The sequence below is a fragment of the Abramis brama genome (genome assembly GCF_963993115.1).
Source record: "Abramis brama genome assembly, chromosome: 17".
In the NCBI taxonomy this organism is placed as follows: Eukaryota; Metazoa; Chordata; class Actinopteri; order Cypriniformes; family Leuciscidae; genus Abramis; species Abramis brama.
In genome coordinates, this window is record NC_139979.1 from 14,712,326 (window position 1) to 14,855,253 (window position 142,928).

Consider the following 142,928-nt stretch of genomic DNA (forward strand, 5'->3'; position numbering starts at 1 on the left):
TAACAGATAAGGAAAGATATAGAAAACTGTTATCTGACATGCACTTCAAATAGTCAATGTTTCAGCTAACAGCTTGAAGCATTAAAACCATTTGGAAGGTGTGAGGGGGGCAAAGACAGAACCAGAGGTATGGGGTGATGGCTCAAAAATACAGACTGGTTTAAATTCCTATTGAAGCAGGAAAATAAAAGCGTTGTAGTGTTGTCCTAATTTTGAAGGAAAGTGAAGGTCTGGCCACCTGCGAACATTCAGAGCCTCTTGACAGTGATGCGAGTAGAAGCAGATCCTTCACTAATCGATTTCTATATAGAATAACTGTAATACATAACTCATTCTGTTTGCTCCAGTATCTCATCAATTGCAGTTACACATGTGATTCTGATATATGATGTTGCTGGAGACACCAATGTGGACCATGGTAACATGTAATAGCTACTGAAATACTAATTTCCCACACTGTGGGGTGTTTCTTCTTAAATCAAACCTTCTGGAGACTACAAACACCTAGCACCCCCTGCTGGGCAAACATCTAGCATTTACCAAGATTATCTTCAAGCACCAATTTCTTTATTTAAATGTCATAAATAAATAAATGAATTAATTAATAAAAATAAAAAAATACACATACACACATACATACATACATACATACATACATATATATATATATATATATATATATATATATATATATATATATATATAAAAATTTGTTTAGTTTTTTGTTGTTTTTTACGAACCATTAAAATCCATTTATGGATTTTTTATTTTTTTTTACTTTCCTGGCCATTACAAAACGTAGAACTTAACTTAGAAATTTAGCCCGTGCAACATGTCAACATGGGGTGTTTTTCCCCCTCACCAGTATATTTTCACTTGAGACTAAATATAAGGGCTCCCATTTATCTGGACCTGTGTGAAGTCGAAAGAGTGCTAAAGAACACCCTTATCCTCCTGACACAGGCAGAAACTCTAGATACTGGTTTGAGTGCAGTGGGATTCAGAGGTTGAGTCATCTGATGCTTCTATAATCTAAGGTACCACACACTATGAGGAAAAGGATAAACATAATCAAACTGAAGCATTCTCAAAAAAAAATTCTCTGGGTTCTCTTATTTAAAAGCACTGATCTACGAAATGACAGCATGAAAGGATACAGTTTGGCAAAAATGGATTTATAAAGAGGGGCCAACTCATTTGTTTCCACAGCAACAGGAGTCTGCACAAACAAATCTATGGTCATTGGTCCATCACTACTCAACAGCATATGGCAGGAAAGAACTACAGAATCTTAGAGAGATATTGAAATTGTTTTATATTAGTGATAGCAGCAGATGTGTTTTAATGAATGACTTACCCGTGGTCTGGGATTTTCAAAATAATTAGCTTTGGCTCATTTAGCTGCGAAAGAACAAGAAAAATCACAAAGCAAATTGTTATAAACATGGACATGCGAGTGGAAGGTTGCTATTTTCCTTTTTAGAGAATTTTGTACACTAGCAATTATAATATTATAATTAAAACAAACAAATTAATCAAAGAAAAAACAAAGCCCGAGACAAAGACAGCAATTTCCAAACATCTTTTATTAAAGAACAAGAAAACCAACTATCACCACAGGGTGAAGGTTTAAACAGTTCCACGTTAACTTTTCTCTTTTTAATCACCACCTGTAACAAATGATCCAATATTACACATCTATACGCGTACAATTTTGCATATGGTGATTAAATTGTAATGATACAAAACAATTGTGAAAAACAAAAGATGGCTGACATGTATCTCCTTCAGACCAGTTATAACTCAAATAAGTCTATCATAGCAATTGTCTCATATGAATCGTGATACAGTTTACAACCAAAATGGAAAAACGGATGTCGGCAATTAAACAAATTTGTTTCTCATTACAAACCGCTTATAAAATATGAACTAGCAAAGTTTTAACTGAGAGGTGATTCATGTCCATCCAATGCAAGTATTCAATGGAACTGCTTACCAAATAAAGTGCTATTAATACGATTTTCTCAGAAACAAGATTTTCCTACTAAGCAGCACAAGCCTTTGGAAAGCTTTCAATTCTTTCTTGCTCAGTAGGACTACAGGAAATATGATGATTGTTGAATTAGAGTAACAAACTTGAAGTCAGGGGTTTCGAAGCAGCAGAGCTATGAGGGACGCAGTAACTACGTACAAGTTCAGGTCTACTGGAGTCAATCAATAAGGACAGATAACCCTGTAACAGAACAGTCTATCTGCAAGTTAGATTACACGCTCCATTAGTTAGGGTTAAACTAAAAAAAATAAGCAGTGGAGCTTAACTTTGGTCTCAGGTCATCAAGCCATGTCCTCCAAATCAACCTGAGCCATATATGCATCCAGCTCTGCGTCCAGACGGCTCTTGGACATGGACATGTACTCATCCAGTTGTTCATCCAACAGTTCCCGAGAAGGAACCTGATGGATGTTGAATCTGGCCCGGCTGCACCCTGAATGCCCTCTGATAGATGTCAAACTGACAACACCTGTGCACACAGGATGAGAGTTTATAGCCGAGGGAAGGTTATGAATGAAAACATTTGCATGTACTGAATCTAACTGCACCACTTCAGTGAAGAGGTGAAGAAGAATGTCTTTTTGAGAGTAACATCAGCCATCTGGCAGCTTTTTAGTACTTCGAGCTATCGAGCAGAGCAAAAATTATTAATCAAGAAATGAATTTATCTGCAACAGTTGAAAAGAAATGGAACAGAGCCCATTTGTCCTAAGTGTTTCTATAACCAGGTAAATTGCTGCAACATTTTCTGTTTATCTGATGTTCATTGCTAACTGAATGCACTGAACATGTAAACAGCAAAAAGCAGTTACAGGCATATTTTCAATCAAATATGCAGGCAATATTAATAAACAGTTAATGTTGTCGGCTTTCACCTGCAGGAAATTGCTTCTGACATCTTTATGGAAATCAGAAGAATTTGCTTAAGATTTACAGTACACATCAACAACGCTTGATTAGCTGATCAGAAACTTGGCCTAACCAGTTACAGAGAGGTTATGCTGGATAGACATTATCTAAACAACCAAAGAACTAATAAGTTTGCCAAACCTTGTGGTGTTCCTGGATGTGGCACCTGTTGCTCTGCATTTCCTGAAGAATCCAAACATTAGGAAAGAGTTGCTGAAGTTCATTCTTTAACAAATTCCCTAATAATAATTTCAGTCTGATATAAACAATTCCAGCGCAAAATGGAGTAATGGAATTTTCAGGATGTTATTTTCCTGCGGCATGAAAGTAATTAATCACATAACAGACACAGAAAAGACAAAAAGGTGATAGCACGCAGGTTGCAATTCAGTACTTTCAAAGCCAAGCATTGAGATGAATAGGAATGCTAATAGATTCAGGTATTATTATCCACCTTATTTTCAATGTAAAAGCAGGCATGGCCATTTGTAACTTGAATTTGAAACTTGTATTTGTTATATTATTTGAATGTATTTTTGTCATTATAATCACACTAGTTTGTAGCGCAAACAGTTTTACAATTTACTGCACTTTGTTTTTCTTCTAGTTATTTACCTATAGCAGCTAATGAATCAGAAGTCTCACACGTCCACAGAAAATAGCTTACTTTCGTGTAGCAAAATAAGGTGGATAGACATCACTGGCTCAAAGTATGTCCGATTTCAATGCTCATCCTGTCTATTGAGATACCTTGATTATTGAAGGCAGAATAGGTGTATCTTTCGCTGCCTATGATATTCCGTGACACTTGAGCAAAAAATAAATATGGCATCTGGCAAGTTGCAGTTGGGGGTCAGTTTAGGTGTAAATGTACATTTTACACTAACTTTTCCACTTTTGATGTCCTTTCTAGCTAGACATTACTATTATAGTAATTAAATATTTGCTTAATTATCATCTCTCTCAATTTTGTTGTACATAATTAAACCTTTACGATGCCTCAGAAGACTGTCTGTTTTTCGTGAGGTACCTTCATGTGCAAATGCTTTCTGAGAGGGAAGTGAGGCAACAAGTCAGCTACCTAAGCTTTCGGACACAGCTCTTGTTCTCACCTGTCCTTCTAATGGCTCCTCCTCCTCTGGTTCTCATTGCTCCAGTCAAATTAATGATGCCTCCACGCTGCTGCTGCTGCTGCTGCTGGCCACAACCGCTCTGAACACCTAGAGTATTGACTACACCTTGGTGTCTACTCATGCCTGCACACACATGCATGTACATGAGATATAATGTCATGCTGGTGTTAGTCTCTCTCACTTACACTGTCACTCACTTCTCCTTGTGTAAAATCCTTTGACCAGTCCTCCTCCTCTTCCTCCTCCTCCTCCTCCTCTCATTTGCCCCCGCAATCCTACCATGCACCCTCTCCCCAAGGGATGGCCGAGCCTTGCCTTCGCACTCACTTTGCAGAGTTGATTATTTATATTCTGCAGAGAGGAAGAGTAACAGAAACTATTTAGTCTAGCATCAGAGATCACCAGCTCCGATATTTTTGTATTTTATCAAACAGAAAGCGTCTGACAGATACATTATGCAGGGCGGCCAGCACAGAAGGTCTGTTGGCCATCTCCAGAGCCAGCTGCTGGTTCTTCAGCGAGGCTGCAGTCTGCTGGTTCACTGCGGAGGTGATGTCCATCACATCTGCTGGCTGATGCTTCAGCAAACTAGTGAAACTAGAAGGAGGAGCAAAACAAGACCGAGAATTAAAGCACACCATAATAGTATAGTGACTCTCAAGCTGAACTGTAAACAAATGTATTTCTTGACAACATTTCGACAATAGGATTTTTGCTCAACTAAATCTCACCGGTCATGCAGAGAGACGGTGCATGTGCTGTCCAGAATGATCTTTTGGGGATCCCTAGGATTCATTTTCACATCCAGCTTGCAGTGTAAACGTCAGACTTTCAGTCAAAACAAACGCTAAAATAGTAGAATGAGAAGTCAAAAGAGTGTTGACATCTAACTTTAACCCACATATGCCTAATTCTAAGTGTACTTCGCCAAATTGTCTGTGCTAGTTTTGCACAACTGATTTGCATGAAACTAAACTTAGCAAACATTTGAATGTGCAAAACAGAAATGTAGCGTTTTAATATTTAAGCTATATATAAATATTAATCATTAAAAAAAATCGAGGTTTATTGATTTCCCACCATTGAAGATCGAAACACGCGCTGTTTATGTTGTTAGAATAGCTTTAGTCGGATGTTTTCTGCCAGGTGTGCGGAGTTTGGTACAGTGATTCACACGCTGTTGCGGTCCGGCTGATTCTGAATATTCTTCCGCCCTCTACCGGACATATCAGCACATGGACACCACAATCTCTGTGCCAGAGAATATACATTAAAATGAACATTTTCTCACCCTCATGTTGTTTCTTTGTTCTGTTGAACACAAAAGAAGACAAATAAAAAAAAAACCCTGGTCCCCCTTCTGGTCCCCATAGTATTTTGTTTTTCTACTATGGATGTCAATGGGGATCATCAACTGTCTGGTTACCAACATTCTTCAAAATATCTTATTTTGTGTTCAGACAGAAGAAAGAAACTTCGATTTAAAACAACTTGAGGCTGAGTAAATGATGACAGAATTTTCATTTTTGGGTCAATTATCCCTTTAACTTTTAAATTATTAAAATATAATCTGGATAATATTTTTTATACTTTGTATAAAGTTATCCGTTTTCTATTTTTCTATCCACCATTAGAGTAATATTAGATGTATAAAAAATGTATTTATTTATATTTAATTTACATAAATTTGTATTTTACAATAAATAAGTAATTTTGATATTCCAAGACGATAATATAAAAAATAAAACCAGAATTATTTTCTTTGGTTTTGTTTCTTACAGTAAAAAAAAAAAAAAAAAAAAAAAAAAAACTTTATGGCTTTCGATTTAATAAAATAAACCGAATCCATCTCGTGGTTTCCAAACATAAAACAGAATGAAAAACGAAACATGGCCTATATCAATATCTAACAGACTCTTTTTCTTATTTATTAATGTTAATAAATTAATAGCTTAGGTCAACCGTCCTACAGAACTTGACTACATTTTTATACAATTTTAGGAGTCCTTTTTTGAAAATATGTAGAAGTATTGCATGCTAGTATTTCAAACTAATGGCCTGCTAGTCAGCTGACCTGGAGTCTCTGGTAAACGCAGCCCAGGTAAACCAGCTGAGCTCCAGCTTGACCAGTCTAGTGTGGGATCATCAAGACCAGCAAACCATCTGAAGCAGATTTAAAGTTTTTGTTTGTTAACATGATTAATCTACTTACTTATTGCACCTACACTTGCGCTCTATAGGAACTAGAATGATTTTAATCCGCGAAAAAATAATAATTTATCGTTAATGAAACACACACACACAAATTTTACCTTGTGGCCTAGGTGTCTGTTTCATGTCTTTATTTGTTTGACAAATAACTCTACGTTTGTATCACCAGGGGAGTTACCTCTCTCTCTCTCTCTCTCTCTCTCTCTCTCTCTCTCTCTCTCTCTCTCTCTCTATCACACACACTCACTCACTCACTGGATATGCGCGCGAGCGAGTCAGATTCAGACGGGCGCAGACATACACAGAAGAGTAAAGCACATGTGACACATAACATGTAAGTAATCTTTATATTAACTTGCCGTTTATGTTTTATGTATTTAGTAATTAATAGTTGTGGGAGTAACTAACGCTATACTGTCTCAGAAAGAGTGAAACCGAACAAACTAGTGTCTGATTCAGGAAGTAACTCTTCGGCGTTTCCCTTACTGAAGTTCAGAATGATACACATATCATGGAATATGATACACATTTATGTTTAGTTAATAAATATAGTTACATAGAACTGGAATTTTCTATATATCTTCAAACTTAAACGTTAGTGTTTTTTGTGCTACTGCTTATCAGGCTACTTGAAATTAAATCCCACATCACCTGTGTAGCACTGTCAGTCTAAATGCCCAGTTCTGAGACCTGTGGTGCATTCTTCTATTTGTATGATTTTCCATTATTGCTGTGAAAACTATACAGTGGCTCCAAACGTATTTAGACATTTTAACCACACTTGAAATGTATGAATTGTATTGCCTTAGATCAGTGGTTCTACACTCACTGGCTTTGCTTCAGAATCTTATTGGACATCAAGTGGGCTGGTGACCCAACATAGTTTGAAAATAGTTACAAAAGTAACAAAAATGTCTTTAATACCAAATATTAATGTAACAGTGAACTGCATAAGGCCAACAATATTTAGCATTTTATACACAAATACAGTACACTATGACATAATATAGTATAGGTTGACTGGACACATAGCCATGGAAGTCAAAAATAAGGTTTCATTTTGAAAGTTCATAAGCCTATATGTATTCTGACTATAAACCTATATACAATTATACTAAATAGATACAATGAGCATAACATTTAAATTAGGGCTGCACAATATATTGAAACTATCGAAATATCGCAAATGTATATATGCATATTGCAACGGCTTGCAATAACTAGGGTCATGAACAAAAGACATAGAGAAAATCACTCACTGCTCTTGGCTGAATAACTTTTGTAGCTTTATTAAGAATCAGTATACTATATATATTTAATTCATAGAGTGAAAACTAAGCCGTGTTTTATTTTTACATTTGATTATTCTGTTTCTGTTGTTAAATAAACCTAATGTAGGCCTGCCTGAAACCTTAAACCCTGTGGTTTACACTGACGTAAAAATAACACGTACTTCTTATGCTACAGTAAAACACTGCTGTTCACTTTCAGAAGTTACTGTATAGAGATGTTTTCTTGTCACAAAAACAGTGTGAAACACGTATGTAGGTTATATCATTTTAAATATATTTTAAAGATAATTTAAGTTTATTTTACACACTTTAAACATTATTGTATCACGTATAGAATATCGCATTATTTTATGAGTTATCGCATATCGCATTTTTCTTCAATATCGTGCAGCCCTAATTTAAATAATTGTATTATTTGTATTTGCATTGTTTTTTCCCTGCTGTCCACAGACCAGGTTTGCAACTCACCAGATGGGAACCATTGCATTAGATAACAAACCTTTCTCAGAATTTTATGTTTTAATATCCAATGCAATCATACATTTTTAAGTGTTGGTAAAGTGTCCAGGCCACATGCATATACCATTTATTTTTCTCTTCTAAAATAGTGGGAGCAGAATGTCTGTGAATGCCCCCAGCAGCAGTGATGCGTGTTTAAGCATCGTTCACAGCCTGATGTGCCACCGCCAGGGAGGAGAGAATGAGAGCTTCGCCAAACGTGCCATTGAAAGCCTGGTAAAGAAACTCAAAGAGAAAAGAGATGAGCTTGACTCCCTCATCACTGCTATCACCACAAATGGAGTCCATCCAAGCAAGTGTGTCACCATACAGAGAACGCTGGACGGACGTTTGCAGGTCAGAGCATTAACAGCCAACATCATTGGTTTTTAACACAAATGAATCACACGTGTGACAATCAGACAAATGCATGATCTGGTGAAACTACAACTGGTCAGTGACTTCTGATGAAGCTGGTTGACCAAGGAAGCAATTTCTATTTTAAGAATTCTGGTGGGGAAACAAGCATACCAACATGGGCACCAGCACCCAAAACACAACATATACTAGCCAGTTTTTGGTAATTGAAATAAAAATAAAATAAAATGTAAATATTAGGTGAACAACTTAAACTTAAAAAAAAAATGTATACGAAACTTGTAAATATTGCATTAACAACTAACTGAAATTGAACTGAAGTTAAAGTACTAAAATGACTAAAACTGAATTTTTTTATAATTAAATCTATGTAGATATATTAAAAAAACTAATAAAAATGACAAAAGCGCATAACAGAATTACTTAAACTAAAATTAAAATTAAACCTGATAATCTAACAATAAAAGTCAATGCAAAGTATTAATTATTAACAAATACTCTATTATATATCTATATATATATTGTTAGATTTTGCTGTATTTGGCCGAGCGGTCGTTTGGGTGGCTCGCCAATGCATTAGATTTCTCTAATACATAAAACAAGTACGTTTGACCAGAGTTTGTGTGGGGAGAAGAATTTATTGAAGATTTGTGTGTAGCAGTTCTTCAGCAGCAATGTTAGCGTGTCGTCCTTCAATAATCTTAACCCAAAGTTTGTGTATGAAGACAAAAGGGCTACATACAATAGAAAACTGTTAGGACCTCCCACAGGAGATTGATCTACACTGCAATCTACTCTGAGCAACGTTGTTTCTTTGTCATTCACACCCATCAGTTTATACAGGCCATACGTCTGTATGGGCCATTTGGTTCACACCTTTACAGACACAGATAGTAATCTTGCATCTGAGGCACAGTCACAATGTAAATGCATCTGACTAAAGTTAACTGAAATACACATAATCTTTCAATATATATATGTGTGTATTTATACTAAAATAACCCAAATATTAGCATGCTAAGCAATGTTGGTCTTTTCAGCAGGGTAATATATTGTATACCAGGCTGTTGGTATCATCTTACACATAAATAGGCTGTTATTATGGAAAAGTCTAATCATTTTTCAGTGTTAATTATTTTTTCTCATGCTACTGACACAGTGTAAACAGGGTATGTGGCCAGTTCTCCACTTCAAATGAAATCTGAACATAAACAATATAAAATAAAGCTCCCGCATGTCAGCGTTAATTACATGTCAAAATACAGGAAAAGACACACACCACATTTTTCCTAGAGGTTCCATGCAACTTCCACAACAGAAGTGACTGCACTCTACGTTATAATGAATTTTCACGAACATAGTTAACTGAAAAAGATTCACTTAAAGAGCCAGTTAATCCAAAAAGCATGCATAAACACTTTAACTGACAAATAAACAATCACATCATATAATAATGGCTGTTAATACAGTATGTCATTTTGTAACGTGATCACTTTTCATGTTTAAGACCAAAAGTCTGGCAGACTTTCACCTCTGCGGCATTTATAACCATCAGAGGAGGAGAATCGAGGTATGAGTGATGTCAACATGGAAGAAATCTTTTCTCCCAAAATAGTCAGCTCATGGTTTTAGAGAGAGAGGAGAGGCCCGTGGAGAATGAGACAGAAAGTTTTCCCTTCCCCCAGCTGTAGACGGGGAGAGAGGCGGGTGGAGGGTGAGGAAGGGTTGTTTTGTCTGAAACACAGGAAAGGGGCATGGCCAAGCTTAAGCCTGTCTGTCTCGTAGTCTGTGTATGTGGAAGAGAGACGACTGTGTCAGTATTTGAAGCATGAGTGCAATGCATTCAAGTGGGACATTTATGCAATAAGTTCTGAATGTATGCGTGCATCTGTAATATCCGTATGCATGTGTGCTGAACTCTGTTTCATGTCACGCACAGCTATTAGGGTTAGTGGAGTTATTGTTAGTGGAGAAATGTTATGTTTATGAAAATGAGAGGGTTCTGAGAGTTTAATATGGTGCTCTGTCTGTGTGTGAGTTTGTAAAACGTAATGGGTTTGGCAGTAAACCAGCTCTCTCAGTCTGTGCGCCGACTGTCTCTGCTTTGACTCGCTCAGGAAGGTCAGTCTCCTGGGTGGAGAATTGTAAGTCATTCCAATAGCAAATGAGGTCACAGTGTGTTGCCACTCACACATGATTTAGAGAAGATGGTCTGACAGCAGAGTCAAATGTTTCTCTGTACTTTTTATCTTCTGTTCCTTTTCTTTCTCTGACTTCTGTCCATTTGTAACATCTTTCTATGTGAACTTTTGAATGACCTTGATTGAACCATGAGCTGTAAGAGACTAGATTATATTCTGATTGTGGGTCAGTTCTGCATGGTAGAGCATCCCTGACTTCAGACCTGTCTATCCATCCATCCATTAGAGTTTGACCGTTCTTTACTCATGTCCAGTTGATATTTAGTGTAATGATTGGATGCGCTGTGAAACGGTAACAACATTTCTTAAAAATGGGGGGGGGGGGAATAAATCACGAGATTAAAAGCAATTCATTATTTTTGAGCCCTAATATTCACGTAAAGTCTCATAATTAAGGTCTGTTAAACAAAGATGAGAGACCATGATTGTCAAATTTTCCAGTCGTGTTTTACATCACATTACAGCTACAGTCTTCTATTTCATTTGGCAAAAAGTGTAACAAACTCATCTATGTCTAAGCCATTAGTTATGTCTTTCTCGTGAGCCAAAATCATCAAATAAATTTTTCTCTGAGAACTGAATAGTTCTTTGGAACGGTGTTAAGACTCGGGACAGGGTTTAGAATGAATATGATACTGAGGACACTCCGATTACCAGTGCATGCAGTCCAGGGAATTTTTCAGTCAGCGCATAATAAATAATACTAAATAGATATAAGAAAAACAAAATGATCAACAAAAAGGTATAACAGAATCCTTCTCTTTGCTAAATGTTCGTAACTCAATTCTATGTAACTTTTAACCTTTAATATTAGGCAATAAATCCCTGTAAAAAATATTTGAGTAAAATACATAATTCTTCAAAATGTGTTTTTAATATCACACTAAAAGTAAAAAAAGTCATAGCTGTGAGAGTGTGAATTAAGCCCTGTTATAATACTGTACTGTTGACATCAAGTGTTGTCATTGCTCCTCAGGTGGCTGGGCGGAAGGGTTTCCCTCATGTCATATACGCTCGTCTGTGGCGATGGCCGGACCTCCACAAGAATGAACTCAAGCATGTCAAGTTCTGTCAGTATGCATTCGATCTGAAGTACGATAACGTGTGTGTGAACCCTTACCACTATGAGCGAGTGGTGTCCCCTGGGATCGGTGCGTATGTTTCTAAAAACACAAACTGCTATGAAACGAACAAAAAGTTTTTAGCAGGGAAATATTTTGTTATGGAACATGCAGTATACTTGATCGTGATTCAGTGTTGATATTTTTTGTGAATTTATTATATAACGCAGTGTTCTATGTCACTTTTTCTTTCTTCTCGTCTTGCAGTGGGATTCAGTTTGCCAAACACAGGTGAGCGGAGCTCTGACTGAATGGTGGTGGCTATTAGCGCTTGCATTTCTTCTCCACATGTGAAAGAATGTCTCAAACAATCATTTGGGCTAATCGCTGACGGCCCTGATCGCTATGCTGCTGGCAGCCAGCCTTTAATCAGACAGAGACTGCCATAAAATGTGTCAGATCAAGACATGCAAGGACTCGCCTTGCACTGAGATAGACAAATGAACAGGAGTATGGAAAGGAGCTCAAAAATGTTTTGACACTCGTTCTCATCCCTCAGGCAGGCTGATAAAAGAAGAGCACATACATGACTGCATCCAGATGGAGGGTCCGTCGAGTATGACCTTACAGCAAGACCATCATCCTACAGATCACTACAGCCCACAGCAACTGAGACTGATGTCCCCAGAGCTGCCCCAGCGAACCACTTCCTCTGTCACTCTCTACCCCAGCCTGCCCCTCTCTCCACCCTGTAAGTATAGCAAAGCTTAATCAAGGCAGTAATCGTCATATTGCATTATGAGACATATATAATAAGTTTAATTTACTTTTTTATTTATTAAGTTATTTAGCTTAATTTAAATTTATTTTATTTATTGATAGATTGATTATAATAGGGATGTGAGGGTGATTTTAGGTTCACCTGACCCTGATTGGTTTTAGAAGGTATTTGCATAAGACCAAAAAATACTATTTTTAACTTGACTCTATAAATATAGTAGGTAACACTTTACAATAAGGTCTTATTTATTAACATGAATTAATGTATTAATTAACATGAACCAACAATGAGCAATACATTTTATTACAGTATTTATTAATCTTTGTTAACATTAGTTAATAAAACTACAGCTGTTCATTGTTTGTTCATGTTAGTTCACAGTGCATTAATTAATGTTAACAAATACGTTTTGTTTTAAATATTTACTAGTAAATTTTGAACATTAACTGAGATTAATAAATGCTGTAGACATTCTTAGTTCATGTCAACTAATGAAACCTTATTGTAAAGTGTTACCGAATAATATGAATAATATTTTATACACTGGCATAAGAGACTTCTTTCCAAAACATTTTAAAAAAACATAATTATTCCAAACTTTTGACTGCTAGTGTATATAATTTAAAAATACATAAAATGTGGTTTTGGAACAAATCGATAGTAAAATGAATTTTCTTGTTTTGTGTGACAGTTCATGCTTTAGCTGTCACATTGGTGGTTTCACCTTACTAGCTGTGACTACCAAACAAGTGGAATCATGGCCTCTTTGTTGTATTAACACAATTGATCTCATTCTCTCTGTCTAACTCTTTTTAAAGCGAGTGCTTCCAGGTTGTCCATGCAGGTAGAACGACCTGAAGGACTGTTGCAGATCGCCTCCCCAGCGGGACGGGCATTGACCTCCAGCTCTCCACCTTCCACCCCAACACACAGTCACGCACCCACACACAGCCAGCCCTCGTCCCAGCAGCCCTCTATCAGTCAGAATGAATACAGCACCTCCAAACACACACAGACACAGGGCTCTTACCACAGTAAGTGCATGCAGAAATCATGTACAGTCTTGTGTTCGCCATTGACTGTGTTGAATTTTATCATTGAGACTTTAGAAGTTGTATATGTTTGTAAGGCAGTTCATTTGTATGGTATTATCAGTGAAAGACTCATATATGAAATCAGTATCAAGTCGTGTTAAATCTGTTTATTATGTCTCAGCAACAACCTGGACAGGGACCAGCACAGCCTCTTATACTCCAACTGGACCACAGCAGAATGGGCGGAGTCATCAGCAAGCCCCTCCCCCTCATACCAGCCACTTCTGTATGTAAATACTGATCATGTCTAGGCTAGATCATGTCAACAGTTTTTGTAAAATATAAATAATGATAACTGTAAAATAATTTAAGAATCTCATATACAATAAATTATACATATAAATATATAAATACATACACTGTTGTTCAAAAGTCTGAAGGCGGTAAGATGTTTTTGAGAGAAGTATCTTATGTTTACCAAGGCTGCATTTATTTGATTAACATACAGTAAAAACTTTAATATTGTGAAATATTATTACAATTTATAAAAACTGTTTTATATTTGAATATATTACAAAATTTAATTTATTCCTGAGATGTCCAAACTGAATTTTCAGCATCATTACTCCAGTCTTCAGTGTCACATGATCCTTCAGAAATCATTCTAATATGCTGATTTTTCTGCTCAAGAATTATTACTGTTGAAAACGGGGGTGCTGTTTAATATTTTTGTGGAAACAATGATACATTTTTTTCAGGATTTTTTGATGAATAGAAAACTCAAAAGGACAGCATTTATTTGAAACTTTTTTTTGTAACATTATAAATGTTTTTACTGTCATCATAATGTTTATATATAATGATAGCTTGCTATTTAATGATATACTTATATTATATACAGTATATACTTCTCTCTATCGTCTTATCATCATTGTATTCTTAATTGTGTTTCCTTGTAAAAAAAATATATTAATACTGTTATCAGGGTCTCAGCATCACACACCAGCCTCATACCCCCAACCGGTCTCTAACCATCCAGGTACAACATGCAAACACACACACACACACACTTACATCTACAAGAACACTGTAATGAGCCTGTGTGTCATTGTGTGTACACTACAGGCCCAGAGTTCTGGTGCTCAATCTCTTATTTCGAGATGGACGTGCAGGTCGGGGAGATGTTTAAGGTTCTAGCAAACTGTCCTGTGGTGACGGTGGATGGATATGTGGACCCTTCGGGTGGGGACCGCTTTTGTCTGGGTCAGCTTAGCAACGTTCACCGAACTGATACCAGTGAGAGGGCACGGTCAGCGATCATTCAACATAATAGATATACACATTCGTTCATGCATATATGGAATCGACAAAGATGCAAACTTATGAACACCTGACATCCACCCAACAGGCTTCACATTGGTAAAGGTGTTCAGCTGGAGTGCCGTGGGGAGGGGGACGTGTGGATGCGTTGCCTTAGTGACCATGCTGTCTTCGTGCAAAGTTACTACCTGGACAGGGAGGCAGGGAGAGCACCAGGGGATGCTGTTCACAAGATCTACCCAGGAGCCCTCATTAAGGTTCACCTTTAATGACAACACACCTTTGCACTGCTTTATTCTTTGCAATTAAATCCAATCAGACATCAAATCCAGAAAGGTACAGCCTTGTGTCAGAGCACTATAGATGAATACTACAGATGTTTTTGGCATTGTAAATCTGTTTTTTTCCATGAAACAAATTAAATTAAGCAGTACAATTAAACATTAATGTGTGAACAAGGACTGAAATATTTGGATCAATTGTCCCAAGTGCTAGTGAAATTATTCCATTTTATTCCTCCAGGTGTTTGATCTTCGTCAGTGTCACAGGCAGATGCAGCAGCAAGCGGCGACTGCACAGGCAGCTGCAGCTGCGCAGGCTGCAGCGGTAGCTGGAAACATCCCTGGGCCTGGCAGTGTTGGAGGAATTGCTCCTGCCATCAGTGAGTCACTGGTCCCACAAATATCGATTTTCCAGTTCTGAACAATCTCGGGAACGATTCTTAAAACCCCAAATGCCTGAACCGCTTTTGCTCAGTAGCGTGTTGAATCTACAGCCCCATTACAAAAGAAGTAATATTTTTTCTGAGACGAAAAGCAAGGGTACAGCAAAATTATGCCAAGAAAATACAGCTTTCTATTCTGTTGTCATCACAAGCTGCATGCAATAACTTACAGCATGACAAGTTTAGCCCGATTTGCAAACAAATGACTCCTATGAACTAGTTTTAGTGAATCGAAAACATACAGTGTGACCAAGTGACCAGTGTAGTCTAATTCACAAGTAAATGAACAAATTATTTTTAGTAAATCAAAAACAAACAGTGCAACCAATGTAGCCTGATTCACGAGCAATTGACTCTAATAAACTGGTTCTTTTTAGTGAATCAAAAACAAACAGTGCAACCAGTGTAGTCTGATTCACGAGCAATTGACTCTAATAAACGGGTTCAAACCGCATGACCAGTGTAGTCCAGTTCAAGAACAAATTACTCTTTTGAGCTAGTCCTATTAATAAATCTTAAAAAAGACTCTATTATCCTATTATCCTCTATTAAATAAAGAGCAATGTTACAACTTATAGCTGAGAGAGAATTTCCTTAGATGTCAGCAAAATGGGCACTATAACTGTAATATTCCCAAATGAATCAGAATTGAACCATGAGCTAGTGAATTAGAATCAAATCACGACATGTCCAGCCCTAGTTTTGAAATTATGCCTTTCAAAAAACTAGATTACTTTCTGTAATACACACTCTCCCTTATACATTTTTGTAGGTCTGTCAGCGGCAGCTGGAATAGGTGTTGATGATCTGCGTCGTTTGTGTATCCTGCGTCTGAGTTTTGTAAAGGGTTGGGGACCTGACTACCCTCGACAGACCATCAAACAGACACCATGCTGGGTGGAAGTTCATCTACACCGTGCCCTGCAGCTGCTGGACGAGGTCCTGCACACCATGCCCCTCGCTGACCCCGGACCTGCCAACTGACCCTGACCCTGACCCCAACCTGCCAAGTCCTGTCACAAAAACAGGGAAGATGACTGACAGAGAGACACACACACCTGCACAGGCAAACAGTGACTCATAGTACCACATACACGTATAAGCTGTCATGCCTACACACACACACACAGTTTTTCCACAGCCTTGGCCAGCAAAGTGCCTCTGAACTGACCAGTGTTTAGTCCACTCTTGGGTGCTGTTGACTCGGTTGTCATGGTAAGACAGACCAAAGGCCCCACTGATGAGTTCACACTAAAAGAGGTGGAAGTACTGTAGATGAGGTAAAGAGGGAGAGAAAGATCCATATAGCTGAACATTTGATGACATGGTTAATGATAGTTCACCTAAAAATTAAAATTCTGTCATCATTTTCTCACCCTTACATTGTTCCGAACCCGTAAGACTTTCGTTCATTTTATAAACACAAATGAAGATATTTTATCGAAATCTGAGAGATTTCTGTCCCTTCATTGACAGTTACGCAGCTACCACTTTGACGCTTCAAAAAGTTTATAAAGAGATTGTAACTAATCCATATGAATTTAGTCCAAATTTTCTGAAGAGACTCGATCGCTTTATATGATGAACAGATTGAATTTAGGCTTTTATTCACATAAACATTAATCAACGCACACATCAGATATGGCAAACGGAAACTCAAGCATGCTTACTTGACGTGCGAGAACCAATGAGGTTCATTTTTGTGTGTTATGCAACATGTTTGAACTTCCTCAAGAGCCAGTGAGGTTTGTTCTCGCACGTCAAGCAAGTACAGTTAAAATTAGGTTTATGTTCGCTGATCAATGTTTATATGTGAATAAAATCCTAAATTCAATCTGTTCGTCACATCAACAGCGATTGTTTCTCTTCAGAAAATTTGTATTAAACCGCTTAATTTATATGGATTAGTTACAATCTCTTTATGAACTTTTTGAAGCGTCAAAGTGGTAGTTGCATAGACTGTTGATAAAGGGACAGAAATCTCTCTGATTTCATTAAAATATTCATTTGTGTTCCAAAGATGAATGACATGAGATTGAGTCACTGTTGACAATTTTTTCATTTTTGGGTAAACCAACCCTTGGAATTTATATTTATATTTACCCTTTAAAGGGGTCCTATTATGCCCTTTTACAAAGTCTGGATTTTGTTTTTGGGGTGTACTAAAATATGTTTTCATGCTTGATTGTTCAAAAAACGCATTATTTTTCACATATTTTACATTATTACAGCTCCTCTCTCCCCAGTCTGGCTAGAACACGCCGATTTCGATGAAGCCCCTCCTTCCGAAATACAAAATGTCCTGTGATTGGTTAGCTGGCCCAGTGTGTTGTGATTAGCAAATGTCCCACCCCTCCATAACTGCGAGTTCATCTCTAGTGTAAATATGAATAAGGATGGCGTCAATTTCAAAACAATTCGAGCCCGATTCAGACCCTGACAATGTTAACGAACAAGAGGACAGTGCAGAATGGATTTCATGCACACATTTTGCAAGCACGGAATTCACAGGACATTTCAGAGTGGTATGTTTGTAATTTTCTTATACATTATAGATGTTATCCACCATTTAATCGTGATATTTATCAGAAAACTAAGGTAATACAAACAGTAATCGATCACAAAATCATGGCTAATTTTACTAAGGAGCGGTGAACCATCTTACAAAAGCGAGAGCTTACAAAAACTACAGAAAACAAATGTGCAGTGCACAGATAAACGGTTTTAATGTTCAGGAACAGTGTTTAAAATAAATTGTAACTAAGTTCGTCAGCCTTAGGAAGGTCAAACAAATGAGTTTTGGAAATGTTGTTGAAAAAACAGTATCTCTTTGACATAGCGACAACACTGTCTTCTCTAATGCAGCTCAGCCAGGCCTCGTCCCTTTTTTGCATCTTCCGTGGGCGGGGGTTATTTAAATGAGCACCATTATGACTTCATAAGATCCTGAAAAATCGCATTGTAGTCCAAACGAGGCGTTCGTTGTAGTTCTTGAAAAGGGGATTCTGTTAAGTAAAATATTTCTTTTTAGAGTAAACTTTGAGCTTTGTAACCTTACCTCTTTTTTATGCTCAAACAGCAACATTACACACTAACTTAAGTTGAAAAAGTGAAAAAGCATAAAAGGACCCCTTTAAAATGTCTTTAGGAAGCCATTAGTTATAAAACTACATTACATTGGAGTTGAATTTGAAAAATTGCAGGGCTGGGCATTTAGGGTTGCAAAATTTCCCTACTATTTTTCAGAACACTAAATAAAAGTTTTGAATTCATAACACAAATGTATTTCAAAAATAATATATACAACCAGTAAGGATAGTCATTAGAAAATTAAGAAATGTCAATATTTCATCAATTTAATAGTGTAAATATTTTAAATGTATTACCGGTAATTTTAATAGCACTTCATTAAAAATTTTATATATAGAATTTAATTATGAAATGACTCAAAACATTCGAATATTTTTTTTTACCATTGAACATTTATTAGCCTCCATTGTGTGAGAACAATAGAAAAATGTTTGACCCCTAATCCCCAGTGTTGCATTCTTTTATCAATTTCTGAGTGTCATCTTTTCTACTGTGTAGTTTTTATCCATATTTAGTGACAATTAGGTAATTAATTGCTTTATACAAATGTTGCAATTCTGATACACTAGGTCTCTTGAGGGTTAAAGATCTGACTCAATCTGATTTATCATAGTTCTTAAAGTGGCAGCTGACCTCAATACTGAGTGCAGGCAGGACATCCATGAACAAATGCATTTAAAACCAGCTAATAGAAAGGAAAAAAATGTGCTGTATTATACAAACCAGTTTATTTAATCTAACAAATCTTGAAATGAGACCAAAAACAAGTGATATCAAGTGAGATCAAAGAATCTGCAGTTTTAAAGACAATCAACTTGTTATGAATACCATAATAGTTTATAATTCAGTGATACAGAGATAAAAGTTTTGTTAACAGTAGGATTTTCGTCTGCTAGGCTATACATGAGTGATGCCATAACAATGTGCCATAACAGTCTGACACGTTCAAGCCTTTATAAGCCATGACACTGAGACAGGAGTGAGGACACCTAGTGGTTATTTTTTAAAGTATTACATTCCTTCATACACAGCCCTGCATTAGACTTGAGTTAACTTGCATGACTCTTGTTTAAGCTTTATATATTACGAATTGTATTTAATTCAAAGATTTTGCTAGAGGCTCTGCTATATTGTGAATATATTCATGGAAAAACACCTCCAAGATATGTGCTTGCTAAATATATTTTTTCAAATCCCACTTGCTGATTGTAGGATAATATATAAGGGGTCTGCCACTGAGGGGGGCCTCCAAACATGTGTTCCGGGACCATGGTTCAGCCCTACTTCAGCCGTGGCCCGTGACTATATTCAGAATACAGCGCACACTCAAGTGTCTTATTCCATACAATGGTCCCATTCCTCCAAAATATTAAGAAAAGTAAACTCGGGTAATATCTGTCCGCTAGAAGATATATGACACCTGGCATAATGCACTAACAACAATCATAAAGAACAGCTTTCTTGGTACTTATAGCACCCCTCTAGCCTCATGGGATAGGAAACCCATGGTCTGGGTTGCAAAGTACACAATCTCAGCAGATGCAGAAGGTCACGGATTACCAAACTTTTTTTGTCAGCCAAACCATTTAATCTGAATCTATCTGAAATATTTACTGGATGTACCTCGTGAGATTTTAAGCTAATATTTCAACACATTTGCATGTTCATGGTTCTCTAATGACAGTTAATGGTCTCATGACCTGCAGATAAACAAAGAATATGTAATATTTTTTAGTAAGCATTTTATTTAGATTGTTTTTATTTAATTTTATGTTTTGTTTCATCAATCACAAACCCCCTGAAGTTCCCTTATTGGTGAACCCGTTTGGGAAACCCTTCCACAAGTCATCTGGGAACTGCCTGTTAACTCCATTTTTGCACATCCTACTCATTTAACATACTGCAAGGAAGTATGGATATTCGAACATGGGTTTTTAGTATTCTAATTTCATGTCATATTAAAAAAAAAAAAACATTTATCTTGGCGTCTTTTTGCAAAGTGCATAACCATAACTACCACGTTAAACCAAGCTGCTGCATGGTCTTAAAGTAAAAAAAAAAACTGTTAAAGAGGTTAGAGATCTTATCCCCCCCCCCCCCCCTTTTTTATTTAAATGTACCCCTACGGATATGAAAACGCTGGAAAATACGGGACGGTGCGATCCGTGGATGCTCGCTGCTGGTGGGCGGTACTTACGGTCAGACTCTCAATCTGACGCAGTGCATCCTGACGCTCAGCATCCTTCAGGGCGCAGCATCCCACAACGGCCTGGACCGGACCAGACTAGAGGACCCCACGTACTGTAGAGATGTAGACATCCACATTATATGAGCTAAACGAAGGACCGTCGACATCTATTGTTTATTCCACAGCTGTTATCCGGATCACAGCGCGCCCAACCCTCAAAATGGCTGAGATCACTGAAATAAGCGCAGTGTACGGTGAGTAGCCTATAGCGCAGGCCTGAGTTATCCCAACACGCCTGTGATATGAATACTACGTGTTATGGATACACCTGACCTGGTTAAGATATCATTAATTTCGGGTTTTATTTTGGAGAGTGCTTCTAGAAAGGGAAGTCAGACTATTTAACCGACATCAGTAGGCTATCTGTTGTTCAGGTAGTGATTTATTATATAGCGAGCGTTTGTGAACGTTGAATGCATGGTGCTAAAGTGTTTTAATGGAGTGATGCGCACATTGCGCAGTGAGATTGTAGCAGGAATGACGTGATGTCTATTCCGGACTGGACCCGAGGGCTCTTTGTTTGTTAACAACGCGCACCGCTGAGATTACAGTCTCCACCCATGTGTCCTCAAAATCACCAGCTATATGGGCTGGAATTGAGCATACGGGCTCTATATCAGTAACTGAAAGATTTTGAGTCAAAAGTACAATTATTCAAATGTGTGTTGTCTTTAGGAGTGGTGTTGAATGCTGGTTTCAGTCATTTTGTTCAAAACCCTCTTATAGAACAATTTCTAATACCCAAAATGTTGTCATCATTTACACACCCTCATGTCCCAGACTTTCATTTGTATCATGGACAAAAAAAAGACACCTTTTTTTTTTTCAAAACATCTTTTGCTCAGCTGCTCTTTGGCTGGTACCATTTTTTTTTTACTCCAAGGCCCCACAATATCCGCAAAATTCAAAGCCACAATTACTTTTCCTGTCGATCATGATTTACTGGATAAATATTTTTTTACTTAAAAAAAAGAAAAACAGTTGTAGAGGCAGTGAATTATAATCTTAAGTTGTTTTAGGTTATTTTAATGGCCCTATGGGCATTTGTAAATACAGTAATTTTAGTATAAATCAAAATAATACAGAATTGATTTTCTCTATACATCTTAATGAAGACAAATTTGTTTTCACTTGAATTACAAAACCGATTTATGAAGTATTATCTTTTAAGATATGTATATTTTTTTATAAGAGTGTCGTGTCTGAGGGTGTGAGATAGCATGACGGAAAGGAGTGTCCTCGTATCTGATGCCAGCACCAGCTGGCACCACAGTGCCCACCTCCATCTGGCATCAGTCTCCGAGAGACATTTATGCTCCAGACACAGTTTCTTCACCCACCCTCACTGTGGGCTGAGCACGATTTACACAAGGACCTCTTTTAGAATCTTGTAAGACAGTATTGTGCATATAAAATAATTTTTTGCCATGTTTTACGATAACAGATCTTATATATATGGGATACAACCAGTTAACCTGTTGTTAATTTTTAAATTAAAATCGACATGAAAAATGGAATTTAACCCTATTTTCTAAATGCATCTTAATGATTTTATTGTGAACAATATCCATGCATGTTTTATTTTTTTAACATCGTAATTTTTTACAAAATTTTTATCACTTGATCTTCTAGTAAAACCAGACTTCTCTCTGGTGACTTCTCCAATCATTATTCTGCTTAAACACCGCCTCTTTCTTACAAATGACTGCAAGCTCGCATTCACATCTTCCTCCATCCAATCAAGTTCCAGCCATGAAAATTTTTCTTTTACGATAATCCATTACACGTCACAATACAGAAAAAAAGAGCTCTTACTACTTGTTACATTGTGACTTTAAATGGGTCAAGATTGAGTTTTTTCTGTTTTGCTGCATCATTCTGGTTTGACATCCACACTGAGACCATAATGCTGGAATAACTGGCAGTACTAATTATTGTATTGCAGACAGTATTGCTGTTGTAGATGTAAATGGCCATTACCTGGTATTGGAAAGTCAGAGCACATAACATTGAACCCGTCATTTTCACCCAAATACAGCTTGTTTGTCATTTAGTGGATGCTTTTTATATGAAGGATCTTACAGTTCACTGATTGCTGTAACATTGATAGGGCTCTTAGTAATCCTCTCAGGTCTTCCCATCCTTCAGTCCAATCTGTAATGTATTTTATCTAGCAATGAGTTAATCATTAAGCTACCATCACCCATGACAGATCATCTCTGATGTTTGATATTTGATCACTCTACCGTGTCCACAGTCTAGACACACCTATCAGGGCTCTGTTATTTTGATTTATATCCTGAGAAATACAGAGAAATACACCAAGAATTTAATCATAGAGATGTCTTGGTTTGGTGGTCAGAGACTTTTCTACTCTCACTGCATTGATTAAAAAACTCTAACAAAACTGTTTAAGTGTGCATGAGGTGGGTATTTCGTACTTCGGATGAGACGTAAAACCGAGGTCCTGACTCTCTGTAGTTATAAAAATCCCATGGCACTTCTCGTAAACAGTAAGGGTGTAAAAATTCCCTCTATTGGCCCTTGCCAATCAAGCCCTCTTAATAATCCCCATCAACTGAATTGGCTCGATCACTCTCTCTCCTCTCCACCTATAGCTGGTGTGTACTGTGGCTGCCGTTGTACTGTGGCTACCAACGCATCATCCAAGTGGATGCTGCACACTGGTGGTGGCTGAGGAGAGAAACCTGTCATTGATTGTAAAGCAATTTCGATGTACAGTAGTAGGATATGCGCTATATAAATATCTCATTCATTCATTTATCTATCCTCTTTGTTTGCGTGTGTTTTTGGTTCATGCGCATCTATGGCCCATGGGATTTTTCCAGGTAATTGGAGCAGCTGTTTTTTTGGAGCCTACCCAAGTCTTGCGTCATCTAGCAAGTGGGGTGAGGGTCTTTGTCTGAGGTTTGGTGAGAGTAATAGAGCAAAGAACAACATGCTGGGTGGAGCACTGGAAATATCTCTTTCTGTCTGCCTTGTGCTGTTAATTTTGGCTGTAGCTCCATCATGCTATTATTTTTTTGGCTGTAATGACTATTCTCTTCTTATTTGAAGTTTTGTTGCCTTCACCTTCACATTCTCTTCTGAATCTTTGTCTTCCTCCATCAAAAAAAAAAAAACGAAAAAAAAAAAGGCATCCAGTAAACCTGCTGATCTCATAAGTTTGGTCACTGTGACCTTATAAAATGGCATTGTGGGGTGGATAGAGCGTGGATTTCAGCATAAAGATTCATTGTTAATCAAACCATGTTTGAGCAGCTCATCTTACATCTTACAATCGCCATATATCAGCAACATACACAAACACACTCTCCCGCAGGGAGTGTTTCTGTTCTGCTGTCATCAATCTTTGTCTTAATTTATGTCACTGTGTCCTGACAACACAAGGACAGAAAGCTCTAGTAATAACTGTCCTTCAGATTTTTTATCAATGTTGAAAACAGTTGAGCTTCTTAATATTTTTTGTTGAATCCATGATCCTTTTTCTGATGAATAGAAAGAGAAATATAACAGCAAATCTTTTGATCAGATAAAAATTTTAGGATAAAAATGTATTTCTTTAAAAGTCTCACAAGCATATATACATAGCCTACATATATATATTAGGGGTGTAACGGTTCTCAAATCGAACCGTACCATCTCAAATCTGAAAACGCATACATGGTTTGTTGAAAATAACGTGTAAAACAGACAGAACGAGTTCCGCTAATGTATGTTTCTGTCGATGGATATGCATTCTGGCTTCCCGATATGTCACAACAGCGATGATCAAAAAATATGAACAAAACAGTCACTCTTTGTAAACTTTGTTCAATGCGAGTGCTGTATGCTCATTGCTCAAACATGACCAGTCATTTACGCCGTCATCAGTGTTGATTGCGCGTGAGCGCTGGTGAGACCTGGGCAGCACACGTTGCTATCTGTGTTTAAACTAAACTCATTTGCGCATGTTTGAAGCCATGGCAATTTAAAAATTCAAGAGCAAGAAGATACGAATGAGAACTTGAGAACACACGGAAAGCCGGGTCTGCGCACAAATATTGAGTTCTCTTTCAACTCTTGCGCTTGAACGGGCAAATTCACACAAAAATTATGTCAAAATGCCTGACTTGGTGAGTATCCTAGCAAAACATTAACATAGTCAATATGTCGTAAGTTAGGGCTGCACGATTTATCGCAATGGACTATATGCACGGCCACTTCCTGGTTTTAGATAAGCCAGCACAGTCAATTCTGGTCAATTCAAAAATCAAATCAAACGTAAGATCAGCAGCCTAATATTCCTGCTGCTGTCTGCGTTTTTAATGTTAATCAAACAACAAAAGACAAGGAAATCGCTCACTACTCTTGACTGAAAAGCTTTTTGTAACATTAATAAGGATTCATCTTTAATTTATTTTACATTTGATTATTCAATTTCTGTACCTGAAAACTACTGTTAGACAGTGACTGACAAACGCTTTGATGCATCATTACATTTATACAGAACAGAAGCGTAAAGACACCTAGACAGAATGATATGATAGGATTTCATGATATTTCATACCTATGTTGCAGAGTGAGACCGGATGCAGTAGTTTGTTATGGAGTGGCTTGTCTCTGTGTGGGATTGTGTTCCTCTGCATCATGCGGGTGGAGTGGGCATGAAGTAGATATTAGAGCAAGTCTTCCGTGGGTTTGTCAGTCTGCATTTTCAGAGCTGCTGTGCTTTAACCATCTAGATTCTAGAACGAGAAAGACTTGTTTTATTTTTAAGATTCAAGCCTGTGAACATCTTCAGGTATGTTTAGACTGTTGGTGAATGTAGAAAAATGTATGTGATCAAGTTGTTTGTATTTCAGTCTGTTTACTTTTCCGTCTCTGTTTTTTTCTCTTTTAGATATGTCCCCAGTGCTGGCGGGGTTTATCGGTGCTGGTGTGTTGGTTGTTGCAGTTTTTGCGTTAATATTTATGTGGACTTGCTGTCAGAAACATTACAACAGGAGGAACTACAAGCTCCATGGCATCCAATCGGAACACAGCGACCCTCTCACAGACCCGCCGTACAAGTTTATTCACATGCTGAAAGGAATGAGCATCTACCCTGACGCGCTGACCAACAGCAAGAGGATCATTAGGGTGGCACGCCAGGCAAGGTCCCAGACCACTGATGGGGCTCAAGGCAGCAAGGGCCGCCCAGTGGTGCTGGTAGATATGGATTCGGCAGCAGAACGCGGCATGCTGGGAGAGAAACAAATGCAGATGAGGCTCGGGGAAAGTGGCCACGAGGTTCCCAGGCTGGAGAGGGAGCTTCCCGTGCGTGCGGATTACTGCTGTCTGGACAGTAGCTCTGCAAGCAGCAGTCAGACCTCCAGTACTACGGTTTCCAGCACGGCTACACCCTTCACCCCTGCCGATGAGTCCAGCAGGGGGGACCTCAGCATTGCAATCGACTATAACTTCCCTAAGAAGGCCTTGGTGGTCACCATCCTGGAAGCTCGGGGGCTACCGGCAGTGGAAGGCCAGGTGGGCAGTGCAGACCCCTATGTGAAGATGACCATTCTCCCAGAGAAGAAACATCGTGTTAAGACTCGTGTTCTGAGGAAGACTCTGGAGCCTGCTTTTGATGAGACCTTCACATTTTACGGTGTGCCGTACAGCTCCCTGTCGGATCTCACTTTGCATTTCTTGGTGCTGAGCTTTGACCGGTTCTCACGAGACGATGTGATTGGGGAGGCGATGGTTCCTCTGGCAGGTGTAGACCCGAGTACAGGCCGGGTCCATATTACGCAACAGATCACGAAGAGAAATATGCAGGTGAGAGCGAGCATAACACAAACAATACAAATGTTCATATTTTTATTTAATATGAATATTTATAATTTTTTTCATAATATAATATAATTGATAATAGTAATGAAATTAATAGTCATTATATATATTATAAGTCATTATATATATATGAGGAAACCAGATACAGAATAATATTTCAAGCTAATATTTAAAAAAAAAAGAAAACCCTCAAAGGAACAATAACTACGCTGACTTAAGTCTAATTCCTCTGAAGGTTTTTGTTTAATTGTCTGTATTATTATAATTAATATTATTTGAAATATTGGTATATTTTGCAGATGTTTTTATCCAAAATGACTGACATTGAATTCACGGTACACATTTGATCAGTTCTTACTTTCCCTGGGAATCAAACCATAACCTTGGCAACTGCTCGTGCCATGCTCTACTGTTTAAGCTACAGGAAGGCATTTATTTAGAGCCCATTTCAGATTTAATTAAACAGTTTTCATTTAATTCAGATTTAATTCAACAGTTATTTCCTGAAATTAATCTGTACTGCATGAAAAAAGAACCACATGAAGGGAAATTTAAGTAAATAAAATATTTTACGTTTTTATTATATGAAAAATATCAACATTACACGTATAATATTTTTACATTATGTATAATATATTATATTTCAATATTAAAACAACCACACAGTAGAACATTGCTGTAAGTTTAGTTTATACCCATCAATAACAATAACTAATGTGACAAATTCTTCTGAAGATTTTAAGCTAAATACATTTAGTTTTCCTTAAACACATGTTTCAGTTTAATTTTAACAATTAGTTTATGCATTTTATTCATGCTGCCGCTGTGTGACTGATTCATCTGGGTTCTTTTTATAAGTCTGACACTTATATGAGCTCAGCACTGAATCATCACTCCCATCCTCCTACTGTAGTTTGTAGTCATTGATAAATGTGCTTATCCTCCTGCTCACTGAGTGGGTTTAGATGATGCGTAGACAATCCTTTTGGCACATACATGAAAGCCTCCTCGTGCCTCCGCACAGAAACGAACCAAAACTCAACAAGTTGAGCTGCCAAGATAAATGGAAAACAAGTTAAAAATGAGTTATCAGCCCAGTCATTTTGCACTTATCATTAATGCATCTGTTACTTTGCTAATACACCATGCGTAGAAGAGCTGCTATGACATTTTCACTTACCTGCTTATGCTGCAGTTCTCCCAGTACTGTGGAGGTACACAGAGGACCCATGGTCTTATTCTTAAATGTACAGCTGATTTAAGACCTCAATATTAAACCTGGTCTAAAAAATAAAAAAAATGGTTGTCTTGCAATTAAGAATGTATGAGAGAAGCAATTTATTTGACTTTTGTGTCTGTGTATTTGATTTCTCCAGTGTGTAAGCCATGGAGAGCTGCTGGTCTCTCTGTCCTATCAACCTGTTTCTCACAGACTCAGCGTGGTGGTGTTAAAAGCGAAACACCTTCCAAAACTGGACATCACTGGGCAATCTGGAAGTAAGTATATATGCATATATTTTTTTCTTGTGTACATTTTTGTTCAAATGTTTTGGGGTCAGTAAGATTTTATCAGTCAGTAAGTCTTAAATGACCACCAAGGCTGCATTTATTAGATCAAAAGTCAGCAATATTGTGAAATTACAATTTTCTATTTAAATATATTTTAAAATGTAATTTATTCCTGTGATGGTAAAGCTCAATTTTCAGCATCATTACTCCAGTCTTCAGTGTCACATGATCCTTCAGAAATAATTCTAATATGCTGATTTGGAGCACAATAAGTATTTCTTAAATTATAATCGTTGCTGAAAACAGTTGTACTGCTTAATATTTTTGTGGAAACCATTTCAGGATTTTTTGATAAATGGAAAGTTCAAAAGAACAGTATTCAATTGAAATAGAATTATTTTCTAACATTATAAATGTCTTTGACAATTTTGCTAAATTGCTGAATAAAAGTATTTTTGTAATCTTACAGATCTTACAGACCTTTTTACAGTGTATAATTAAATGCAATATTTTCAAATATGAAATGTAAGTATTTTTTCTTCTAAATATCTAATCAAATGGCCTGTCTTATCTTGTGTCCCAGATCCATATGTGAAGTTAAACGTGTTCTATGGCCACAAGCGCATTGCCAAAAAGAAAACGCATGTGAAGAAGAGCACACTCAACCCTGTCTTTAATGAATCTTTCATCTATGATGTACCTGCTGAGTTGCTGCCAGACATCTCTATTGAGTTCCTGGTCATGGACTTTGACCGCACTACTAAAAACCAGGCCTTGGGACGGCTGGTGCTCGGCGCAAACAGCCCCTGCCCCTCGGGTGCCGCCCACTGGCAGGAGGTCTGCCAAAACCCACGACGCCAAATCTCAAAATGGCACACACTCAATGAATATTAGAGCTTCACCACACTCTCTCCTTGCACACACTCAAACACAGGCACACAGGAATAACAGAGACAGAGAGTTTGGGAAAATATGCCTTTGTTACCGTCACTTGGAAGGTAACTGATCTTCAGGAGGACTTAAAAAAAAAGAAAGAAAGACTTAAGCCAACATTTACGTCATTGCTGATGCTATGACTGGCCTCGGAAATGAATCTTTAAAAAACAAAAAAAACAACTACACTCTTACTTTCTCGCTCAGATGCTCATACACACACACACACACACACACACACACACAGCCAGAACATAAACATACATGATAAATAATAAACGAGACCAAAATATTGAAAGACTGTTAGGGGTTTGAGGTTTAGGATTCTGTAAATGTCCTAATGAAACTTATCGCATGTCTTAACACTCCATGTTTCACTCCAGAATGGGGCATTGTGTGGATTTGTGATGCCGACACACATTAAACAAGCTCTGTTTTTAGGCATCTGATTATTGGAACTTGCATCAAGGGGAGCTTGTGATAAGTGGCTTTTGATATGTACTGATTCTCCACTGTTTGAGCAATGCACCGAAGTGACGCATAGGTTGTATGATCTACGCAAAAGATTTGTTCTGTTTCGCTTTGGCTGGAGATGTTTCAAAGATTCCTGCTGTGTCACATTCTCCACAGCTATAAGTTGAGTCATGTGATTGTACAACAATAACCCTTTTGGCAGCACTCTGGGCCTGGTTTATTGCTAGTGCAACAATTTCATCACGCACTTTGGATAAATCTGGCCCTGAAAACCTTAATCTGCACTGCTATGCTACAAACAAACTCTGAATGTCACTGTCTGTATGAATTTCATACATCAGAGCTTCACTTCACCATAAAACAGAGGTTCACTGTTTCGTAGACTTTACTAGCCCATGTCATCAGATGCTCTTTTTAAGGTAGATTGGATCCGCTGTCATTTTAAATCCTGTGTGATATAGAGATAGACAAAGCGGTGTGTTCGTAGTTCAGAGATGGAAAGCTCTGGCATATTAAGGGGGCATTTTGAGCCCTCTGGTGTTATGTATGGGAAATGGAAAGACATGTAGCGGTATATCATTTGTAGTTCATAAAGTCAAGAGGGAATGTATTCATGTAATTCTATCAGTCACAACACGTCTTGTCTATTCTTCTAGCATATCTCCTTCACCTCAGTTCCCCCTTTTCTGTCTTATACCACTTTTCCACATCTCTCTTTTATGATGAAAATTGGTAGTCATTTATTTGATTTAGAGTGTGCTTACCCTCAAGATCTAGATGGTTTGCCAGTGTGCCTGCTGATAGCCTGGGCCTTTATCTCTGCTTGGTGCTCCTCACTGCTAACAAAGAACTGTCTGTATTTCATATGGATGCAGAATTAAGGTTGGGAACCGAGAATAAGAAATGATTCCATTAGAAAGAAATACTGGAACCAAATGACGTTCGACTCCATTAACAATTCTCGCACATGAATTTTTTCGCTGATGCAGACGAAGCGTATTAAAAAACTGTTTCCTGTTTTCTCAGTTTCCTGCACAATTTATTCAGCAGCGCCACAAAAACACTACTGAATCTACAGCGGTAAACAGATAGCAAACCCAGTGTATTCCAATTACAGAACAAGTTACTAATTTATTTTTAGTGAATTGAAACCTGTGCAACCAGTGTAGTATGCTTCCTGAACGAATGACTCTAATGAGCCGGTTCTTTTTAATGAATGAAAAATGTACAATGCAGTTTAGTACAATTCTCTAAAAACAAAAGGACTCTTAATGAGTCGGTTCTATTTAATGTATCAAACCCACAAAACAACTACATCAATAGTTGTAGACATACTGTCAAACACAACTACAGTAAATACATTTTAAAAAATACATTATGTATTTTTTTTCATTAGTATTTTATAAATATTAATAAATAAAAAGTTGTCACATATTTAGGTATTTTTAGTATATATACTTAAGAACAATTATTGGACTGCATTTATGCGGCCTCTAAAAAAAAAAAATCAAAAAGAATTGTTTTAAATGTATTTATTACTGAAATTATTTAATCATTTGGCAATGCAATTGCATTTTTCCCTTAAATATTTATTCCTTAAAAATACTAAAAAATAATTGTAAATTGACCGTTCAGGAATCAGAACAGGAACCAAATCCTTTACATTCTTGATCCCCCATGCCAAGTAGGAAATCTGCCCAGGATTCAACAGACCCAGCAGAGCAGGGACCATCACTGATCTGGGAAGCTCAAAACAGGGTGTCATTTCTCAAAAATACATAGCAAACATTTCCACTTAATTCCCCACAGATTAGCCACTAGCAGTCAGCTGGTCGTATGGCACATGGTTTCTCTATCATAGAGGTGTAAGATTCTAAACTGTAATTCTAGATGGAAAAAATGCCTCCTTTCCATTCAAGCGTCTAACATGCTAAATTCACACTCCCTGTATAAAAGTGCACTCTATCCACCCAGTAATGGCTTTCATGTAGAAGATTCTTCTTTGTGTCGGATCACTGTCATGGCAAAATGGAAAGATATTAAAAGATTCAACCCATGTGAGAAACAACACACAGGAGAGAAAAAAAAAAAACAATACATTTTTAAAAATGAAGGGGGAAAAAAAAGAAATGACAAAGTAATTTGTGACCTAAGCACAAACGCTTTGGTGTTCAAAATTAAATTGGCAGGAAACTGTGAAAAATGTTGTATTAGTGCAAACTAAAAAATATAAAATATATCTTGTGAATATTTGACGTATAATGTACTACAAAATGCTGTGAGATCTCTGCTAATATTACACACCCACCTGTATGTTAGTGTTCTTAACACCCCACTGAATGTGCAAAATAAACGTGATACACAAGTGAATTCTCTCTCTAGTGTATTTTCACTCCAATATTTAACGTGTTTGGATATTTTCATATGACGTCTGCTTGAGATGGGTGATTTAAAATTAAACAAGGCCCTTTTGTAAATCAAAATGTAATCAATATTAAAGGGATAGTTCGTTAAAAAATAAATTATGTCATCGCCCTCAAATTGTTTTAAACCTGTAAGAGTTTCTTTCTTCTGTTGAACACAAAAGATGATATTTTGAAGAATAATGGTAACCAGACAGTTGATGGCCTGTTTTTTTTTTTTTTTTCAATGGGGCCCAGCAACTGTTTGGTAACCAAAATATCTTCTTTTTAGTTCAACAGAAGAAAGATACTCATAAAGGTTTGGAACAACATAAGGGTGTAAATGATGACAGAATTTTCATTTCTGGGTGAACTATCCCTTAAAAGTACCTTAAAGAAAATGAATGGCATTAAAGCTAGACCAAAGCAAATATCTGCGGTGTGAGCAGTGACGTCAATTAAAATTAAATTATTTACCATGAAGGTTTCTTGTGTCTCACTCTAATGTCACTAAGAACTTTATTGATAGTAAACAATTCTGATATGTAAATGATATGTACCAGACATGTTTGACTGTGTAATGAAATAATGTCCTCTTTTGCTACAAAACCTTAATGGAAAGTCTGAGAAATTTCCCAGGCTCAAATTGTCAAACGATTGTTTACACTTATTAAAAGGTCCAGTTTACGGAGTAACTTTTTTAGTTGGGAATTGAGACAAACGGATATGAGACTACATTACTCTCCAAAGAGAGCCTTTGTGAAGGATTTCAATTATGACATGGCAACATGAGATGACCTTAACGTACCTCATCTCCAATGAAAGATTGATTTTCTCAGAAGAAACCTCAAGCTTCTGGTAGTCCATTCTTCCTCATTCAATTTCTGAATCAGAACAGGAATGCTGATATAAAGGGGGCTGAACACCCATTAAACTTTTGAACTGTGACATTAAAATCATAACTGACTAGACATATCTGACTAGACTCTCTGTACACTGCAGACGTATTCATACATCACAACCTAGTTTAGGTAACCTAATTTAATACATTTACACAACTCTACTTGTCTGTTGATTACAATAATGATTTGCACTGATATACGTTGTCTTTCCACATGTTTTAGGGAACAAAGGTAATTCTGGTATAAACGTGATACCCCACACAAGTCCTAGACTATTTTTCATCTGCATTAATGTAAGTAAATCAAAGAGCTGATGTGAGGAATGTCAGAGAAACATAAAATCACACACTCTTAAGACGGTCTTTGTCACTGTTAGGTAAACCAATAAACTGGCAAACAACACCTTAGAAACGTCTCGACATGCGTGGACTGGCCGCACCCTAAATGAGGGGCATCACATGCACCAACCATGAAAAATTACAAAACCATCCAACAAAACCCTCATCTCAGACACAGCAGACAAGGACTGAGACCTAATAGAAAGGGCAAGTCTAGTGGGTTTGTGACAAATATCTATAAAAGATATTTACCATTTCTACATTTTACCATCTCAAAGGACTCAACACTCAATCATTTAAAGGTAAGAACTGTTTCTGATTTGACGTTTTTTTTTGCTGTCTGCTTACCGTCTACTTGAAAATAACTAAAACATGACAAACACACAATTTGTAGTCAAACAAATACTCTCAGAAATGGGTTAATTTGTTGTGAAACAGTGTAAATATAGCAGATGGTCATGTGTATTTTAAAATGTAATCTTAATAAACAAATGTGTCTATTGTATATCATCTATCCATAATGGCCCAAAATAATATATTTATTATTTTTTCATAACATAATTTGTGGAACATTTTAAATGTATTTTATCATAACTATTGCTGATGTCCAAAAAGTATCTGAGAGAAGTTGATTATTTTGGTTTACTGTAATTGTCAGCATAGACAGGTGTCTAACCAGGGATCAGCTACCCATACATCATATTTATCAGATAATGCAAGGCAAACATGGCCTTTATCAGACTTTATCAGAATGATCACTGGTCTGTTTCAAATTCACACAAGCTTTACATGTCTGGTTTTGATCAAAAAAAATAATAATAATAATTCTACATTTTTCACTCACTAAACAATTTAATCCAGCACAGAAGACCCATTTTATTAAGGCAGATTAGAAACATGTTTTTGCTGTGATTATTGTCATTAATGTAATTTTTCATTCAGATTATTTTTTGCAGCAGCAGCAGCAGCGCTGACTTACACTGGGATCTGTAAGAGTGGCCCCTCTGTGCAGTAAGTGAATCTGATTATAAACAGGCCTGTGAGAATGCTTTGATCAGATTTGACACAGTTGGATATTATTCCATGAGATAACATTCTGAAAATTTTCATTTGATCTGAAGATATGTTTGAAAGACTTTGTCAGAAAAAATGCCTGTTTTTGGATGATTCCATTGGTTTTGGTGTGAGGGCTTGGGCCATTACCTGAAATCATGATCAAATGACAGCTTCTAAACCACTAAAACTGTTTAATCTCACAACATTATTCACTGCAGGAATGTTTCTCAAATATACATCTAAATATAATATAAAATAAACTAGTCTAGTCTTTTGGCCATTTTTTAATACAATTTTTTCAAAAAACAAACAAACAAACAAACAAACAAACAGTATTTAACCATAATAATTTCTGATGTTGCATGACACTGTTTCACTGTTTGAATGCTAGGTCATTTTTGGCCTGTGTGGTTTAAACGCTTAATAAAATTTCCACAGCGAGGTTGTGTCAAACATAGGGTAGTATTGTCATGTGACAGCATCTGACTTGGCATGGGCAGGTCAGATTAATGAATACAGATCAGTATTGACGTGGTTGAAATTGAATGACGTTGTCAGATGTCAGAAGAATATGCCTACTATTTGGTATTAATACGCTGATATTTGAATCTATATTCACCCATCTACTTTACTCTTCCACAAAACATAAGTAAAAATGTAGAAACTAATAATAGAATAATAAAATAATAGAAACTCTAATAGGACACTTGAATGTTTTATGTTCTCTGCTTTGCCTCAACAGCACAAAGCAGACATGTCCAGAACAAGAAACAGTGAGGTAAGCTTTCTTGCATTGTCAGCGTTTTACTTAAATAGTTAAACAGGACAAATCAAGTGTTAGGTATGTCATATGTAATGGGCTGTGAAGTGGAGTTTATGACAAATCAATAAAGCCTATATCCAGCCTTTACTTGGGCTGTACGTATTTAATTTTTGTGTGTGTGATCGGGAAGTTGCAGTGACGGAAACAGTGACATTCCAATTTAAGTTTGAAGGGAGTAACGCCTGTGTTTAGGCTATTAAGGAAATGCAATTTTGCCAAAGAAGAACTTTAAAAGCAGCCTACTTCAGTGTAATATGATGTTAATATGATATGAGTATATTACCGTAATATTATCATCATATCCATTAATAAGATGATATTACCATATCATCACTCTTAACACGGATCATTTGAATAATTGTAATCTGTCGATTGGGTGAGGGTCGGGTGTGGATATCTAAATCAGAGAAAATCGTAGGTGCGGGTGGATGATTTATTTTTAGCAGCAGATTCAGGTGACGTTAGTAATTAGTAATTCATCATCATTACCATGTTCAATAAGACACTGACTTGCCTCTGCAGGGGAATGTGCTGAAGCGTGTGGCAAAACTGCCTCTCATCAGCTCAGCGCTGCAGCAGGCCTCTTCCGTCTACATGGGCGTGAAAGGTCGTTATCCGCTGCTCGGGTTTGTGGGAGGAGTAGCAGAGCTGGGTGTCCGCAGTGCATCCACAGCAGCTCTGCAACAAGCAGCACCTTTGCTAAAGAACCTAGAAGTAGAAAGTGAGTCTGGTTAAAAAAAGGAGATCAAATGCTCATAGTAAAGACATAATTGGACTAAAGACACAGATATACTGCTAAAACATAATTTAACATGCAAGTCTTTAAGGGTAATAAAAGTGAATCAATTGTATGTGGGCCTTTGCAGTTGAGGCGGTGAACAGTTTTGCACTGGTGGGTTTGGAGCAACTTGAGAAGTTTTTCCCTATCCTCCAACAGCCCACAGATGAGGTGAGTGCGTGAGAGTGCAAGAAAGAAGAGTGGCAATATCCATGTGGCAGTTACCATATCTTGACTGTCTGGTAAAAGCCAACAAATTTATTTTTTATAACAAATTTAATAGAGTTTTAAATTATTTATTATTTATTATAAATGTATTAAATATATTTAAATTTATTTAGAATTATTCCATTATTTTAATAATTTGCAGTTTTTTTAAACCTAAATAAAATAATAAACAAAATAAACAAAAGCACATTTGCACATAAACAAAAGTAAATACTTTAACATTATTTTATTGCTTTAACATGTCCTTTAGTAATATAGTAAGTTTGTAGTAAGTTTTACATTTTACCTTAAAGGAGTAGTTGCATTATCGTTGCAACTTTCAAGGACCAGAAAGGTAGTAAAAGCATCATTAAAATAGTCCATCTGACTACACTGGTTCAAATGTAATGTTATGAAGCGACAAGAAAAAAATTTGAGCGCAAAATTTTTTTTAAAACACGACATGAGGGTGACTTAATTAATTACAGAATTTTCATTTTGGGGTGAACTCTAATTGTAACACAGAGGCAGGGACAAAGCGGAGAGAGAATCCACATGCAAGCACTAATGTTACTTTAATAATAGTAGCCTACAAACAGGTAATCCAGGGCAAACAAAGAAACTCAGGACAGAAACTTTTTTTTTTGTTCTGCAACATCTTGGCTTGCTGACTGAATTAGACATATCGAGCAGCCCTTTAAATAAAGTGATTTAAGGTATTGAACAGAAGTAAGGTATATCAACAATGAGCTGTCAGAATATGTCTACTACTGATATTGAAAGAAAGGATTACAATATGCAGAACTTGACCACATTTGTTTTTTTGTTAAGAAAGTCAAAAGTCTTAAATGATTTTTGTAAACAAAATACTTCTTTGTAATATATTTGATATATGTAAATAATAAATATGGATAACCAATGACAATAGGCCTACTTGTTTCGTCGATGTTCTGCTGTAATGGCTAACGTTACTAGTTCACATAGATATATATATATATATATATATATATATATATATATATATATATATATATATATATATATATATATATATATATATATATATATATATTAACTTTTTACCTAACTTACTTGGATAAAGTAGGATAAAAGTAACTTTAGGTATGTACTTGTGGCTATTTCTGTTGTAGGTGCGTTTTTGTTTTACTTCTGTGTTGTCACTTATCTAACCGAACCTGTAATCTCGATGTTTTTTCTGCCCCATTCCTCTCTTGGTGCACTCCTGCCTGTCTTCTCTCATCACAGGTGGTTGCTAATCTGAAGGACGCTTTCTTCTCGAGGCTGGATGGTGCGCAGTCTCGAGTAAACGATGAGCTGGACAGGGCCGTGAACAGGTGGGATGAGGTGATGGAGCTCAGCTGGCGCCTCCTGGCGGAAGCTCAGGATTCAGCACCAGGGCGCGTGATCACCGCTGGCCTGGATGAGCTCATCACTCAGTCAGAGGCAGCAGTGGCGTACTATCTGCCTCTGCCACCCACGCTGCGTAAGAAAGTGTGACACGGAGTCATCTGAACTGAGACAGGGAGACAAACTGTATCTGAAATAATCATGAAATAACACTTTAGAGAAGGTTTACCATTTATTTCATGCGTACACAAAACGTAACCACAAGGGGGCGCAACTGGTCTTCTGTTTTGCAAGTACTTTAGCACAACTAAAGAGCCATTAATCTCATCATTAAAGACCTGTCGTTAGAAATCAGAATAAAACTGCAATCATGTCAAATTCTGCAACTTATTTATATTCTTTATTTATATCTATTATTATATTTAAAAAAAATTACAACATTTTTCCCTGATTTTTTTCATGGACCCCCTAGCATCCCCTTGAGGCACTCTGGCGGTCCCTGGACCACAATTTGAAAAACTCTGCTTTAACACCATCTCACTTTCAGAGGGATACAGAGAAATGTATAACATAATATTTCATCAAATCAGCTTTATTTTTATTTAGGTCAGAGTTCAGTTTTAGACTAAGCAGAGCCTCTTTCAGTTGAAATCTGAATATTGGTGGTTGTATTGAAATTATAAGCAATTTGTCTCATCTTGCAGGTTGTGAGTGGGAGAGAATAGTGCAAAGCTATGAAGATGAGGATGAGGATGAGGATGATGAAGAAGAAGAGCCTCGGATGTGGACACGAATCCGAAGCCTGTTGTTGTGCCTGTACCTTCAGCTGAACCACAGACTGATGAAGCTGAGAGAAAGAGTGGACAATATTTTGCAGATGCTGGGGGCAGCTGCTGAAACGGTAGGCCCATGTACAGAAATAATTCATCACTAAATCTTTGACCTTATCTTAACTAAAAGTTCTGTTCAGTGACTCTTTAGAATGGGACAAATACTCTCTCGCCAAACTAACTGCTTCTCAGTGGCTCCGAACAACATTCATGTAGGTATCAGTTTCTGAAATATGTCACACTGATAATGGGGAACCAAGCTCGTTGTATTCATATTCCAATTTAACAATTTTCATACTTTAATCTAAATGTTTTCGGTTGGCTATCCAACACAGAAGAATAAAAAAGACTTTGGCCCTTCAAAAGAGACCAGGTTTATTACAGTTAACTAAACCCATAAAACCATTTTCGTTTCTTGAAATAAAATAACATTAACTGAAATAAAATAAAATGTACAGAAATGTATATTATTTCCTAAAAAAATTATAAATAGATTTATAGAAAACAGAAATTTAGACTTTTTTTAAAAATGCTAAAACTTTAATTATAATTAAAATGAAAACAGAAAAGAAAAACTAATTCAAATTATTAATAAAAAACTATAATAACATCTCAATGATACCAAAATAAGACTGAAAGAGACTCAAGATGTGAGTCAAGACTAAGATTAACTCACAAAATAAGTATAGATGCAGACATGTCTCGGTGAGAGACTCAACAATAAACACTGACAAGATGATATCAACAGGGAGTGCCTCATCAAAAATGTCCTCAAACTATAGCCTATCCCCTCTTCTTTGAGTATGAAGTTAAAATAGATGCTCTACGTGCCGCTTCACCATGCTGCAGTCATTCACGCTGCCCTGCCACCCTCAGGGCTTTCCTGTCTAGTCTGCAGACTCACCCTCACTCACATAGAATAAAATCACAGCAATTACTCGTTCAAAATTATGACCCCTGAGACACATTCAGGCAGGAAAGGACATGGGGAAGACGAGAGAAGCTGCATTACAACACGAGCTGAAAACATTATATATGAGCTTTTTCACACTGTACAACACTGTACCAAATTGATTACACAGAATTTATTTACAATGTATTATTTTACATTTATGCTTCTAGTCACTTGGTAGTGGAGTAGATTCATTACCTCAGATTTCGTCAGTCACTCATTTGTACACTTCTTCATATTAAAGTTAGTGTTTAGGGTAGATAGAGACTTTATCATCAGACTTCATCATTTTATAGTCTAGCATATTAGTGAGTCTATTAGTGAGTCATAATGGCTATAAAAATAAATCATGGAACGTTTCTGTTCGCGTAAAAGGAAAACAGTTTTTTGTTTCCTAGAAATCAAGGCTGAAATCAAGATGTTAAGCAGCAGTGCTTTTAATTGGAGTGCTTGTTTAGAGAGAGGATGGTCATGATTGAGCTGAAAACCCAGTGGGACATAATGCTACGTGCCGTTTGGCGGTCACTACATGTGACTTGAACACCCACTAACCCATGAGGAGATTTGGAGATTGCATTAGAGAACAAATATACTTCTAGTTTTATATATGCATTAAGTTGGTCAAAAGTGACAGTAAAGAATTTTACATTGTCACAAAACTTTAATTTCAAATAAATTCTATTCTATTCATCAAAGAATTCTGAAAAAATTGATCACAGTTGCCACAAAAAAAATATTAAGCAGCAGCACCACTGTTTTCAACATTAATAAGAATAAGAAATATTTATTAAGCAGAAAATCAGCATATTAGAATAATTTCTGAAGGATCACGTGACACTAGATTACAATAATGGCTTCTGAAAATTCAGCTTTGCCATCACAGGAATAAATTACATTTTAAAATATAAAACTTTGTAATAATATTTCACAATATTACTGTTTTTTTCCTGTATCTTTAATCAAAAGAATCTAACCAGTGGCATTTCCGAAGCATAGAGTGCACCACAGTTCTGCAAAATTGTATTTGCTCTCAGGTCAGTAGAGACATCCTACCTCAACTGACCTGTTAGAGACACATGGCCTGACTCAGACATGTTTTGTATGAGTTGACGAGTTTGTGTGCTGAGGATCAAAGGGTCAAGGTGGAGTATTGTCTGTGCAGGGTCCTTCTGTGCTTTCCCAGCAGTAGGGTGAAGGGTAATTGGACCTGAGAGCACAAAGCTCCAGTGCAGAGTCTTCATTAACAAACTCTAAAATACGCCCCAGAGAGCCTGGGCTGCAGAAATGTGCTGAACGACAGACTGTGTTCTACCGGCAGTGATGCTGAGCTGTCAGAGACACAAACAACAGTGAGACTTGGCAGCATAATCTCCTACAGTAATTCACGTGTTGGTCACGGGCTGCCCAAAGACAATGGGAATTGAGAACACAGAGAGGACCTTTAAATTTGGCTGACCCACTTTATCCTTCACCTAAATTAACCACCAATAGTTGGAGGGTCCTGCTGCCAAATCAGTACTGTTTGTGACTGTGTCTGCTAGCCTGGGCCTGTTCTTTTACACTGTGTACTCACGCTCACGTTGGCTGGCGTCAGATGAAGCTCCACGTGAGAGTTTGGCTGCTTGTGGCATGGTGGTCTGTGTTAATAAATCAGACTTCAGTACGATTTCCCTGTTCAAAATCTTTTTGTATGTTGAGTTTATTTGTTACAACTTCAAATGCATTTTGTTTTTACCAAGTTTTAAATGCGTTTAGCAGCACAAACGCTGCCAGACAAACTAAATTATACTCTAGTGGTTTTAATATTAGCGATTCAAATCTTTTGAATCCATTCGCCAACAGATTTGTTCATTGGTTCAAGTTACTTAGGTAGCAACATGTGAGTCACTGAATCATTTACTTAATCTGAGTCATTCATGACAAGTTATATCATCCTTATTAAGATTAGCATGTTTACAATTCTACTAGATTACAGAAAGAGTTTTTTTTTTTTTACCCATGGTGTCAACTGCTGGTTATGATTTATTATCAAGCTATAGAAGAAAAAAAACATGGGAAAATTGTTTCAAAAACATCCTTACATTAATTTAAGTATATATTCATCAATTATTTTTACACATTCATAATTCTTTCTGCCCAACAAATATGATTTGTTCCCTCAAAAGATTAATTCGCTTAAATATTTGTTCGAAATACTGATTTGTTCACAAACTAAACAGCAATTCTATACTAAAGCACTAAACTGTAGTGGATATATGATTGAGTGGCCATGGGAACAGTTAAACAAGGTCAAATGAAATGAGACAAGAAGAATAAAAAGCAAAAAAATTAGAAAAAGGACATGATGAAATGAAATTATTTAGAATAACAGGACTAAAAGAATGTTGGACTGTTTCTTTTGTTAGTCTGATAAAGTTTAATTAACCCCAACTGTGACTGACAATACCAGTTTTCACAGCAATTACAGTTTCTGTTGTTTGTTGATTTATTTGCACAGAGCAGGGAGTGTATCCCGCAAAAACACATTCACGTGCCTGCAGGCATTATGTGAATAGAGCCATTACTGCCACTTGATCAACGGGGCCACTAGGCCACTCAGGCCACTAGGTTCAGCAATAAAAACGTGACTGAATTAAAGTTCTGCGTATTCCTCTGCCCATGTGGCCAGTTGTTCTGCCACACTCGCTTTTTAATGCCTAACGGTGTCAGTTTCAGGTCTATCATTGTCACTGGTTTCCTAATTAGGTATTGTCTGTAATTTGTCATGCTCAGGTGGGTCTAACGCAGATGATGCAGATGGTGGAGTCCCTGCTGCAGCTGCTTCTGTCTTTTTACATATCTCAGGTGCATCGTGTTGAGGAGCTGCGTTCTCTGCTGGTAGCTCAGCTCACATCAGGTATACAGGCACTGAAGGTTTTGCCCCCTGTACAACAGATACTGGCTTTACCTACTCAGGTACGCACTATCATGAACGACCTACTGGAACTGGGACAGATTCTCATACAGCTGCTCATCAACACCACCCCGCTCTACGACCTGGTGAGAACACACACACACACACACACACACACACACACACACACACACACACACACACACACACACACACCACCCCGCTCTATGACCTGGTGAGAACACACACACACAAACACACACACACACACACACACACACACACACACACACACACACACACACACACACACACACACACAACCACAAGTGCAACATTCTGGAACCAGTTCTAATGGACAAATACAAGTAGATGTTCTAGTGATAAAGAACACTCTAGAATCAAGTTATGAAGCTAATTCAAAGGCAGAATAATCAGCCTGAACATCAAATTCTTATTATTTTTCTTGGCCAAACACATCTGTTTACCCTAGTGAAAAATACATTTACATATTTATGTACTTATAAATACCCTGCACTTTCACTTTTAGTATACTAAACTGATATACTTAAAGTCTGCTAAATTCGAATTAAAAACTAATTTTGTACTAAATGCACTTTAGTTATCTGGAAATAGAGCTAGGAAATAGGTCAACTAATGATATACTTAAGTATATTTGATTGTGCTAAAGTGGAACTATTGCAAGTATACTTTAAATATCTTGAATTTAAAGTATCTTATATTATCCTTACTAATAGTGATATTAAACACATTTTAAGCTTAATATTAAGAAATGTGCATTGTTCAATAAAGAAGGACTCCAAATAAAGTCTCAAGCGATATGTCAGTAAACATATTAATGGATTTGTAGTATAGTACGAAATAAAGGTATTTTAAATCCATTTTGGTATAGGTTTTTTTCACTAGGGTATTGATAGGATGAACAAAGCTAAATATGTCACTCTATGTTCCCATTTAAACTAAATGATTAAATCTGTGTTTTATAGGTCATGCTTAGGCGATTTCCTATGCAGATATTGACTTGGGACTATATTAGGGGGAAGCACAGGCGAAGCACTGCTACTTGGGCGCAGAGATATCACGCCCAAGTAGCAGTGCTTCGCCTGTGCTTCCCCCTAATATAGTCCTTAATATATAAGTCAATATCTGCCTAGGAAATCGCCTAGTGTTAATCTGCATCACTATTTGTACTCGTTGTGAATACGCAGGCCACAAGAAGTAATTAGGTGGGGTTTTTTTTATTTTTATATCACTTTTACTCAGGACATGCTAGCTGGCAACAAAGGATTCCATTCATTATGCTAAGCTAAGCTAGCGCCGACCCTGTCAAACTAAAACAATGCATGCACTGAGACAAAAATGCATTTGCCCACCTATCTAAATGTAGGAAAGAAGGTGAATAAGCCCTATTTCAAAAAACGGTGGAGTGTTCCTTTAACACTATCGGTCAGGTTTAAGTAGGGGTTTAATGCTAAAAGTGGCGCTAAAAGTGTCTTTTTCCAATAAGCCTGGGCTGAATTAAATTGTTGAATAAAGATTTCAAAAGAATCAAAAGTATCAGAGTCTTAGCTTACGACTCTGCCCTCTCTGCCCTCTCTGCCTCTGCCCTCTGATGCGTTAGGGGCTGCGTTTATAGATTTATTAAATTCCTTTGGGGTCAAGCAAAACGTCACCGGACCAACTCATCGTCTTAATCACACACTCGATTTAATTATATCATATGGAACCGATCCAACCGATATAGATATCATTCCACAAAGTGATGATGTCACTGACCATTACTTGGTAACTTGCATATTACGTACTGCTGTAATATGTCATGCTGTGCCGCGTTTTCGACCAGGCAGAACAATCCTTCCATCCACCATAGATAATTTCTCAAATTGCTTATCTAATCTGTCTCAGCTGCTGCCTGAACCCAAACAAACAGATGAACTAGAAGAACTAACTAGCACTATGAGCACCATTCTCTCTAGAACATTGGATGTTGTTGCACCCATTAGATTAAAAAAGGTCAGAGAGAAAATTAAAGCACCATGGTACAATAATACTACGCATGTTCTAAAGAGAGAAACCCGTAATTTAGAGCGTAAATGGAAACAAACTAATTTAGAGGTCTTTAGAATCGCGTGGTAAGACAGTATGTCACGTTATAAAAAGGCCCTAAAAGCGGCCAGGGCTGAGCACCTCCGCAAACTAATAGAAAACAACCAAAACAATCCTAGGTTTTTATTTAACACCGTGGCTAGACTAACAAATAAACAGACGTCACCCGAACAAAATATCCCGTTACAGTTTAGTAGTAATGATTTCATGAACTTCTTCACTGAGAAAATAGAAAACATCAGAACCACAATTGTAAACGTTCAATCCTCAATCGCACCTTATAATTCAGCCTCAATTATCCCCCCGCAAGAACAATTACAGTGCTTTACAACTATAGAACAAAAAGAGTTAAATAAACTTATCACTTCATCTAAAACAACAACGTTTATTAGATCCTATACCAACTAAACTACTGAAGGAAGTGTTACCTGTAGTGGAAGAGCCTCTCCTCAATATTATTAACTCATCTTTATCTTTAGGTCATGTTCCAAGAACATTTAAACTGGCAGTTATAAAACCTCTCATTAAGAAACCACAATTAGATCATAATAATCTAGCAAATTATAGACCCATTTCAAATCTACCTTTTATGTCTAAAATACTAGAAAAAGTTGTGTCCACTCAACTGGGCTCTTTCTTGCAAGAAAATGATATCTATGAAAAGTTTCAGTCAGGATTCAGGCCACATCATAGCACTGAAACTGTGCTCGTTAAAATCACAAATGATTTACTCTTAGCTTCTGACCAAGGCTGTATCTCAATACTAGTTTTACTTGATCTAAGTGCTGCGTTCGATACTATAGATCACACAATACTCTTAGATCGACTACAAAATTATACTGGTGTTCAAGGACAAGCATTAAGCTGGTTTAGATCATACTTATCTGACCGCTACCATTTTGTCTATTTAAATGGAGAAAAATCGATCATAACTCCAGTAAACTATGGAGTGCCGCAGGGATCTGTGTTGGGCCCTCTGTTATTCTCAATATATATGATGCCACTTGGAAATATTATAAGGAAACATGGAATTAGTTTCCATTGTTATGCTGATGACACTCAAATATATATTTCATCACGGCCGGATGAAAACGCTAAATTATCCAAATTGACAGAGTGTGTTAAAGATATAAAAGATTGGATGACGCGTAATTTTCTTTTATTAAATCCAGACAAGACAGAGGTAATACTTATCGGTTCAAAAAACCGCCCACAGAACCTCTCACAATACAACTTTGACATCGTAGGATGTCCTGTTACTTTATCCTCTACAGTAAAAGACCTAGGTGTTATACTCGATTGTAACCTGTCTTTTGAAAATCATATTTCGTATGTTACAAAAACAGCCTTTTTCCACCTTAGAAACATTGCTAAGCTACGTAATATGCTATCAGTTTCTGATGCAGAAAAGTTAGTTCATGCATTCATGACCTCGAGACTAGATTACTGTAATGCTTTATTAGCCGGTTGTCCTGCATCCTCAATAAACAAGCTACAGTTAGTCCAAAATGCAGCTGCTAGAGTTCTTACTAGATCAAGTAAATATGATCATATAACACCGATTTTATCATCACTACATTGGCTACCTATAAAGTTCCGTATTAATTATACGGTATTGCTACTGACTTATAAAGCCCTAAACGGCTTAGCTCCAGTCTATTTAACGGATCTTCTATCACCCTATAATCCATCGCGCTCTTTAAGATCAATAAATTCAAGGCTTTTGGTCATACCTAGGATATCCAGATCAACCAAAGGAGGGAGAGCATTTTCACATTTGGCTCCAAAACTCTGGAATAGCCTTCCTGATACTGTTCGTTGCTCGGACTCGCTCTCCCAGTTTAAAACTAGATTAAAGACGCATCTTTTCAGCCAGGCATTCATATAATATTGTTAATCTCACAGTTTCAAACTACAATCCGGCCTCTAGTTCATAAATGCCAGAGGAGAACTGGCCCCCGACTGAGCCTGGGTTCTCCCAAGGTTTTTTTTTTTCTCCATTAGGTCACCTGATGGAGTTTTAGGACACCATTAGGTCACTTGATGGAGTTTTTTCGGTTCCTTGTCACTGTTGCCTTTGGCTTGCTCAGTTGGGGATATTTTGGGGATATTTAATTTTATTCTATCAATCAATAAATTCCACTAGAAACAAACTTTGTTGTATTATTTTATTTTAATACTGTGAAGCTGCTTTGATACAATCTGTATTGTGAAAAGCGCTATACAAATATACTTGATTTGATTTGATCTTTTCTCTCAGATGAAACAGGTTTCTGATCTTGACGCAGCAAACAACCCAACTCCAGATGAACTTCCTGAGAGTCCCTCCAGCCGTGCCTTCGCAAACAGCCTCTTCCTCAAAGCCATGGACGGTCGTCCACGTCGCCGCAGAAGCCTTTATGCCCGTTCCCGTCATGGGTCCACCAGCGGGCTTCCAACAAGCCCAGCTCCCTCTCCGACTCCTACCCCAGTCCCAGCAAATGGCAGAAAAGGTAGTTTGAAGCTAGATTCCCAGCCCTCGGGCCCTCCAGAACTTGACACACTGGCTGTGTCCACTACCGATATGATCCGCCGCCGTTCCTCGGTCACCGAGGTCCTGCTGGCTCCTATTATGCAGTTAGTATCACAGAGCCAACAAGCTTTTGAGTTTCTGAGCTCTGGCCCTTCATCTGAAGATCAGGTCATACCTGTGGTGGAAACCACAGAACATTAGGCTCCACTTTTCTCATCCATTAAACCAAAATGCAATCACAGATCATTCGAACACAGATTGCTGCAGCTCACAGGCTGTTATGGATTGTACAGCAAACATACCTTCAAACAACAATCCATACAGTGACTTCTCTAGTAGGCCTACAAAAACAAATCTTATTGGTGGAGACAGTGCAGTTACAAGCTAACTTTTAAATAAAATCATTAGCCCAGCATTCAGTATGTGCAGATGGTTTAAAAGCTAAATAAAGCATTGTTTTAGCTATGCGTATTACTTAGAGTGTAATCAAAACCGTATGGATTTGCTCTCTGCAGTGCCGTTTGGGTACGTGGTGCTTTGTAGCTTTGAATGCCTGATTATGAAACAACTCAACAGATGAGCTGAAATTATCTTTTTTCTATATATTCATTGTTAGCATGTAACACAACATTTTGTTTAGACTAAATAAATGTACTTATATTCCTTAGCTTTTTTAGTTCTTATACACTATAAGCAATGTTTAATCTATAGACTGTGACTAATGACTGATAGTTAGATGGAGTGAGTGAAACAGGATGGCACCAGGATTCTAGTCAGTTGGAAATGAACCCTTTGAAAATGTATTTGACTAAAAGCCGAAGGTAATGCGTGTTCAATTGAGAGGAGAGGATAAAATGACATGGTTAATGTTACTTTGATTCTTCATGGGTTGTTTTATGTTTTAACAAAGGATGTGTTGTTACAAAGGTAGAAACATAAAGTGAACTGTGTTATACATAGACAGGAATGGAATGGTGTTAAATGACTAAGTGGACTTTTATAGATAAATACTAACAGCCTTTAGTGCTTTTTTTCCTGTAACAAATGTAATAAAACATTTTATAAAATGTTATTGATGTTGAGTACTATTTGAACAGAGAATGAATGGCTAATTGTGCAACAAAGGTAAATATTGTTTTTCCTTTATTGAAATCGAACATTGAAATACAAGCAATATAAACATCTCAAAAAGGTCTTTAACTAAAAACAGCATATCATTTTTATACAAAAATGAAAGATTTAAGTAAATACAGGGCAATAACACACTGTAAAAATTATTGCTGTGATTGTCACAACTTAACATTCAACATTAAAATAAGAAATAATGTGTCGTTTCAACTTAAAAAATTGTGTTCGTGTTACTAAAGTTTAGTTAACTTTAGTTGAATATTTAAGTCCTCAATAAATTAAGTTGCTATAACTAATTACAGCAACATTGTTTACAGTGCATGTACAGACACTCTTCATATCTCACTCTTCAGTTCTTAGATCGTTCACAACATGAAAAATAATTATAACTATATTGGCGTACACACCAAGGTATGGTAAAGTTCTGCCACTTTAAATACTAAAGCTCTTTGGATGGATTCTGATTGGCTGTCCATATTTTTAGCGTTTATCAGCAAGAAAAGAAAACATTCCGAAAATGATTCCGACTATATCGTTCATGTGGTTATTGTTATAATTGCGTTTTAGACTTTGCTATTCTCATGGAATTAGAATTATTAATAAAATCGTATGGTTACAACTATTATCCTTGGTGTGAACGTGCCTGACATCGAATAACATTTATAGTACCACCAACCTCAAAGAAACTACACAGAAAACAATATTCTGAAAATTACAATATATACATAAAATGTCTACATATACATATACACACTTTACTATATATAGTCTCCTCCCAATCACCACATTTAATCATTCACATCTAAATGTCAGTGGAGATTCAGAAGAGGAAAATACAGAGAGGATAAAGTCCAACTCTATATTTCAGGCATCTGAGATCCAGAGCAGATCACTTGAATTCATCTACATCATCTTTTCAGAGCTGAAGGATCATTCTTTGAGAAATGACAAGGACTACAATCGATCCGGACCGTCTCTCGGTTCATATCAATACTCTGCTGTGACCAACTTAAATCAAAGCCCAGGATCACTTATCTTCAGAACTTCTTTTATCACCTTGCTGTAACAAACTTAATCTACCTTACTTCACCATAAAGCTGGGCTCTAAACTTTTAACATGCTATCATCTCATTCTTTATCTTTCCACCATCCATGTAGGTTAATAAGGCGAAAGTGGCCCCCTTCGGTTCCAAAAACCCATTGGCCCGAGGGTCTTCTTAGCTGTTTAGACGCAAGGCTGCCAGGGGCCTCATATCTTCATCATGCTCATCATCTTTCACATCCCCAACTCAGTTCTTTACTCCCATTTCTTTCCAAACACTGCGGACACACTTCTGACTATGCCCTTGATTCCGGCCATCCCCTTTTTCAGTGCTCTGGACTCCTTGATGAGATCCAGTATTTCATGAAAGACCAGAAGCACGCCGTGGTAGGTTTCAGCTGCCGAGATCTCGAAGAAGCCACAGTCTGCGGAGAGGGCGAACAGTCTGCCCTCCTCGCTCGACACGGCTCTCTGGTGCAGCAGGTCTCGCTTGTTCCCTACAATGATGATCGGTGCAGATGCGGACAGCTTCCTAGTCTGGCGGATGAGCTGCACTTGTTGCCGGACCACCTCAAAGCTGGAGCGGTCACAGATGCTGTAGACCAGGATCACGCCGTCTGCCCACTGAAGCTGCTTGTCACTGATGGATTCAGTTGTTTCGCAGCTCTGGAGAAGACAGAATTCAAAGACTAAATCACTTAACCTCACCTAGAAAGCATGATCCCAAAAACCTCCATGAATGCATAAATGTTGTCAAAATGCCCCGGATTGGATTTAAGGTCTTTCAATTAAATATGATATAAATGTATAATCATGTCTACTTCCCTCATACATATACAGAAAAAATTTAATTCCATATGATTATTATACTTTTCCATCATTCTCCAATTCACAGGTACAATTTTAATAGTTGATGAAATGAATTTCAAGCATTTAAGCACCTTAAAAAGTATTTTGGCTCATGAGAAATAGTCATTTAGTCAGGTATTTTATGTTTGTACAGTATGCATAATTTCATATTTATGATATTAATATATTTTATTTTTAATATTATAAATTATGATTATAAAGAGCCCACCAAACAAGTAAACTAAATATCCAAACACAAAAGTCATACTTAGAAACTATAGAAATAAGATATAGAAACTAAATAAGACCTATTATTCTTAATTATTATAATTATTCTTAAAATTATTCTAAATTTGAAATATTTAAAAACATCTTTTCAAATCTTATCCATAGAATAAAATGTTTTGCCATATTTTTGACAAACCTATAGTGAGATAAGGATTTAAATATTATTGTTGACTTATCCTTTGATAATATATTAAAAACACACAATTTGACCCCTTTATGTATTCCCAACAATTCATTTTTATGCATTCAAACGCAACAATCACAAACAAAATATACATCGTACCTGTGGATACAGAGAGTCCCAAATATTTAAGGATATCTCTCGCCCATCTGTTTTGTCAATATGACTGTATATTGATTCTGAAAGAGAGCATAGTGAAATTAAAGACTGCCATTTAATAAACAACATAGTTTATTTGTTCATTATCAATGGTGTTATAATAAATATTAGTTGACGTACCAATATCCCCATATTCTCCGATGAATCTTCTGGTGAGAAATCGCACAGTGAGGGCTGCAAATAAGCAGTTGTAATAAATGATTATTCGGAGGCTTAACAAAACAGACCATAGAAACATGACAGAAATTTCTGTATACAAACAGCCAAGTTCAGTTTTGTGCTTACCTGACTTCCCAACATTTTCTGCTCCAAGTAGCAGAACATTCGCTTCTACTTTGTGGTGATTTCCATCCATCGCTTTACTGCCTAACTGAGGACTCGGTTTGACCAGAACAACCATTTCACCTAAGAACGTCTTGAGTGTTGAGTGTGAGCTTTGCAAGCCACTGCAACTATATATAAAAAACAGTGGGTGGGGCTTATGGAAGTTGAGTCGATTTTAAACCAATCCGAGAACAGTGCATCTGTTCGCTTTAGCAAACCAACAAAAATTGTCCTATCAAGTGGCGCCAGGACAATTAGATATTTACACCGTGTTTTCTCTTTCACCCAACTCAAATACAGCCCTCGAAAATGTCCCTCAAGAGAGCCTTCTGCTTGTTTTGTTCGCACTCGTACAGAGCAAAACACAAGATTTTCAATCCTTTCATGACAAACCCTTTAGGATAAAATTGTGTTTACTATTATATCCCAGATACTTTTATTATTATTAAAACCGACAGTTTTAGACTTTTGTTATATGAAGGTAAAATATACATTTTATTTTGAACAAAATTTTAAACTTTTGCTTACTCATGTCCCAGATCAACACTTTCAATCTTAAAATATGAAATTCCATTATAAAAATATTGCTTATTTAAAATATGATAATCTAAACAAAGAGTTCAATTAAACATCAACAATTTCAATGTAATAGTTCTGATATTTCACATTATTGCAGCTGTTGAATTGTTCTGCGGTGTTTGATAGAGGGTTGTTTTGAGTGTCTATCTATGATAATGGCCTGCTTCCTAAATATACCTGGGTTTTATTTCTGTTTTTCAAAAATCCTGTCTTTCCTCTGCAAGTTTTACGAACAGACTGATCATTAATGTCCGTAGCACAAAAAAAAAAAAAAAAAAAAAAATTGAAGTGAAAATAGAGCCACGTCAATCGACCAAACAAAGGGTCCTCGCGCCCTCTGCTGGCATCACAGCTGCGTAACAACATTGAACTATAATGTTTATAATAGAAACCCCCATGAGCAGTGAAAGAATGTGACCGTAAATTAAATAAACAATCTGCTTAATAAACATTTTACTTCAAGGCAAAGGTAAATAAACGAACTACGGTACAACAATAAATAGAGAGTGATATAAATGTGTGGTTTCAAAAGCAATGACGCAGACACTTCAATGTTCACCAGCTGTAGTGTTCCCACAGCCATCTCTCTCCTTGCCTTTATCAGTGCAGGATTTCTTTGCTGTTGTACCACAGTTTTCCATGAAAAACTCTCGCATGCGTTTCAAAGTGTTTCTGTGCTTCTCTCTTTGAGTCTCTGTCTCTGAAGTATTTCTTGGATCCTCACTGCTGGAGTATTTCAGGAGAGATGCATGAAGGCTCTTCCCAAAAGTTTCATTCAGCCGTTGCTGGAAAGATTCTTGAAGTTTGACAATCATGTTTTTCCTCTGTATAAATAACCAAAATAGCACATCACTATTATATAACAATCAATTCAATGATTAAAATGTATACATCTGTAGTATTTCAGCTAATGCTTTGAACTACAAAGAAGAAGCTTGCCAGTTAAATTACACATGAATGTGATAAGCTGAATGGCAGCGGTTTACCTCAGAGTTCATCATCAAGATGTCAAAAAGATTCCAAACATCTGACACCAGTTCAGCAGCAGTCCGATAAGGCGGCTTCCTTGTCCCCAGGATTCGGCTCAGTATTATATCGAATTCTGCGGTTTTTGAGTGATTCTTTAAAAACAAAGCACAGCTCATAAGATCATTTTTCGCCCGGATCTATTCATTCATTCAAAAATACATCCAAATACAATTCGTTCATACAATGACTTTGTATTACACCTTTACTATGAGGAGCATGAAGAAAGAATATTTACATATTAAATAAATATTAATTACATTATTTCAAAGAAACCCATAATATGTAGTTTGGCATAATATTGTATTATTATGTATTAGAAAAAATAAGCAGTATAACATATACAGAGTATATATATATATATATATATATATATATATATATATATATATATATATATATATATATATATATATATATATATATATATATACATACATACATACATACACACACATACACAGTGGGGAGAACAAGTATTTGATACACTGCCGATTTTGCAGGTTTTCCCACTTACAAAGCCTCTCATTTTTATCATAGGTACACTTCAACTGTGAGTGATGGAATCTAAAACAAAAATCCAGAAAATCATATTGTATGATTTTTAAGTAATTAATTTGCATTTTATTGCATGACATAAGTATTTAATACATCAGAAAAGCAGAACTTAATATTAGGTACAGAAACCTTTGTTTGCAATTACAGAGATCATACGTTTCCTGTAGTTCTTGACCAGGTTTTCACACACTGCTGCAGGGATTTTGGCCCACTCCTTCATACAGTCCTTCTCCAGATCCTTCAGGTTTCGGGGCTGTCGATTTTCTATTGGGTTCAGGTCTGGAGACTGGCTAGGCCACTCCAGGACCTTGAGATGCTTCTTACGGAGCCACTCCTTAGTTGCCCTGGCTGTGTGTTTCGGGTCGTTGTCATGCTGGAAGACCCAGCCACGACCCATCTTCAATGCTCTTACTGAGGGAAGGAGGTTGTTGGCCAAGATCTCGCGATACATGGCCCCATCCACCTCCATGTTTCACGGTTGGGATGGTGTTTCTTGGGGTTGTACTCATCTTCCTTCTTCCTCCAAACACGGCAAGTGGAGTTTAGACCAAAAAGCTTTATTTTTGTCTCATCAGACCACATGACCTTCTCCCATTCCTCCTCTGAATCATCCAGATGGTCATTGCGTGCACTGCAGGATTTTAATCCATGATGGCGTAGAGTTACTAATGGTTTTCTTTGAGACTGTGGTCCCAGCACTCTTCAGGTCATTGACCAGGTCCTGCCGTGTAGTTCTGGGTTGATCCCTCACCTTCCTCATGATCATTGAGATCTTGCATGGTGCCCCAGACCGAGGGAGATTGACCGTCATCTTGAACTTCTTCCATTTTCTAATAATTGCGCCAACAGTTGCCTTCTCACCAAGCTGCTTGCCTATTGTCCTGTAGCCCATCCCAGCCTTGTGCAGGTCTACAATTTTATCCCTGATGTCCTTACACAGCTCTCGGGTCTTGGCCATTGTGGAGAGGTTGGAGTCTGTTTGATTGAGTGTGTGGACAGGTGTCTTTTATACAGGTAACGAGTTCAAACAGGTGCAGTTAATATAGGTAATGAGTGGAGAACAGGGCTGCGTTCAGCCCCGACAAAACGTTGCACAACGTTTTTTAAACAGAAACGGTGATGCGTTGAACACACTGTTCTGATGACGCAAGAGTTGCAACTATGGCAGCTGAGAAGGCCATTCTTTGTGTTCTTTGTGAAGAATTTTCGGAGCCTGATGAAGTCGGTATAAATATGTGTTTAATACTACAAAATATGCCCGATGTTACAGTTACTGCACTTGCCGCCCAGAACAAAAGAGAACATCCCAATCGAGTGAAGGGATTTGTGGAAACTGAAATGGAAGCACACATCTTACCTAATTCAGACTAAAATACATCTATTTAGCCTCACATACTGACTTTATTTGTAGTTCATACTGTTTTAATACCCTGTATTTTCTTTCTCCTTTTTAGGAAAAGCACTTAATTACCATTGTTTATTTCTATACCAAATGTCATACACTTGCAATGAAGCTAAAAATATAAGCAACTACATCATTATGTTGATAACCTATATTTTTTACAATAAAACAAACATGTCTTCTAATATCCTCAGTTGTTGTGTATACCGAGCTGCATCGAAGACATTTGTAAATTACTTTCCTTGAACCCATTGTGCGAGTTCACTTTAATACCGTGTGCTTTATATACATGTTGCTGCTGATTGGACTGCAGTTCTGACACACCCACCAAACAAGAGAAAACGCATCTCAAACCCCGTTGCACACCGGTGCACGCCGTTTCCAGGAAACATGACGTTCAACCCGGAAACCGTAGCAAAACGTTGCGCACCGTTTTGAACTTGAACGTGCCCCAGGAGAGCTTCTTAAAGAAAAACTAACAGGTCTGTGAGAGCCAGAATTCTTACTGGTTGGTAGGTGATCAAATACTTGTCATGCAATAAAATGCAAATTAATTATTTAAAAATCATACAATGTGATTTTCTGGATTCCGTCTCTCACAGTTGAAGTGTACCTATGATAAAAATTACAGACCTCTACATGCTTTGTAAGTAGGAAAACCTGCAAAATCGGCAGAGTATCAAATACTTGTTCTCCCCACTGTATACATACACACACATACAGTACCGGTCAAAAAAAGGACAGCAATATTGTGAAATATTATTACAATTTAAAATAATGTTTTTTCTATTTGAATATACTTAAAAAAAAGATTTATTTCTGTGATGCAAAGCTGAATTTTCAACAGCAATTACTTCAGTCTTCAGTGTCACATGATCCTCCAGAAATCATTCTAATATGCCGATTTATTATCAATGTTGGAAACAATTGTGCTGCTTAATATTTTTTTATAACCTGAGATACTTTTTTCAGGATTCTTTGATAAATAAAAAGTTTAAAAAGAACAGCATTTTTTTTAAATGGAAATCTTTTGTAACAATATACACTACTGGTCAGTAATTTTTTCTTTCTTTTTTTTGGAAGAAAATAATGCTTTTATTCAGCAAGGATGTGTTAAATTGATAAAAAAAAGTGATAGAAATGTTTTCTAACAATATAAATTACTATTTTGAATAAACGCTGTTATTTTTAACTTGTTATACAAAGATTTTTTTTAAAATGTGGTACAAACAAAATCATGTGGTGTGACAAATGCTGAAACATGCAGGAAAAATAAGGAAATGAAGACTGACATGACTGTGTGTCACGGTCAATAAGTCTATTAATATCTCATTTTCATATTATGTTAGCTGAAACCATGGTCCTTGGTATTTCATGTAATGCAAGTCAATGGATACCATCCTTTGAGAGTAAAAAAATAATAATTAATTAATACCGTGGCTCCTGACAACACATTAAGGGTCTTATGAAGCTAAATATGCGACAGGAAGCTCATGCTCTATACTGCCATGAACTATTACAGGCAATAATGCTGCAGATAATGCTCAGTTTCTTGCACACTGATCATTTCGCTTCATAATACCTCAATGTATAGCCAGGAGCCAAGGGAATTAATTTTGGTTTGCCTGTCTGTTTTTTTCTTTTTATCTCAAAGTGACTGTAGCCATTGCATTATGTGAATCACCAAGGACCACAGTTTCAGATAAAAATCTTCTTTATATTTTTACTGAAGAAAAAAAAGACTTGCATCTTAGATGGCCTGAGGGTGAGTAAATTAACAGTAAATTTTAATTTACTTTAAATTTAAACTTTTGTTGAAAATATAATTTTTCAAAACCAACATGAATACAAAAGAGTACATGTCTAAAAATTTGGCATTTCTATTTTGAACAATTTGTCCTTTATCTTGTACATTCTAATTTGTCATTCACTAAACTGTCTGGATAATAATATCATTGTAATATTGTCTGGAACACCATCAGTATTTGTGACTTCACATCTTAATGTAAGAAAAACGGTTTTGCTAAATACTACATGCACCGTGTATTTACCTTGGTGGCGCTGTAGAGCAGGCATCTGTTCTCATCACACAGGAGACTAAGGAGAAGCTTCTCACACTTCTGAACAGAATGGATGACATTACATCAGTGTGACTTTATATCACTGCAGAACAAGAGATGGGAGTTGTGGCATGACACTCTATGCTAAACAACAATCCTCTCCTAAATATCCTTAAAAGTGTTGCAAGTGTAACTATGAGTGTAGATCCTTTCAGGCTGGTGGTGTCTCACTCTTTGATCTTGTAGACTCAGACTGGACGTCCTCATCTCCTCACTGCCATACACAGTCTCATTTACATCCTCACACAGCAAACACACCCAATCCTCACTGCAAGAGAGAAGATATACACCAAGACTCAAATAGTGGACAGAGAAAACACTGTTACTGTTCTTAAATGCACATGCTTATCAAACTCCAAAGTCTTATTAATCATAGCTACTCAAGAATTGTAATTAAATTCAGTTTTATACAATTCCTGTTAGTTCCTGGTCTTACCAAGGTTTTGTGAGGATTGGTGGGATGTGACAATCAGAGTGAAAAGCACATCCACATTTCACACACAGAAGAGCAGCCCCTGCAGACTGACACACTGCACAGAATTGTACGTCAGATGCCGGGGAGCTGTTGCTGCTTTGCAATATAGAGCAGGAAGAGGCTCTAGATGGTATTGGATCTTCATGCCATCTCCACACCTGCTTAATCTGGGGAAGAACAGGGCACAATTGAGAATAGCAGTGGACTGGAACTATCATGGCTGTAGGCTAACGTCAGTCACACATGTAGTCTTTCCAGCTTTACAGAGTCCTTACCTGTCCTCCCTGGGATTCCTGCACTATGACGTGGTCTCTAGAGATATCTGTAGTAAGGTGGAACTCTGGGAGTGGCTGCCCACATGGAAGCAGAGATATGGGCAGGCGCACCAGAGATACGCGTGGAAACCTATTACAAATAGAAACCAGTGGTGACCGGTCAAAGAAATAAATGTATACACTAGCAATGTTTCAGTGTTTTTTTTCAAGAAATTACAATTTTCATTCAGCAAGGACACATTACATTAAAAAAAAAAAAAAAAGTAAAGTCATTTAAAATGTTACAAAAAATATATATTTCAAATAAATGCTGTCCTTTTTTAAAAACTTTTTATTCAAATAAATGTATTTATTTAGAAAAATTTGTTTCCAAAAAAAATTTAGCAACATGATTTCTCAAAGATCATGTGACACTAAAGATTGGAGTAATGGCTGCTAAAAATTCAACTTTGCCATTACAGGAACAAATTACATTTTAAAATATATTAAAACAGAAACCGTTAATTTAAATTGTAATAATATTTCACATATTTAATTAAATAAATAAAAAAGAAATCTTGCAGATCCCAAACATTTGATTGGTAGTATAAATACTATTAATAATAATAATATTAATAGTTATTACAACCAAAACAATGTTTGTTGTGTCTTTTGCAGAGTAAGGTTAATACTCCTGCGATGCAGACAGGATGCAAATAAACACTTTAGATCCCACTTTGAAGCAGGTTTATAGTATATGGACCAATGGCATATGGATTTATAGTTCACCTCTTGAATTGTTTCTTGAATTGTTCCAACAGCACTAAAAGACAAAAAAAAAAAAAACAGAAATGAGTGAGAAAAACAAACAATCACTATACTTTTGCGAACAAAAGCTGAAGAAAATCACCTGCAGATTCTTTTTCTTCCTCTTTTTCCTTTGCGTGGTCAAAATCCCTTTGGACAGTCTTGTCACATGTCACCCTCTGGTATGAAAAGAAAACTTTTGAATGAAACACAGATCTCTACCATTCAATACTCCTGTTTGTAAAAAAACAAACATTTACCAACCTCCAATGCAAGGTCCTCTGATGTGCCACATGGAACTGAATTCGCTGGAGGTGTGTTGTTCTGATTGTCTATTGAGCCGACAGGTGTGCATGTTATTTCTACAAGCTGACGAAAAGTTGTTGGCATGCCAACGCTCCAGTGTTTAAGTCTAGAGTCGCTCTCTGTGAATGACTGACCGGCTTGAGCTTGTCTTGAATATTTCCCTGTGGTGGTGGAGAGAGAGTCCTGGTGAAGTTTGGGTGGGCCAGAGGAATGGGTAGGATCTGGTGAAGATTCTTTGGTATCTGTCTCTGACACAGTTGAAGTGGGCAAGTTGCTCTCCGAATGTTCCGTATAAGTGAAATTCGTGCTGCTCACACCTGCGTCTTGATCACAGACGGAGTCAGCCAAAGCCTTGACTGGGAGGTTAGCATTATTGTAGGTGTCTCTCTTACACCAGAAGGTGTCGTTGCCACTAATGGGAGCAGAACTTATTGGGTTTACAGGAAGTGAAGACAAACTAGTTGTGCTTTGGATGGCTTTAAAGGTTGGACTGGTGGTATTCTGTGCACAAGGGTTATGGGAACAATGATTTCTCCCACAATTGGAGGGTTCAGCAGAGTGGACATTAGAGACTGCAGTAACATCATTTAAAGAATGAGTGTTTATGGTAGAAAGAACAGCTAAAGGAATATTTGGTTGTGCTGCAAAAGAATGCACGGGTCCCAGGAAACTGGTTTGTATTGGATAGGCCAGTATAAGTGTTTGGGTGTCAGTTGGCATGTTTGAAACTGGGTGGGTTAGTATGGGTGTTTGGTTGTTAGCTGGTATTGGTTGGGTTACTATGGGTGTTTGGTTGTTGACTGGTATTGGATGAGTTCGTACAGGTGTTTGGCTGTTGGCTGGTATTGGATGAGTTAGTACAAATGTTTGGTTGTTGTCCGGTATTGGATGAGTCAGTAGGGTTGTTTGGTTGTTGGCTGGTATTGAATAAGTCAGTAGGGTTGTCTGATTGCTGGCTGGTATTGGATGAGTTAGGATGGGACTTTGGATGTTGACTGGTGTTGGATGAGTTGGTACGGGTGTTTGGATGTTGAGTGGAATTGGCTGAGTTAGTGCAGGTGTTTGGTTGTTAACTGGCTTTGGGTGGGCAATGGAAGGGTAATAGTGTAAGGTTGAGGTCTTCCTACTCATGGCTAACTTGGAAATATTGTTTATTTGAGACGCAGTGTTGTTTGTGAGTGGAAGACGAGTCTGAAAATTAGAAGATGGATGAGGATTCGTTTGAGTTTTTTGAGCAGATGGAAGAAAATATGGGACACAGTGTGATGACGGACTGTAATCATGCATGGATTGCCCAGGATTGACATCCTGGGACAGGAGTTGGACCAACTGTGGTGAGGAAGAAAATGATCTTTTAAGTTCTGAAGAGGGAAGTTTAGATTGATTTGGTTGGGATGAGGCAACATTAATACTTGCAGAGCAGGTTGTGGCCTGGTTAGACTGAGATGGTTGGCTGGGCTGAGATGGATGAGGCAAACTCATAAGAGCCTGGTTCATTTGTACAGTCTGTGAGGAAGCACAGGAACGCGGTGCAGGACCGTTAACTACACAATCACCCTGAACTTGTGCATCAACACTTGATGAGGCCTGTATAGGATGAACATCCGTGTCAGTTAGTACAGAATTTGGATTTAGACTGGATTTAGACTTTGACTGAGTGGAACCAGTTCTCAGAGAGGTAAAAGGAACAGGAATCTTTCTAATCTTCATAAATCCTGGGTAGAAAAAAAGGAAAAGATGTTCAATTAATAGATTTTTATAAAATGTAAATACTTTTAATTAGTAAAAAAGTGGAAAAGTGTACCAAGTTTGATGATGTGTTGACAGATATCATTTTGAAGCTGAACATGCAGTTTAATCATGGTCTCAGGGGTGCATGTCTCCTGGGACAGAAGCTTTTTCACCTGGGTCTCAATCTGAGTTAGAGACACACAAAATATAGCAAGGGGATCTGCACTCAGGATCTGAATGTGACCCAGTTTTGGTAACAAATATGACACGTGGTCATAAAGTGGTCACATAAATCAGATGAATATACAAATGTAAGTTCCTCACCTCAAAACATGGAGCTAAAAGTATCCTAAACAATATAAATAAATCTAAGGTGGAAAGTCTTGAACATCATCAGTATGAAGTTTTAGATATCTTACGATATTTAAAGAATAAGCATGAAACAAAAAGGCTTACTCTTTTTTTGTGGACTAGGAAGCAATGGCCCTCTGTGCTTAGGATCTTGTCAATAAAAGCTACTATGTAGTCCTGACAGCCTTCCAGCCTGTTCAGAGATGTCTTCCGCTCCAATAAACATTTCCCCTCCTCTTCATACAGGGCCTTAAAATTAAACGTGCACAAAGTAGTAAGGGTTACAGATTTGAGGTTCCTGAACAGGATTGGGTACTGATAAGACGCAAGTCGCACAAAAGAAAAGGGACATTGTTCTGTTGGGAAAGTCCGGTTCTTTTTGCTAAGTGCTTTCTGTTAATAATAAGTTATGTGGGTGTTTCTCAGGGAAAGTAAGAACTTTTCTTGGCTTTCTCAGATAAATGCACTCTTTCAAAAACACAGAAATATCAGGTACTATTTTAATACCAACATACAGCCTTTATTGTAGCTCAGAATCTTTTAGACAGAAAGAGTGAAATGGTGAAAAAGACGATTAGTGTCTTTGATCGAGAGTATAGTGAAAGTGCTTTTAAGGAAGATGGAAATGATGATTAATTTATTAGTTTTGTTCCTATTTTATATTCTTTTTTATATTCATGCTTGCATTGAAATGTGAAATGCTGAAAATTTGTAATGTTGAAAATTTTTAAATGTGTTAAAAGTGCATCTAAAAACAGCCATAGAAGGAACAAATGAATGCTATAACTAAATCTGTCTCGATTAATTAGTCTAGACTTTTGGAAATGCATAACAATGGGAAAATATCTGCCTAGTGTAATCAATAAAATCTGAGAAAACCATGTAGTTCATGTTATTTTCATATATTCTGCAAATTATAAATGAGAGTGCATTTTTTGTTTGATGAATGGGCTTTGATGAAATTAAAAAACTGATTGATTCTAAACAAATTAATAATCTGAATAGATGGCCAGTTATTATAATTACTGAAGCTACATGCTGTAATAATTGAGATAGAAAAGACATTTTGAAATATGTGAAGTACGCCAAATATTCATCATTTACCTTTTTAGGGAAAAGTTTAAATCATGAACAGCATGTTTTAGCAAATTGCGCAATAAATTCTTACCTCTATCTCCTTTAAGACCTGCGTAGCTTTCAGTACCAGAGCCTGATAAAGAGAGTGGACCACCTGTCTCAACATCTTCTTTGCAGCAACTTTTAGATCCTCAATGTCCTGTAATCTAATAAAGAATAAAATATTCTCAATAGCACAATTATACACAGACAAGATAATAAAACAGGAAATGTCTGTAAAGTCTGTGTGATCCTCTTTCACATCCATACTCTTTTAATATTGCACTGTGAAATGTAAAACACAACTGAACGTCTGGATTTCAGAAGTGCTATTAATCTTAGATGTTTATAAACTTCATAACATATTTTCCATCTTTGTGGATGCTTTCCTTTTGTAAAGCAAAAACTGAGCATATGCTGTGTGTTTCTTTACCCACTCTTCAAGGCTTGCATTCCTATAGAGGAGATAAGAGTTCTGTGTTTTCTCTCTAGATTAGCCAGTTATGGCTCTTTGACCTTGGCAGAGCAGAGGTTTTTCTTTACTTTATAGATTTGTGGAAAATATATTAATTCACCAATTATAATCACAGAAAGTTCCTTGATTACTGATTGTTTTAACATATACATGCATGTGATAACCATTCAACTGTAGAAGCTTGCAATCAGAGGTAAATAAACTTTACTTGCTTTTTACCACTGAGTGGCCTGACTATATATTACAAGTGAATTTCCACCATACATATCTCTCAAAAACAGCTTTGATGAGTTGTTGAGTTAGTTACTATAGTTTTTGTGGAATACTACCATTTCAGTAATGTTTCTTGTGACTATACGTTACCAGGATGTAAAGTAATTTATTCCATTCACTGTTGGGTCCGCTTTGATCTGCCATTAACACCTCTCCTGGTGCTCACACTCTCTTTTTTCTGTTTCGCCTTACCACTGTCCTTTTGAATAAAAGGCCCCGTTTACACCTGGTTTCTGAAGAGTACCAGTCAAACGTTGTCAGGCTAGACAGATCGGCATTTACATCTGGTACTAACAATTCAAATGTGTCTCCTGTGACCATTTGTTATTGCATTTCAAGGGCAGGGTCTGTTTAAATCTGTATTTAGTATTGTCAATTTCTGATCAAATATCTGAAAATGGATACTGATACTTTTTTTTAAACTACTTTTAAGGAAGTTCAAATTAAAGATTTGAAGAAAATTAAAGTTAATGTAAAGTAAATGACTTTGACGCATTATAAATTTACTTTATTGGACTTATCTTTGGAGATAAGAAGTCACTATAGTATATTTGTTATAGAAGATGGTTTGATGCAAGCACCTTAAGGTTGGCCACTATACAACATTTGCCAAAATTATTGCACCGATTTACACTCCGGAGGAGTCGACACTAGTTGCCAAAAGTCAGAGCCAGTCTGCAGATTTTGGGCAGTCAAGAGTTTTCACAAAAAAGCCGTTAGTTTATGATAGGCAGGCACAGACTTTTTTTTGCTTCAGACTCTGAATCAATCCAGTTGGTGGATATCAAAAATTGTATATTTTGAGCCGGTTTTAGAATGCATGTGGTTTTAATTTGTCATGCATCAATGAGGAGCATGTTTCTGCAAGAGTTTGTTGTGTTCGGGAACAGATACCGACAACAGACCGACACACTCGGTGGGTTTTGATGGATCAGTGTGTTACCCTGTCGGTGTCTGTTTCCATTGATTGTTTTCGCCGAACATGTTGAATCGGCGTTTGTCGGGAAGTGGAATGTCTAAGAAGGGACATACTGTAATATGGCGATAGTGCGCGTTGTTCTGCGTCTGTTGGTGCAGTGTGACTCGGCTTTTAGTTGTAAAGTGTATGATGAATTGTATTCAATTGGTGTACTGTTAACAGATTTTGATAAGCATAAAGTTTTTCTGTTATAAGATGTCAGTTTGCATGGGCCTATTCACTTACCTTGCCTCTAGGAGCAGCAGACTGCTGCTGACGGTCACTTTCTGATGTCTGATGGAGTCCAACAAACTCTGCAGTAGCTGTCTCTGAGATCCCACAGCTTCCTCCTGCTGCACAAAACTGACATATAGATGGATATGTAAAAACATGGAACAGGAAAAAATTAAAAATGTTAAAGCCAAGTAAATAAATAAGAAGCAATTACTTAAAAATGCTAAAAACATCCATATAGTTATCTTTTAATCTTCACATGCACTGATCTGAGAGGGTTGATTTGAATTATACCTGTGGCCTCTATGAGTGATCAGCTGACAGTCTTTACAGGTGAGCTCTTCACAAACAAGACAGAAGAACCTCAAGCTCTCCTGAGTGTGCGAGGGACAGCGTCTTCTCTGCACCCAACCTGAACAAAAGAAACAGAACAGATCTGAAAATGCACAAAAGTTTATAGTAGTGTTAGTCTTGGTCTGAACATATAGATTATATAGTAAGCAATATGGGAAAAAGTATAGCTGTGGCCAGGAAATGTTCTGTGTTTCTTCCATCTTTGGTTTTAAAAGATGTGGTGCAATCGTTAGTTTTATCACATCTTGAGTACTGCCCAATTATATGGTCAACTGCATCTGAGAAAAACTTTTTTTAAAAACTTCAGGTGGCTCAGAAAAGAGCAGCTAGGTTAGTGCTTCATTATCCATTTCAGGCCGATGTTATTGATATGCATAGAAAATGATCATGGCTGTTAGTGAAGGATAAACTACATTTACGACTGCTGGTGTATTTTTATAAGGTAATCAAGTATCATACACCGTTTCTTCATGGAAAAACTTTTAGACATGACTATGGAAAGCATCAAGTGAGTAAGACTCAACTCTTTTTAACTTGTCCACACACAAATTTCATGAAAAAAAAAAAAAACTGTGCTTTATCGAGGTTCTGTTGCTTGGAATATGGTTCCAATAAACATATGAAAAAGTAAAAGCACATATGTACTTAGAAGACAATGTAATGATATGCTTACAAATATGTAAATGTATGTTGTATGTTTGATGTGCTGCTACTGCTAAGATGTATAGTTTGATGATTTGATTCGTGTAATTATTTCTTGGTTTTATTTTATCTGTATGTTTATGTCTTGTATGGCTGTGTGGACCCCAGGAAGATTAGCAACCACTTTGTGGAAGCTATTGGGGATCCGAATAAAGAATAATAAATAAAGCATGCATAGAAAGCAAATCTAACCTGTGGGTGGTTTTTTGGGTGTGACTTCATGGTCACGGGTCACTTTTACCCTACGATGGGCAGACATACAGTCCAAACACAGGGCCTCCTCACACTGGACACACCATCCACTAACCTCACTCTCCTCGCAACCGGCACACTGCAAAGATTGATTCAAATTTTGATTGAAGGTTTACAATGGAAGACAGAGAGGAAATGTCTCCTTTATGCCAGTGCTGGAATTCTTTGTGCCAATTAAGGCCCTTCACAACAAGGATATTCTCTATAAACTTGTAATAACTGTTCTATTTCTAAGAGAATATGTAAGTCCACTCCACGCCACAAATATAACATCTATGACAGAGCAAAGATATTCTTGGAATCACTTTCAGAATTATTATTTTTTTCCAGCTGATGAATGTACCATTTTACTCATAATCATAATGTTTTCCATAATCTATGCACTCTTACCTTGGGGGCCTTGTTATCATTAGATGCGTCTTCAAAAAGGGAACATTCTGTGACCTCAGACAAACTAAATGCCTGAGCACATAATGGACAATCTAGACAGAAAGAAACAAAAGTCTCAGAAACACTAAACCCATGTTACTGCTGTTTAGCAAGCCACAAAATCACAAAAAAGTTGTTTATTAGAGAGTAGAATACTATTAATAAAATGAAATCCAAATGAAAAGTGCTTGCAAGTAATATTCAACGTGTAGTGACGACACTATGTCATGACATTAAAGAAAGTAGTTTCACAGTCGTTTGGCATTCACGAAAATGTCAATTATATTCTCTGTTTACACTCCTATATTTAATTAGTATTTTTTATAAATATTTTTTTAATTAAAAAGAAATATAATGTAAATTCAATAAACAGGGCTTTGTGTCATGAAAGAGACATTTGAGAAACATTTTTACATTTTGTGTGATGTCATAATGAGAAAGGGTTAAAAAATATGGATTTTCTATTCATGCATTAGAAATAGAATCATAGAATATATTTTTTTTTTCGCGAATGTCAAACGGATGTCCAAATATAAATCAAACTTAACAGCAGTGCCCTAACGTGACTCGTCTAAACTTCCTGTATTGGACATGGGTTAGTAACGAAGCAAGCGATTTCAGGAGATTTTAAGATCATTATAATTACTGTGTTCATAAAATGTAATTTTAATATTGCAATTTTCACCAATATACTGTTATTTAAAAACAGATTATGTGAAATGTTTGTTTAGGCTAGCATGTCGATAACAAACCTTATATCGGGGGAAGTTGTCATCTGGCCCCCCATGAGGAACACGACCTGGCCAAAACCATGGCTTTTAACTTTTGATACACCTTATTATATACATACTCGTCTGGACTACAGTAAATTAAACCGAACTTCACGCGACTGTTCGCGCCTAACGTTACAGTTCAACGCGATTTTAAAAACGTCACGTGCAAACTTGGACCTTCGCGAACGGCCCAATACAACCAGTCAAACTGTGACTGTGTTTGTTCTTACCTTGTGCGGCTCCATCTGTGCAGATCTTCGTAAGGCAAGTATTACAAACGGTATGCAGGCAGGGCAGAAGTCTGGAGTCTGCAGAAGAGTTTAGGTGTAGTTTGCAAACAGCGCAGGATCCGCAAACCGTTTTTTCTAAATCCAGAAGGGGCGACGCTAGACGCCCTGTTTGGTCAGGGGTAAACATCTGTTGCTTGAGAATTATTATTAACACCATACGAAATATATCGCCTTATGGGAAACTCGCCGCGTTGACCCTGTTATTGTGTAAGTACATCTATGCCGTTCCACTTTTCTGTTGCGTGAGGCGGGGCCTCATGGAATATTCAACAGTTCCCCTACAGTGGGCGTAGTGTCATTTTAACAAAACAAAAGTCTCATTTCGAAGGCTGCGTCCTCCGGAGGCATTTCCGTGTGTTTTCAATTTGTATATAAATGTAAGTAAAGGGAACGCTTAAGGAACATCTTTATAGCACTTTACCCGTCAGCTTGGAAGTCAACATTTTTGTAGCGTTATTAATTAAACGTAAACGTATTTTTATTTATTTTTTACAGTCTATATGAGTTGTAACCTACCAGTTTATTGATGGTGTAACGTTATCATAGCACATGCATGAAACAGTTACTTTAAAGGTTTGTGCATTTGTCTTAAACCAAACAACAATGTTTTTGCTATACAATGGCTATTCCAACTAACCCCATATGTTACCAACTCTTTAAAATTAGAATCTGAGAAGCTGGCACCAACATTTTTAGCTCCACAGCTTTTAATTTGTCAGAAGAACACGCCCACAATAGGAAAGACTGATTATTACTGAATATTCCAGCAGGCTCCGCCCAGTGTAACAGAATACCTTAGGAATCTCATACGTTTTTATAACCTTAGCACACAGAGTGGAACTTATATATATATATATGTGTGTGCTGGGAGGAGTGGATTTGCATGGAGGGTTTCTGGGGAGGATTGTATGGATTGTAGGAACTAGTATGCCAGACTTAACTGATTCTTAAATACATGTATAATATAGAGAAGATATGGAAAGGTGACAAAAATAATAAGCCCGTTTTTAAGATTTACGAATTCCGATTGTATAGTAACATTCCATCAAATTGAATTGAATAATCCTTGCATATTCATATTATGAATTAAGAATTTTAAATGATTAAAAAAAAAACTAAAGTTTAATAAAACATTTTGTATAAATCTTAATGGAACAATGGAATGGACTATTTCAGTTTAGGTAATTCGTATTCATACATTTATTTATTTTTAAATATGTTTAAATGTATGAATACAAATGAATACTTCCCCCGAAGAGCAATTAAAACCCCAATTGCAGCTAACACCAGGCTTCTGGTTACATAACAAAAGATAAGGTTTACAACTCAAAGGAATGCAGAGTTTCAATCTAAATTCACTTTGAAACCGACAAATGTACCATTTTTCATAAATTTCATAAATGTACCAACATTATACGTCGATACCTATGCAACAACATATTCGTTTTATAAGAATCTTTAATAGTTTCCCCATTGACACCAAATCAAATTACTTATGCAGCACCCCGCTAGAAGACAAAGGATCGTAAAGTTTCCATGTTGGAGTTACTCACCCCCTGAGGCTGTGACATCTTCACACTTTAAAAGATCACTGATCACAAGATCACAGCCGATTCTGAGAAATTCTGATGTGAAGATGATGCTGAGCTAGAAGCCTTCAAAGGACCTTTAAATTTGTGCCAGGCTGCGGCCTTGTCTTTCCATTCATCAAAGATCACAACTTGTAATAACAGCTTAGATAATTGTCTCTGCCTAAATGAATACATGATATTAGCTAACTGCATGATTTGTATTATCTTAGCACTGTACATTTTTGACATATGGACATTACTTTGACACAGTCACCTACAGTATGATAATAGATCACTCTAAATTGTAATGTAAAAAACATAGACTGGTAAAAACATGCATTTCTTCTGTAAAGTTGCTTTGAAACAATATGTATTGTGAAAAGCGCTATACAAATAAATTTGAATTGAATTGAAAAGTTAAAAACAAAAATGAAAGCAGAACTGGTTTTTATTTCGGTATTATTTTAAGGAACTAATCTTCAGTTGTCTCTCTCAGTTCTCATTATATCATGCAGTCACAAAAGTGCAGAACAGTGCAGCCTGATTTCTCCCAATGTTTTTTTCTCCATTCTGTCACCTGATGGAGTTTTGGTTCCTTGCCACTGTCGCCTTTTTTTTCACCTTTGTTGCCATTTTTGGCTTGCTTAGTTGGGGACATTAAATTTAACATTTTATTTAATATTCAACAATAATATTGATCTGCCTGCATTGACACTATTACATGAGAACTAAACTGAGCTGGACGATGACATCATCACGGTTTTCTCCAGAGCGGTTATTGTTGGAGATTTTCCTTTGCCTCATGTAAAAGTCAGTATTGCTGTGTCTCAGACAGAAACCAGGTTAAACCAGGTCAAAGGGTCTTTGAGGATGGAAAAGTACCTAACAAGTTCAGAGAGAAGATGGTACTAAAAAACGTTAATTAAGATGATGGATGGCACTGGACACTGCAGGTGTGGAGAATCATGTTACATGAAGATATTTTTTTTGTGGGTGTGGCCAAAGATTTTTCCACCAATAAATAGATGTCTCCGGGAAAGATGATTCTAAGGAGATCTCGAGGCGGAGCAAAAAAAGAAAAAGATAGCTGTTTGGCTACCTAGTGATAAGAAAATGTATAAGACCTGAAGCTCAACTATTGCAAGTCAGATGAACATCTGCATCTCACTTTGTTGCTTGTCAATAAAGTTAATTCTTCTAAGATCTGGAACTTCGACTCTTGAGAGATTTCTTTGAGACCCGGTCTGAAGACTTTGAATTTGCAACAAAAGACTTTGCATCTGCCACAACACTATATACAGTGTATATATACAGTGCTATGCATAAGTTTAGACACCCATGCTAAAGTTGACTAAAAAGAGGAATAAAAATCATCTTTTGGAAATTGAACTTAATGCCTTAATTAAAAAAATTAGGAAAAATCCAACCTTTAAGGACACCAATTTTCTTTGTGAATGAATAATGTATCGTAAATAAATAAATGTTCTTCCTTAAAATACAGGGTGCATAAGTCTGGACACCCCTATGTTAAATTCCCATAGAGGCAGGCAGATTTTTATTTTTAAAGGCCAGTTACTTCATGGATCCAGGATACTATGCATCCTGATAAAGTTCCCTTGGCCTTTGGAATTAAAATAGCCCCACATCATCACATACCCTTCACCATACCTAGAGATTGGCATGGGGTACTTTCCATAAGATCATCTCTCAATGCAAATCAAACCAGCTATTAGGCTAACTGAAATAAAACCATGCCAATCTCTTACTTAAGCTGGACTGTGAAGCTATTTTTTTCTGGAAACAATCTTTGTTGCATTATTTTCCTGTTATCTCTGCTTTTCTGCTATCGCTGCTTTGAAACAATCTGTATCGTAAAAAGCGATATATAAATAAATGTGATTTGACTTGACAGAATACAAAAAATGTTAATGTAGTGCTAAATAGAGTTTTAAAATCAGTAGTTAAATACTGGATATAAATGGATATTAGAAATGGATGAGGACCAAAGTGCAAGAGAGAGGCAAGATGCACTAAATGTAAGGGACTGTCTGCGCTCTTATAGCATAAAGGTAAGTAACCACAAACCGTCATTAGTTGCATCAGCAAATGGATGTCATGCATTTGTGGTTAGGAGCTCATTGCTCTAACTCTGAGGCGTCTTACAGGTGTGATGTCACAGAAGACAATGTATCTTTGTTTCAGCGACTTAGTTTTTTTTAAATGTATATCTTTGTTTTCTTTGTTTGTTATTTGTTTGAACATTACCTTAAACCCTCATGTTGTGTTTAAATTAACTTTTTATGTTGTACATGTAAAAATAATAATAATTTTGAATAATTTATCTTTTAATTTTTTTTTTCATTCTATATATCATAATTTCAATTTGAGGTCAATTTGACCCCAGCAAAATCACAATACAATAGTAAAACAATACAATAAAAGAAATTGAAATTGAATTAGTGTACCGTTAAAAAGTGCTCACAAATCATAAAATATTATGTGATAATTCAATGCATGTATTTATTGTCATGTATTTCCTGTTTGTTCCTTGTGCTTTTGTTTTGTAGTCTTTTAGTTTGTAGTTTGCCTTGTTTAGTGTTAAGGTGCGTTCACGCCATGTCAGAATTACCGTAATTACAAGATTTCAATTTGTAAAAAGTGTTCACATTCTTGTAAACTCTGAATTTTCTGAGAGCTCCAACTTGCACATTACAGCTATACCACCTGACCACTACAAATTCATATTGGCATTGATAGTGTTGCCATAGAAATGCAGAATTCTGAGTCAAAGGACATGAACAATGGAACTGGTTGTCATCTCATAATTATGGTTCCACCTGTGTCATGTTAGTTTGATTATCCCTGTGTGGCCTGCGTTGCATCCAAATTCGTATACTGTATAGTAGGTACTACATTTGATTTGAAACTTGCTTCCTGACCATTAAAAAGTATGTTCTAAGTAGTATGAATTTGTGTAAATTCGGATGTACTACATCCACTATATTGTCACTGTCATGTAACCTACGGTGTCAGTTGCGTCGCTTCACTTCTATTCACAAATCCTCTCTCGTGGCCTCATGGGATAGTAAAGTGTCCAGTGGATGTGCTCTTCAGAATCTTGCTGGAAGCAGTAGGTCATCCGGGTATGTTTCACCTACTGTTTTATGAACATTATAAAATATGCATACTACTTAGTTAAGATACTGTTTTTCACCTTCTTTATAGTATGGAAGTAGGGATAATTTTATGCAGGGCTATTTGTCGGGTCTTCTGTGGTGGTTTGTTGGGTTTGGTTTTCCATGGTCCATGTCCTGACCATGTGTTTTGTATCTTTTGCTTGATTCATCTCTTAAAAATCGATAAAATATCGATGTCAGGGACTTTGTGAGCCCAGAGACAGTAGTGCACACCATGAATGTTTTTTACAAGCTTAGCTTAAAGTTGATATGAAATGGAAGTTTTTTCTTCCCTGCTGTGACGTGTATACAAATGAGAAAAAAAAAATGTAGACAAGGACTTGATTTTGTCCATTGGGAATTGATTGGATTGTTGAGGTTTGCAATTGCTGTAATTTCATGCGAGTGACTGGTTGTCCCACCCTTGTGCCAGTAAACGCATCAGAGAAGAGATGCCAGTGGGAGAGGGAGTTCATTTGATTAAAATTTACGAGGGCACATTAATTCAAATAGTAAAATAATAATGTGCACGGATAAATAATTTATAATAAACATTGCAATATTACATTTAAAAAATGGTCCATTTTGATTTCATGGTGACTTTAAATGTGTGATATGAATAAATATAGTTTTAACAAAAATGGTATTCTCATTTGAAACTATAGTCTTGGTTGGACCCAGAAAAAGTATTCATTACGTCATAACTTAAGCAAATTATTATTAAAAATATATCTGCATTTGGATCCTCTCTTCCATGTTGTCTGAGTTCACCCCAGCAAAACTTTGAGAAACATATGTGATGTAGAATGGTTTGTTAAGATTATTATTAAATCAAAAGATTAGGATAATCATTACGTTTCACCTTGATGCCTTTTTAATTTATTTATTTATTTTTTTGAGCTATTAAAATGGTCTTGGACAGCTGGATAGAACAAAAGGGTTAAACTGTAACTAGATCAATAAAGACCATCCACCAAACTCAAGAATATTTTCATTACACTTAACAGATCATTCAGACAGTGAAACCTTCAGCACACATTTAATAGCATCAAATACAGTACAGAATGAGTGGTGTCACAACTTTGGTTTCCTTCTACAATATATTTTACTCACATTATATATTTTCCAATTTATGTCAGTTAGCACAAACAGACATGTGGCCCACATTATTTCAAATATAATCACAGTTGTTCCATCAAACAAAAAGAAAGTAAAAATGATTGGACAGGTTAAAAACGTCACAATAATACAAAAACCTGCAGCACCAGAGGAAATGAGGAAATAAATTAGCGACTAGATCTTACGTTATCTGACCAGGCAGGTGTGGCTCAGGTTACACTGATGTTAGAGATTACTTGACGTCTGTGTTGTAAAGGCTTGTGAGATATTTATTCAGGAAGCTCTATAACAACACATAATATGATAAGACCTCAACGCATGTGCCAAAGACCAGCAGAGTGACATGTACAGTATTGCAGAAAGTGATGGGAAATAGAAGTGACTGATTGAACGCGTTTTCTCAGGGCTGTGGTGGACACCTACGTAATGTTGATTGGACTTGTTTGCTCAGGGCCGGTTTCACATAAGACTACATTTCACACATTTCACCTGCTTCTCTTTGCTCAGCAATCCAAACTGAGCACTGGCCAGAGATTCAACCAATTTCCAGAAATCCTTGAACGTGACGCCCTTCCCCTCTTCCACGCTCATTTCTGTCAGGAGTTTGTTGAGTCCTTCCTGGTCCCCTGCTGTCTGGAAGAGAATAGAGGATGTGGGAAACTTATCAAATGTAATCATGATTATTGTGTATTTAGGTGACCAAATGCTTTCACTCTTTCACTAGTCTGAATAAATATATACTGGCTTTATAATGAATATAAATGTCTCACCTTAAAGTTTTACATATAGTGAGTCTGTATTTTGTATTTTGAAAAATAAACTTTGAAATATTTGAGGCCTAATCTAAATTTAATTCAGTATCCATTCAATATATGTACTTCTTGGCTCATATTTATTTTCAGTCTTATTTTGGTCTGTCCTATGACAAAATAGTATCACATAGGTGTTGTAACTTATGCAAATGTGGCTTTTGGTTATGTAATATGGATGATATTAGTTATTTTGAGAGACTGATATGTAGTGAAGTGGTGTGATGATTGGATTGTGGATCCAGACATACCTTTGCCATGGTGGGCAGCTCTTTGGAGAGCATGCTCTGGAACTCCTGGGCTGTGAGCGTGTTGGCATTAGTTGATGATGCTGAGTGGAAGTTTTCCACCAGGGTTTTGATGGCCAATTCTAGATCTGTGTTCTACAGAGAGAGAGCAGTTTCAGACTCAAGTAGAGCTAAAAAGTAATGTCTCCAGAGCCATAAAGGAGTAAAACGGTTTCACAGAAAGGGCTTAGATTGAGCCAGGATTAAGCCTTAGTTCAACCAGGGCATTTATAGCTTTTATAAACGTGCCTTAGACCATTACAGGTGTGCATCTTGAGCCAAAAGTCAGTGTCAGTGCAAGTTGCTTTCAGTTAAAACAGCTCAAACTGCCAATTTAGTCTGGGACCGGGGGAAAATGATTTAATCCACTGTAATCATATCTTGTTTTTACCAACATGTTTCCCAGATAGCACACGTAGCCTACGTCTGCAAGATGTCTGTTAAAGATCACTTCATATGGAAAGCATCTGCTGTTTACTTACATCTGATAGACGTCTTTTAGATGTCAGTTTTACATACATCCTAAATCATAAACATCTTAAAAACATTTTCTAAATGTCTATTTGACATCTGGCAGGAAATGTCCTATAGACGTATAGCAGATGAGCAAACACTCTAAAAAAAACGTCTTCCAAATGTAAACGTGCTCATCAAATAGACGTCTCTGTGATGTACGTGTGCTATCAGGGTCATAATATTCACAAGTCACAATCATTTTGTGCTACTTGATTTTATGAGGTATCAGAGTTTTCTTCATCAGTTATGAATTTCAAAGTGGTTGAAAAGTACAGTTTTGATGTAATATATCACATAACGGCAAGGCTTTGTTTTAAGTAATCCGTCTGTTTGCTGTTGAACAGGAACTGTAGATACCTGTTACTACCTCTATACAAACAGTACATTCCTCTGCTCAACAGTTCAGCACATAGATTGTATACCTAGATTGTAAACGTAGATCCCACATAGCTCCAGACACGTTTGCGCGCCTGCCATCTTGGAAAGGTCAGCGTGTCGTCACTCACAGTAAGAATCAATAATACTAGTACATCGCGTAGCTTCTGGTTGTGAAACCGCCGAGATTTAAATTCCAGCAGAAATGGAATAACCTTTCACAGGTGAGAATGTGTTGTTTTGTGTTTTTATATGCATTAACTCAATATTACAGGATAGATAGATAAAGATATTCATACATGCATCTAACTACGGTTGCAGACGCACAGTCAACTTGCTCTCGAGTGATCACGGACCGGTGTTTTGACCGTTGCAATATGGCGGCCCATAGAAACAGCCACTAATGAGGAATCAATGTTTACACATCTATGGTTCAGTATGACTGACATCTACTTACTCACTGGGCGTTGGCCACAAAAAAGACAAGAAACAAAACACAAGGTAAAACAAGTTATTTTAGTCTTAGCGTTTTTAAAAGACAATCATCAAAATATTCATATAGTAGTCTACTAATATTGTTTAAAATAATTTAGGCCTAACTTGCAGCCTAAATGTATTTGAACGGCAGTGATACTTAGTTTACAACTTCACATTGAACAAATTAGTATATAGTATAAAGTATATACGTTACATCAGTTATATATTTTTATTATCAAATTTAATTCAGTTAGACGGATAGAAAAGAACGCTTTAATTAATTTTCTTTATTAAATATTGAAGCGAACTATGACGAAAAGGTAGCCTAGGTGAAATATCGCTATTGGTGGATCATATAAGTAAACAAAAACCAACTATTTAAATACAACAAAAACAAAAGCTTACCTGTGGATCCATTGGGCTTGTTTCATGTCCTGATTGTGCGGAAACTAGAGCAGGTGAAGTGAAGTGACGGCATTTCATCACCTGACCAGCGCGCCTCCGTGTCCCGCCCACTCTTCACGTGCACGAGGGTAATAATGTCCTCGCTTTTAATGTATCGGGAGTTTATATGGGAATATGTCTTGTACGGAATGTGTGCTATTTTCGATACAGACTGAGACTAGCCTATTTTTTCAGTTTTATGTATTTAAAAAAAAAAGACACTGAAAGACGCTTTCAATGGCTCGAGTATTTGTTTTACAGTTAAGACACTGTGGCTCATATTCCACATTCCTTTGACAACCATGTAAAGTAATGTAACCAGACCAACCGCATTGTGACAGATGTGATTACACGAGGTAACAGTTGTAAAATATTTGTAGTTTCATCACGTATAGGCCTACCTAAGTTACAGTTTGATCAAGATGGATAATAATTAAATAAAAACACATACAGCACCTGGTTTAACATTTATTCAACACCACAGAAAACGGTACTCTGCACATCTAAATTCGCTAAAACAAAGAAGCTTTGGCCTCAAACTCTGTTATTGACAGCTATATGTTGATGGCTAGATTGTCCATTGAGCCATACAGAATGATCCTGAATGGAAAAACTGGAAAAAAAAAGAAAGAAAAAAAGACATAAGTTACTACTGCACTGCTAATTTGCATTTGTATAACTCAAATGTGTGACAAAGTTGCTTAATTACTCTGCACACACACCTGATCACAACTTTTTTCATCTCTATGCCCTGACTAGTCTGCTGTGGTGTTACAGCGGCCTCCAATAAATCAGCTTGCTCCTCATCGCTGGAGTCTCTGAAACTCACAAGCCTATATGTTTAGAACTTTCCTGTCCATTTTCAAAATGGAAAAAATAAAAGCTAATCTGAACAATGATTTCTTCTGGTTAAATATTCCAGGTTAAATAAAAGTTAAGCTGACCATTACCTCAAACTATATCATTTCAATTTGTGAGAAACACACACACACACACAATTGTGCTATCATTGCACTATCATATCAAGGTGTCTATCATTGTTCTGTCATGTGACGTACAGCTCTTGCTCCTCCTGGAACATAAGCGGTCCCATGCAGATAGCACAGAGGTTCCCCATCAGTCTGAAGCACAGCGAGCAGTAACGGCCTGTGAAAGGAAATAAATTTGCCTGTCAGGTTGATCTAACAGTCTATATACTCTTGACAGGTAAATTATCTTAAATCAATAATTTCTCAAGAGTGAGAAAACCAACCTGTGCAGTGAGTGGTAGGGCATATATGCACTTCATCATCATGACCTCTTGTCTCCAACATTTTCCCACAGGCCATGCATGATTCTTTATTGATATCCAGGAGCCTGGCTATGATGACACCCCCCGGCAGGCTGCAAAAAAAAAAAAAGAGTGAGGAGTGTGTGAATTTATTTTAATTTAAAACCATATTTCTGCAGGATAAATGGAAGATTCTGAGGAAGTCCTTTAAAACATTAACCTTCAGATAATACCTAATAGATAACTACAATTCAAAAACTTGTGGTCTGTAAGATTTGTGTTTTTGAAAGAAGTCTCTAATGCTCACCAAAGCTGCATTTATTTGATTAAAAATACAGTAATATTGTAAAATATTACAACTTAAAATATATTTTAATATAATTTATTGTGCTGCTTAATATTTTTGTGGAAAGTGTGATTTTATTTTCTGGTTTCTTTGATTAGTAGAAAGTTCAGCATTTATTTAAAATAGATTTTTTTGTAACATTGAAAAATATTTTACTGTCACTTTGAATTTAATGTGTCCTTGCTGAGTAAAAGTTTTAGTGAAAATTAATGATTACTGATCCCATACTAATAATGTATCTATTGAGTGTGTTATTGTGGTTTTCATAGCAGTTTATACTCACTGTTTGGCCAGTGTTTGTGTAAAGCCATTATTTTGCTGGTCCACCTTTTTTCGTTGTACTGCCCTTAGTAGGGCTTTTCCTAAAGACCCACGATGAGTAAGAATATGCCTGTGGAGGTACTGGATCCTCTTCTGCAACATGCACACATTTAGAATAAACTATTCATAATAAAATCAAACTGAAAGTAAAATAGTTCAGTCATTGTCCTTTTACAAGCCACATCTGCACAGTACTGTGTTTCTCCTCCATGAGACATAATTCTCTATAGATAAAAAGCACTTTTATCAAGCATTTTTTAGCATTTTTATTTTAGAAGCATTAGAAAGGTGACCAGCTCAGTAAATATTTGACAAATACTTTATATCTGTGACTAGCAAAGTTCATTTTGATGGTAATTGTGCTAGGAAACTTTCTTACTTTCTCTCTTTCAGGATGGTACCTGGCACACACAAACCTCTGTAAACGTTTGACGTAGCCACCAGCAATCACAATAAACAGCATGAAGCCATAAAGAAGACCTTTGTTTGGAGGGAAGACAAAAGTCAGGCATATAACCAAATAAAAGGTAAATGTTTGCATTGTAAGAAAACAGTTTTTTTCGGTTTTAAAGAAATGTTATTTACTTGTCTTTTCTTGTGGCATGAATGCTATTTGCTTGGATAGTGCCTGCCAGCAATACGTAAAATTATCTTGATGTAGAGTATAATCAAATGTAGGCCTACTTGACTTCCTTTGTTTATGATGTAGAGCAGGATAATAAAAAAAAGGAAATTCACAAACTTGGCGCGTACAACCAGCCACAAAGGTTAACAAGAGGACACACGGTTGTGAAGAGAAGATGATAAAACCACAAGCAGAGATAAGACTAACAAAGACTACGGTGAGTGAACAAGGGGAAGAGTGCAAGAAAACAACAGTGTGTGCGACAGAGTAAGGACATCCGTCATAATAGACATCATGAGGTACAGAGACTGATACTCCTACAAAAGAAAGACTGGATCATAGATGACAGAGGATTTGATGAATTAAATGGAATTGGAATTCCACAAAAAGTAGAGCAGGGGTGCCTAATCCTCTTCCTAGAGATCTATCTTCCTGCAAAGTTCAGCTCCAACCCTGATCAAACACACCTGAACCAACTAATAAAGATATTTCGGAGTGTGTTTATCATATTTATATTTATATTTATTCAGGTGTGTTTGATCAGGGTTGACTCTGCAAGAACAGGAATGGGCACCTCTGGTATAAGGAGTAAAGCACTCATCAGATGATGCCTGGATTAAGCTTGAAGGAAACCTGATACCCTATCAAGGGATGCTTGACACCATCTCCAATATTGCTGTTTATTGGTTACAATACAAAGCAGTTAATGCAAAAATAAAACTTAAAGGCCCAGTTTCACAGACAGGGCTTAGATTAAGCCAGGATTAGGTCTTAGGTCAGTTTAAGTGGCTTTCATAAAAGTGCCTTAGAAAAAAAACATTACTGGTGTGCATCTTGAGACAAAGCAATGGCTCTGACATATTTTAAGATATGTCAGAGCAAGTTACTTTCAGTTGAAACAGCTCAAACTGGCATTTAGTCTGGGACTAGCTTAAGCCTTGTCTGTGAAACTGGGGGGAAAATCAGATAAAATAAAAGCTCTGGGTGCTTCTCATCTCTTATTTGTGCATCCTCGTTTCCTTTCCTCACGTCTTAGCTCCACCCCCTTAGGATGCGAGGGAAGGATACCTGTGTATCCACACTCATGACTCCTCAGGAAGCTTGCTCATTCCTCGTTCCTCACCTCCTTGCGGTGCAATTATAGAATTGAGATGCCCTTCAACATGGCTGAGTTCCATCGGTTTCCGGGCCACGAGCTGGAGGACGGAGGAGCGAGGAAACGAGGAAGCGTCAACTTGAGTATTGAGAAGCACCCTCTATAATTAAGCTCTAAACCAGCAGTGGCCCTTGAGGTCCACTTTCCTGCACGTTTTTGCTCCCACCCTCATCAAACACACCCGAACAAGCTAATCAAGATCTTTAGGATTACTAGAAAGTTACAGGCAAGTGAATTTGATCAAGGTTGGAGCTAATTGCTGAAGGAAAATTGACCTCAAGAGCCATATTGAGAACCCCTGGTTTAGGGCTTGATTATAGATTTTAGCTTTAAAATTAAAGTTTTAGTTCTGCATTAACTGCTTTGTATTGTATTTGTTTTGTTACAACTGCCTCCAGTGAGACTTCACTTATTACTACAAACTAAGCCTCAAACAAGAACAACCACAAGGTTGTCTTCTACGTCATTCCTAAAGAACTTCAACCTGTGGGCTGGTAAGTACTATGGCTACCTGAAGAATCATAGGGTTAAGGTTATAAGATAAAAAGACACACCAAGTAATGGTATATGTCTATTGTTTTTGATATCGTAAAGCTGTGATTAGTTGAGTTGTTAAATAGGTCTGGTAAAAAAATCTGTTTATTGAGCTTTAAAGATTCAGAAAAACAACTGTAGTTGCTTTCTAGCTCAAGTTTCAGTAAAATGATCCTAAAAACATTTTTAAATATCAAAAGCACATTTGTGAGTAAACAGATTAAACTGTTTTGGCTGGTCAAATGTTCCATCTGCTGTTCCAGTGTCGACCACTAGGAGTCACTCTAAAACAAGAGACTGCATTTACAGTATGTTATTAAAACAAATGTCTAATTGTACTTGTAGTTGTACCAATGAGCAGGTATCTCATGTAGTCTGGCTCCAAAGGTTTCATGAGACATTTCTTGCTAAGCACAGTGATGTTTCCTTTCTGCAGGATGTCAAAAGAGGCTGCAATGTCCCTAAAGATATCTGAGGCGTAACCAGATCCATTCACTTGTACTGCAACCACTATAGGAGCTGGAGGTGAACAAAAATTTTGATTAAAATAATATAACACTGAAAATATATAACAGAATATGCTAGAATGATATATATAGAAAGTAAGCAAACCATGGCATCGAAACCATGCTATGCTTTTCGTCTTGTGTACCTTGGGTCACGATTTCACCCTGGGCCTGGTGGTGTACCAGCTCAAACACCCAGAACACCATGAGGTCAACAGCTATCAGTATGACTGTCATGACCATATACCTGAACAAAGACAACATCTGACCTGCCATAGTCCGTCTCTCTCTCGCAGTCAGATACAGAGAGCCTGAGGAAGACATGAGAGCCATTATTAGAGTCATTCTAGGTCTTAGCCAGATGTGTGTATCTCTGTGGAGCTTTTTAGGTTTTGAACTGGTTTCGCTTCAGAGCCCACATCCTAGTCTTTTTATACCTTGTGTACACTACTATCGATCAAAAGTTTGGGGTCAGTTCGTTTTTAAACTTTTATTAATAAAAATTAATACTTTTATTTAGGTTTCTATTCATCAAAGAATCTTGAAAAAGTATCACAGTTTCCACTAAAATATTAAGCAGCACAACTGATAATAACTGAATCAAAATTGATAAGAAATGTTTCTTAAGCACCAAATCAGCATATTAGAATGATTTCTAAAGGATCATGTGACGCTAAAGACTGGATTAATAACTACTGAAAATTTTGCTTTCCCATCACAGGAATAAATTAAATTTTAAAATGTATTAAAATATCAAACGTGTAGGCTATTTCACAATATTGTTGTTTTTACTGTATCTATTTGACCAGTTTTGATGTTGTATTGGTTAATACGCCAAAGTACTGTAGAGTGGATCGAATGTACGACCTTTGACAGAAAAAGTTAGTTGTTTCTCCCAAAACAGACGTGCAACACATTTCTTTGGGTCACCAGAAGTGTCCTAGAGCAGTTTGCTTTACTACAGCAGTTTGACCTTTTGACATGTCCTGTCTTTCTGAGTGTGAAACATTCCCTGTTTTCTGGTACTTGTTGATGACCTTTCCCTTGTGAGCTTTTTCTCATCTTTCCTTGTTAATCTCTCTCAGCTCAGGGTCCTCCTCCACATTTTCAGCTATATTTCTCTTATCTAAATGTCTATGAACATTCTTTCCTTTCTTCCTTCCTCTTGACCCTTCACCCTACACCATCTATCTGCTAACGGACACACACACACACACACACACACAATTATTTAAAAAAGTATACACTCACAGGGCCTGATGTAGGTGAGAGTTTCTCTGTGGCTGAGGGGAAGTACTGCTGCTTTGCCCTGTCTGGAGAACTTCCTGTCCAGCTCAATGAACTGGTCAGTTATGTAGATGTTCTCAAATCTATCATTATGAAGGTATCGATGTTTGTACAGAACAGCCCTGTTCACAAACACATAAAAGGACAATGAGCATTACACAAATACAAATGGATATACTCTTCCAAATTTTGGATGGACCCCAAAATATGATGATCCCACTGTGAGGGACCATCTGAGCGTGATATTATAAAAACATCAATTCAGTGTCAAATTTGGTAAATGTTAACATACATAATCCTTTTTAGAATTTATTATAAATTGTATTGCATTATATGTATGTACTTCATAGCAGAAACAATAATAATTTTTATATGAATATGAACAAATAATTAATTTATTAATAATAATAATACTATTAGTATTAATGTTTTCAATTTTGCTTACAATTATTGTTTAATAATAATTATTATAGGGTAACACTTTATTTTACAGTGTCCTTGTTACATATGTTACATGTACTTACCATAGTAATAACAGTAAATTATGCATTATTACATGCAACTAACCCTCAACCAAATCCTAATCCTACCCTAACCCTATAGTAAGTACATGTAGTTGCTTAATATTACTCAGTACTTAAATATATATTTACACTGTAACAATGACACCATAAAATAAAGTGTAGCCAATTATAGTTATTATTATTATTATTATACATATTCATAATGTATCAAAGTACTGTGATAGTTATTGGTTATACTATTAACAACAACAATAATGAACTATTAGTATTTATAATAATAGTAATTGTTATCGTTATAGGCTAATTATTACTGTTAATTATTAATTATTATTATTATGTACATTTTTTATGTTAACAGAAGGCGACAACTCATGGCTCAAAAATCCTTATTCTCTTATTTTAGGACTACAATCTTAACAGTTTTATTCAGTTCTGACTAAACAAAATGTTAACAAACAAGATTTTGTTAATAAAATAATTCCATGACAGTACCGACATGTGAAGATATCTAAATGTGTGTGATTTATTGACTATGGCAAGTTGTATTTAACAGGAAGTACATACTGGAGATACATGTAGAGAAGCAGGAAGAAACCCATGTATGCAAGTAGGACCTTGAGCTCCAGGAGGAGGCCCATCTGCTCAGACACCTCCTCCATCATCTCCTGAGCAGCATCCTGCATGGACTGACTGTTGTTCAGAAGCAGATCAAAGTCGAAGGAGGTAGAAATGTTGAATTCAAATTCTTTTTTAATTCGATCGAATGCCACAATGGTTGCTAGAGGTGACAACAACAAAAATGGCAATAACAATAAAAAAAGTATTTTTCTGAACTGAAGTTTTAAGAGTTTTTGAAGAATCACTCCATGCATGCCAGTAAATCATGAATCTCAGAATGTGAATTTTACTTACGATAAGCCAAAGCAGTCTTCAAGTGGTCAGCAATATATGATGGTAAGATGCAGAATAGCTGTCCCACTGAGCGAAAAGTCCATAAAAAAAAATAAAAAAATAGGCATTAATTAAAATCTGTAAAATAGCTTCTTTTTCAAATAAATTTTGTAATAACATGCAGTTTTCATAAGTTAATTATCCACTAAAGAATTGCACTAAACAGCAGAACTTTGCTCAATAAGGCTGTATAGGATTCATTTTAGCGCTGAGAGGTTATGTTTGGATTTGCTGTCAGATGTGATTTGCAGATTTGCAGTCAGCCTGTTGAGAAATGTGAGAGATGCATACACATGGGAACACAACCACCCCACTCATACTGTAACATTTAGGGTACTTAAACGTGACAAACTGCTCCCACAAGAACACACTGTAAATAAACTTTTGTATATATTGAGCATGTGAGATGAACAGTACTTAGGAGGCTCTGTCACAGGAACCATTTTTCACAGTTTCTACAACGGCAGAATAGATCAAATATACAGAAATATAATAACACAAAATCACTGTGATGCAGAAAATAATGCAGTAAGGAATCAGCGTGCTGTGGATATATGGCTTCCTGTAAAGAGGGTAATGACAGGGCTTTTAAGGGACTAATCATATGCCAGAGACGCACCGCGTGCGAGCCCGCAGAGAGACTGGAATCCATCTAGGATGTGGCAGAGAAACGAGAACACAGAGAGCAGCTCCATGCAGTTCTCACGGCCCTCATCGAACAGCTTAGTGCACTTCTGATACGGCAGACCCAGCTTGTCATTACACACATCACCAATATCTGCCAAGAAGTGCAGTACCTTTCTTAGAACACGAGCTGAAAAGGAAATAGAGAGACAGAGAGACTCAAAGCTCAGTAAACATGAAAGAGCATAGGCCCAGATGATGGCGTTACCGGATGTTTGGTCGACTGATTCACTCACCAACATGCCGCACAGATTCCGTCAGAGCTCTGATGAGGTTTTGTGCTCGACCTGCCATTGAGTAAGCATTCCTCGCCAACTCCTTAATCTTACCCAGGGCCGCTAAAAAAAAAGAAAAGAAGCCATTTTCAGAATATTAAAACAGAAATATGTACAACATACAACTATGTTTTTAATTAAACCAGAAGACTGAGAATATATATATATATACATATACACACACATACATACATACAGGGTTAGGATTAGTTGTAGAAATATTTTATCCAATATATTAAATAAATATATTATATTGTATTATTATATTGTAAAATATCAGTCTTTTATCAAACAACTTTATTTCGGCAAAACAGAAGACATTTTGAAGAACTGATTTTGTCTACACAGTGAATGTCAGTTTCATCCTATGGACAAAAAATAAACAAATACTGAGACATTGAGACATCTACTGTGTTTCACAGAAAAAAGGTGAGGGTGAATAAATGATTTGAATGAATTTGAATGAAATGAATTTACACTTGTACACTATCTTTTCAAGTGAATAAGGTATGAATTTCTAAATATTCACTGTTTAGTTTTGAGCAGATGTTGGTGTTTTTGAATGAGGTGCATTGTTGACATGATGATCTTGCAGATGGACTCACGTAGCAGAGGGTTGGCGGCACGCTGCAGGAGTTGTTGGGTCTGATTCATGGCAAGTTCTGCACCACAGATAACACTGTCTGCGGCCCGTTCAACATTCTCCATTGTGTTGCTCACGGGGCCATGTATAACCAAGGTACAGATGAGGAAAAGAAGGATTTTTTTACCCCTGACTTAAAGGCAAAAAAAAAAAAATGTGTGAGAGAGGTGTTATGATGAGCAATACAATTGGAAAAACTGAGAGGTGATAAATTATTGATAATACAGATGATTTAACAGTGGTTTTAAAGTTAATTCAAAGGAGATTTAGAGGAGACTAGCGCTGTGAAAATCGAATACTTCCCTACTATGTAGTACACGAAAAACCACGGCAACAGAGTAATATGTCCGAAAACATAAGTTGTGTTCCAAATGACACTATACACGATGTACAATGCACTATGTACTCAGTCGTGTAGTGTATGCATTTTATACGGTAATTTTGTCATTCAACATGGAGTCTGATAGTAATTAAAGCTGCGACCATTGAGAGCATGAAGTGTCCACCATTCCACAAATAATGTTTAAGTTAATTAAGTGCATCGTCCGGGTATTTAAAGTGTGTAAATTTTAAGAATAGTGCATAAGTATGCAAATTGAGATGCACCTATAGAATTCGAAAAATAGTTGCTCATCCACTGGACACTTTACTTTCCCATGAGGCCACAGGAGAGTATTTGTGAATGGCAGTGAACCGATGCGACTGACACTGAAGGTCACATGGCAGTGACAACATGATGGGTGTAGTATGTCCAAATTTCATTCATACTTACACATATTCATACTATATAAAACATACCTTTTTAACGGTCGCAAAGTATGTTTCAAACCAAATGTAGTAGCCTACATGTACAATGCGATTCCGGATGCAGCGTAGGACTTGTCACCTAAGATTGTGCTGTATCTCAGTATCTGTACATTTTTGAGACTAGATCCAATACATCAAAAAGTCCAATAGGCAATAATCTCTAGCAGTGGTTTTGTAAGTTGGTTCTAAACATACAGTTTTAAACCCTTTTTTTCGACACCGTTTTGCTATAGTTGTGGAGTTAACAAGAGAACATTAAAACTACACTAGCATACATTCAGACAAAAGGTGAATTTTAACTCAAATTTGTGTTGTCTGTGCAAACTAAAGGAATATTTTATATTTATATTTTACATGTTTATGTTTTGAGATATTTGCACGTTACCTATTCAATTTTTACAGTTTAAGAAATTGCTGTGTGTTTCATAATTGTTTTTAATGTTTACATTTGGCTGAAAAGCTTGTATAGGCTGTTGTGTGACAGTATGTCTCACAATATAGTTCAAAACGTAAAAGTGGGTGTTCAACAAACCTTTTCCCCATGGACAGTGAAAGTGGAAATATTCATTATTTTCTTCTATTTTTTCTTTCCTTTCTATCTTTCTATCTTTTCCCCCCAAAGGCTTTAAACTATGCGTCTACTCTACAAAAAGAACCGAAAGAAAGCGTGACAAATAGCCTAGGTCTCCCCTATTATAGGCTTAAATTTTAAATGATATTCAGCAAATTGTTAATTTACATGTTCACATGTACTACCAACACAGAATACGTTTATGAAAGAGATTGACAGGTGTTTAGTTACTTGAGCACAGCATTGGGATCATCAGCATGACGTTGGTGCGCACGCGGTCGGAGAGACCTGTTCCAAACCCCGCAAAAGCGGCGAGGATGCCGGTAGTGGTGACGCAGAACCAGAGATCGTTGTTCTGGATGAACAGCGCTGTCATACCGTACACTGAAGCGAGGAACAGACCCAGAGTAAACCCAGCTAGGCTGCGCTTCACCTGACGCGTCGCCGAGCTACGGCGCAAACGCGATATTTTCCTACCGAGAGACTTTAAAAAAGGTCCCTTTGGAGCCATCCTAAAGAGAAAGGGAGTAAAAAGATAAAAAAGTAAGCAACTTTATTAGATGTTTAGCTATTTAAAAAAGAGAAATATGAACTAAGGTTAACCCCAAAAACATCGCTGCTTTAGAGTTGGGCCTAACGTTACCTGTCCACTGTAGAGCTTGCGGAAATAACGTTAACTGCTTTTCAATGCAAAATATAACTACTCAATTTTTTATCAAAGTTTCAATTTTATATGTTGACAGGTAAAGGGGTGGTCTAGGACCCATTCAAATACTCATGCTAGTACTTTGTCCTGTAAAAACAATTGTCAAGACGGTTGTTTTTTGTTTTTGTTTTTTTACACCAAATCCATGAGGGCTCATGCCAACTGACTCCTTGTTGCATCTTTTAAAACGGCTTTCTTTTGCAGTCAGTGTTGTGTGCCAGTGAAGAAGAAACCAGTGATGGAGTGTCTCGGGGAAAACAGATGTAAAACACCCCACTCAAGTGTGTTTATCTTACATTTTGTTTTTAGATAAGAATTTTAATTTATTAGTTGCTGTCCAGCATATAGATTTGACTTTTTGTGTGAATTTGCAGCTTTAGAGCAGGTGTGTAAGCGTATTCTGCCACCTGGAGTTCAAAGGTTCCTGTTCGGCCCCCTGTCAGAGTTTCCTGTGGTCCGACGTCTCACGGGCGCTGTGTTTGGAGCTTTGAGTGGTGTGGGTAAGAAACTCTGCAAAACCTGGTATACACACTACCATTCAAAAGTTTGGGGTCTGTAACATTTTTACATTTTACATTTTTACTGTAACACAAACAAGTGTTTTTGAACATCTGATGTCTCTTATGCTCACAAAGGCTGCATTTATTTAAAGGTCCTATGACATGCTGCTTTTTGGATGCTTTTATATAGGCCTTTGTGGTCCCCTAATACTGTATCTGAAGTCCCTTTCCCGAAATTCAGCCTTGGTGCAGATTTACAGCCACTACGAGCCAGTCCCACAGTGAGCTTTCCTTAGGACATGCCATTTCTGTGTTTGTAGCTTTAAATGCTAATGAGGAGGAGAGAGGCGGGCAAGGTGGAGGGTGGGGGTGTAAGGTGGTTGGGGGTGTGGCCTTGACCAGCTTGCGGCCACGGTACCATGCGCTAATGTTTACAGTGGCTGTATCGCAATGGTTCGTAGACACGCAGTCATTCAAGCTTTCCAGTATGACGCTGAATCTGATCCGGATGGAGAAGCACCTGAAGAAGTTGCAACTCAGCGGCTACACCAGGACGTCTCTGAATGGTTAGAGTATTGTGTCTGGATATGGTACTTTAGTTGGTTTGTTTATGTATGCTGTTACAGTTATTATCATGTAGCTAGCTAGCCTGTGTTGTTGGCTTTTCATGTTGCTCTGATTTGCTATCGTTCTTAAGCTGTATTAGCATCTATATCAGTAATCTTTTTAGTTTAGAGAAGACTGTACTCTGGCTCATTTTGTAATGACAAAGTTCTCCATGTCCACGCATATTGAAGTCATGTTACACATAACCCATGATTTACCCCTGAAGATTTACCTATATATTCGGATGAAGGAACTAAAAAAAGACTTTTGTGTTCATTTGTACATCCAAACACTGAGCAACTGCCATGCTTTTGCTCGTTTGCAAGCCAAGGAAAAAACAATATCGCGCTCGCAAGGTCGTAGCTCATTTTCTCATGGGCGGGCCAAAAGCAGAGAAAGGGGAGGTAACCTTTCCCGTATGACGACATAGGGAAGATTCCAGATTGGCCCATCTGAGCTTTCATTTTCTCAAAGGCGGAGCAGGATACCCAGGGCTTGGTTTACACCTATCGCCACTGGACCATAGGCAGGCTAGGGGAACTCATATTAATGTTAAAATACCTCATAAAGTGAAATTTTCATGCCATGGGACCTTTAACTGCAAATACAAATAAAGCACTTATATTGTTAAATATTATTACATGGCTTGGTTGAATTCTAATGTAGAATGCGGTCTGTTATTTCTTGATAACAGACCGCTGCTAAGTATAACACACCGTTGCCATGAAAAACAGAGCGTTGCTATGGACGCAGGATTCTAACCGTAGAGACGGAACGGACTATTTTCTTTAGCGGAAGCAATACAGTCGTTTTTAAATCAATAAACTCCTTTTTTTAATCAATATTTTGTGTCAAATTATTGATTTATTTGGTAGGTAGCCATGTAATAAGCAGGATAATGTAGAGTGAGGCGGTTGTTTTAGCGAATACAACCCCTTCAGGCTGATTCAAGATTCCTGATTAGGTTGTATTCGCTATAACAACCGCCTCGTCCTACATTATCCCTTACTTAGTACAACTTAAAACAGTCTGTGTTCTAATTTACTGTAGGCCTAAATGAAGGCAAATGGGGCTGTAGGTCCTTTTGCTTGTTTGATCTGTTTCTTTTTTCTCCTCGTTTTATTTTGATAGAAATGACCAAATTTAACCTTTATTACCTTTATTTCAACAGACACTTTCTTCCTGTAAATCATTTATCTCTGACATTATGTATATAGTCATTTTATTTTATTTATTCTTCTGTATGTATGTTTATCTGTTTCTCTTGTGTATATATGTTTTATATTGATCATTTATGTCTTCCACACTGAATGAAGTCAGTGAAAATTTGTCAATGTTAATGCTGGTAACTTTGTTCATAAGGAAAGCACAAGTTTTTTTTTTTTTTTTTTTTAATTTCATGGATCGTTGCTGAATTTAAAGTCTTTCTAACCCCAAACTTTTAAATGGTAGTCTATAAATGATTGTTTCATGAATTTCATAATTAACATGTGATGCTAATCTTGTCTTAACCTGTTTTTAAGGTTTATTTTTCGGACTCATGCACAATATTGTCATGACAGCAGTACAACGTGTTGTTGTTGGATGTGTGTTCGTAGGCAAGTACACTGCAGAAAGTAAACATTTGACCCTCAAAATGGTATTTAATATAATCAGGTTTATTCAGTCATATAAAAAAATATAATATTAAAATAAAGTCTTTGTGTTATGTGTCCTGTATGGTGTGTTTGTGTAGGTCTGTGTAGTCTTGGAGGCATGTTTTCCTCACTGTTCCGTTGCTCCATTCTCCTGATGTTTCCTAGTATGATTGGATCTCAAGGTCGGACATTCCTGATGGTTTTTGTGCTGCATGGACTTTACCACGGTAAAAATCTAAGGGACAGGAATATTCAACTGTGTGACTGACAATGACACTATAAAACACAGATCTCAAATGTTGACACATGAGCTTTCTTTAGTTTTTGACCCATCTCCTGTGCTTATCCCATCAGGCCCCATTGCAAACATCCAGCATAACGTGCAGGATGTGGCTTCCTCCATGGGCTGTAACATAGACCTGCAGATCACACACAGCAAGGTGATGTGGAGAATGCTGACAGAGCCTTACGTGCAAGTAGTGCAGGAGATAGTGGTGAGTCCTGACACTGAGTGTGAATGTACAGTTTGCTGATATGAGTCATGGAAATCTGTTCCACAAACATCTTTCTTCTTAGAATGACAGTGAGGAATTTCAACAAATGTCTCAAAATGTGAGCAAAAAGTTCCAGAAGATCCAGGATGAGGTAATGGGTCGGTACGGATATGACTCTCTTGGTAAGGAGTCCGTCCATACGGCCAACAGCACTCAGGAGGAGTATGTAGCGAAGACTAGAGCACGTTGTGACTGTGAGTGTAAATGAGAAGAAAACAAGCTATTATAGACTGTGTATGATAGAGGTTTTATGCTTAGCTTTGTCTAAATGATGTTGTGTGTAACAGATGTGGTGCAGCAGGGAATTAGCCGATGTCAGGATTGGTTCAGTGCTAAGTGGAAAGAGTGTATGAATACCATTCAAGCCCCTCTTATAAACAACTTTCTCTGCATACCTATGCAATTCCACTTTCTGTGTGATATCATGAGAGGTAATATTTGCATGTTGTATCTGATCTTTACATTTAGAAATCAGGATCCCAGGTTTATTGAGTTTTTTTGTCTTCTCTCTCTCTCTCTCTCTCTCTCTCTCTCTCTCTCTCTCAGTGATGACATCATGGTGCACAGAGAACATCCCAGTTGAGGGAAACTTTGGTCAGACCTTCGACAAACTAAATGACTCCATCAACAGGCTTGCAGAACACTTCACCACCAATGTAGTGCTTAAGGTATTGGAAATCCTCTGAGTTTTAAAGGACAAGTTCGGTATTTTACACTTAAAGCCCTATTTTCAGATTGTTTCTGATGAAATAGAATGGTTTAGAATGAAATTTGGACAGATGCTGCTGATCCGAAAATTTTAGGTTTTTGTGTCATCACCCCCTCACCTTCACAATGGCTCAATAGGTGCATATATGAACTATCCTTCCTAAAACACATTCAACTTTCGTTTACAAAGACGTGAAACTCACCGAGTGGTCTGTGATGTTCACTGATATGCTCACACAAAAATCGCTGCAAAAGATGCCTTCCAACAGTTGTTTTACCATTCGTTGTGAAACTGTGGATCTATTTTTCCAAACGTCTCACACCCGTACATTCTTCCGTTGAGAGCTTGAATAATAGACACTCCAGCCCAATTTCCGGCGGCGGAGTAATAACGTACCTAACAGCACATCCATTACGAGTCAATGGAGTTGCACATAAACTACGATAAAACCTGTTGGAAAGCATCTTTTGCAGCGATTTTTGTGTGAGCATATCAGTGAACATCACAGACCACTCTGTGAGTTTCACGTCTTTGTAAACGAAAGTTGAATGCGTTTTAGGAAGGATAGTTCATATATGCACCTATTGAGCCATTGTGAAGGTGAGGGGGTGATAACACAAAAACCTAAAATTCTCGGATCAGCAGCATCTGTCCAAATTTCATTCTAAACCATTCTATTTCATCAGAAACAATCTGAAAATAGGGCTTTAAGTGTAAAATACCGAACTTGTCCTTTAATATAAAAAGGTAAAAATCTTAAGATTGCTACACCTCCTCCAAAACACATGAACGCAGAGTCACAGCCAGAGCAGAGTCTGCAAAGCGTCACGAGAGAGAGACAGCGTTAAATTAACTCATGTTTTAAAGCACATAACATTACAATAATAATGAACGTAAACAATTTACAGAGCTCTGACTTGTACCACCTGACTGCTGCATATTCATTTCGGCAGTATGTCAATTTTTTTATATTTAGAACACTTCTGTTATTGATTGCTGTCAGGATGTGAAGAGAGTTTAAACCAGTATAGCAGAGTGTTTATGAAAAACATTACCTACCCTATCTTTAAATTTAAAAAAACATTTCTTCTTATGATTTGTCTTTAAGAATTTGGAGCAGCAGTCAGTGTTTGGAGTGAACGTCCTCCAGAATTTCTCTAAGGAGCTGAGCCGTGTGTTTCAGGAGAAAATGGAAATTGCTGAGAAGATAGCTGGGGTGATTAACTTCCTTCTCTCATTCACCTTCATCACGGTGTTCACCTCGTAAGTTCTCACTCTTTCCTTAAACACTGTTGTGCTACTTGTGACCTTACCAATAAAGGTACAATTTTGTCAAAAAAAAAATACATGTGTGCACTTTGTACAATGTATCTACTGAATTATTCAAATAAAACAACAGGTAGTTCTATAAATAGCCTAATATTTATGTATGTTATTTTTACTAGAAAGTATCTGCCAAGAAAATATTTATTTTTGTATTTTATATTGTATAGTGTATCGTGTGTATATATAATGTATTTATATTTTAGTTACAAGTTATTAGTTAGTTATAGAATTCATGATAATTTATTTCCAAAAAATCTTAATTTTAAATCAATGTTTCATCAACCAATTGCCTGGATTTAATAAATAAATAAAAAATATAACAAATATAGCAGACAATATAATCAGGACATGGAGGCGCCGGCACGATCACTTGCATTGCACGTGAACTGGAGCTCGTCTCATAAATGAACCGAAACTTGGAGCGTTTAACCGCCAAACCACGTGATTTGTTGATTCTTCACCACGGTAAGACAAAATCCCATACCGTCACAGCCCTAGTGTCCACCAGCTGCTTTAAGTGCTTCAGTGCATCTCGTCCTCATGGACTGAGCCAGATTTGCCAGTTCTTGCTGCAAGATGTTACTCCACTCCTCCACCAAGGGACTTACAAGTTCTCGAACACGTCATGTATGGTTGCACATGGTTTAGCACCGCAAGGGCGATCAGCTGTCCTTCCTTTCTCTCTGTAGCACTGTCGCAGACATCTTACATTATGAACATTGCAATTATTGCTCTGGCCACATCTGCAGTCTCATGCCTCCCTGCAGCAGGACTATAGAATGTTCCCGCAGGTGATCGGAGATGTTCAGTTTTTTTTTTCTTTCTTTTTTCGCAGAGCATTTGGATATGTTCGTCAATTTTGCAGAGACATTTATTTTGACAATGTCTACATAACTACTTACTTCAGACAGATTGATGCTCGCAGAATAAGAGCTGTAAGTTAAAATCTTAAACGTACACTTACACATTCATATCCGTGTTTGCACTAATTTGAGCTTCTGTTTCAGGGGAAGAGGCATTTGCTACCACTGAAGAAAGCAGAGCAAGAAAGTTTGATCAACCCATGGAGCTTATTTATCCACTCAAGCGAGCTCATGCCTGTGGTACTTTTTTAGGGCTGTATGATATTATGGTCCCTGTGTTCAGCATTTAATTCATGTTCTGATAGTCAGATTGTGTATTAAAAATGGAGCAGAGTTAAAGGTGAAGTGTGCCTTTTCTGTTCTTCTAATGGCACCAAACAGAATTGCTAATGTAATGTTTTCAAACAGGCTTTTCAAACACTCAAACAGATAACTCATGCCATTGTCTGAATCAGCACTGCTGTGTTGGGTTGGTGAGGAGCCTTAAAGAAACAGCAATGTTTTAGTGGTGCCACAGAGCCAAAGTGTTGGTGCTTTTCAGGGAAATAATGGCTGGCTTATTACTTTGCAAACAGGAAAGCATTTATGTATTTTATAATAAGTTGATGTTTTTTGTTGTTCTGAAACAATGTCTCTCGTGCAGATTGTGGCCTTCCTGCAAGTTGCATCTCTGGCTCTGTTTGTGTGTGTTCTGCTGGCTGTTGATAGAATCCTGTACAACATCTTTGACCTCATCCGAAGACACACTTTCACCACTTACTCTGTTACTAGTGAGCACAAATACAGACTTGTACATATGCATGAGCATGAGCAGTGTTTTCCTTCAAGATTAAAGGAATTAACATGTGCCTCTACTTGTAAATAGTATGTTTTCTCTCTGTATCTCTTCTTCTGAAGGTGTTCAACATGCAGACATTGTAATTGGTGGAGATTCCATGTTGGCCAGACTTCTGCGGAAAACCATTGGGGCCTTCAACACCTCCTCCAATCTTGACGTGCAATCAAGTAACTTGCGTAGGTTGTCTACTATTTGAGTGTCAATGTTCTCTCTGCAAGTGAGAAATTTACATGACAAATTTTGGACAAAAGAGATGACCATAATTCGGGGGAATCTCAGAGCAAGTTCAGGCACAAAAGCCCAGTGGAGATGAAAGAGAAAAAAATATCTAGAATAAAATAATCTCAATACACCACAGTCTGGATTAACTATACTTCTCTTATGTTATCGGATCATGGCCTAGATATCGATATAATATTGTATTGCCCTGTAAGTCCCTGATGTCTCAAGATCACTCAAAGGTCTCTGTTTGTTGTAGCAGCCCATGTACCACAGCACTCCCACACTGATCTCAGCTAATGTGGGTTTTAATTAATAAACTGTTTGCTCATTTCATGAGAAGAAAAATCTATTAAATTAATTCTCTATTCTGTTGGTTTTTGTTTCAAAATACAATTTCAAAAGTATCTGGTTTCATCTTAGTGTAATCTTACTGGCAGAGAAATGCACCAGCTTTAGTATTAGAGAGATTGTGAGTGTACTTGTGAGTGGCTCAATGTTACAGTCGGTCTTTTCTGAGGCCAAGTGACCTCTACGGTCTGGCCGTCTATTTAATCTGATCAGAGTTAAACTCAAAGCTCTGATTGTGCTTGTTTGTCTCATCCAGATAGGTCTAAACTAGACCGGTCGCCACACGGCAGTACACATGCAGACAGCTGATGAGAGGACTATTTATAACACTAACATGACAGCATGCATTCTAGACAACATAATGACGCAACATTAATTAGACGGCAGCCATTGTATTCTGTTTACTTGCTATGTAACCTGATCCATTAATAGGTTATTTCTGTCTATATGTTCAAAATGTTGGGGTCAGTAAGATTTTTTTTTTTTTTTTTGCAAGAAATGAATTCCATTATTCCTTTATAAGTGACAGTAAAGACATTTATGTTTTAAAGGATTATTATAGTTTTCAAATACTGTAAATGCTGTTCTTGAACTTTCTATTCATCAAAGAATCTTGAAAAAAATATCACTGTTTCCACAAAAATATTAAGCAGCACAACTGTTTTCCACATGATCATAATAGGAAATGTTCCAAATCAGCATATTAGAAGGATTTCTAAAGGATCATGTGACACTAAAGACTGGAGTAATTGCTGCTGAAAATTCAGCTTTGCCATCACAGGAATAAATTACATTTTAAAATAAATAACCGTTATTTTAAATTGTAATAATATTCACAATGTTGCTGTTTTTACTGTAGTTTTGGTCTCCTTTCTTACGTCTTTGCATCATTTTTGTTCTTTCGTGTGTATGTTTATGTGTGTATAGATTGTTTGCCCCAGCCACATACTCTGAGCCAGTCAAACTACTTGTGGATCTTCCTCCCCCTTTTACTGATGTGCCTCATGTGCTGCCTGCAGGTATACACCAATCGTCTGCGCCGGGTCATCACCACCTTCTACTTCCCAAAGGTAAGACCACCTGCCCCGTGAGCCCAGGTAACACATTTTCACTGACTCACTCCTGTCTTTTGGTCAAACAGTCCCATTCAGTTCAGCAACCCTACAGTGAACAGTACCCTATGAATGACTAATTGTGTTTGTTTGGATTGAGAGACAGAAGCTAGTACTCCTGGCAGTGTGTTTATCATTAACAATATTGGTCAGTCATAAACATCAGAAGCTCCTTATGCTTTCGTTGGCTAAGGAGCTTAAGATTCACTGTTCTGCATGTGCTGCTGCTTTCTAATGCTGATCACGTATATTGCGACAGATTTATGAATAATAACTGTTGGACTTGGGGTAATGTGTGGCAAGTATCAAGCTAATGCTCTGTTGATGATCTCATAGTCCAAGGGCTTTTTGTAAACATAAAAGTTTGTGTGATTAAATGTTCAGTTTTTTTAATAATATCCTTTTTACTAACACATTTCTTTAATTAAAGGAAATTTTATAAAAGCATGTTCAACAATTAATAATTTTTAATTAAAAGTAAAACAATTAATTGGTACCTTTATTGTCAGTGCATTTCACAAAGACATTTCCCAAAAGAATTCGCTCAGCAGGAGAATATTTATTATTTCGCAGGCTGTTGTTTTGTCACTGTACACTTGGCACAGGAAGGCTTGAATAAATGCTAAAGGTCTCCTAGCATAATTGAAACAAACAAAAAGCACAATAATAGGCAAAATGACGTCCTCTGATGTCAGTTATCCAATTAAAATAAACTTTGCATTTTCATTTTATATGAAATGGGGTCCAGATTGCAAAAAAAGAAAGACATTTTCAGATTTATCATGTTTTAAACAAATTAGTGTAGTATAATAAAATGTCTAGTGTAGTATAATAAAAATGTTCTGACTTTAATAATGCATCTTTGGGTTCTTGGCTTAGTTCCGCACTGTTTTTGTAGAACGTGTGCGACTAGTCCATGGAGTGAAGTAAAACCCTTATGCGATTTAATCGGTTTGGTCACGATTGTAACCGATATCCTGATTCAGCAGGTTCAAAGCGCCTGAGACAGTGTGCGGTGTACAGGGAGGATACTTTCTCACACATATTGAGTGAAATCTGTGTTCTCTAGTGTGTATGCGGGTAAAGCACTAATAAGATAAGAGGGTTTTAAAGTAATAGCATTAGATTTGCAGCATTTTGTGGGCCCGTGTCGGCATGAGGAGGATTACAGGCCCCCTGTGAACCCTGATTCAGCTAGTGCAACAAGTATTACCTCATTCATGAAGAGGTGCACACTGTTTTTATCCCTATAATCCTGCAAGAGAACACTAGTGTCTTTATTCCTATAATCTGAAATCCATCTACAGCATTTCGCTGGATGAAACCCATCTGATCCGTACTGCTTTTTCAGAGAGAAAAGAAACGGATCCTCTTCCTCTACAACCTACAGATCCAGAAACGCATCTCCTTCATCAACAGACAGCGTCATCGGCTGAGAAATCAAAAACAGACTTTTATAACGGTGTGTATGATACATTGGTATAGGACCCAACAGAGAAAACAGAACTTTTTCTGTTGTTGTAGATTTTCAGGTTGCAACTTTAGAATTTTCACATCTCAATTTTAAAAATGCAGAATTAAGCACTCCATAGGTCATACATTCAGTAAAATCGGAGAAAAAGCATGAGACCAAGAAATCGCATATTTCTGAAAACAGTATGTGAACAGAGTAATATGTCCAAGTTGACAATGTAATGTTCCCGGATGACCTAATAATTCCAACGAGATTATATCCTGAGGCCACAGGAGAGGATTTGTGAATGGCAGGCAGTGAAGTGACGCAACTGATATGACAAATGTACGTCCAGATTACATTCATTCATACTATATAGAATTTGTTTTTATAGGTTGGAAAGTAATTACTACTTAAAATAAATATCTACTCAAAAGAGTATGTGATTTCAGAAGCAGCAGTTGAAAACTTGGTTAGATTCATTTGGAAGTACTTCCCTTATACAAACTGACAAATATTTTGTGGAAGATCATCTATCTGACAAGCAAATTAAAACAATCATATCATTCTTCAATAGCTGCACCTCTCCAGCTGTAGCAGTAAATGCACAACAATGGCCTTTCTTAGGGTTACATGCCAAAATGGTCAACAGATTTAATACTTTTGATAAATGAGTGTCAAAATATACATTTATGATCTCATCTTCTCTGCCAGGTGCTGTCGGTTCTGTTGGGCCTTCTAAAGCGTGTGGGCTGTAGGTTGCACTGGTGCTGGGTGTGTGATAGGTTTGTGAAGCAGAAGCAGGCTGTGCAGTGCAGTTCTGTAGGCTGCACAGTGATCTATTGCCAGCAATGCTGGACAGACCTGGGCAACATCTGCTACGCCTGCTTCCCTCATAACCGGTGTGGACCACAAGATAAGGGCTCTGATTCTGATGTGTACTACAGCTGCTGATGAACTTCACTCCACCTTCAAAGTTCAGCTACTAACATGTAAAGTTTTCACAGTCTCAAACTGCATTAATGACTGATAAAACCTTTTTTGTTTCAACATGTCTTCTTTGGACAATTAAAGTGGCTTTGCTAAAGTGTAAACAACTGGAATTGGTTAAATAAAGTTTATGTAAGCAAGGTTTTTACCCACAAATGACTTTCATGGTGTCCCATGCCCTACACTATGTCTGAAACACTATAATACACTGGTCATTTATAGTGGAAACCATAAGAAAAGCAGCACATGTGATATAGGCCTACGAATTTTATTCATTAAATAGTAGGCTATGTGAGAAATACCCGGATGGTAATTCTACCTAGATTTTTGAGTGCGCATCCAATAGAAGCCAATATGTCCCATAAATACTTTTTTAGCGAATATACTTTTTAACGGTCTTAAAGTAAGCAGTTTATCAAATGTACAAGGCAGTATGTGATTTTGGACGCAGCTGTCAACGTTTTCAATTAATTTTTTTGTAATTTTCGTAATCTATTCTGGCCCAATGGGTTTTCCGGCGCACCAAATAGGCCCAACGTCATTTTGGAGAGCTTTTAAAGTTTTGAATAAGTAGCAGAGTTCCTGTGTTTTGTTTTGTTCAAAGAGCCTAACTGGTCCCGACAGGTCACTTGATACAATTTTTTTTGTTTTTGTTTTTGTTTTTTTGTTTACAGTCTATCTATATGGTCTTAACAGAAGAGCTCTAGCGGCATGCTGTTGCTATGGTTACTTAAGGCGATTTCTGTACACGAGCATCTATTGAGCGCTCTGACAACTTGCAATTAAACTTTTGCGGTTAATTTTTTTGAAAACTCAAAATGTAAGATTAATATACAGTCTTACATATTTTTAATCCCTCCCAATCCTGCTTTGACTTCCTTTATTACATCCCCCACCCCCTGTTTTAATTTCTATGGTTAAATAATAGTAGGCTACGCCCTTTATAGGATCTTTCATTATACCAGCTGTTGAAGAACCTATGCGTATAATCACCCTGCCCGGACAGCAAAGAGTTAACGTGACTGAGGAAATCCTATCTGGTTGGTCACACTGAGAAATGCGATTATACTGCCTCAGTTTAACACGGGCGGGCAAGCGGACGGACTGCGTACTATGCGATCCTTCTCATAGAGAAAGCTTATTCTACACGGTTACAGACGATTCCGCTGATCTCAAAACTAAACGAGCAAAATAGAGAAGCCATTATTATTGCTAGGACAGAACTGATGTTTTCAGCAGGATTTCGGCTGCCCCTGACAGAACCCACACTGGGCCGGGAACACGCTTTGAGAACGGACTGCAGTTCGGCGTCCAGCAGGTGAATGGCCAGGTGCTCGTTCACGTGTGGCGGATCCTCTGGCTGCTGGCCGTCTTAACGTGATTAACGTGCTGTTTTTAAGAACTGTGTCGATCCGCTACTCCACTTGAATTCAAAGAAGAGACCAATCAGTGCGTCACTGGACCATGAAGCACCACCATCAGTTGTTTAGATGTTTTTGGCGAACTCTCGTCACTCTTCTTCTGTTTGAAGGCACCCCTCTCATGATGTTTAGTGGGTCCCTCACTCTGACCCTAAACAAGGATGACAGCAGTTTCACACTGCAGCAGGACACGCGGATAACTCACTCCTCTCACAGTGGTATGGAATAGCTACTCCGCTTTAAATATTGCACTGAAGAAATGTGTTGCATCAAAAATTGCGTCCAAGCAGTTATTTAGAGGTTTTTGTGATGCACAGATTGCGCTCTATTCTATGTTTGTATTGCACAAAGTGTGTGTCATCATTACAATGTGTCCAGTCATTTACATGCCACTAACATTAACAGTCTCATATGAAGTTCAGGGCAACATTTTTTTTTTTTTTGGTGTGTTTAGCTGTTTATGCTAGTTTACATTTATAATTGATCAAACACACAAAAGGATCTTTAAATTATTAATATTCTTCACACTGATTTTAGCAGGCTATACTCTATCCTCTTTCAGTTTATTCACTATTGTTAAAAAGTACAGAGGGTGAAGAAACATGAAGAAAGAAAGATTTAGCCTACATTTATGCATTGCATACTATAGACGCTTATATGTGATTTGCATTCCATTTTATGGGATTCAGCGGATGAATTTGGTGGTGTTAGTGCCATGCTCTAGTGTTTGACCCATCACAGTCTACTTAGAGAAACACAGAGGACAGCAGCTATTTTAGTTAGTCTAGATAAGTCACAGGCTCTGTTATTTAAGAGCCTGCTCAGCAGACTGTCATTTACCCACCTAATCATAGACTCAATGTTTGTAAACTACTCAGAGTATAATGTAAGACTGTTGATTCTTGAAAATAATTGCAAACTTCAATCTGGGCTGCTGGAGAGGAAGCTCAAAAGCCATTCACATCCAAAATACTTGCTCATTCTCGTCAGGATTTCCATTTCTGACTTGTTTCCAAATAATTTGAACAGTTTGTTGAGAATGTTAGAACTATGTTGTCTCAGCAAGTTTGGTCATTTTTGGCTTGTTGTTTTCTGAGGCAGATTGACCGTATGCTTCTGATGGAGTTTAGAGGCCATGCAGTGCTGTAAATGTGTGTTCCAGCACAGCTGTCAGTCACGGACTAAACAACAGCTGCCCTCACAACACAGCTCACTCTTTTACTCGCTCACAGTGTGTTCCTTTTAGGAAACCTGCGCATTTGAGGAAAACCGTTCTGAATCTGATTATAACTAAAAAAACACCACAAAAATCTCATCAACACAACTTTAATTCTTTGCAAAAGAATAAAAATAAAATGGTGGATTGTTACACGACTGAAAGACAGATGGAACAATATTACTGGTCTGAAAAAAGAAAAGAAAAATAACTTTTGGCAATGTTAGCCAAATGAATAACCAGTAATCACCCAAGTATTTGGGTTGCATTGACAAAAATCAAAACACTTTTCTCTGTTTAACAAATTGAACCACCTGTCATTTTGCCTTATTTTCAGTAAACAATATGAAATTAATTTGCAGGGGAAACAAGCTTTTGAAATTGTCACACTGTAAAAAAAAAAGTTGCTGCCTTAAATTTTTAAGTACAATCAACTTGGACGTCAACAATCAACAATCATTTTCAACTTAAATTACATAATTAAACTGAAATTAGTTGAATCTTGTATAACATAAAGTTGAAAATTGCTTAAATTATTTTGATGATTTAAAGCAATGTAAAACATTTGTTGTCATAACTTATTGATCATAGAATTTTTAAGCTATCACAATAAATATATAAAATCAGATTTCTTTTGTAAAGGATGAATAGTTAAAGACTATAAGTTTTAATAATCATTCTAATGCTGTGAGAATAGAAAAGTCCACATTATAATGATAATGGTAATAACAAATGAACAACATGGTTGGAATCACTTTCAGAACAATCTTTTTCTAACTGATGAACAATAAAACATTATATATTAAATACTTTAGATGCGTAAAGCGATTTAAATTAACCAGGAAAATGTACACATTTTTGCACATGTGGGTGACGTTTCATAGGAAAATAGGTAGTTTATGAACTAAAGTTTATCTCTTTCTACAGTCACAAGACAGAGAGAGCTAAAGCCTCTAGTGAAGACAAGGCCATTTGCTGTGGTGGATGGAGTTAGGAGAAGCCTGAGTGAAGTTTTACAGGTAGGTTTTTGCTCCGTCTAATTAATAATTAATCACGCTAAAATAGCATGTTAAATTGACTAACATCACATCATAATTCATGCCTGTGTGGATAACATTCCTTGTTACTGGAACTGGTAATAAAGCGTGTGTGTGTGGACTGAGGAGTGGGGGAATTCAGCAGGACATGACTTCAGTTGCTCTCAGCTGCACAGGAAATGTCCGTCCCCATAATGTTGCCTCTAGTTCCTCTCCTCTCAGATCATACTTTATGTCAGGAAGTTTCCAACTGAATATGTCAACACACCTACATTCATCCTCCAGGACAGGACAGATATGGACACCAAACCCACCCCCTTCTCCTAACCTTTAATTACTCATTCGCTCTCTCATAATTTTTATTCTCTTTGTCACTTCTCTCAACAGTGTGATATAACAAATGATCCCTGGGTTACAAGCTGATTCATTTATTTTGTCATGCACAGTAAAGCAGCTCCTCTGTGCCTGGCTGAATCGCAGAAACCGAGGCAACGATGGTCTGTTTTTAGCATGTTTTCCCATCAAGAGGAAAGGCGGGTGATGGCTTGGGTGTGTGTGGATTTTTATGAATACAGTCTGTTGATTATAATCGGTGTCCTCAAACCATCCACCACCCACTAACTGGAGCTCATCTAAATCAGTACAGCAATTAGAAAGAGTTTTTATACAATATATGTGCCCCTGGATCACAAAACCAGTCACAAGTCACACGGGTATATTTGTGGCAATAGCCAATTAGTACATTGTATGGGTCAAAATTGTTCTTTTATGCCAAAAATCATTCGGATATTAAGTAAAGATCATGTTCCATGAAGATATTTTGTAAATTTCCTACCGTAAATATATAAAACATTTATTTTTGGGAGTGAATTCAGCACAATCTCGAACATAAATGGACAATTTTAAAGACGATTTTCTCAATGTTTAATTTTTTTTGCACTCTCAGATTCCAGATTTTTAAATAATTGTATCTCGGCCAAATATTGTCCTATCCTAACAAACCATACATCAATGGAACGCTTATTTATTCAGCTTTCATGTGATGTATAAATCTCAATTTAAAAAAATTGACCCACGTGACTGGTTTTGTGGTCCAGGGTCACATATTGTTTGAGTGCTAGTCTATAAATTCTACTCACATTTTAATGCAGTTTAACATGTAGTCATATGCCGCACAGCTTTATTTACATTCACATGCAATGAAAAATGGTGGCTACTAAGGTTAGGGACCAGGTTCAATTAAAAATGTACTGATACAAAATGATTGAAAGTGACTCTGAAAGTGTTCTCGCCACTACTGTAGTGTGAAACATACATTGCTACCAGTGAAGACTGATTCTCGAGCAAATTACTTTTATGAACCCTTTCTTTCAGCCCTTTCAGAAAGTCAGAAACATACTGGTGTGATAAGTGAAGGCCAATTACTGTGTTATTCTTGTTTTATACCCTGAAATAGCAAGAGTAGGCTGTGAAATCACACATGGAACTGTCTGAGCGGTGGGGTGTGGCTTAGACTTGCCATATCATAATTTTCACACCTGTGCAGTTGCTCAATATTTAGTTATTGCTTCAGATGCATGATATTTTAATTTGATAACAAACCGCTTATGCATCCGTGCTAAACTCTCATCTCGTATACAAAAAATCATTTTTAGGGGGTCCCTTGGCTTTTGAAGGCCCAAGGCCATTACCATTGCCTAATGGTAAATCCGCCTCTGTGAGTCGTTACATTTCAGAGAGTCAAAAATATACAGCACGACCAGTGAATTCTTATGAGAATGATGAGCCTCTTATGAGCCGGTTCTTTTTAGCAAATCACCACCACTTACAAATCAGCTGTATCAGTTTCATAATTAATCTGACTCACTTACTCAACCGCACATCTTTCATTTTATCATGTGCGACTCCATGATCCAAGAACTAATGCTGTAGTTAAAGATATACATTAAACAGTTTGTCGGTGGAATTGTGCAAAAAATAAAGGATAAATCAATTAAATGAACACCCTTATCATTAGAATAATTTTAGAAACATCTAGAAATTAGTAATAATAATAACCATATGAGCAGTTAAGGCCCATGCAAACAGTGATATCTGGCACAATCCTCATCCTCCACCCGTTCTCTCCTTCCCTTACGCACTCTTTTCTCAGTAAAAGTACCCCACCCAACATTCATCTGCTGCTGAGGTCATCGCGCTGCATACTGCATGTGCTCAGGGACATTACCTCAGACAGAAAGAGACGCTTATAAGAGAGGCCAGAGCAGAAGGCAATAACAGAATAGAGGGAAAAAGAGGAAACAGGAGAACGGATTGGCTGAGGCAGAGAGAGAGAAAGAGGGGAAAGAGAGAAGCAGATATGGGTATTCAGGGATGGAGTGGTTAAAGGGATAGTTCACCAAAAAGAAAGAAGAAAATTCTGTAATGATTTACTGTGATTTTGTTTCTTCTGGAGAACACAAATGGCTCATTTAATGCAATTAGCCTTGAAGAGGACGGATGGTTTAAAGCTTCAAAAAGCACCATAACAGTTTCAAAAAAGTGGTCCTGAAATTGTATTTTCCAAGTCTTTTGAATATCTAAATCAGTAAACAGATCATTCATACTGGTTTTATTAAAATATTTGACTCAAAAGAATAATTCGTTCACAAATTAGTCTTTTTTCGTGAACATATCAGAAAGAGCTAGGGCAGATATCATTATTTTCAGTAACAAGTTTTTCATGTTCCTCACAATGACTTTAAAGGGGTGGTATAATGCCCTTTTCACAAGATGTAAAATAAGTCTCTGATGTCCCCATAGTGTGTATGTGAAGTTTTAGCTCAAAATACCCCACAGATATTTTTATATAGCATGTTAATATTGTCACTTTTTGAGGGTGAGCAAAAACGCACCGTTTTCCTGTCTGTCCCTTTAAATGCAAATCCAGCACAGGGGGCGGAGCTACAACAGCTCGTTTCCTTTTACCTCACAAAGACATGCACTGAAAATTTCAAAAACTTTTAGCCTTTTATGTTCAAACCGGAGTCAGACAAAGATGGAGAGACTCAAGAAGAAGTGACAACATGTAGAATGCAACAGGACATTTCTGAATGTAATATAAATCACGTTCCCGGGGGAGGGGTTTATGTAAATTTTAGGGTTAGTGATGTCACTAACCCGGGAGGAATGTGATGTAGTCCCTACCAGCTGTTTGTTGTAGTCCCTAAAAAACGATTTCTTTAAAAGCAAATATCTTCCTTTGCTTTGAACTTTGAGCGTTGTAACTTAGCAGATGTTGTTTATGCTCAAACAACAACATTACACACTAACTAAAGTTAGAAAAGTTAAATCATAATCAACCACCCCTTTAAAAGACTTAATATGGTGCTTAACATGTCTTTTTTTGAAGCTTGAAAACCTGACTTTTCTCATTCATTGTAATTGTATGGAAAAATATACTAAATATCTCATTTGTTTTAGTAAAGAAAGACTCACATGAGATTGAGATGACATAAAGGAGAGTACATCATAACAATAATAACAACAGAAATGTTAATTCCGAGTCAAATATTCGGTAACACTACTTGAAGCCTTTATGCATAATGCATTATAAAGGTAGGCTTTTCGTTATGTACATTGCAATGCATTATATCTTTATATAAATAATTTGTCAATGTAAACAAACAATGTCTCCCTGAAAAAATCAAAATGCCTACCAGTTTTGTGGGTCCTGGCAGGACCACGCACGCATACACTCTTTTTCATCTTTGCCTCAGACACTAGTTTGACTTGCCCATGGTTGTTCAGAAACAAGCGATCCACCCATTTCCAGTGAATTGCAGTCTGTTCCCAGGAGTTCATAGTGAAAGCGCTCGCCAGAACCATCTGATAGTAATAAACATATAGCCTACAATAGACGTCTATGGTTATGAAGGAAACCTGAACAATGCTGGAACAGTATCTGATGGTTGAATGTGGGCTTCAGTTTTTGTGAATAGCCCAGAGGTTCGATCCTGGAAGAAAGTGTGTGTATGTATGGGTGTGTTGTGCAGTTTGGTAAATGACTAGATGTGGGAAAAAGAGTGATGCTCTTGTGATGTCAGTCTCAAGACCTTTTGATGAACCAAACTCCACAGTAGGGGTAAAGCTCAATGGCAAAAAGTATCCCAATCAACCTGAATTCACCCCTATAGGGCTTTTTTTTAAGAGGTTGGATGAGAGCTAAGAGAGCTTTAAGAGGTTTCACATTTTATCTTATGATTATGCAGGATTTGACAAAACTGTCTCGTACTTGAGACAGGAAATCAAGACTATTGCAATTTACTTATTTAAAGCAACACTAAGTAGGATTTTTTACCTTCAAATAATGTTTCCAAAATCGTTTCAGTGGTTCATCAAGTTGTGACAGGGTGAAAAGCACTTATGCCACCGCTTTGCGGTCCTTTATCTGGTATATCCACGCTATGTAAAATTGCCAGATCGGGTCGCGTTTCTGTAGTTCTAATGAGACATAAGAAAACTACAAATTTGACTTGCTTTACGGCAAGTGTTACTATTGCCGATACAGTAGGTGGAGCGTACTCGACAGTAGACTACAACTAAATGTAAGATACCTAGCCTTGTCTGTGGCCATTGTTGATTCCAAAGCCGGTGCAGCGAGCGTGCGCGTGCGACAGTAGGATGCGGTAGGCTAAATTATTTACGACAGCGGTAATGGACAATTCCGCTTCCAACCTGTAGGGCGACCGGCGTAACTTGGTGTTGCTTTAATACACATTCCTGGTATTTTTGTGCATAATTCCTTACTCCATGTTAAAGGTCTGTCGTCTTAACCTTTCATCAAAATATAATAACTTGCTCCACCTCTGCAGCTTTTCAGCTGACATCACATGTAGACAGAAATTAACGTTAACTAGTAACCGAACACCAACCGGCATTGTTTTAGGCTTGTAGGTGATGCAGCCAAATACTTGCCAACAGTATTTTAATGTCAGTTTACATCAATATAATAAGCTCACTGCAATAATAGGTGTGTTCGACTTGAAACAGCGCTGCGCAGACCAATCGGTGTATGACATCAAAGTACCGCGATAGTGATTAGAGAGCGTCTCCATATGCTTTTGAATTGCTCTCGCTGTACTTTGATGTCATACACCGATCGGTCTGCACAGCGCCGCTTCAAGTCAAATAACGATCATTTTAAAGTTTTAAAAAGAAACATCACAAGCTCTCAATTCAAATACCATTTCGATTCTGATTCATTTGAGTATTTAAGCCTATAATGTGCATATTTATTTTATATATGAAAGAAATGATCAGCTATTACTATAATTATTACGGAAAGCCTTCTAACTTGGTACATTGCATAAACAGATGTTAGAGTCCAGTTCAATTGCTTTTTTTTTTAAACAGATAATTTTTGAATGATTTATTAAAAGGGAGTTATTTGTTTCTTAAGCTGGACTGCATGGTTGCTCTGCATGCTTTTGAGAATTAAGAAAAATGGACTTCCAGAAAAATAGAGCGAACAGATGTTACCTTTACTTTTAAAGTGTGCTATGAGAGATGCCCGACTTGCTTTGACTGGCAGGGAAAGAGAGCAGCCAGTTAAACCTGTTCTGAATGGTCAGATAGACCTGATTTTATTGGCTGAGAGAAGGAGTGGTCAATAAAGTGAGCTGTTCCCATTAGCACATTGGAGAAAAGCAGGAAACGGTAGCAGAGGTGTAACAGGAAGCTGAGTGGCGTTTCACTTTTTCATCAGGCTGCTGAATGTGTGTGCGAGCCAAGGGGATGTGATAGAATGGCAGGAAAAGGTGCTTAGAATAGGAAGTGAGATGAGAGAAAGGCACAGAAAAAGTCTGGAGGAGGGGGAAGTCTGTTTATAGCCCAGTTCACCCTCTAAAATGAAGCTATTTTGTCCTCTCAGAGACCCCATCTTTTCTTCTGGTCATGTGCTGATGCAGTGATTCCAAACCACCGTGTGTATGGATACTTGGGAAGACGTTACATTGTTAAACCTATAAAACAGATATATAATTTTGGATAAATAATTTTCATAGCAGAATGTATGTCCATTTGTCCACTCACAATACTCACTGTTATTTTTTTTATTGTAAGAATAAATAATGCAATTACATAATTAAGTATGATGATTTGCATTAACTATTAATATGTAATTAATAATATTTTTTTCAAAGAAGGGATATTTGCCTTACTGATTTAGGGGCCAAAACATTTATAGAAATAAATAAAAATACTGATTCCTTTCCTTCACAAAGAAAACATGATCTTATCTGGACTGATCTGAATAAAGACATTTGTTTGTAACATTTGCTGAGTTGGAGCAGTAGGACTCATAAATAGGCTCATGAGTTTGTTATCTAACAAATACACTATTCCCGATATTCTTTATAACAATAAATTCTCTCATTCTCTCCAGAATGGTCACCCTGACAGATTGCAGTGTGGTTTACAAGTGGGAAGCAGCTTGTATATACTGGACCTGGAAAAAAACCAGTAAGTAATTTCCTGCGAGTCTAATTAGCAGCTAATGAAGATAAAATCATAATATATGGACATTTGTTTGCAGAGATCTTTTGCCAAAGCCGCCTAATGTGTTCTACTATCTGCCAAATGGAACTGGGGTATCCATGAAGGAGAGCCTAGTGGTGAGTGGAGTCCTTCATACACAAGCACATGTTTATTTCATTGCGCCTTTTGCAATGTTACTCTTATTGAAGCAACTTAATGTACGTTTTACCCGTTCCTTTATCAGACGCATTGCTACTATCACGGTTCAGTGCAAGGTTTCCCTCAGTCTCGCGTGGCTCTCAGCTCCTGCTCTGGGTTACGGTAATATTTGCTTTACTTTTTTCAAATATACAGATGTGTTTCTTGCAGTCAAATACCTCACTGACCACTTCCTTTGAGAGATTCTACTGAATTATGGTCATTGCTAAACTTTAAACAATGCTGTGGCTTAATTTATTAGTAAACTGTAAGACCAGCTTATATTTCAGAGGTCATGGGGTTGTTAGTTTGCCAGAAGGAGCATGAAAGCAATGAAAGTTTGAAAGCAATGGGGGAAATATGAGAAGGGAATCTGTATATTTTAACAGATTATCATTGACTGTTGACCTTAACCAGAATTATTAGTAGATTGTTTATGGGTTTGAGATCAGTTTTGTGATGTTATTATTAGTATCATATTAATTACCAAATTAACCACATACGCTACTGTTCAAAAGTTTGTGGTCGGTAAGATTTTATTTTTTTAAAGGGCTGCATTACTGTGATATACAGTAAAATAGTAGCCTAATATTGGGAAATATTACTACAATTCCAAATAAATGTTTTTTATTTTAGTACATTTTGGAGTGTAATTTATTCCTGTGATGCAAAGCTGAATTTTCAGCATCATTACTCCAGTCTTCAGTGTCACATGATCATTCTAATATGCTGATTTGCTGCTCAAGAAACATTTCTTATTATTATCAATGTTGAAAACAGCTGTGCTGCTTAATATTTATGTAAAAACGGTGATATGTTTTTAAAAAGGATCCTTTGATGAAGAAAGTTCAGTAAAAACAACATTTATTTTAAATAGAAATCTTTTGTGGCAATTTTAAGTTTTACTGTGACTTTTGGTCAATTTAATGCATAATTTATTTATTTTTATTTATTTCAATAAAAATCCCACTAACCGCCACTATTGAACTGCAATGTATTTATAGCCCATACGCAGAGCCGCCTTAACCTAATGTTAGGCCCCGGGGCTGAGAGGTTTTGTAGGCCCCCCATCCCCTCGATTTATAGAGTCTCATTTTAAAAAAGTGTAATAGCTTATCTAGGTAATCTACATCACAAAATGCATTAGTTTCTTTCGAGACCTACAACAGTGAGTTTTTTATATTGTTTTTCATTTTAATATTGTTATTAACATATCACTGAGCACATAAACACAAGAAACTTTATTTAACAGCCACACACTGCAACTAAATTTCAACTTTATGCAAATGAGAAGCGATTTTCGCGAGCGACAACCAATAGGAAAGAAGCCTTTCAATGGAGCTCAGCTCCCGTCACCGTCTCGAGTTCAGTGCAGGCAAGACAGAAGAGTTCAAGGGCGATTTCACTGTTTTATATGATTTGACTGTAACTAACCACAAACATGGATATAATAAAATGATGCATGGAAAAGAAACTTTCGACAGTCTCAGTGAGTTTAATTCATACATTTATAGTTCGAGTGTTGTAGTTTTATGATGCAAGTTTAGCACTGCTGCAGTTCATTTTACAGTTTCCCCTGCATTATGTTGACTATTAGGGACAAGAAAATTGATTATTTGTCAAATTCGGATGACGTTTTAGTAATTTATGACAGTATGAGTGAGTTTAATTTGTAGATTGATCGATCGTTAATCTAGTAAATTATTTAATCCACTGAACACTGCTGTGTGGTAATATAAAAACACTCCCAACAGCATACTGTTTCTTTTGAGCCTAATTCCTAGTCAAATTAAAATGATATAGTTGTATAATATCACTTGTAATGGTGTTTTGTATAAATGTGGCCAGACGAGCAATCTAAACGCCTCATTCGCGCCGCGGGACCTCTAGACGCGCATAAACGCGTCTTTGCATTGACTTAACATTGAAATCACTCGCGTCAGACGCTCTATTCGCGTTTGGTGTGAACGCACCATAACAATAACATTAGAGCGACAGCACTACCAACGCCCACAAGCGACTAGCGACAAAATCTGACAAGTTAAAACAATATGACCTTTTCAGCTCATCATGAACCTGAACATGGGAGGCCCCTGAACTTGGGAGGCCCCTGGGCTTCAGCCCAGGTAAGCCCGTGCATTAATGCGGCCTTGCCCATACATCTAATTTGAGTATACATTTATCATATGTTTGTAATTATCAGATGTGTGTGTGAACATCATGTTCAGTCTGTGTTAGTCAGTAATGACACTTCTTTTTCTCTCCACAGGGGAGTGATAGTCATTAACGCCACACTGAGCTTTGAGCTACATCCTGAGGAAGAAGAGCATGGAAAAGATGAGGAAGGGAGTGGAGAAATGGAAGGATGGCTACACGTGATCTACCCGACAAACTCGCAAACATCTGAGTCTAGAGACTGTGGATTGTCACACACCTTTATTCCTCCCATTCAGATCATCCCACACACACACAGGGTGAGCATGTGAGCTGTGTGCATATGTGTATTTATAGGTATGCATATTTATCTGATTGTTCTCATGATCCATTTCTGCTGTTGCGTGACAGAGTAAGAGAGACATTCTTTCAGAGACCAAATATATTGAGCTGGTGTTGGTGGCGGATCATAAGGAGGTAAGAGAGTAGAGGAATATCTTTCGAACACACACACACACACACACACAAACACACACACACACACACACACACACACACACACACACACACACACATGTCTGGTGCACTATCTTTGTGAGGACTCTCCATAGACGTAATGGTTTTTATACTGTACAAACTGTATATTCTATCCCCTTACACTGCCCCTACCCCTAAACCTACCCATCACAGGAGACATTCTGCATTTTTACATTTAAAAAAAAACTAATTCTGTATGATTTATAAGCTTTTGTACCCATGGGGACCTCAATTTAGGTCCCCACGGTGACACGAGTCCCCATGAGTCTGTGTGCATTCAGGTTTAAGTCCCCACCGGTGTAGAAAAACATGTCCACACATACACACACACACACACACACACACACAGTCATAAGACACTTACGCCCTCTACTGGTGAATATACTGTATCACATCTACTCTTAATTGGTTTACCTTACATATATCTGAATATTGAAGACTTCAGTTTTGAATCTGTTTCTGTTCTTTTTCTGTCTTCCTCACAGTATATTAATTATCAGAAGAATAATAAAACCATGATTTACCGCATGTTGGATGTGGCAAACCAAGTAGACTGGGTAAGTTTGATATCTAATTTAAATGTACATGTACTCTGGCAGTCAGAAGTTTGTGTTGGGTAAGATCTTTTTATGTTTTTGAAAGAAGTCTCTAATGCTCACCAAGGCTAGTGTACATTAATTTGATTTAAAAAAAAATGCTCAAAAATGTCTTATTAAATGATGAAAACAGTTGTGCTGCTTAATATTATTGTAGAAAATAATCATTTTTTTCAGGATTTGTTAATGAATAGAAAGTTGAAAGGAACCTTATCTATTTGAATTTGAAATCTTATTATTCTTATGAATTTGAAGAATATTATTTTTTTTACTGTCACTTTTGATCAATTTAATATTCCTTTGCTGAAGGAAAGTATTAATTTTGCTTTTAAAAAAAATCATACTGACCCCAAACTTTTGAACAGTAGTGTAAATATCAAAGCATGCGTTCAGAGCAGTACACACTGCATTGTAAACCTGGAAAACAGTTTCCAATACATTCAAAAAGTTTTAGAATTTAAAAACAATGTAAAATTGTTCATTGCAATTACATTTTTTGATATAAAGTGAATAAGAAATGTTTCAAATCTACTCTAATTGAGTAAGCAAATTTGTTGACATTGATCATGTGACTCTTTGTACAGAGGTTAAATGTGCCTGCTTCCATTATAGCACTTCAATTCTCAAATGATGCTGGAGAACATGATCCTCAGCTTTTACACAAGCTTGTGGAGTCCAGCTTGAGTGCTGCTCATAAAGTATTTATATATGAAAAAAAATCCATTTAATTAGAAAAATGCTAAATAGAAGGATTTCCACTAGTGGTCTTTTCGAATTTCACTATAACAGTGTTACTTTAGTATTATTTATTAACCCTTTAAACCTTACCCAGGTTTAGAAACTAAGCTTCAAAGCATCTAACCATTTTTGACTAACTCTTAACGGCTGCTGAGTAGTCTCTCTAAAACGGAGTGTACTGCCCGCGGGCGCCACCTAGCTACGAAAAAATGAATAATCATATTTTTCAAAACTACTGCCTTGATCAATACAAAATAGGTGTCATTTGAAATCTTAGAGTCTGAACTTAGAGTAGCCAATTTGATTAAGTCCTAAGTAGTGCTGAGTTATAAAAAATACTAATACATAATCAATGTATTAAATACTTTTTTGTACTACAGTGCTTAGCATAAGTGAACACACCCACGCTAAAGTTGACTAAAAAGAAGAATAAAAAAAATCATCTTTTGGAAATTTATCTTAATGTCTTAATTAAAAAAATGAGGAAAACTGCAACCTTTAAGGACACCAATTTTTTTTGTGAATGAATAATGTATCGTAAATAAATAAATGTTCTTCCTTAAAATACAGGGTGCAGACAGTCAGGATACCCTTATACAGTCAGGACACCCTTATGTTAAATTCCCATAGCCCCACATCATCACATACCCTTCACCATACCTAGAGATGGGGTACTTTCCATAGGATCATTTCTCAATGCAAATCAAACCAGCTATTAGGCTAACTGAAATAAAACCAAGCCTCTGTATTGATTCATGGTTCAGACATTGGTTCATGTCTGAGCACAGACAAATGGCATTTCAGCCCACCAAAACAGGCAGGTCGACTGCCTATATAGCCTTAGCCTCAGTCTAAATCTCTGCCTGGCCCTCTGTCTCAGTTCTACAGGCCACTGAATGTACGTGTGGCTCTGCTGGGTTTGGAGATCTGGAGTGACCAGGACAAGATTCAAGTGGATAAAAGCCCCACTGAAACTCTAAACCGCTTCCTGGATTGGAGGACCAGGGAGCTTCTACCACGACTGCGGCATGACAATGCACAGCTGATCATGTAGGTCGAGATTCCCAGAAAAATGTCCACAGTATGAACGGGTATTAATAGACAAGGAAATAATTCAGAATTGCGATATGTGCTTATATATGTTAGGGGTGAACCGTTTGATGGGACGACAGTCGGCATGGCGTCTCAGTCCTCCATGTGCTCAAAGGATCGGTCAGGAGGAGTGAATGTGGTGAGAGAAGTCATTGATTTAATCTTGGTCTTTATGCAATAAGTTAGATCTTGTTCTAGTATTCACCTGTGTTTCCTGTACTGTAGGATCACCTTGTGAGTGTGTTAGGTGTGGCATCAACGGTGGCTCATGAGTTGGGTCACAACCTGGGGATGAGTCACGATACGGCCGACAGGCGCTGCCAGTGCCAGAACGAGCCTCGGCTTGGGGGCTGCATCATGGAGCCCTCCACTGGGTGAGTGAAAAAATGTGTGTCTGTGATTTGATATTATATCGCTAGTGATAAATCATGCAGTATGAAATAAATGCTCCCATGTGCAGGTTTATGCCCGGTCAGCTCTTTAGCAGCTGCAGCGAACGGGATCTCTCTCTCAGTCTACTGCACGGTGGCGGTATGTGTCTGTTTAATGTGCCTCAGCCAGAGAGCCTTCTGGGAGGTCCGCGCTGCGGGAACCTGTATGTGGAGAAAGGAGAGGAGTGTGACTGCGGCCTGCTGGATGTAAGAAACCGCTTCCTGCCTATTGGTTCCTGGTTCTGCTTCATTTACCGGTGACTTATGACAGAGTGCATGTGACAACTTAAAGGGATAGTTCACTTTAAAATGAAAATTCTGTCATCATATACTCACCTTCATGTTGTTTCAAACCTGTATGATTTTCTTTCTTCTGCTGAACAGAAAGGAAGATATTTAGAAGAAGTTTCTGGGTCCCATTGACTTCCATAGTAGGAAAAAAATATACTATGGAAGTCAATGGGACCCAGAAACTGTCTGGTTACTGACATTCTTCTAAATATTTTCCTTTCTGTTCTGCAGAAGAAAGAAATTCATACAGGTTTGCAACAACATGAGGGTAAGTATATGATGACAGAATTTTCATTTTAAAGTGAACTATCCCTTTAAAGGAATATTTCATCTAAAAATGAACATTTACTTACCTTTATATTTTTATTTTATTTTATATTTTCTTCTGTGGGACAAAAATGTTACATTATTGTTTCAGAGCAGAAAGGAAGTCATAAAGGTTTGAGAAAATAATTGTAAAAAAAGAAAAAAGGGTGTACTATCTCTTTAAGCTGACAGCAAACATTACAGGCACAAATAATAAATCATCAGATGGGTTTAAATAATCACGATTCTATCTTCTACCGATTCACAAATCTTAAAAATCTAATTTTGAATGTTAGTTAATAACACAATGTTTTCAGAGCAAAAATGGCAGAACTGTACGAATTGATTGTACAGTAAGAGTTTTACATAAAAGATGATAATAATGCATTTAATAAGTTTAGAAAAATATTGAGACTCCCACCGCACGTTATCATCCAGAAATGAAAGATGCGGAAAAAACTGAAAAAAGTCAAAATGGTGACCCCAAGATTTGAATTAAATCAAATCAATAGATTTCAAATGATTCCCACCCCAATCATAATTTCTAGTATTGTAAAACAATAAAATGTTGTAATATACTCTTCACCTCTGTAATCTGCTTCCCATTTGTGTCTGTTCAGGAATGCAACGATCCTTGCTGCAATGCCAGCACATGTAACTGATTTATTTAAATAAGCTCCGAAAACAGCTCGTTTGGAAATTGTGGGATTTGTGAGGATTGAGGATTATATGTTTGTTAGGAGAATTTGCCTGCAGATAGTTTCGTTATCATCCAGAAATGAAAGACGCGGAAAAAACTGAAAAAAGTCAAAATGGTGACCCCAAGATTTGAATTAAATCAAATCAATAGATTTCAAATGATTCCCACCCCTAATCATAATTTCTAGTATTGTAAAACAATAAAATGTTGTAATATGCTCTTCACCTCTGTAATCTGCTTCCCATTTGTGTCTGTTCAGGAATGCAACGATCCTTGCTGCAATGCCAGCACATGTAAACTGGTTCCCGGGGCCCAGTGCTCTTCTGATGGCATCTGCTGTGAGAACTGCAAGGTTTGTAAGTTTGCTTATAAATAATTACTCACTTAGACATGTGCCGCTGATTCTACTCTCTCACTGCATCCCAATCATCTCTTTCCCCATAGTTGCGCGTGGCCGGGTCGGTGTGTCGGGGGCCGTTGGGAGAGTGTGATTTGCCAGAGTACTGCACCGGCACTTCCCCCTACTGTCCTCCCAATGTGTTTCTGCAGAATGGAGAGTCATGCAAGGACGATTCCTCCTACTGCTACAGCGGCGTGTGTGCCAGTCTGGACGAGCAGTGCCAAATGCTCTGGGGACCGAGTGAGTGTCACACACTCCACAATGATGATTCTGATAATTCTCAACTAGTGTCTAGATTTATTGTGGTTCGTTGTCTGTTCTCTCCGCCCCTCTAAGACTCCACCCACGCTCCACCTATCTGCTTCTCATCTGTGAACAAGCAGGGCAATAAGTACGGAAACTGTGGCCAGATGCCCAACGGATCCTACATCCCCTGTTTGAAAGGGTGAGGACTTGTAGCCTTGAATGAGATTTTTTTTAAGCACGGACATGATCATGATTGTTTCCTAAAATGTTTAGTATCCAGTAGTCCATTTGTGAAATCTTTTTTGCATTTATTTTATAAGCATAATTACTAACAAATTGTGCAAAAAAACTCTGCAGGAATTACATTGCATTTTATGAAGATATGGCTATAATCTTTGTTTTAAAATGTGCTCTATTTTGCTAAGGGATGTGCACTGTGGTAGGATCCAGTGTCAGGGTGGAAGTGAACGTCCCCTGCTGGGCTCCAACGCTGAGATTCTGACCACAACAGTCATACTGAACCAGAGTGACTTTACCTGCCGGGGGACCTATTTTAATCTGGGTGATGATGTTTCTGACCCAGCCATGGTGTCCCAGGGGACGACCTGTGGGCCCAACAAGGTGAGTCTCCATAAAATGTGTACTTTTTTAGGATTGTTAATTTAATACATTTAATACAGGTTTAGTGGGTTAAAAAATTTTTTTTAAACAATGTGATAAAAAATTTGAGATTTTCTTACACTAGAATCTGTGTATCATTCGTTCAGTCATTTTTTTATTTAATATTGAAAGTAGAAAAATTAGAAAACTGTTCCTTTTTCGATTTTTAATTTTTTCCAAAAAAACGAAACACAAGAATTCAGCTTTAGTTTTCGTTTTTCGTTCTGAGGTAGAAAAATTATTAAACAGAAACGCCCCTTTCCTCTGATTTGTCAGCCGAAGATCAAACTGTCCCGTCATCACTTCTTCCTCAGTTCTGCACTGCAGAAAAGAGTCCTCCGTTGTGCGGATTCTTAACGCGTTTATTGCAACTTTTTCATCCTTTTTCCATCAACCGGACTAACGAATGGCTCGACACAAGCCGTACTGGGGAATAGACTAGACAGGGCTTTCTTCTTTGTCGACCAGAGTTCTCAAGTGCCAGAGGTTTGCTATTTTCCTATTTTCCGAACTGTAAAGTCACTTTTTTTTTTTTTTAGCATGAACCACGCTGTGTTTTATTCCTAAGTGACTATATAATGCATTTTACTTAAAATAATCTAAATGTTGACTTTGAAAAGTAGGCACGTCAGAAGGCTATTCACTCTATTTTGGTTCATTTTTGGTGTGCGCCAGAAAGATGTTCAAGGAGACTGAGACGCACTAAAGCAGAATATTCCAGCTGTTTATTAATTTTTCTACCTCAGAACGAAAACTAAAGCTGAATTCTTGTTTTTCGTTTTTTGGGAAAAAATGAAAAATCAAAAAAGGAACTGTTTTCTCATTTTTCTACTTTCAATATTAAATAAAAAAACGACTGAACGAATGATGCACGGATTCACTAGCGATTTATATATATTCATTTTCATTAAGGATCTTAAAAGTAACTGTAAAGAATTTTACATTGTTGGAAACAAATTCTGTTTCAAATAAACGCTGTTCTTTTGAACTTTCTATTCATCAAAAAATCCTGAAAAAATCTGTAAAAATATTAAGCAGCACAACTGTTTCTTGAGCTTCAAATCGGCAGAATGCTGATAGAATGATTTCTGAAGGATCATGTGACACTGAAGACTGGAGTAATGGCTGCTGGAAAATCACCTTTGCCATCACAGAAATAAATTACATTTCAAAAAAATATTCAAATACAAACAATTATTTTAAATTGTAATAATATTTGATAATATTAAATAATATATAGATATCTATTTATGTCCTAGTAAAAATAATTTCAAAAAAAATATTTAAAATTGATTAAAAATTAAATTTATCAAATGTTTGATTTATTGTAACATTGTATTCTCAGGCATGTGTGGACCAACGATGCAGGGACGTGTCCATGTTTGGTGTTGAAGAATGTCGAAGGAAGTGCAATGGCCATGGGGTGAGGAGGGGGAGGGGAGGAGCAGACAAAGAGGGATGAGTCACTTAAACTTGCAGTTTCACTTTTTCCTTCTCTATTTTGTCTTTGTATATGTAGGTGTGTAACAGTAATAAGAATTGTCACTGTGCTGAGGGCTGGGCTCCTCCTGACTGCAGATACTCTGGAAGCGGAGGGAGTGTGGACAGCGGCCCTGCTCGAGAGCCCAGAGGTACTATACACACACACTACCACATCATTACATTGATTACATTGCCGTTCTAGTGTTTAGCCTCATTTTTGTCTGTATACAGATTCAGATCCTGCGCGGGTGGCTCTTCTGGTCATTTTCCTGTTTGTGTTTCCGGTCTCACTGCTGTTTGTCGCACTCCGCTTCCCCCGCTGTCGACGAGGTCTTGTTTACCTCGGCCACACCCCCTTCAGCAAGACCCGACAGAGCCGGTGAGACTGATCAAAAGACACAGGGACAGAAAGATGACATACATTACTGATGCAATTTATCTCACTTTACTGTGTACGACCGAAATGATTAATTGAGGGTCAATATCATGAGATATAATAATTATAACAATTTATTAAATAGTACATTAAAAATTCAATTTATTTTCAAATTTGCCTTGATCTTTTGACATATTAGAGGTCTCATTACCATTAAATTACCATCCTGCAAGTTACAGAGCTTAAAACATCCTAGTCATTATAAACAAAGGATTTATTTAAATAAGCTCCGAAAACAGCTCGTTTGGAAATTGTGGGATTTGTGAGGATTGAGGATTATATGTTTGTTAGGAGAATTTGCCTGCAGATAGTTTTGTAAATGAGGCAAAGTGTAATGGAGAGTTTACAAAGAAACGTTTGTTTAAGATGAAGCAGTCAGTTATATTGGATCTGATAGCAGCTGCATTGCAAACCATAAGATATTTCATAATGCTTTGTCTGTAAATGACGGTCTTATATATATATATAATGTTTTCAAAAAACATACTCACATGCAATAGCGAGTGGACATTGATACTGTTTCCTATGCAATGACTTTAGCCAATCATAACAGTGACCGTTTACTGACAAGCCTTAAAGGAGCCGCCCCTTAAAAACAAATCATTTCGGAATGAGGGTTGAAAATAACCATTTTTCCACATATATATTTGTTTGTTTGTTTTTTGTGCAAAAAAACTTTATTAACATTATAAGTAGTGTTGCACGGTGTACCGATACTTCAAAAGTATCGCGATACTCGGAAATTAAAAACGTCACGATACCTAAATTTATCAGTATCGATACTTAAAAAAAAAAAAAAAAACGCCTCCCTATGGACGTCTGTGTTTTTTTCCTGACGCATGCAGCAAAGAACCTGCCGCTGTCAGTGTCATGTGACAAAACACTACAGTGAGATGGCTGCATGTGCGAGCACAAGTGGTCCACGACTCGTAGAAAAAGATGACGCGAGGAGTGTCATATGGAAGTACGTTGCCTACCTTGCTCTGTTGCACGGTGCACCGATACTTCAAAAGTAAATCGGAAATTAAAAACGTCACGATTCCTTAATTTATTAGTATAGATACTTCTAAGAATGACCGCGTTCCAGATGGCCGGCGACACACTGGCTGCGTGTCGTGTCCGTTTTTATTTCGGCTCCTATGTTAACTGCCTGCGTGACACACGTGTCTGGGTGCAGCTCGAGACGCGCGGAAAACGCGTGCATGCTAGAAATAGAACCGACGCCTATTTTTCACGCGACACGCAAGCGTGTTGGAAGCGTTTCCAGGCAAAATAGAATAGGAAAAGATGTTTCTATGTCATTTTGACACGAATACATATTAATAAATGACATTTTGATGTTTGAAAGTTTTGACATAAATACAATATAAATGTAATTTAAAAAAATATTATCGATTTTCAAATATTGCACCTCTTAATACAGAATGAATTATTCTGTAGCCTATTTTGCCGTCAACACTGCCGACGTTGTCTTTGCTGCTATATATTTATTTTTAACATGAAGTATAGGCCTTCCACAACTCTCTCCCCACATGTCAAATATATCACCAATGAGGCTTATCATATGTTACCAATATTAAACATTGTTTAATATAATCGCTGTTCATATTTTTATTCAAAGTTCAGAATCAAGATAAAGCTCTTATGTTTCTTATGATAAATGAGATAATGCTGCTAAATTTATAAAAAACTTTACCTTGAATGTCATTGCTCTAATTTATTTTTTATATTTTGATATTTCATATTTTGTTCAAATGTTTAATATATCTGCTGTTCATATGTTCATTTATTAGTGTGTTATATGATTAGAATATTGTCCCGGTTTTAAAATAAAGCACAGCAATGATATTTGAGAGTGTTTCTCCCTTTTCAGGAAAAGTATCGAAAAAGTATCGAAATCGCAATACTTGACTTGGTATCGGTATCGAAACAATAATTTTGGTATCGTGACAACACTAATTATAAGTGAACTTCAAGGAACATACTGTATACAAAAAAAATCCATGTCATGACCCCTTTAATATTACTTGATGGTTACACCATAAAAGTCATTATATTGACTTTTCTTAAAAACTGTATAAAGGTTTTTTAAAAACAAATGAAACCAACATACATACAATTAGTCCATTTCTAACAATTTGGGTGTTTTAAACTAGATTATAAAAAGATTTTTCCTTTTTTTTTGTTGTAGACACTTATTTGTCATTGACCCTTGGAAAAAAATGATCACACCATCATTGTAATTCGATAAACCCACCTCTATCAGCATAGTGTAAAAAACACTGGTGACATAAAAACAACAGCCAGCCAGAAATGACAACCTGAAGTGTTAATATGAGATAAAAGAGAAGATCCTTCATAAGAGTCATAGATCATATGATAAATTGTTAATGATAATGTTTTACTGTGTTTTACCCATGATGCAGTGGGGTCTCGGTGTCCTATATTGAATACTGTGTGAAGGAGGAAAACTGGAGGTATCTGTGAATGTTGTGCTTCAGTTTGTTAGCCGTAGCTATACTTGGTTAAACATTAGTTGAACATTTGTCTCTCACCAGCAAGGGCTTTGAATGGCAGTGAAAAACTGAATATAAAACTGGGCTTAACATTGGCTGTCATTGACAAGCTCCTCTCTGGTGTGTTGTGGAACTTCCAGCAAAATAGTCACAATGAAGAGTTTCATAAATTTCTTTAACACACCAGAGGTCCGTGTTGCTGGAAGAAAAAATGTTTGTTTAGTCTCAAGTGTTAAGTGTCTCCCTGCTAGCTGTCTTTCCCACACAGTTCTCCAGTTCCCTATTACACAACAGTACTGGTGTATTTGAAGTAGATTTATATAGTGAGATAAAATTGATCACCAACAATGTTCTCATCGAGTGTCTAAAAAAATGTATGAATGTGTGTAATATTGTGTATATATTGTGTTTTCCTCACAGAACTCCTGCCATGGAGCTAGCAAATGCTCGAAATGGAGATCAGGTGCAACCGCTCAGGTACCAGTGGCCCCCCCAGAGCGACATCCCTCTCACCCAGGCTATCAGCAAGGTACAGTAAATCTGCTCTACAGAAAAACAGTGCTGCTCCCGAGCATCTGGCCCATTCGATGATACGATTACTGGAGCTTGATCTCCTATAATGTGGTGTAGGGTTACTGAGAGTCAGAAGTAGAGAAATTAGCCCCCAGTGAGGGTGACTATGTCCAGAGAGGAAATAATATCCGAGCAAGCTGCTGGTAGCTGGTGATCATGCACAGTGAAATGTATTATAGTATGTATACTGGTTCCGAAAAAACACACAGTGGTACCTAAAAAAAAAATGATCATTTAGTGCCGTGTGATGAAGATTTTGACAAACACTACCACTGTAAGTTTGGGGTCAGTCATTTTTGAAATCTTTTTGAAAGTAGTATCTTATGCTCACAAAGGCTGTATTTATATGATCAAAAATACAGTAAATAAAAAGTAATATTATGAAATATTATTACAATTTAAAATAACTGTTTTGTATTTGAATACATTTTAAAATGTCAGTTATGGTTGTGATGGCAAAGCTGAATGTTCAGCAGCCATTACTCCAGTCTCAAGAAACATTTCTTGTTAATATCAATGTTGAAAACAGTTCTTCTGCGTAAAACTAAATAAACTTTTTCTGAACAAAAAGTTCAAAAGAACAGACTTTGAAATTGAAATCTGAAATCAACTGAATGCGTCATTGCTGAATAAAAGTACTGACCAAACTTTTCTATGGTAGTGTAAATTCTGTAATTTATCTATAAATCAAATGAAATAATAGCAAAAGAAATGAACTGTTGAACCCAACACTTTAAAACAAAAAGATTTAAACCTCAAAATGTTTAACTAATGAACTGGTAAAATAAGTGAATATAAGGTAAATAATATTTGTCATTATTAAATCTATTATATGAATATATTTATAGCCCTAGTCTCATTTCATCAGTTGCCCAAGCCTGTTTAATTGTTGCCTCAGGTACAGATATAGTATCAGTGCTGAGATAACAAAGCTAGTATTATATCAAAGCCAAAATTCTGGATTTGTTCCAGCTCTAGAATGTATGCAATGGTCCTTTGTGGTAGATTATTAACAGAGGCAAATTCCTAGTTAAAGGCACAATATGTAAGTTTTCGCCGCCAGATTTCGCATTTTCAAAACAATAACAAAGAGAGTGGAACGATGGGAGATGTTGTTTTCCCCATCCAGAGATGTATGGAATTCACGAATCATGTTCACGGATGAGGTAATGAATTAGTTTTTGTATTACCTGTACGTTTGATCACACTATTTTACGTCATAATAATGAATTAGCTACAAGGAACGTGCAATGTAATGCTATATTAGCCTGTTACTGATATGTAACTATTTGTCAAATGATTTGGTGGGTTAATGCTGCACAGTTTTACGTGTTTAAAACAATCATACTAAAAGTACATTGTATGTACAAGTAATGGCTAAATTTTTTTGTGCAACACATACTGTTTTTTCATTTCACTGCCATAGACTTGGTCACCAGACTTGATTATAAGTGTTACTGACGTACAAAGAAAGTGCAGTATAACTGTATGTGTACAATAATTAATATATATTTGCTTACCTGTCTATTAAAACACACGCGAGAGGAGTCTCTGTCAAGTCCAAGTTTGTCGTGAAGCTCTCTCCATCTTGAAAACGCCACACTGATATTGATCATTGTTTTATTTCTCCATTTGTCCCAAAGCCTGCTTGCCTCGTTTGATCTATGTTTACTTTTTTTGGATTTTCTTTACTCGCCAATAAATAATTGTGATGCATGATGACTGAATGACACAACAGCGGCGTGCTAGATTCTGTGTCATAGATGTCTCATTAGTGGCTTATGGAATCTATGTATATATACACAGTGGTTAAAGTGGGATTTGGCAGGTGGAGGAACCCTCAAATTTTGTGTAGGTGCAACAGGGAAAAATGACTCACCGTGGGACAACATATTGAGTATTGGGGTATAGCAATACTTTTTGGGACAAGAGTGTCACTGTGGCACCAAGTATCACAATACTTATTTACTTGATATTTTAATGGTTTTATTTTGGTCCATCTACATCTACACTGATATGATGACGATATAAAAATATATCACACTGTGCAAGTGGTTTTTGGATATTTTATTATAAAAATCCTACATATTGTGCCTTTAAGGAGAACCATTGAAAGGTCAAGGAAACCTACTGAGGGGTGAGACCTACTGAGGGGTACCAAAAGGGGTCTGGTTGACTCTTTCATCAATCCACTGAAAAAGATCTGATGAATGATAAAAAAATGTGCTTGATGCAGTAAAACCAAAGGCCAAATGCTTTTGGTGACTGTTTGTAACACATATGTTGCTCCTCCGTCGAACCTTCCCTGCATGAATTTTTGTTCCTACACAAACTGCAAAAATATCTTACAGTAACTAGTTAACTGAAGCTCCAGTCTCCTTTGCTTCTGCTGCCATCTTAACAATACCAGACATTTTTTTTCTTGGCTTACTGTTATACCTAAAACAGCTAACCAGCTTTTCTTATTATAACGTGCATGTACTGTGAAAGTTCACTCCCTCTCTACTACCCCCTCCACAACACTTTTGTCTTGTTAGGTCCAGCAAAGGCCTGCTCCTCCAACTAAACCTCTTCCACCTGATCCTGTCTCTAAACCCGCTCAGGTAAATCTCATCATGCTCACCAAGCTTGTGAGGAATAGAAACGTATAGAGCTGATCTGGTGGATGTAGCGGTGTGTTATAAATACAAACCATTACTGTTTTATTGCTCTTTCTGGTTCTTCAGTTGGCAGGGCATTGGCCCGCCCCTCCCACCAAACCCCTCCCTCCTGACCCTGCCCCCTCAGAGAGCAAGATGCAGTGCAAGGTAGAGGGAGCACTTGCTGCTGTAGCTGCCATGTTTAACTGTCTGTTATTTTGTCTTGACCCAAAGTGTCTACCTTTAGAAACTCACTCCATGTTCCTAGTCGTGGTCCAAGTCTTTGTGTGGTTTTGCATGTGGAGTTGTGCTTGTGTCCCTGTCATTTGGGTTTAACAGTGAGATGTTGGTGTTTTGTGCATGTGGATGGGCTGATGGTTCCTCTGGAGTAAATGGAGTGTGTAGAGATCAGACTGAGGGAGAGCATATAATCTGGAATATTTTCAACTATCACCAAGAAAAAGTTTCATCAACATCTAATTCATCATAACATACATCCTAGTACTATTTCTAGTAATAAAATTGAGTTCAGTTGACTTGAATGCTAATGCTTAATATCTTTAGAATAATATCTAAATAATAATACATTTTTTCCACATTTTTCACACAACCACAATAGACAGTATCACAATAGACACAATTTTCTGTATGTGATGCATTAATATTCATTTGTAATTCATCCTGTTTAATACCCCCCCCCCCCCCCCCCCCCCAAATGATTATTAATAAATCACGTACAAAATTATCTGCTCCTGTAGAGTTATTATCTCACCAATATTAGTTATAATAATCCACCAACACTAGAAGCAATGACTTCTTGTAGTTATTTATAAATGTTTCAAGCACTTTTTCACACCTGAAGATAGATTAATTGAAACTTTGAATATCAAAGATATAATATATATATATATATATATTTTTTTTTTTTTTTCAATTGTAGTCTTTTAAAAACGCATCTGAAATACTAAACTAAGTGCAATTTAGAGTTGTCAAAAATAAAGATTTTTTCTATATATATCGAACTGAATCACTTCTAATACTCATTTTCCGTAGAATAGATACACGATACCAGCTGCGTTTTCTCGCACTCTCATCTCTCTCATTTCTCAGACAGCGAGTTGACACAAAAACCCGCCGGATCCCTTTAATCACTTGTTTCCTTTGTTCCGGGTGAATATTGTTGGTGCCCAGCATTGTTGTGCGTATTACGCATAATTTTGCTCATTCTGGCAGATTTTGTGCTCCCACCCAAAGTGCGCGCACATAAAGCCGCCTCTCAGTACTAAATTGAGTCCTTTTGCGCTGCTTATTGCGCTTAAACAGTCAAATACACACAAAATAATTTCAAAATGCTGGTCTTGGCAAGTATTCACGTAAACACAGTCAGTTATGTTTTAAGTGAACATCTTTGCATCAGGTCTTAAAGTGACAGCAGCCTAATAAACCTGCTGCCAAATTATGATAATAGATGATAATATAAAAAATATCTATATGGTTTTCTCTAGTTAATATCTATAGTTTTTCCCATTGTATCGATGTCAAAATTGTGGCCAGTGAAAATTCTGAGTGGCTAGTATCTTTGAGAAAAAAGTTAATGTCAGTCCCTAAATACTTACTAAGCATTGTGTACTAGCATTATGTAAGAATAGGTGATGGTGGCAAAACATCATAGTGCTGTAAACAGGTCTTTGCCCCCCTTCCCTCCCCCCATCAAAATTTATGAGTTTGTATATGCTTTATCTCTCCCAGTCTCTCTGCAAGGTGAAAACTGAAATATTTGAGCAGCATCTTGCTGGAATGAATCAGAGGAATCAGTTGTGCAGTGCATGGCCTGTGATTCAGTCCGGTCTCAGATAAATTATTCTCGCGATCAAGGGGAAATCATGATGGAATAGTTTGATTCCCAATGATTTGAAAAATTGTACAAGAAGTTAGTCTCACTGAGCACCTGCTTTTCTCTGTCACATGGCTGCATCTGCGACTGTACATCTAGCCCACAGGAACGCGACCGGCTGCACCAAGCAAGCCCCTCCCTCCTGACCCTGTCCTCTCTACCCGACAGGTATCACCACAGGCGTGTAAAGTGTAGCCCTCTATTAACAACACTAATGTGCTCTTGTATCTAATTATCTCAGAGCAGTGCAATTTTGAACTAATAAATTGCAAATTTAACCTATAAGACAAAAGTCCATACTGACTCTGTATCACCTCGTCCTGTTTCAGAACCCTGTTCCTCCCAAACCTCCGGTTCCCAAGAAACCACTGCCTGTGGATCCTTCACCCCACCCTCCTCCATCCCCACTGCTGGGACATTCAGGATCTGCTGCATCTTCATCAATTTACTCGCGTAACCCTGTGTCAGCTGCTGCTCCTGCCAGGTGAGAGCACTTCATGCTTTTTTCATTTTCATGCAAATGAATAAAGTTCAACAGGCAATGGAGTAAAACATTGTCTTTGGGAAAAAGTGTAATCTGATAAAAGTCTTATTTATATGTACAGACCTGCTCCTCATCCACCTTTACGGAGACAGCAGTACCACGGGAAACCCCATGCTCCTCACCCAGTATAGTCAGGAAGGAAACACTGGCCTGGCTGCAAATTTCTGGACTGTCATTCTGGACTTTTTTTCTCAGTATTTTGTCTGGTTTTCCCAAAAATAATATCTGAGTTTCTATAAAACGAGATATATTTGAGAATAAAAATGGCATAAATATTAAGATAATATATATACATTTAAATATAAATAATTTTGTTATATTTAATTAATAGGGTAATCAAAACACTAAAACGACTTTTACTGGGAAACCAGACAAAAACACTGATTAAGAAAAAGATTTGGGACACTAGGTGACGTAGATTTGCACAATTCTATTTGCACTGACCATGAGTGAGGAGTTGTTTCTGCAGGGTGAACATTAACATCTGTACAGACTTGCTCTGCATCTGGATCAGAGCTTCATCTTCAAACTCATTATGAGGCTCATTGGGCCATCGGAGGAATTACAGACTCCAATGAAGGTGAAAGGATATTATAACTCTGAAGACAAAAAAACAACAAAGTGGATATACTGTACATTCCTTTTGCGATTCAGATGCTCAGTTCAATGCATGGAAATAGGATATGACGAGATGATGCCTTGAGGAAGGAATCCTGATTTCTTTCTCTGAGATGCTGTATGCATGCTCGATTTGCCTGCCTATAGAAGATCTGATCTTTTCCTACAGAATCTCTTCGGTGCCTAATTAATTTGCCACACATTTCATCAAGGATGGGTCTAATACACTCACACCAAAACTGAAATTCAGAACTCTTGATTTTTATTTAGAGCTGAAAACTCTGGTGTATTACATTCCGTTTAACATCAGCTGGTCTCAGTACAGACATCAGCATTGGACACAAACACACATTTGGTCTCTGTAAAGTCTTTATATATATATAGAAATAGAATGTCTTGTATATCGATATCAAGACAACTCAGATTGCAAATTTTGACCGTAAATGCTGCTGCAGGGACAAAGCTGGCTGATTGGAAGATGAAGATCACCTTTTCGATCAAAGCACTGAAGAAGGTATATGAAGATATTTAAGTGTATTTTGAAATATGCAGTATTTTTAATGCAATAAACATGGGATCTATTTTTACAGTTGAATGCCGATTTGATTGTCTTAATTCCCGTATTTATCCAGAACTGTCATCCTTTATTTATGCCGCTTAATCACAGAGGTTATGACCGTATGGACATTTGCTAACTACCAACATTAAGATGTAAAATAACATCTCAGAGGGATGTGACAGCACATCCTTTTATGGTTTTGCTTTTGGTGAGTGTGGGCCATATAAAGTTAATTATTGTGATGATAATGTACTGATGCTCCTCAGTGTGTTTAGGGTCATTGAATTTAATTTTGAAAAGAACATTTTTAAGAAAGAATTAAGTTTTGTAAATCTATATTAATATGTCATTTGGTAGTAACACAAGTTTTGTGTTGTGACGACAACCTGATATGGAAAAAAGCATCAAACCTGGACAATAATCATGACAATATATGCTTAGTAATGTCACCTTTGCCACTATTGAGTTTTATTGCATGTTATGTAACTGGAACACGTGGTACTATATTCACACATACAACTCCCATAAACTTCCTTGTATCTGACCAAAAAAGGGATTTGAAATTAACACTCAGACGGTTTCAGTCCGGTTTCTAACCACGCAAAAAATTTTTTTTTTTTTTTTTTTACTTTGAGTGACCAAAGTGAACTCATGACCCATCTCAGCAATAACCAGAAAGCCATTCATATCATTTATTTCAAAAACAGTACAAACAATGGCTTGAAAATGTAAATAATAATAAAATAAATAAACAGAAAATGTTTTTTCTTCTTTTCCAATAAATGGACAGGGAAGGGAGGTGAAATTGTTTAATTATTAAATTTGGTAACAAGATTTTGGGACACAAATGTTTTTGTCATTCAAATAAGTTAATAATAACATCGTTTTTTTTCTTCTAAATTATGTATTTATTATTCATTAGATATCAATTAGGCTATATCACTACACGTCAAAATAATGACGACTTTAATTGTTGGATAAAATTTGAGAAGGTCAGACCTCTGACGTGGGACAGGCCAAAATCCCTATTCGGGGAGGTGGTTATACAGACATGAAATGTATTTAAAACTAGCTACTGTTGATGCTAGGGTAATTTTATATTATATTTTAGTTTATAAAATAAACATATCTCAAAACAACAACAACAAAAATGTGCTTGTAATACTAAAAACGTAATTGGAGACCTATAGGCTACAGCGTATTCGTAGAACGTGACAAATTCTGAAGATAATCTCATACATCCATCTTAATGACCTTTCAATCATTAAAGCATCTTAGGGGGGACATCCATGAGACATGGAGGTTGTAAATGATGTAATACGCAGTAACATCATAAACTCAAGGCTGTATAAACGCGCGCGCGACTGCGCTCTGGCAGAAGGTCCGCTCTGCGCTCTTGCGCCTCAGTAGCGCACCAGTGGTGGGACAGTAGGGTGGGACGACAGCGTGTGAGCGGTATGTTTCTTTCATTATGCTCATCATATCCTCGAATTTACCATTGTAACTGTCGTTTTCGGACAAAATTGTAGTCACGACTACTGTTATTTTAAACTACTACCTGTGGTGACTCGGTATTAGCCGCCACTGTCATAAAAAAGATTCAACAAAAATGACAAACAGTTTGAAAGCTTCCAAAGTGAATAACGTATACTATCGCAATAAGATTACAAATCAATTTTATGATTTTACCTATGATATTTGAGACATTCTGATAATCACGTTTTTAAGGGTCGTAAACGTTATTTAAAGCGACAGCATTTAAAGCAACATGAGTAATTTCTATAGGCTCGTCAATCTGCTCCCCAACTTTGAATGTTTAAAAGCGCGCGTAACGTTATTTCAGTGTGGGACCGACGAAGTTTAGAATTTCAGTTCTCTGACCCCTTAGGCAATTATAACGCCTTGAAGTTAAAATTTAAGCGAAGTGTTTGTGCAATGCTGTTGATGGGATAGGAGGGAATCATTTGTGTATGCTACCAGGTTTAATATGTAGGCTATTCAATCTGTCAACTCAAAATGCTACAGAGTTTTTATTGTCTGTAATTGCGCAGTGTGTTATAGTGTGTTTTTATATAACACAGCACAAAACCACCTGCCCCATCCAGACCATTCACTTAAGATTAACACTTACCCGGACTTTCAACATCGGAGATAAAATGGGCAAGAAGTCCAAGCTGAAACTGTCAAATGGCAAGAAGGAGGAAAATGGAGATGGAAGGTAAATGTTTTTTTTGTTTTTTTTGTGATAATAAAGGTTACGTTGATGTTTTGTTGATGTTTCAACAGCCATTTGTTCTTACAAATACATTTGTTTGAGCTGTAATCATGGTTTATGGCTCATGTCCTGGCGTATATCTTCTCACGTAAGAGGTAGGCTAGATCATTTATGTAGTCAATAAAGTTGACCATGTAACTGCAAAAAAATGTTACAAAAAAAAAAAACCCTACCTAGTTGTAACTAGGCTACTACATGTGTGGTACCTGTTTTAACTAGTTACATGCCTATAATTTCAAATTGAATTGAATTAAATTTATTTTTTATTTTATTGTTTACTTTTTTAATTCTTAAAACTTAATTGTGTTTTTTTCTTCCAGCAGTGAGAAAAATGGAAAGGAAGAGGAGAAAGAAAAGATGGAGATGGTGGGACCATTAGAGATAGTGAGTGGAATATGTTATTATATATATATATAAAATTATAATTTGTGAAATCAATAATAATTTCACTATCTAAATTTTAAATACATTTTAAATTTTAAATACATTTTAAATACTCAAGACTAAATATGTAACCACAACCAAACAATACAATTGAACTGCATAAGCCTTAAAAATGCATTGATAATTTATTTTGTTTGATTATGTAATTGTTTAATTTTTGTTATTTAATTTAATTTTCTCTCAAAGAATAACTTGTTCTCAAAGAAGTGTGTCCTTTTGTCAGTTTCGTTATGCAGATGGTGTCGATATTTTTCTGATGCTGCTTGGCACAATCATGTCCATGGCCAATGGGGCAGTACTTCCTCTCATGGTTATTGTGTTTGGAGATATGACAGACAGCTTTGCGGAAAATGAGATATTAGAGAATTTAAAGAATACCACCCTTCCACCCAGTGAGTGTATCATTTGTATGTAATCACTGTAATGTTGTTACAAAGGGAATCTTTGAGTTTTTTTTTATAAAAACTATCAATAACATGCAGTCTTTTAATCTCTAGACTTCACCCTCCCACAGACCAGTAATGAGACTTTGGGGGAGCAGATGACAAGGTAAGACCACTGTGCTTTGTATTGGAACACTGCCATTTTCCTTCATATTTCATGTTTTAATTTAAGTAATATAAAAGTCTTTCTAAGTGTCTGATAGTCGTGTTTCTCCTTCTCAGGTATGCTGTGTACTACAGCATAATGGGATTTGTAGTCTTGGTGGCGGCATATATGCAGGTGGCCTTTTGGACTCTTGCAGCAGGACGTCAGGTGAAGAGACTTAGAGAGAAGTTCTTCCACTCTATCATGAAACAAGAGATTGGCTGGTTTGATGTCAATGAGACAGGACAGCTCAACACACGCCTCACAGAGTATGACATGCAATAAAAATAATTTACCTAGATATTACACACACAATGGCATATATATACCACTCTTCTTTTTTTCCTCTCCAGTGATGTTTACAAAATAAATGAAGGCATTGGAGATAAGCTTGGCATGCTGCTTATGAATCTCACCACCTTTTTCGTTGGCATCATCATTGGCTTTGTCAAAGGCTGGAAACTGACCCTCGTCATCCTCGCTGTTAGCCCTTTACTCGGGATCTCAGCCGCTATGATCGCAAAGGTGGGATGATAAGGAATATAGAGACCCACATGGTGCCCCTCAACACAATCACAATGACTCATGTTGAAGTACATTTATTATAGTACTTTTCTAACTAGCTAGAAAAGAGAATACAATTAATTTTGTTCAATCAAGGATATATATATATATATATATATATATAGAGAGAGAGAGAGAGAGAGAGAGAGAGAGAGGAATTATTAGCAGCATTTATTTGATTTCTATTTCAAATACTGAATTTAAATTTCAAATGCCATCACAGGAATAAATTACATTTTAAATATGTTAAAATAGTTATTTAAAATTTTAATATTATTTTACACACTGTTTTTACTGCATTTTTGATCCAATAAATGCAGCCTTGGTGAGCAAAAGAGACATCTTTCAAAAACATTATATATATAATGTTTATATATATATATAAATATATATATATACACAAAACAAAATTTCTGGCTTAAAAATTATGTCATGGAATTATGTGATTGTCACAAAGAGAGATAAAGTTGATGGGCTAAAAATAAAATGGTTAATAATATTATTTTAAATCAATGAAAAAACAACAATTTATCCCTGTCTCATTAGGTGATGACATCATTCACATCGAAGGAGCAGACGGCCTATGCCAAGGCTGGAGCAGTGGCTGAGGAGGTGCTGTCAGCCATCAGAACTGTCTTTGCCTTTGGTGGACAAAAGAAAGAGATACAGAGGTGTTTTTGAAAATCATCCTGTTTAGAATGTCAGACATGAACTCTTAATTTATCCTTAAACAATTTAAATTTAACCTAAACCAGCTCACCTGCCAAACCACTTTATGGTTTGGTCCTAAAAGTTTCATTTTATCTATTCATTTTTAGTCTATTTTTGTCCCAAAACGTGAATAGGAAAAATTATGGGGAAGATGGTGGGGAATTTTCTATTCAGTGTGATCATCATTATACGTTTTTTGCATCCGGATAATAAATATGTGCCTTTTTATCTGTTTTTCAAAGGTATCACAAAAACTTAGAGGATGCCAAGAACGTTGGCATAAAGAAGGCCATGACTGTGAACATTGCTATGGGCTTCACATTCTTCATGATCTATATGTCCTATGCATTGGCCTTTTGGTATGGCAGCACTCTTATCCTGGCTAATGAGTATAAAGTCGGTACGCTTTTAACGGTGAGTCACAGCAGGGTTATGTCAAACACATTACTTCAGAAACATTTTGGTCTTCTATTTAAAGCCCACAGTCACATTGCCTAAGTCATTTTTTGACAAAAATGATTTTTTTGCATAAGTCATCTCCTCATGATGCTGGCCACCTCTGGTAAAATCCCCACATCCTCAGGTGATCAGATCATGCAGTTCTACCCCTGTAGTGTAATGGCCTATGTCAAGAGTGTGACTTGGCCGTTTTATTTGGCCTAAGTCAAAATATTTTACAAGGAATTTTAAAATTTTAAAAGGCAATTTTACAAGCTTTTCAAGATGGGAGCTGCATCAAGAAGAACGAACCTCTGAAGTTATTTTTAATTTTTTTTGTGTTTTCTGAGAAACCTGAAAAATGACTTAGGCAATTATTTTAGGAAGGTGACGATATTCAATTATTGGTTCCGTTTTTGTGTTTTTTGAGAAACCTGAAAAAATTACTTGCATCAAAACAAAACGATTGCATCATAAATAGCAAGTGGTTAAGTGGTTTTCTTTATGGGAACTTAAAGTAGATTGTTAAATATGCATGAGTCTGTTTCACAAGTGAATTTTCTGTTCCTCTATTTCAGGTTTTCTTCTCCGTCCTAATTGGAGCTTTCGGCATTGGTCAAACGTCTCCTAACATCCAGTCCTTCTCTAGTGCAAGAGGGGCCGCCCACAAAGTTTTCCAGATCATTGATCATGTGAGTGAACTCATTGTTAGCTAATCATAAATTCTTTCAGGATATTATAATTCATAAAGTTGGAAGAAAAAACAATCGTCCTCAATGCAGTTCCATAATATAATTGCTACCTGGGGTGTTAGACAGGATATTAATATTTTATTCTCTGCTTTAAGGAGTAAAAAAAAAACTTTAAACATGAACTCTGACCGTTCCTCCCATCTAAACCTAACACTTCCCCTTTTTAAAAGAAATAGCACTGCATTTTTATAGCTCTTATTGATGTTTCATGTCTTGTTCAGATTAAATTCTCTTACAGTAATTGTCATAACACAATATATCCATCCATGTCTTTTAAAAGGCTTGAGGCCAAGAATAAGATGGTATAAGTATAAATGGAGCTCCCATGTTCATGAGCCACATTCATATCTGAGGCCATTTTGTGCATATGTTACTGTTAAAAAGTTTGTGGTCGGTAAGGTTTTATAATGTTTTTGAAAGAAATCTCTCCTAAAAATACAGTGAAAACAGTAATACTGTAAAATATTATTACAAGTTAAAATAACTTTTTTCTGTTTTTCTATTAAAATATATTTTCTATTTAAAATATAATTTATTCCTTTGATGGCAAAGCTGAATTTTCAATGGCTAGTACTGTCGTATGCTCCTTATGAAATCATTCTAATATGTTGATTTGGTGCTCAAGAAACATCCGGGGTTCTTTGATGAATAGAACGTTTAAAAGACCAGCATTTATTTGAAATATAAATATTTTGTAACATTATAAATGTCTTTACTTTCACTTCTACAGAAAAGAGAAAAAATCTTACTAACCCCAAACTTTTGAAGGCTAGTGTAAATAAGCACAAATGTTTACATTTATTAATTTCAAGAATTGATACCTGCCATACAAATTTGCAGCCATTTCTTTGCAGCCAATGAAGTAAAAGATACTTATGCTATCATGAATCCCTGGAAAAGTTGTGGAAAATCCATTTGTCAAAATGTTGGGAAACCTGGCTTTTAAAGCTTATATTGTATTGTTTCCTGACTTTATTGTGCTATAGCTCCAGATGTATTCTGGCCATTTTTATATCCTTTAATCCCACCCATGTGAAAGTACAGTAAATCTTCGTCTCCTTTCTCCTTCAGAAAGTGCAGCTCATAGCTCACTTTAGTGTTTTGAACATTTGAACATGACAGAACATCAGAACTGTTTTATATTTAACTCCTGTCCATTTTTCCAAGAAGGAAAATCCTGGACAATCAAAACACATACACACAGCACTAAACTTGTCTTTTATTTAGACTAAGATGGTCAAGTTTAAACAAACACCACACACGGTAAGCAGACAACCGCTTTGAGATAAAATCCAGAGACAAAAATGTGCGCAAAAATAATCCAGAGCCAAGTTGCATAACTTCCCCTCATTGTTTTAGCAGCATGAAATATGGCCAGGTCTCAGGATCAGAGGTGGTTCCCTGCTGAGATGCAATGAATAGAAGACCACGGGGAATCATTTTTCTCTTGTGTAGAGCAATTAGTGTGTTATTGACGTCTATTAGTCTGAATGGGGCTTGATTGTGAATTTACCTCTATCCCTTACTGGAATTTGTATTTTAAATCTCACAATCCTTTTTTTTCACCAACAGGAACCCAACATTAACAGTTTCTCGGAGGAAGGTTACAAACTTGATGTTGTAAAAGGAAACATAGAGTTCAAAAACATTCACTTCACATATCCATCACGACAGGATGTTAAAGTAAGGAACATCAAATGATAAAAAAATAAATAACTTGAACAAAATAACTTGACAGAATTGAATGACTCTAGCTATGGCTCTCTTTTGGGTGTATAGGTCCTGAATGGAATTAATCTTAAAGTCATGAGTGGACAGACCATTGCTTTGGTGGGCAGCAGTGGGTGTGGGAAAAGCACAACAGTCCAGCTGCTACAACGCTTCTATGACCCACAAGAAGGAACGGTAAGTAGAAAGAGAGGCTGAGAGGTGTGAACTTTTTGAACTTTCTGTCCTTCATCCAAACTTTTTTATTTTCCTCTAACTCATCAGGTGACTATTGACGGTCATGATATTCGCTCTCTGAACGTTCGAAGTCTGAGAGAACTGATTGGGGTAGTAAGTCAGGAGCCAGTGCTGTTTGCCACCACCATCTCAGAAAACATCCGCTATGGTCGCCAAGATGTCACCCATGAGGAGATTGAGCAGGCTGCACGCGAAGCCAATGCCTACGACTTCATCATGAAGCTCCCTGATGTAGGATAAGATGTTGCAAAATAATTCTTATGTATAAGAAACAAAGAATAAGAATAACAAAGATTGATCAGGTATGCTCTGACCAATATCTCTGTTCATTTTCAGAAATTTGAGACGCTGGTTGGAGACAGGGGCACCCAGATGAGTGGTGGACAAAAGCAGCGTATTGCGATTGCACGAGCACTTGTGCGCAATCCAAGAATCCTCCTTCTTGATGAGGCTACGTCTGCTCTGGATGCCGAGAGTGAGACCATCGTGCAAGCAGCATTAGATAAGGTAATAAAAAAATATAGCAGTCCAGAAAAGTCTGGAAATACACTGAAAATTTTGTGTGTGTATATATATATAACATTTCTTTTACATCTGAAAAGGTGAGGCTGGGCAGAACCACCATTATAGTGGCTCACCGGCTGTCCACTATTCGGAACGCTGATGTCATCGCTGGATTCCAGAATGGTGAAATAGCAGAACTGGGCACACATGACGAACTGATGGAGAGAAAGGGAATCTACCATACTCTTGTTACTATGCAGGTTAGAAACCTATAGTACAACACATGTACACACTTGAGCTCCATATGCAACTGAAGCCCGTTGCCATTGAAACACTGGAGCTTTGTGGCAGCACTCTTACATATGGTGTAGCTGCACCCCGAGTTCAAGTCCTTTCCGGGTCCTGTTTCCCCTCTATTCTCCCAGTGTTTCCTCTCTCCTCCTACTGTTCTTACATTAATGGTTAAAAAAGCCTATTTTAAACATGAAATGGCATTAAAATCACACTGAGTCTGTCATTTTAATCAAAATGTCATAACTTGATCTTTTGTTCCTGATAACATACTGATGCATGATAACACAGGTAAATGTGTTCAGAATGTAAATGGGGTCCAATTTGAGTTCCTGTATTTACATCACAGATGTTTAAGAGCTCAGAGGACACAGATGAGGGCAAAGAGCAAGAGAAGATGACTATGGATGAGAAGAGTCCTTCAGTCACCTCTCTAAATGATCGCACACTCTTCAGACAGAAATCCAAAAGTGGCTCAGAAAAAGATCAGCAGGATGAAGAGAAACAGATAGAGGAAGTAAGAAGCTGAGGCTATACTATAATTGCCTACATTTATCAATTAATTCATCAATTTAATTCCTTTTAATAGCTTTATTTTTATACATCCAATTCAATTCAAATCAAACCAAAATGGGATAGTTTAAAAAAGGTCCTTAAATCTATCTGTCTGGTGACATGTAGATATGCTGCTCATATATTTCGCTGTGAGTGTCATCTTCATAAATTAAATATTTTTTTCTTTCCTTTATAAAGAACTTCAAATTACGATCAATATTCAATTGAAATTCTTCATTTGATGTGATTGTAATTATTTTACATACTTTTTTTCATGTTTTATTTTTTTGTATTTTGTATTTTACTTCTTCTCTGTAGGAAAAGGTTCCAGACATTTCCTTCCTGAAAGTCTTGAAACTGAATAAACCGGAATGGCCGTACATGGTGGTTGGAGTTTTATGTGCCACCATCAACGGAGGCATTCAGCCCGCATTTGCAGTCATTTTCTCTAAAATCATTGCTGTATGTTGTACAAGAAAACGAAATATCAATAATAATTACCATTATTGACAGTCAACAATATTGAGACATTACTCCTCATACATTTATGGCCCAACTCTTCTTTCTTTCCTCTTTCTTCTATAGGTGTTTGCTGAGACAGATCAGAATTTGGTAAGGCAGAGGTCTGAACTCTACTCTCTGCTGTTTGCTGGCATTGGGGTTGTGTCCCTTTTCACTCTGTTCTTACAGGTTTGTTTTGTGTTAATATTTATATTTAAATACACACAATGAACTTTAACCAACTTTCACACAAAATGAAAATTGTAGAGCTTGCCTAAGACACCCTATATAATACATTTCTTGGGTGCCATCTTACAATATGTAATATTTCTGCTGCTAGGGGTCGCTAACCTCTTACAATAACAGAGGTGTAGGTTGATGACGCATAAGCGGAATTATGGAACTTGTCGTAATGGATCTAATAATGTTTATGGATGAGTGAATACAATGATGTTTTTAACATGACTGTGGTATAAAGCATGGCACGATTACTAATTAGAGACAGATATCAGCGCCACACATGAGTCCCGCGGGTGTAAAGGAATTAGGACATTTCATTCTACCGAACTACCCGCAAGTGCAGAATTACTACTCACACAGGTCAGTTTATTTGGCGAATTAAACTTGAGGTAATACGGCGCTGTTTCACTTGGTCTACACTATCACACTAAACTGCATTTGAGTGAGTTGAAAGTTATAATGTTATTCTATGTGTTAGTTTATCTGTATGAGACTAGCAGTAAGCTAGATCAACATTAGAATAACATACTGATCATATTCAAACATTTCATCATGTTGAGCTATATAACATTGATTAGTTTTATGTACATTTGCTCACCTGTCTAAGAAAGTACATGCAAGAGTGGCGTCTTTGTCAAGTCGAAGTTAGTTGCGGATGTGGAGCTCCCAGCATCTCGAAAACACCACGCTGATATTGATCCTCGTTTTAGTTCTCCTTTTGTCCCAAAGTCTGCTTGCCATGGTCCATAATGTTTGAACAAAACAACAACAACAGCGTGAGCGTGCCGCTAGACGTAACAAGTTGTCCACGTCTGTCGCCATGGTTACTATGGCAGTACGAGCGGAAATCAGGGATAACATGGACATTACGTCATTGACAATGACCAGGGACAAGCCATTATTTAAAACTTGAATTTCTCTGAATGAAAAATCTTTGGGATATTGTAAGTGCACAACTGCAGGAAATATATCACACTGTGCAAGTGATTTTTGGATATTTTATTACAAAAATCTTACATATTGTACCTTTAAAGGCACACTATGCAGTTTCCGTTTTTCTCAAACAGCGACCCCTAGAGTCACTGTGGAGTTCTTGTATTTAATGTTACTGTCGTAAATACCACTCAAGCAGAGCCGTCGTTTTCTTTTCCTTGACTCTTCTGACCGCGCTTTCTTCGTTTTCTTCGTCGACTCTGCCATGATTCACGTCTAAAATGCATGCAAGTGTCTTCCATATAGGCTGCTTCATGTGTTGTTGATGTATGTGATGTCATGCCGTAAAGCAAGTCGTGATTCTCGCGAGATTTGGCGGGGCGCCACCTCTCAAACCTGTATTGCTGGTTTTCGTGCGGCATCCCCCTCCCGCTTTTCTATCGGGATGATTCGCTACGAGTTAATTTACCATCAAAATGATTTTGAAGCTAATATATACAAATAGGTACAAATCTTGCATAGTGTGCCTTTAATACATATTCAGTTCAAAGGTCAGAGATGAAGAAGGTAAAAAGTTCTTGTGATCTTTCTTATCCAAAAGCTGATGACTGTTGTGAAATACCACTTTGTCTACGCCAATGAATAGCAGACTGTACTCTAGCTGTCAATTATTTGCTTCTTCAAACTACCAATGCTAAAGATTTGAAATGCTGAATGATTACATTTAACTTTTGTCGAAGTAAAAAAAAATAAAAAGAACAGAAATTATTAGAAAAGGTAAATTTATATGTACTAAAAATATTTTTTTAAGTGTATTATAATATATATTATTAATAGCCTATATGTTGCAAAAGCTTTATATTTAAAAATATTTACTGTTCTTTTTTTCCTCAACAATAAAGAGTCCTGTAAAAAAGGATCAGCTTCATATAAAATATTAAGCAGCACATGTTTTCAACATTGATAATTTTGATAATTCAACATTGCTTTTTATGCACCAAATCAGCATATTAGAATTATTTCTGAAGGATCATGTGACACTGAAAGACTGGAGTAATGATGCTGAAAATTCAACTATGCCACCACAGGAATAAATTACATATTTAAAATGTATTAAAAACAAAACAGTTATTTTAATCTGCAAATGTATTTCACAATATTAGTTTTACTGTATTTTTGATCAAATAAGACACTTATTTCTAAAACATCCAAACATCTTTTTAACTGTAGTGTAATAAAAATTATCCTGACATCAGTTTTTACCTTTAAAGAAAATATCAAACATTGCATGTATGTTGTATTAGTTAAATGGCATGGCAATATATAAAAAAGGCTTTTAAGAAACAATGTTATGTCTTGGTCTAGTGGTTCTCAAGCAAGTTGGAAGCAAGATTTTTGAAAGGGGGGTGTTCAGGTGTTCATGGGGCGCGTTCACAAGTTTACACCAAAGATCTAGGCAAGACAAGATTAAACATGTAATTATTTACTTGCAAAATAACTGACTACAACATTCTAAAATCTGGCAGTTTAATGCGACATGTAAGCTATGTATCGCTTCTTTTACAACGACTCTATTATTTTTCCAGTCATATACCAGCGCTCAAGCACTGACTAGAATCAGCATTCACATGCTCAAAAAGGAAGTTTTGCGCTGACAACAGTCAGGTGGTGGCTAGAATCCAGCGCTGACTAGATTCATGCAGAGGAATGGAAAGTTGACAAGCCATTAAAAAAGTACTGACTTAAGAAACACTTATATTTTTTCAAATTTTTTCAGTAAATCATGTTCCCATTCACTCCGGTGACGAATTTTAAAATTAATTAAACTAAATTATATTTATTAGGTAAAACTTTTACATTTTTAGGCATTAACTAATGCAAATGCCTTATGCCAAAATGTTTTCTTTGTTCTCCAAGTAATTTACTGGTCTGGCATTATTGTTAACTCGCAAGACTGTAAGGAGAAAATTACAATTTGATGGATAATTTAAATATAGTCTGTAATCACATTTTGGTCGTCACATCTCAGCATGAATGTGAACTGCTGGATAGTTTCAAGATAGTTCAAAATAATTAATAAAACAATAATAATTTAATTGTTCATATGTGTTTATTCTTTTTTTATGAACACAAATGAATCATGACAAACCAAATTAATTGTACACTGTAAAAACAAATTACATCCCCAAGTCAAAAATTTCAAGTGACCGATAACATCTAAATTTTTCAATTAGTCTGACGTATTATTTCTCATTGAGCCAATGTTAACAGACTATTGCAACAAGAATTTCACTTGAGCCAACTGAAAAATTTAGATGTTATCGGTCACTTGAAATTTTTGATTTGGGAGGGTTAGAAATTTTTTACAGTGTAATTGTATTAATTATACCATTGATGAAAACAAGCTGATACCAAGGTATTTTGGGCCTACAATTCTAACATAATTTTTCATTAAAAATTATGATTGTATTAATTTTTTTTCCGAAAGTAAGGTTAATGTAAGCAGCTTCTTGCAATACTCTCCTAAATGCATTACCGCTTTAATGACCATATAGCCAACGGTCGTTTTTACTGTCCAATGACAGCCCATCTTATTTTCTTTGAGTGTCGGAAATCCATTTGTTGCTCCTACGAGTTTATAATAGCATATTTTAACAAGATTTTCAAATGGATAAAGAAAAAAAAACGGCCAAAATGTTTTTAAATGTTGGCTTTACTTGAATAAACAGCCTTATATGTCTATTTATTTTTAGGTAGGCCTACTATTTATTAATTTATTGTTCTATTTTATTTAACATTTTTACATTTAACATGAATAATCAAACATTTAAATCTGTTGTTCGTAACTTTTTTGTGTTAAAAATTATCCAAAATATTTTTTTGAGCAAGTACATAACCAGCCAGTGTTCAAAACTATCTGCTTGCCTTAGCTCGATTCAAAACGGTAAGCTTGTAATAATGTTTTTAATTCCAGTGGTACTGGTGGATTTCCGCGAGAAATTCGATCATGTCTTTACGTCATTACGTCACATCTGTACACATAAAGAAGGTGTCCTGGCTAGTAGGCTATATTGCGTGTGAGGATGTTGGAGGTGGAGATCTATAGCCTTTTCTCACAGCACTTGATATAATTAAACTTATCAATTTGATGGCGGATCCAGAAAGGTTCAAACGACAATCACAAGTTACAACTGGAGATTCACCCATTTTAAAATGGAAACAAAGAGAAAGCAGAGCGGCCCTTGAAGTAGTCCCAGTATAAACACTTATTATAGGTGCACCTTAGTGATTCAGGATAGGACAAAAACACGGTTTGGAAAATGGATTCATGATGTACTCACTCATTTCATAAATGTTGTACATTTTAAATACAAAAAGTTACGGATTTAATAATAAATGGTGGGGGGGCAGTAAGGGACCTGGATAATTGATAGGGGGCGCTGCTCCAAAAAATGTTGAGTCTAAATCACTGATTTAAAAAATCAATTTAAAATTTTTAAACAATTTAAAAAATCACTGGTCTAAATGGTCTCATTATGGTGTAATTTTCACTCTTCTTTTTCTTTTCAATATTTTAATTTCTTTTAGGGTTTCAGTTTTGGGAAAGCTGGTGAGCTTCTGACCATGCGACTGAGGTTTAAAGCTTTCAATGCCATGATGAGACAGGTGAGATGATAATTGACATAGACCAGTCATCTGAAGGTCAACCCCAAAGAACCTATTCATGAATGTCTGTTGATGGAGAGTAAAACAACAGTCCTGTCTGTGTATTTTAGGACCTGAGCTGGTTTGATGACACTAAGAACAGTGTGGGTTCGCTGACCACCAGGCTGGCTGCAGATACAGCTCAAGTGCAGGGCGTAAGTCTCAATCTATCTACAAAGAGAAACACATAGTCCTACATAGAACTTTGTGCCAATCTCCTAAATTGATACCCATGTTGTTCAGTAACAAAGAAGTTCATAACTATTGGTGATATTCTCTGTTTATTTACTCTTTTACTGTATTTTTTGTGAAAATAAGCTCAATTTAATTTCCGTTTGGTGTGCTTTAGCAACATGACCACAATTGTACTTTTTTATGGTGTACAAATTAAGTAAAATATTGGTCATTAAATAAAAAAAGTAATTGTATAATTGTTGAAATTTAAATGAAATGGTTTGTTTAATATTAATTCAAATTGTAAGAGGTACCCATTTAACACAGCAGCTCATCTCAAATGGCACCATGACTTTATTTCCCACAGGCAACTGGAGTGAGAATGGGAACACTGGCACAGAATGTGGCCAACCTGGGCACCTCCATTATCATCGCATTTGTGTATGGCTGGCAGTTGACCCTCCTCATTCTCTCCATTGTGCCAATCATGGCTGTGGCTGGAGCCATCCAGATGAAGTTACTGGCAGGACATGCTCTAAAAGACAAGAAAGAGCTTGAGCATGCTGGGAAGGTGAACATTTAATGCGTATACTTTAATGTGGCTCAACTTAAATCAACTGTCTTATTTCTCTATGTTGTCCACAATGTATTTTTCCCATTTAGATTGCAACAGAAGCCATTGAGAATATCCGCACTGTGGTTTCGTTGACCAGGGAAAGCAAGTTTGAGAGTCTGTATGAGGAGAACTTAGTTGTGCCCTACAAGTATGTTTAAATTGACTAATAATAATTCTGTAAATGTCTGTTATATATCTGTTAGGATTCAAAATGAGCTTGTGAGATAATTGATGTTTGTCTGATTTTCCTAGAAACGCTAAGAAAAAAGCACATGTTTTCGGCCTGACGTTCTCTTTCTCTCAAGCGATGATCTATTTTGCCTATGCTGGCTGTTTCAAGTTCGGCTCTTGGCTCATTGAACAGAAGTTGATGACCTTCGAGGGCGTCTTCCTGTAAGTGGCTCGATACATGACTGTTATTAGACC

The 142,928-nt window shown here is 36.9% G+C and overlaps 11 protein-coding genes across 19 annotated transcripts in view; 6 read left to right on the forward strand and 5 right to left on the reverse strand.

Annotated features, from left to right (window-relative positions):
• Positions 1 to 1,573: 1,573 nt before the first annotated feature.
• On the reverse strand, positions 1,574 to 20,946 carry chtopb (chromatin target of PRMT1b). Its single transcript, XM_084088154.1, has 7 exons — positions 20,883 to 20,946; positions 4,827 to 4,942; positions 4,548 to 4,692; positions 4,293 to 4,446; positions 4,075 to 4,218; positions 3,104 to 3,145; positions 1,574 to 2,522 (listed from the first exon to the last, which is right to left on the reverse strand). The coding sequence occupies exons 2-7, from the start codon at positions 4,889 to 4,891 to the stop codon at positions 2,335 to 2,337; spliced, it is 738 nt and encodes a 245-aa protein (XP_083944280.1). The 5' UTR covers positions 4,892 to 4,942; positions 20,883 to 20,946; the 3' UTR covers positions 1,574 to 2,334.
• smad10b (SMAD family member 10b) lies at positions 6,535 to 17,778 on the forward strand. Its single transcript, XM_084088152.1, has 12 exons — positions 6,535 to 6,640; positions 8,207 to 8,453; positions 11,652 to 11,826; positions 12,004 to 12,027; positions 12,296 to 12,487; positions 13,336 to 13,551; positions 13,733 to 13,837; positions 14,537 to 14,590; positions 14,677 to 14,860; positions 14,960 to 15,128; positions 15,394 to 15,532; positions 16,368 to 17,778. Exons 1-12 carry the CDS (start codon positions 6,567 to 6,569, stop codon positions 16,577 to 16,579), a joined length of 1,791 nt encoding a protein of 596 aa, XP_083944278.1. The 5' UTR covers positions 6,535 to 6,566; the 3' UTR covers positions 16,580 to 17,778.
• syt11b (synaptotagmin XIb) lies at positions 20,865 to 32,054 on the forward strand. Its single transcript, XM_084088153.1, has 4 exons — positions 20,865 to 21,127; positions 25,837 to 26,753; positions 28,145 to 28,265; positions 28,861 to 32,054. Exons 1-4 carry the CDS (start codon positions 21,094 to 21,096, stop codon positions 29,169 to 29,171), a joined length of 1,383 nt encoding a protein of 460 aa, XP_083944279.1. The 5' UTR covers positions 20,865 to 21,093; the 3' UTR covers positions 29,172 to 32,054.
• A 1,451-nt stretch (positions 32,055 to 33,505) lies between these two features.
• Positions 33,506 to 47,943, forward strand: plin6 (perilipin 6). The gene is made up of 9 exons (XM_084088286.1): positions 33,506 to 33,628; positions 34,283 to 34,337; positions 35,125 to 35,160; positions 35,728 to 35,926; positions 36,072 to 36,154; positions 37,457 to 37,694; positions 38,263 to 38,459; positions 42,113 to 42,379; positions 46,621 to 47,943. Exons 3-9 carry the CDS (start codon positions 35,137 to 35,139, stop codon positions 47,071 to 47,073), a joined length of 1,461 nt encoding a protein of 486 aa, XP_083944412.1. The 5' UTR covers positions 33,506 to 33,628; positions 34,283 to 34,337; positions 35,125 to 35,136; the 3' UTR covers positions 47,074 to 47,943.
• Positions 47,901 to 51,059, reverse strand: LOC311066876 (ras-related and estrogen-regulated growth inhibitor-like protein). Its single transcript, XM_084088287.1, has 4 exons — positions 50,805 to 51,059; positions 50,640 to 50,693; positions 50,463 to 50,539; positions 47,901 to 49,708 (listed from the first exon to the last, which is right to left on the reverse strand). Exons 1-4 carry the CDS (start codon positions 50,917 to 50,919, stop codon positions 49,298 to 49,300), a joined length of 657 nt encoding a protein of 218 aa, XP_083944413.1. The 5' UTR covers positions 50,920 to 51,059; the 3' UTR covers positions 47,901 to 49,297.
• Positions 51,060 to 51,860: 801 nt separating this feature from the next.
• trim33l (tripartite motif containing 33, like) lies at positions 51,861 to 66,572 on the reverse strand. 3 transcript variants are annotated; one of them, XR_014603148.1, is made up of 17 exons: positions 66,249 to 66,572; positions 65,207 to 65,298; positions 64,757 to 64,895; positions 63,803 to 63,920; positions 63,521 to 63,637; positions 61,621 to 61,735; positions 60,558 to 60,701; positions 60,175 to 60,286; positions 58,329 to 60,085; positions 58,168 to 58,243; positions 58,047 to 58,080; positions 57,279 to 57,408; positions 56,965 to 57,170; positions 56,700 to 56,796; positions 56,460 to 56,571; positions 52,409 to 52,543; positions 51,861 to 52,246 (listed from the first exon to the last, which is right to left on the reverse strand). XR_014603148.1 is itself a non-coding variant. In XM_084088284.1 (17 exons), exons 1-17 carry the CDS (start codon positions 66,463 to 66,465, stop codon positions 51,971 to 51,973), a joined length of 3,834 nt encoding a protein of 1,277 aa, XP_083944410.1. In that variant the 5' UTR covers positions 66,466 to 66,572; the 3' UTR covers positions 51,861 to 51,970. The 3 variants fall into 3 exon arrangements, 2 of the variants coding, with proteins under 2 accessions (XP_083944410.1, XP_083944411.1); XM_084088284.1 differs by having other exon boundaries at positions 56,460 to 56,528; XM_084088285.1 differs by having other exon boundaries at positions 56,460 to 56,528; positions 63,521 to 63,627; positions 66,249 to 66,552.
• A 5,337-nt stretch (positions 66,573 to 71,909) lies between these two features.
• Positions 71,910 to 75,135, reverse strand: s100v1 (S100 calcium binding protein V1). Its single transcript, XM_084087919.1, has 3 exons — positions 75,044 to 75,135; positions 73,235 to 73,366; positions 71,910 to 72,807 (listed from the first exon to the last, which is right to left on the reverse strand). The coding sequence occupies exons 1-3, from the start codon at positions 75,119 to 75,121 to the stop codon at positions 72,634 to 72,636; spliced, it is 384 nt and encodes a 127-aa protein (XP_083944045.1). The 5' UTR covers positions 75,122 to 75,135; the 3' UTR covers positions 71,910 to 72,633.
• Positions 75,136 to 75,608: 473 nt separating this feature from the next.
• On the reverse strand, positions 75,609 to 86,093 carry dcst2 (DC-STAMP domain containing 2; the record flags this gene model as incomplete). The annotated part of the gene is made up of 15 exons (XM_084087920.1): positions 75,609 to 75,695; positions 75,805 to 75,900; positions 76,141 to 76,228; positions 76,335 to 76,465; positions 76,982 to 77,112; positions 77,399 to 77,499; positions 79,686 to 79,853; positions 79,987 to 80,151; positions 81,092 to 81,249; positions 82,216 to 82,429; positions 82,564 to 82,629; positions 83,222 to 83,416; positions 83,523 to 83,624; positions 84,167 to 84,337; positions 85,814 to 86,093. 15 exons carry the CDS (start codon positions 86,091 to 86,093, stop codon positions 75,617 to 75,619), a joined length of 2,145 nt encoding a protein of 714 aa, XP_083944046.1. The 3' UTR covers positions 75,609 to 75,616.
• dcst1 (DC-STAMP domain containing 1) lies at positions 79,239 to 97,524 on the forward strand. The gene is made up of 20 exons (XM_084087921.1): positions 79,239 to 79,294; positions 79,771 to 79,859; positions 82,205 to 82,374; positions 84,157 to 84,220; positions 86,497 to 86,569; positions 86,663 to 86,788; positions 88,918 to 88,992; positions 89,130 to 89,258; positions 89,386 to 89,525; positions 89,608 to 89,779; positions 89,873 to 90,016; positions 90,132 to 90,253; positions 91,403 to 91,557; positions 92,456 to 92,555; positions 92,628 to 92,723; positions 93,127 to 93,253; positions 93,381 to 93,497; positions 94,819 to 94,961; positions 96,355 to 96,465; positions 97,171 to 97,524. Exons 5-20 carry the CDS (start codon positions 86,527 to 86,529, stop codon positions 97,408 to 97,410), a joined length of 2,040 nt encoding a protein of 679 aa, XP_083944047.1. The 5' UTR covers positions 79,239 to 79,294; positions 79,771 to 79,859; positions 82,205 to 82,374; positions 84,157 to 84,220; positions 86,497 to 86,526; the 3' UTR covers positions 97,411 to 97,524.
• Positions 97,525 to 98,456: 932 nt separating this feature from the next.
• Positions 98,457 to 126,334, forward strand: adam15 (ADAM metallopeptidase domain 15). Of its 6 annotated transcripts, XM_084089686.1 has the most exons (26): positions 98,457 to 99,085; positions 101,011 to 101,102; positions 107,545 to 107,621; positions 107,695 to 107,773; positions 107,881 to 107,957; positions 110,104 to 110,308; positions 110,400 to 110,465; positions 111,011 to 111,082; positions 112,740 to 112,909; positions 113,006 to 113,090; positions 113,177 to 113,325; positions 113,412 to 113,589; positions 114,939 to 115,031; positions 115,124 to 115,319; positions 115,416 to 115,524; positions 115,751 to 115,946; positions 117,331 to 117,408; positions 117,505 to 117,616; positions 117,699 to 117,846; positions 120,330 to 120,380; positions 120,840 to 120,948; positions 123,530 to 123,595; positions 123,719 to 123,799; positions 125,625 to 125,693; positions 125,855 to 126,009; positions 126,131 to 126,334. In XM_084089686.1, exons 1-26 carry the CDS (start codon positions 98,911 to 98,913, stop codon positions 126,198 to 126,200), a joined length of 2,958 nt encoding a protein of 985 aa, XP_083945812.1. In that variant the 5' UTR covers positions 98,457 to 98,910; the 3' UTR covers positions 126,201 to 126,334. The 6 variants fall into 6 exon arrangements, with proteins under 6 accessions (XP_083945812.1, XP_083945814.1, XP_083945813.1 ...); XM_084089688.1 differs by lacking the exon at positions 123,719 to 123,799; XM_084089687.1 differs by lacking the exon at positions 120,330 to 120,380.
• A 2,295-nt stretch (positions 126,335 to 128,629) lies between these two features.
• Positions 128,630 to 142,928, forward strand: part of abcb4 (ATP-binding cassette, sub-family B (MDR/TAP), member 4) — a 20,705-nt gene continuing 6,406 nt past the window's right edge. The window contains exons 1-23 of one of the 2 annotated variants that reach the window (XM_084088880.1): positions 128,630 to 128,701; positions 129,328 to 129,464; positions 129,842 to 129,905; positions 130,189 to 130,357; positions 130,463 to 130,514; positions 130,631 to 130,822; positions 130,907 to 131,078; positions 131,664 to 131,788; positions 132,071 to 132,242; positions 132,845 to 132,958; positions 134,591 to 134,701; positions 134,798 to 134,923; positions 135,011 to 135,214; positions 135,320 to 135,490; positions 135,586 to 135,747; positions 136,128 to 136,295; positions 136,652 to 136,795; positions 136,919 to 137,023; positions 141,596 to 141,673; positions 141,784 to 141,867; positions 142,254 to 142,457; positions 142,550 to 142,650; positions 142,755 to 142,895. In XM_084088880.1, the coding sequence (XP_083945006.1) occupies positions 129,403 to 129,464; positions 129,842 to 129,905; positions 130,189 to 130,357; positions 130,463 to 130,514; positions 130,631 to 130,822; positions 130,907 to 131,078; positions 131,664 to 131,788; positions 132,071 to 132,242; positions 132,845 to 132,958; positions 134,591 to 134,701; positions 134,798 to 134,923; positions 135,011 to 135,214; positions 135,320 to 135,490; positions 135,586 to 135,747; positions 136,128 to 136,295; positions 136,652 to 136,795; positions 136,919 to 137,023; positions 141,596 to 141,673; positions 141,784 to 141,867; positions 142,254 to 142,457; positions 142,550 to 142,650; positions 142,755 to 142,895 (2,921 nt within the window). In that variant the 5' untranslated portion in view covers positions 128,630 to 128,701; positions 129,328 to 129,402. Of the gene's footprint in view, positions 128,702 to 129,327; positions 129,617 to 129,841; positions 129,906 to 130,188; positions 130,358 to 130,462; positions 130,515 to 130,630; positions 130,823 to 130,906; positions 131,079 to 131,663; positions 131,789 to 132,070; positions 132,243 to 132,844; positions 132,959 to 134,590; positions 134,702 to 134,797; positions 134,924 to 135,010; positions 135,215 to 135,319; positions 135,491 to 135,585; positions 135,748 to 136,127; positions 136,296 to 136,651; positions 136,796 to 136,918; positions 137,024 to 141,595; positions 141,674 to 141,783; positions 141,868 to 142,253; positions 142,458 to 142,549; positions 142,651 to 142,754; positions 142,896 to 142,928 lie in introns of those variants that run through there. The other variant, XM_084088881.1, reaches the window with a different exon arrangement.

Coding starts and splice junctions, on each gene's coding strand:
- chtopb (XM_084088154.1), bottom strand. CDS start 4,891: ATGAATCCTAGGGATCCCCAAAAGATCATTCTGGACAGCACATGCACC. Junction 4,447..4,547: donor TGCTGGCCGCCCTGCATAAT/GTATCTGTCAGA, acceptor TCCTCTCTGCAG/AATATAAATAATCAACTCTG. Junction 3,146..4,074: donor AGGAGCCATTAGAAGGACAG/GTGAGAACAAGA, acceptor TGGATTCTTCAG/GAAATGCAGAGCAACAGGTG.
- smad10b (XM_084088152.1), top strand. CDS start 6,567: ATGCGCGCGAGCGAGTCAGATTCAGACGGGCGCAGACATACACAGAAG. Junction 6,641..8,206: donor GCACATGTGACACATAACAT/GTAAGTAATCTT, acceptor CTTCTAAAATAG/TGGGAGCAGAATGTCTGTGA. Junction 14,591..14,676: donor ACCGGTCTCTAACCATCCAG/GTACAACATGCA, acceptor TGTACACTACAG/GCCCAGAGTTCTGGTGCTCA.
- syt11b (XM_084088153.1), top strand. CDS start 21,094: ATGGCTGAGATCACTGAAATAAGCGCAGTGTACG. Junction 26,754..28,144: donor TCACGAAGAGAAATATGCAG/GTGAGAGCGAGC, acceptor TGATTTCTCCAG/TGTGTAAGCCATGGAGAGCT. Junction 28,266..28,860: donor CATCACTGGGCAATCTGGAA/GTAAGTATATAT, acceptor CTTGTGTCCCAG/ATCCATATGTGAAGTTAAAC.
- plin6 (XM_084088286.1), top strand. CDS start 35,137: ATGTCCAGAACAAGAAACAGTGAG. Junction 35,161..35,727: donor CCAGAACAAGAAACAGTGAG/GTAAGCTTTCTT, acceptor TTGCCTCTGCAG/GGGAATGTGCTGAAGCGTGT. Junction 35,927..36,071: donor AAAGAACCTAGAAGTAGAAA/GTGAGTCTGGTT, acceptor GGGCCTTTGCAG/TTGAGGCGGTGAACAGTTTT.
- LOC311066876 (XM_084088287.1), bottom strand. CDS start 50,919: ATGGTTGTTCTGGTCAAACCGAGTCCTCAGTTAGGCAGTAAAGCGATG. Junction 50,694..50,804: donor AGAAAATGTTGGGAAGTCAG/GTAAGCACAAAA, acceptor GCTTATTTGCAG/CCCTCACTGTGCGATTTCTC. Junction 50,540..50,639: donor CGGAGAATATGGGGATATTG/GTACGTCAACTA, acceptor GCTCTCTTTCAG/AATCAATATACAGTCATATT.
- trim33l (XM_084088284.1), bottom strand. CDS start 66,465: ATGGTGTTAATAATAATTCTCAAGCAACAGATGTTTACCCCTGACCAA. Junction 60,702..61,620: donor AGGTCTTAAAGGAGATAGAG/GTAAGAATTTAT, acceptor TTTAATTTTAAG/GCCCTGTATGAAGAGGAGGG. Junction 57,409..58,046: donor TTCAAGAAACAATTCAAGAG/GTGAACTATAAA, acceptor TATTTGTAATAG/GTTTCCACGCGTATCTCTGG.
- s100v1 (XM_084087919.1), bottom strand. CDS start 75,121: ATGAAATGCCGTCACTTCACTTCACCTGCTCTAGTTTCCGCACAATCA. Junction 73,367..75,043: donor CAAGCCCAATGGATCCACAG/GTAAGCTTTTGT, acceptor CTCTCTCTGTAG/AACACAGATCTAGAATTGGC. Junction 72,808..73,234: donor AGCTGCCCACCATGGCAAAG/GTATGTCTGGAT, acceptor ATTCTCTTCCAG/ACAGCAGGGGACCAGGAAGG.
- dcst1 (XM_084087921.1), top strand. CDS start 86,527: ATGGAGTGTCTCGGGGAAAACAGATGTAAAACACCCCACTCAA. Junction 91,558..92,455: donor TTCATCACGGTGTTCACCTC/GTAAGTTCTCAC, acceptor CTTTTTTCGCAG/AGCATTTGGATATGTTCGTC. Junction 96,466..97,170: donor AAAAACAGACTTTTATAACG/GTGTGTATGATA, acceptor CTTCTCTGCCAG/GTGCTGTCGGTTCTGTTGGG.
- adam15 (XM_084089686.1), top strand. CDS start 98,911: ATGAAGCACCACCATCAGTTGTTTAGATGTTTTTGGCGAACTCTCGTC. Junction 115,032..115,123: donor TCTGCTGTGAGAACTGCAAG/GTTTGTAAGTTT, acceptor CTTTCCCCATAG/TTGCGCGTGGCCGGGTCGGT. Junction 117,617..117,698: donor CCCTGCTCGAGAGCCCAGAG/GTACTATACACA, acceptor GTCTGTATACAG/ATTCAGATCCTGCGCGGGTG.